The following is a 121471-nucleotide window of genomic DNA, read 5'->3' as shown; positions in this document are numbered from 1 at the left end:
CACTACTGAAGGGGTTTGGAGCTGTCAGGATGTCCCTGCACATACCTTCTCTGTCTGTCTAGATGGTGAAGGGTGACTGAAATCATGCTTGCAAGGACACTGTCCAGGCTTACATGCCTGTGTGCTACTGAATTATAATTAATGCTAACGAATGCCAAGCAAAGCTGGTACAGCATCCTTAAGGAGTCTGAGCAGCCAAGATTTCTTGCCATGTGCACTGGCTGCATCATCAAAAATTTACTCAAACCCATTAGCAAGCAGGTGTTCCTGGAGGCAGCGTCCTCACCTGCGGTGAAGTGCAGAGACCTGCGTGCGTGCAGCACTCATGGCACAGGCATAGTATCCTCAAAGCTTCTTTGCCTTTTCTAAAGCTTTAATGCAAAGTATGGTTTTTCAAAGGAAGTTGTATTTCTGACACAGGTACTGCTAGCTGAAGTAGCGGCTGAGCTAGGCAAATGATAAAGATTGGTGTCTAAAGGAGGGTTCTTACCCTAAATCTTAAAAGGTGTGGGAAATTTGGGAATAAAGAAGTGAAGCAGAGGAGCCCCCACTACCAAAGCATGTGTTTTGTTCTTGCTTTGCTGAATGAAATGCAAAAGTCAGAGATGTTTTACATTTATAATCCAAGCTTCCCCATGGACTGAGTGAGCCAGGTGTGGTGGTGCCCTGCTCCAGCTCCCTTGTGCTGGCTCCTCGGTGAGTCTGCAGCATGGGGACAGGGGCAAGGCACACAGCAGGGCTCTTTGGTTTGCCAGTGGCTCACGGTTAGGTCGGTTTGCCATGGTGGTTGCTCTCTGCTCCGTGTGCACCCAGACTTTGACACACTTCCCAGGCTGAGGAGTGTGACAGAGCCAGAACCAGGCAAAAGATTTAGTTTGTCTTTGCTCCTCCTCACTCCCCTCTGCCCACCCATGGCCCGAGCATTCATGTTTCCCTTACGCTTGACCCCTATTGCATTCAGCATCCTCCGACCTCTTGCAGAAGCCACTTTTTAACACTTGGCTCCCTCATTCAGTCTGGCCCTATATTCCCTGGTGACATACACACATCTCCGATTGATGTGATGTATCTGAGCTCCCTGGTGCCCGTGGGCTTTGGACAGCTATGTGGATTACAGTGGCATGTTGTGTATCCTGGGCTCAGCTTTCTGACTGCCTGCCCTTGGTATGCTGTTGCTTTCCTTGGTGGAGGTTGTGCCCGCCCTGAGGCTGGGCTTTCCCCTGGGATGCTGGGGGGATACACCAGTGCCAGGCACCTCAGAGACCCTTTGCCTTTCTAGAAGCAAATATTATGGCACATCCTGGGAGGTGTAACCTGAGGAAGGAGCCCTTGCCATAGGAACAGAGGAGAGTAGGAGCCACTTGTGCTACAACTTCTTTGGGGCACTGGGTCAGCCCTACTGAGAAGGAATATTTTGGTTTTGATATTTACATTCCCAGGGAAAACAAAAAAAGTCCATGTGTTGCTTCTGTTCCCCCATCTGCTGTCTCAGCACCTCTCTCTTGCTCCGTGGTCAAATCTGCTTTGCCAAGTGACAGTAATTTCCCCCACATGGAAAGAAACTGTATTAAGACTGAACTAAGCATTTTACTCCCAGGATTCTTGGCTTCCCAAATGTATCTTCCTAATACACAAAACTTGCCGATGATCTCATTTCTCATCTTTTTGTACCCCATTGAGAACTAAGGGTTTTGCTTCCTCCTGCCACTGACCATCTATCAGTGATGTCACTTCATCTGTGCTAATTACACATTTAAAATTATAGGGTGTACACCCTTGATATTTGCCTTGCTTCTAACTCCCTTATGGAGAAGCAGGACCAGAGTCTGAAGCTCCCCAGCCTGCCTCCATAAAACCTGCCTCTGTTTTTTGTTCCAGATAAATGACACAGTTTTCCTGTTCAGTAGCCGTGGGATATTCTTCGTGGTGCTAGATGCGTGTTCAGGAGCAGTTGTGAGTAGGCGGCACTTTGACACAGTTATTGGTGAAAACGTTGCCAGTGCGATAACTGATTATGTGCAAACGTTTCTAAAAGAGAGGTAAGCAAACTGCTGAGAGCCCAGTTCATGTAGCAACTCGTGGCTGAGAGACAAAGAAAGGAAAATGACCTACTTTCATAACCAAACCTGTGCTCTGAAGAAATCTGGCACAGATTAAATAAGTACAAATCCCAAATATCACCCAGATAATAAGAGAAGCAGCGTCTCTCTCCCAGGATTGCACAGATTAGAGCAGACAGAAACAGGTTTTCTGGAAAACTCACAATTCCTTCTAAATTAACCATTCATTTTCCAGCATGGAGTAGATAAGGTCCTTGCAATGACATTTGCAATCCTGTGCACCTATGCCAGTGTCCAGCAATTTCCTGGCAGCTGATGATTCAGTTTTCCATTTCTGTTTACTCTTACTGATTGTTTTTACCTCTTGTGACAGATGAAAATCGTAGGTGTGCCAAATTTTCCAATAGGACTTTTCTTGGGTGAGCCAATGAATAGACCTGCCTGCCCACGGGCTCTGTTACCTTGCGTGTGTCCTGGCAATGGTCTGGATCATCTCTGTTTGTGTCTGTCCCACATTCCTTGTGGTTTTATGTGTCGCCACATAAACACGGAACAACAGAGATTTATAGATAAATTCTTGGCTGCCGGCAGAAGCAGGTCAAATAACCAGAAAACAGACTTTCAGTCCAAGACATTTCTGAGCAGTTCATGACCAAAGATTTGAACGCTCCTGAGTTATGGCATCTGTATTTATACACATGAGTATGTACATGTACAAAACGTGCACGAAGTGACATGTATCCAAGCGATGCCTGTACATTCAGCTTGATTTTCTAGTAAAATGGGTATTCTGCAAGTCGAGGCATTCAGCTAAACGCAACCAGTTGTGCAACCTGTAATTCATTGCAGGTACAATTCACCAGGGGCTGAAAGCACATCTGTGAGGGCCAAAGACGGACTGAGGCTTGACTGGAAATCAGACCCAGGACATAGATGGTTTCAGAGTCTCAGGACTGTACAGTAACTGAATTTCTTCTGCGACTGGGTGTCATGCTCTCATAAGGGATACAATCGCAAACAGTCATTTATGCTTGTTTTGATCCCGTGTGAAGTACAGGTTTAATTTAGGAACATTTAAACAGAGGCTTAAACTTAGGAAAGCTTACATGTGGTTGAAATCAAAGGGATTTAAGCATGTTCTTAAAGTTAAGCAAGCTCTTAAGTACTTTTCTGAATTGGAACTTAAAGGTCTTTCAGATTATTAATGAAAGTAGTATTTTGCAATCATGCAGTAATTACTGTCCTTCTTTTCAGATCACTTGTTCTCGTGTGCTCTAGAGATATTGCAGAGGTGGCGGGGAGCTCTGAAATGTCTGTTTTTACCAGGTTAGGTTCAGCAAAACCTATTGTCTTCCACAAGGAAGGTAAATGTATTTATTCTACCATGTTTCTTTTGCTTAAGAACACTGGTGTGTTTCCCTACCAAAAATGTACACATCCTTATATAGTGCTTATCAATATATTTCCTACCACAATATTCCAGCGTAACCTAGTAAAAACCTTTTTGCTCAGGGATGGTGAGAAGTAGGAGAGTTATTTTGGGGTTTTGACCCTCCTCCACCAGTGAGGAGCTGCATGCTGCAATTTTTTCATCCTAAAGGCAGCTTGTTTTTCTAACAAAAAAAAAAATCTATTGATAAAGATTCCATTTCTAAAATTCAACTGCTTTGCAAGGAAAAACAACCATAAACTGAAAGGTTGATGAAAAAGAAAATAGCCTGAAGTGAAATAGGAGCTCTTTATTTTTTTGGATGGAAGGAAGGTGAAATCACCAGTTTTGGAAATTATTTTATTACAGTTTTACCTTAGATTGCTGCAAGAAATCCATTGGTATCCTTTGTCCAGGTAATCCATGCTGGGTTTCCTACTGGAAAACTAGGGGCTGTTGAGTCCAGGTTTGGATGAATAATTTGAGTGATAAGCAAATCAGGAAAACAACCAGCCAGCTTGGTTCAGATTTCATTTGCAATCTCTCAAGCAGAGATCAAATGTAGAACTGGCTGTATTTCCAGGTTCTTTCTTTTCTTGGGGTTTGGGAATTTTTTTTTTCACTGCCACTTTACTGAAATTTATATCAATTTCTGGTTCAAGTTTCAAAGCTCATTGCTATGACCGTTCCAGGGGAGGACAGCAGAGTCTTTGCAGCAGAGACAGTGATTTCACTTTGGTGCCTGTTTGATTCCTGAGAAGCTGTTTTTTCTTTCATCCTTTTAAAAGCAAAAATTTGAGGGTTTCTTTTTTGTTTTTATCCTGAAACCTCATTGCTTCATTCTTTCATTAAAGCCCTGAATACTTTTGAAAGGAATTTTTTGATTAAAAAGCAATCTTTTTTGTTTGTTTTGTCAAACTTTGTTCCCTGAACCACCTGTGCCGCTCGCTTGGACGCAGCACTTCCAGGTTGTTTTGGGAATTTGGTTCAGCCTCCAGCCCCAACTGCTCCTGGGGCACAAAAACCAGCAAGTGGGGCCACCCCCATCCTGGGGACACACTGGTTGGTGGCCATCTTCTTACCTTGCCACTTCAGTGGGATGCTGGTGTCCGGTGGTGGGACTAAGCTGTTGCTGGCCGATGATGTGCCGCCCCTGTTTTGCTTTTCCTAAGGGCAAGGGTGTTCACCCACGTGTCTGCCCTGATTTCCAGTCTGGGTAATTATGTTCTGCATCATGAGCTTTCTCCCGCTGGTTCAGGTATGTGCACTATTTGACTTCACAGCTCCAGAAGTGATCACACGCAGGAGTGGTCTATGCTGGGAGGGTGCTGCATTTCAGGGCAGGCTGGAGCATTTCTCCCAAGTGCATATTGCTTCTGCCAGGGATAATGCAGAAAAAAAAACAACCCTTGACCCCAGCAGGATCAGGATTTAGGGTCTTGCTGCCTGGTTTTTCAAAACCTTATTTAAATTAGAAGTGTTTACAGGAATAGTCTCGATCCAACCAGCTGCAAATAGCCTTGGGAGTCTTTGCAATGAAAAGCATAATATAAACACAAGACATTATTATTAAAATGTAAGAATACATAATGCCTTTGTACTTTGTGACAGCAGAGGACCAGAGCAGAGTCGACATGGGGAATAGTTTAGGCATAACAGGAAGAAACTGATGTAAACTAATAAAGGAAGGATTCAAAGTGCCTAACCATTTTCACGTAGTCAAATATGAAAAAGTACCAATGCTCAAAAATGAAGAGTAAAACAATATTCCTGCTAACTGACATGTGGGAACCTATTGTAGCTTATTGAAATACCTGCAGATCTGGGATGCAGTGAGGTTACGGCTTCAGTGAGGCTCATTCTCTCTTTCATCACCCTTTTTCTCTCCCAAATGTTCTATAATTTTAATCCAAGGAAGAAAAGGAGGGCTAAGAAGTTCCCGTGATGCATGGAGGGAGTCCATGCTGTGTTGCTAGTAAGTGAGAGTCACTTTCTTTGTGTCTGTTTTTCAGGGAGTTTTGCCATGCTTGGCTATAAAGGACAAGCCAAACCCTCCTGGATTAAAGTCCTTAATCATGCTGGTTATCAGAAAGCTGCGTCTCTACAGCATTATGTTCCCTTGAAGCTCAAAGAATATCAATGTCCAGCTAATGCCAATGAGTCGCTAAAATTTGCTTTGTCTCAGAGCCACTTGGGGCATGTCTCTGGAGAGTTCATGGCACCCCGGGATTAGCATCGCTGGGGCAACACCAGCCAGGCAAAGCTCGCTGCCGCCACCACAACCTCCTCTTGTTTTTATGGGATTGTACCAAACCGGTGGTGTTCATCTGTATATTCTATAACTAATAAATATATTCTCACCTTACCCACTGTGGTAGAGCTTTATTTTTCAAGCAGTGCCTCACAGGGCAGGATAGGAAAGCCTATGGGCTGCCCTTCCCAAGGAGAAGTGTTTCAAAATCTCCATGATTTGCTATCAAAAGGTAAGTTTCAAATGCAAAAACCTGCTCTTCAGTATCATAGGGACTGGAAATTAAATTTGGCGTGGAAACTTTAGCAACATCCAGGGAAAGTGACGAACTTCAGCAGAGGTAGGGAATTCTCCCTTCAGTACTCTTTTCCCTCCATTGACGTCTGCTTTTAAGAAAACTAAACGTCCATCTGCCGTGGCATCTCAGGTGAACTCAGTAACATCTGCTTGCGTTGATGGGGTGAGCACGCAGTGATCTTACGATAATATCTTCCGATCGAACTGAATATAGGGTGCAACACAGAGTTATAAATGAGTTTCTGTCTGTAGCTAATGACTGGTGAAATTATGTTTATCCAACTGATGTGAACATTTATTAAAGACCCACAGGAATAAAACCCAGGATAAAGTACGTGCTGCATAGGGTAAAGTCTTGCGTTCCTTTCAGACGATGCTCATATTGACTTCTTGCTCCCACTGAGGACTGAAATACTGACAGTATTAGAGGCTAATTCTCTTTGATTTTTCTGTTTATGCTGCTGCTTTTTGAAGTAAAGGCAAAAATAGAGCTTTGTATGCAAACTGAGAAACAACTCAAGACCTCACTGACTACAGTTCAAGTACAAAGTTACCCTGAAATGAAGACAGACTCGTTTTGGTTTGAACGTGACGTTACTTGGTGACAGCAGTGAAGGGGCAGGTGATTTCAGACTATCTATGTCTTTGTCATACGGGTTACTCAAACAGGTAGGTGAAGGCTTTGTTACTAATGTCCTGTCGTTTCTTTGAAATTCTCAGAAATGGCCAAACAAGTTGCTCCAGGGAAAGGTTAGTGTTTTGTTGGCCAGACTTTTGCTCCCTGGTGAGTTAGTCGCTCTGGCATCTGTGCGCCGGCCAGCTGATATTGTTCCTCTGAACGGGGACTGAACTCCTCGGCTGGGACGCTTGCCTCCATCAGACACGTACCACCCAGTGGTCCTTGGACGTGGGGGGAGAAGACACCTGAAAGGTTTACAGACAGAGGAGGAAACTGTGGATCCATCCCCACACCAGGTAGGAGGGGTGGGAGTTGGGTTTGACCAGGGGCGAGGTCCCAGCTTGCTAGAAAGTGTGAAGAAATCACTGATGCTGCTCAAAAAAGGTAAGATAAAGAGTGATGCACAGGACATCACAGGCCTGAGCTGCCCTGTGCTGGGAGCGATGGAGGCTGACATCCTCGGTGGAGATGAGGAGTGGCACAAGAGCCCGAGTGGCTGGGACTGACCCTCTCAGGAGCTCCCTGGAGTCCTTTTGAACTCCTGTTAGTACCTAACTGTTACGATTTCTGTGGCCGTGCAGGGGAAGAAAAGCAAGATGTTTTAGGCTTGTGAGCCTAAGTCCAACATTGGAACAACCGCTTATAGAGCAAGCTTTTAGCTTCTCAGAGATTTATTTGATACTCTGTGACAGGTCCAGACCCTGGATCCCCATAAAACTTTGCAGAGCTCTAACCTCAGGCTGAGACTAAACAATTGGCAAAGGAAGAACCTGGTGAAGGAAGGAGAGGAATGTGCCTAAACCTCTGAAAAATCTCTATTCCTCCTCCCGCTCCAGAAGGAAGCAAATGGCAAATGTCCTGGAGAGGAAGGCGTGGAGCCGTGGCGAGCCAGATGCAAACAGTAAAGTACCACAAAAGCAAAAAGAAAAATATTTACATCCTGATGCAGTTATTTGGGTAGTTAAAAGCAGCAGTTTGAAGAGGATTCAGGATGCTGTGATCCTCCTCAGCCACTGCACACGCTTTCCTTACCATGGGAGGGAAAAAAAAGGCTTCAAAGCCAGGGACGCTCTGCAGAGGGTACAGTTCCTCCATGGACCCTGGGGACATTCAAGATGAATTTTTCAAAGGCTGCTGTTAACCTGGCATGCACCAGAAGTCTGTGTGTGTGAAGCTGCAGGGGTAAGTGCCGTGTGGGCATTGCGTTTGGGAGATGCTGTCGTATTCCTCACAGGGATTTCCTGAGCAGGAGGATCTCCACCTGCATGCTGGAGTCCACGTGGACTGTGCGTGTCCACGTGGACCTGCAGCTAATCCGGGCACATTCAGTCCATCTAATGCATTCAGGACATACGGCCGTCCTGGTTATCCCCAGAGCATTGCTGCAGTGGGAACACGGTAGCTTCGGCACTCCCTGAAAGCATTAGCTTGACTATACACTGAGTTACTGTCAGCAGGCACAGGAAAGTCAGTGCACCCTGAACCTCCAAAAGTGGGGCTCAGCTTCCCACCACATTGATGTTTTGAATACTTCATGTAGTGGATGAGGGTTTAATTCAGAGCAATGCTGAGCACTTCAAAAGCATGTGAAACCGGGAGTCGGTCAGCCTCAGATGGGTGGGGTGATGTGAACTGCAAATGATTTTGTTTCTTCTGAGCCAAAAACTGCTTCCTTTGCTTTTCAAGGTCTGTAAGCCTGTGCAAAAAGAAGTTAATTCTGATAAAAATCATACCTTTAAAATAACTCTTTTCTCCCCTTTTATTTCTGTCCCAAAATAGCTTGCCAATATTACAACACATTTGGAAACACCTGAGTTTCCTTTAATTTATTAATTGTAAAAACTTCCTCTAACTCCTGCTCCTCATTCAGAATCAGTTCTTATGAATGTCAGGAATCAGGGAACTTGCAGTGGTGTTTATATGCAGATGTGAGCAGAACCTTTTTCCTTGTAGGGAAAAACACTGGACAAAGTGATAAGAAACTGCGGTTCATTGGGAAAAAAGTCAGACTTTTGACTCCAGTATTGCTTTTATTGAGAAGTAAAGTCTGTTACTGAGTTTAATCCTCTTCTACTTGCCGATAAAAAAGAGCAGCTAATGGCTGGGTGGCAAGCACAATATCAAGATGAAAAGCTACGCTGCTGTCATGCGCTGGGACTGGGAAAGAATTTTCATCAGCGATCCCTAGAAATGCGTTTGTTTATTTGTAAGGCCATCTGAGGGCTTCAGCTGTGCTTGCGGCTGGGTGTGCGAAGGCTCCCCCACACACAGGAATGTCACTGGAGCAAGCAAGAGCTGGCATGTCCTCCGGTCAGAAAGGCAAATGTGCTCGTCAAATCCATCTTCCCAGCTGGGGCTGAGATGTAAAATTCCCCGAGCGGGGTGAGAGGAGAGTCAGTGCCATGCGATGTCAGCAAGAAGGTAGTGGAGGTGCTTGTTAAACAGCTCCTCCCTCTCTCAGGAATCAGTTTCCAAATCGATGTTGGCTTCTTTCCCTATGAATGAGGAAACGTGCAGCAAGGCTTCAGACCTAGCCATCAAACCACTAAAACCTCAGCATCAGCTGTGGCAGTGGGAGCGCCCAGGTTTGGCCACCCGAAGCACGAGGGGTGCTCCACAGCCCTGGCGCTGACCCATCAGGGTCTCCTGGAGCATCTCATCTTGCAGAGGTGGTCCCTGGGGAACACAGGTTTTACTCACAGGTCCTCTCAGGTACCTGTGCAAATTAGTGTCTGCTGAGAGTTCACTCTCCGCCAGGCTAAAAGGCACCTTTTCCATGTGAGCTTTCCCTGCTCTTCTCTGGGGATGGCTCCGGAGCCCCACTTTGCCCTGCGCAGGTCTGTGGTCTCTGTGCAGCAACAGCAGTTGTAGCTGTCAGGTTTCTTGCTCCTGTTTGACATCTTTTCCAGGGGAGATCAGGTAGCTGCTGCTTTTCCCCCATCCTTGTCGCATTTGTAATGGATGGTTAATGCTCCTGTTATGCCCTGCTTGACATACCAGAAAGGAGGTTAATCTTCAGCAGATGCTGAAGGTACATCCTCCAAAGTGTGCCAAGCCAGTCTGAAAAAGCATGTTAAGATATCAAATACCATGAGTTACTTTTTAAAAATTTTTGGTGCCAGGCTTGGGTGGTTGGCCCATACTCGTGCAAGGTGGCGAGTCGAGGTCGGAGCCCGGCGTGTGTTCCTGAATGGCTGGCTGTGCCGCTCCGGATCGCTCTGCTCCCTGCCTGGGATTCCGGGTATCCGTGTGACCCCACCACGATGCCTGTGACAACGCAGCTTCTTCAGAGCATTTATCTGCTGTTTTGCTCTCGGGATTGTCTGCTCTGTGTTGCCTCCAGCATTAAAACCGCTGGGAGGGCGGTGGATCGGGATTCCTGTGTGTGCACTGTGCTTTCTAGTACAGTATCGCTGCTGACACCTGCGGTAGCAGCCAGCTGAGGACTAATGGTTTCCTGCGTCTACTTTTAGCATTGTCTGCTGCTATTGTTCACTTTTTGGAAAGATCCAACAGCTGGGAATCATTTCAGAAATTCTGCCTTGCCAGATCCAGGGATATGAGTCCCACTTGCCATTGCCAGGCAGTTTTTAATGGCTAGATGAAAAAACTGTTCTCACCCAAGAGAGGAGTCACAGATGGTATTTGATAAATGTTGGAGATGATAGACTTAGGAGAACACTTGTATGGCCCTTAATGCTCTCAGAGTGCCCGAATCTGCAGGGAGGTTTGTTGACATAGCTGGTTGCGTCAGAGCTGAACTCGGCCACGTGGCGCCCGTTCAAGCGAGATGCAGCATGCTGCTGTATCCCCACACGGCTAACGAAGTGCTGAGCTCACGAGACGGCTGCCTGGCAGGAGGTAACTGCTCCTGGGTCCTCGCCAGCAGGAGACACTGGTTAAGAGAGTCACTCTCTCTTCCTCCTCATATATTTAACAGTAAAATCAAACATGTCACTGTTTGTGTCTAATATTTGGGAAAGATGCTTAATTGAGAGCCTTTGCAGGAAAATTCCTGAGATTTTCCTCCGAGCAGTGTTTTTCCGGCAGCGCGTTAGTCAGAGCTGAATCAGAGGAGTTGGATCCTCTTGGCCCTCTCGGCTCTCAGCATTTCCAACCCGAGTGCCAGTTCATACTAACACTGCAATGAACTCGGGCTCGCTGCGAGCCGAATCAAATACCCTACCTCAGTCACAAAATAAGCAGGATATTCTTTGGACTGCGGCAGGTCAGACACTACACAAACACTGGAGCCTGGCACACAGCTGATGCCTCCAAAAATGACATGACTTTCCAGTGTCTGAGGGCTTGTTTTGATCTCTGCTGATGAAGATGGGTGTAATCAGGGAAGCAGTCCCTGGTGAGCGACTGGGGGTATAATACCAGAAGCCATTTTGCACAACCTGTTGGTAAGTACTGCGCAGTTCTTGGCTGTAAGGAAAGCAAAGGCTGTGAAATTTTTTACACTAATTTCCTACCAGTTTGCTAGAGGTTACTGTCAGAAACAAGATCATGAGCTGGATGGAGCAGAGATGCTCCTCTGAGTTTTTAATGGGCCAGAGCAAAGAAATTTCTTTGCTACCTGTGAAGAAACAGGAGAGAAAATGCATGCTATCACTGTCTAAAAAACAGTCTCTTCTTTTTATTTCTGTGATCTCTTATATCATCTGATTGTATTTTATGATGAGTACCTTACCAGTTGGAATCTGGCTTTATGCAACACTAACATACAGCTGCGTCCCCACTATCAGAACCACTGTTTATCTGTAATGACCATCCTGTGGTATTACAACTCGTTTAGTTTTCCCTCTATCGTTAAAGCAGAATCCAGTGATTGGGTTTGCAGATTAGGCTGTGTAATAATCGCTAATAAATCTTGACGTTTTAATGGTGACTGCTGTACTTTGGGTGTACCTCTAATAACGTTCCTTTACAAGAGACCTGGCTTATCAAACATGGATGGTTAATGCTGTTAAAATGTCAGACTCATGCAGCCTGATTCTGGCACAAATTCCATGGCGACGGTATTGCTCTCTGATAACGTATATCATTCAAAGTTATAGCATTACTAAGTGCATTCCTCTTTTCTACTGTTCTGTAACAGCATTTCAGCACCTGATATAGACTGTACCGAGCCCTGAGTCTATGCTGTTTCCAGAGCTCACGCCTGTCAAATATACTATACCAAAACAAGCAAACATTTTCCTGCTGGAATATTTCCTGACAAATATGCTTCTAATGCGATTTTTAATACAATCATTGGATTACATGTGGTTTGAACATATTGTTGTACTTTCAGCTGTATCACCTTTATGAAAAGTAGAGTCACATGCTTTGCATATCTACACTGTAATATTTGCTCCAGACTAAATCCTGGCTTTTTGCATATCTTTCTCTCATGTTTTTTGTTTGGTTTGTATTAACAAGTGACATGAAAAATAATAGTGGTTTTTGCCCTAAAGAAACCGGGGTACCCTGGATTTTTTTTCAATGGCTTTTTTTTTGGCGTCTAAGCTGTGCAATGCATACATTTACCCTATTTCATCATTGCGATGTGACGTGACAGCTACAAATAAATTTCTTTGATATTCCTCAGATACTGGCTTACATGATAAAACCTAATGGCTCCAAGGTCTACACAATGAATTGTAAACTGTTTCTTACAAATACAGAGCATTGCCACTTACAGAAGTGGATGTCCTTGCCTCCCTGTGAATACGTATGTCAATAAATTGTCATGAGCATGGGGCAGAGCTGCAGAATCAGTCACAGGAGAGAATCGCATTAATTCTAACTTTGACTTTCATGACACTGTTTGTTTGTTTTTGCTGGGGGCTGGCTGCTGAAGAAATGCAAACAACCTTAGGTAGACTGGTTTCAAAAGCAGCTTTTGCTTTTGCAAGAAAATTCTGAGCTGGCTTATTAAATAGACAATGTTTTCTTGGATCTGAAATCTAAGAAACTGCATGCTTCAGACTGGAAGTGTGAGTACGGTTTATCTTGGGGGTGCACAAAACACTCTTGCTAAAAATGTGTGGATAGTAGGGGGGGAGAAAGGTGTCATTGAAAGGTTACTTCATGAAAATGTGTCACTCTGCAAACGCCTTCTCTGTTGTGTTTCATTACTTTTTTGCACATGTGAATATGCAGCCCTAGAGAGTCTTGACACTGGATGTGTTTATACTGCATTCCTAAGGGGTTTTTGGTTACATCTGGCGGTTGCTTTCTGAGTGTCTATTTGGATTCCCAAGTGGGTTTATCCTAAAGCAAACAAAGGGTGAGGAGCTGCCCGTGGTTTCTTGCTCTGTTCAGGCTGGTCCTGAAGCGGCATGAAGGTGTTCTCAGCCATAGAGCTGAATGGGAGAAGTCGGCTGGCATAAAGCTGGATATGTGAATGGGTTTTGCATGAGCTGGGTAAAAAAAAAAAAAAGTGACATTTGCTTGATATTCTTTCTTCACAGGTATCCACCCAGAGAATTAAAAATCCTGAAGAATGGCTCTGCCTACCTCCAACTATCTGGCTGAAAATTTCCTTCTCCTTCTGTTTGTAATCTCTTCTGTAAGCACAGGTAAGTTTTCCTGCCATGGGGAAAAAGGGCATGGTTTGTAACACTATTTTTAAATAAAGACATTGCTGGTTTAGTGTGAGCAGCTTTTCACTCTTCTTCATATGAGGACAGAGTGAGAAAACTCAGGAGAAAAGCAATTTTCTGATATGCCAATACTCCCAATATAGGGCAGCTGGAGTGGCAAAGGGCTGAAATTTCTGAGCAGGTGAAAGTACCCTCAGGAATCCCTCACACTCTGCCACGTGTTCTCAAAACTAACCCAAATCCAACAAACTGCCACAAAGAAATACCAAAACAAACCTCAGGTCCCAATAGCTATGGCTGTGGGAGGTGAAGTCGAGCGTTTTGCTGCATTGCCCAAGTACAGATGTCGAGAGCAAAAAGCTCTGGGGTGGGACATCCCTGCCCCTTGGGTTTTGTCTCTTCCAAGTAGCCCTTTTCCTAAGTGGTTAGGGAAAGGGGAAAAGGGAAGCTGGATATACATATTCTAAATAGAGCTAATTTGGAGATTTGTATTTGTTTAAAACAAAGATACCATATGTCTTGCCCCAAATGCTGCAGCTGCATGAAGCAACTTCTCATTGCCGTGCTCAGGCCCTTTTGGTCAAGAAGCAAAACATTCAGTTAATTCCTTGTGCTGGGGAGAAGTTGCACTCTTATTTAAAAAATGACAATGAGAGTAATAATCCAAGGTGGCAAGATACCCGAACGAGCTGGCAGGAGATGCTCAGCCCTCTGGTGTCCTTGGCACAGCGGATGCATGGCTACTGCTCTCTGGGATGAATTGGTTAATGAAATTGGGAATTTGGAAAAATGAACAAGCTTTTACCCTGTCCACTTAATCTAGTTGATAAATTATACCTCTACATTTGAATCCATTCTTTTGGTTTTGTTTAGCTTCTCGTCATGAGCAATTTTTTCTATTATCCTTATTCCTATGGGAATAACAGCTCATTTTATTGAATTTGTTGTCCGTGTGTATTACAGTTACACATGGACATCAATTTACAATGCAAGTCCCATATCCTGTCTGAAGTATTTATGTTTTCCAACTCTTATTAATTCTGTGTGTCTTCTGGTAGGAACCCAGAAACTCCTTGTTTTCCTCAATTACTGTAAATTGGAAAAAGTGCCTCTGACATTACTGATATACTTCCAGTTTTCAGCTGGCACAAGTGTTATCAAAATCAGGCCCTGGATGTTTATCAGTGTTTGACTTGTTACCTGGCAGATTATTAGCCCTCTCTGATTTAATTACTTCATGTATATGGAAAAAATTTGCAGAGAGCCAAGGCATATGTTGCTCACATGAAATATCCCTTGCTTGCCTTGAATAGCTGGTGTTTAATGGGTCTCTGGAGACATTAGGGCAGTAGCTGGTCCAATTCTATTGTTTTCTTAAGATATGAAGCTGGTGGAGGAATCTGAGAGGAAACCGAATGCAGGTGGACAGATTTTGTTTCTGTTGCTGTGGAATTATGGAAGTCCCTCAAGTTTCACAGTGGCAGCACACAACAGCTCGCTGTCAACTACACCAGCACTGGGACGTGTTTCCTTGCATGGATTTTCATCATTGTCCGTTCCATTAACTGAATTCCTTAGCATCTGTGGGGCAAAAACTACTACTTTACTATACTAAGTACCAGAGACATAACCCTGCTGAAGTCAAGGTGTTTATCCCATGTCTATTACCATTGATTTGTGGATCCTGTAGTTTTCCTATGGTGTTTTTGTTTCAAAGGATAAAAATGGGAGAGCTGGTGAGAACTCCCAACCCTTTCTGATGGTAAAGAGCTCATTGTTCAAACTTCCACTGACCTCATCTTCCTAGAAGGTTTCTACCCTCAGAAAATATGCATCACACATGGGGTCTCGCACTCGCAGTTTTGTCGATTAGAGTAAGATGTGAGGCTCACATATCGAGTGAGATTATATCAGGGAAATATTTTATCTTAAGTAAATACTTACAAGATGAGACTCTTGGATTTGGTATGAGAGTCATTTAGACTAACATGTCATGGCAGTCCATAATCAAACTTGTGTGTGGAGACTGGTGATGTGCGAACTCAAAGCAAATGAAACCTTATTGCTTCTGCCTGGAAAAGCTCACAAACCCAGTCTCTCTCTTGTGAGATTCCTGTTGCTCTCTGTTACTGGGTGGACTGGTAATTCCTTGGTGCTTCGTGTTTTCATGTTAGTTTGAGCACTTCTACTTTCCACCTCCAGTGAAAACACAGCATGCAAACATATTTTAACATCTTCACATTAAACAAAGTTTTTCAAACCTCACAGGTATTTTGGGGGCATTTTTAAAGACTGTTGTTTTATCCTTTCATCTACATCTTCCCTGGGCTTGTGAAAGGCTGTGTGTCTGGATGGTGTGAACGGAGCAGAATGTCACTGAGGGAAGGGCTCAGTTACAGCCCCTTCTCAGGTAGTTTTCTGGAAACTGCATCCCTCGTAAGGCTCCTTTGCATCGGGTAGCGGGTTTTTCCATGCTTCAAGAAAACAGAAAACCATACAGCTTAAGCTGTTTGTTTTCTTTTGGTCGTGACCCACATGTACTGTGCTGCACTGAGATATTTCTGTGTCCCAGGGAGTCAGTAAAGGGGGGGTACCGAGGACGATACTGTGAAGATGTCCAGATATGGATCTTCCTGTCTTGCACTGAACAAACAGTAATTGCCTTCACTCTCCATCTCTACCCAGCAGAAGCAGCTGTTGCATGTCCTGATAAGGATCCTGAGTTAGAAAACTGGAACCCAGGTCACAACGAAGAAAACCGCATTGAAATCCGTAACGGCAGGAAGCTGCTTCTCTCTTCTTCTGCGACAGTCCACTCTATCCACATCACTGACGGAGGTAAAACGTGCTGGTGGCAAGGCTGGGTGAAGTGTGTTTTCCACCGTGGCTATTTAAATCACTCTGTCTCATGCTGGGAGATCTTCCTGCTTCTTGCTGAGAACTGGGTGGCTACTGGACAAACACAGCTTTAATTCAGTACAAGGGTGGGTGGTAGCTGAGATGCTATCAGTTCTTTAGCCATTATAATCAACCTATTTGGTGTCCTTCCTGGAGAATTTACAAAAGTCGCTCAGTATGCTCATTAGTTCTTCTTCTGTGATTTGCTTCAAAAACATTTTTTCACTAAATCATTGTCCTGATAACATCGTACTGCAATAGTTGTGTCCTCAGGGTCTTGGGACAGAGCAGACACATCTGTGCCTCTTTGTCACTAAGGACAGAGTCACAGTGTTGCTGGTGGCTGCTAGCATGAATAGCTTTTATTTCTCTTAACTCTGAATTTCTGTCTCAGTTTTTAATGAGTCCTCTTCCATGCAAATCTTAAGTGCATTCTTCAAGAATTGGACTGAATAAAAACAATGTAATATCTTTAGGATTTGTATTGAGAGCTGTTTTGGGGAGGATGGGCAGAATTTTTCAAAAATTGACATGAGCCCAGCACTGGGTTTAGCACAATGGTATCACAACCTCTGACGGGCTGCTGTGTGTTAAAGCAAATGTCATAACCTTTTCTACTTAGGAAAACTGGTCATTAAAGATGATGTGCAGCCTATCATTTTGCGTACTAGACATATACTCATTGAAAATGATGGAGAGTTACATATCGGCAGTGAGATGTGCCCTTACCAAAGCAATGTGGTTATCATCTTATATGGGCGGTACGTACGCATGATAAAATATTATCGTCTTAGAACTTTCTAGGATCTCTCTTCCACAACAGGGAACAAAAACGTTCCTTAAAATTACATTTTCTCAGATATCCTTATCATGAGTGCTCTGTGGAAAGTTCTGCAGCTTTTTAAACAATTTAAATGGCCTGTAAAAATTTGATGCAGTTTTGGTTCTGGTTTTCAAATCCTACTGGGAGATGAACACTGGGGTATTTGGGCATGCCAGGAAATCAGCACGCACCTTGCCACCACTCAAGGCGATTTTCCACAATAGGCTTAAAATCTGAGGAGTTCTTTTATTCTGAGAATTCTCCTCTGTAAACATCCTTTCTTTCTGCATGAGAGTGGTGAGCCAAAGGACAATACATTCATGTCTTGCGGATTGCTATAGGATCTCTTAGAATTTCAAGGATGCCAAACTCATATTTAACAGCCATTAGACCTCCTAACTCCTGGTTAGGGTCCTAACCTCCTCCAGAATTCAAAAACACAAATGTGTCAGTCAGTTTGGCCTGGATATAATGAATATAACATGTATAATCTGCATTCCAGATTGCTGCTGGTCTTCAGTAGTTACTAGTATTGTTTCAAATAGTTTATTTTCTGTACAATGCAGGCAGTTGCTGATTCTTAGAGTAGTTGAAAGAAATGCATTGCAAATCGTGACACTTCTCTCCTTGGGCCATAGCAGAACAAGGGGAGAGACTCCTTGACTGTCAGATACAAACCCAAAACTGGTTCCTTTCCTCCCTTCCTGCTGCAGAGCGGATGACAGCAGCCAGCCGAATCCCTACTTTAGGCAGAAGTATCTTGGAGTAAGTAAGGGTGGCACTCTTGAGATCCACGGAAAGAAAAAGCTGTCCTGGACTTTCTTAAACAAAACTCTTCATCCTGGTGGCATGGAAGAAGGTGGATATTACTTTGAAAGGAGCTGGGGCCATCGGGGTGTCATTGTCCATGTTATTGACCCAAAGACGGGGGCAGTTGTCCATTCAGATCGGTGAGTGACTTTTCAACTGTCTAGATGTGAGGATCTTTGGGAACAGGTTGGGGACAGCATCTCAGTAAGCTCAGAAATGTGCATTTTAGCATCTTGTTCATACATGGGTGTTATTGCATGTATATACAATTCTTTCTAGATCAGTAATCTCCAAAACCAAAGAGTGGGTACCGTTACTACCTTGCTACTGTGTCAACTAGAGTTTAATCAATTTGGCTTAGCAGAAACCCCTAATACACCCTGTTAGACAAGTGCTTTTGCAACAGAATAATATAATTACTGTAAACAATACAGAAGAGTTATTTCTTTATAGCACTTGCTTTTCAGTACATAAAGCTGCAATGCTCACTGAAGTAAACGTTTTTGGGTGTTTTTATCACTTTAGATTTGATACCTACAGAGCAAAAGAGGAAAGCATACGTCTTGCCCAGTATTTGGGCAGAGTTGCGAATGGCATGATCCTGTCAGTTGCAGTGAACGATGAAGGATCTAGAAACTTGGATGACTCGGCCAGGAAAGCAATGACCAAGCTGGGCAGCAAGCATTTCCTCCACCTTGGGTTTAGGTATGTGCCAGTTCTCTCAGCACAGAGGCTTTATTATGCTCCTGAGATGTCCAAATAATTCCAGTCTTTCAAAGGCACAAAGTTCTTTCACATGGAAAAAAAAAAAAAAAGAGGGAAACTTCTCAATGTGACGTTTTAGCAGTTAATTAGATAGTTTGAGATGCACTCTGTGTCTATATTGGGTATTTTTATTAGCAGATTGAGGAATAGCATGATTCACATTAAAAAAGATATTTTTTCCAAGATATTGTTCCTGCAAGTTACTTATTCCAATTTATTTCCAAGCCATCCCCCAAAGATTTAAGAAGCATATCTACACACACAGAGTGGATTGGATGGTCTGAACATTAAGGAGGGTAGAATAATAGCTGTGTAGCCCTGGCTAAATACATATAGACATACATACAGCATATTCTTCAGCTTGTCCAATACATATTCAGGGACTTGTGCAGCACAGAAATTTTAGCAAGCATGAATTTATGCTGTGGACTGTAAATACTTCTGTGGCCAATACCGTGTCTGCGTTGGCACACACACTGTTGAGAATGTTTACTATTTATCCAGATATAGCCATTATATTTTTTGTGTTTATCTGAATGTATGTAGGCTTTTTCTTTAAAAGGCGCTAAGAGGGTCACTGCAGAACACGAAAAAAAAAAATTGCCTTGTAGGGAGAAGTGATTCAGTACAGCAGCCTGTGGGAACAGACAAGTGTCAGCTGGGCACGTGCAGATGGAGTAAGATTTGGGGCAGTTGATTAAGAGGTTATGTCAAATATTATAGGGACTTCTGTGCACCAGATAATGTATTTCAAAGAATCAACCAAGGCTTCAGAAACAGTCTCCAAAACCAGGCTATCTCCATCAGTGCAATGCTTGCTCTCAAATTCCCAGACCCCACATTAAAGCCCAGTAGCCTGCTGGGTTTCTTTTTAGACTGAAATTAGGGGAACAGAAAAAGATTTTTGAACATTATGCTTTTTTTTTCCAATTGTGCAACTGGAAGAAATTGATGGGTTTCGCATACGTTTATAAAAGTAAATTGCACTTGATGTTTTTGGGCTGCTGTGGTGTTTCAATGCTAGTTTCTCACTTTGCCATAAATGCTTATAATGGAAATACTATAGAAATTCATCCATGGAAGTGTGACTTTAAACATTGCTATTGTTTGCAGTCTAAAAGCTAATACTTGCCCTGCTGTTATCTGAAATACCACAATATTTCCTTTTATAAATAACAGGGACATTGTGGGTACCATAATGTGGTAGTAGTTGGTAAATATTGTCTCCCACCAGCACACTGGTATGTGGAAAAATACCTGCATCTTGGTGCATTATTTAAAAGACTGTATTTTTAGGAGTGTTCTCAGCATTTAAGTTCACCAGCTTTCAAAAAAACACGTTTTCTGGATGGCAACTGGGACCAGATTTACAAAGGCAGTTAGACGGCAGAGTGGAAGATAGGCAGCTTTGTCAGATGTATTCAAGCTTTTCTCTTATGCAAATTGAACTTCCACTTCACTTTAGTGTAACAAGATTTAGACATATTGGTTTATGTTTCAGACACATCTATAACTATGAATAAGGATGTATATACCTGACAGGTGCTTTTTAGAATTTTTTGGAAGATCTTAAAAAAAATGTTCAGGATGAGGAAATCACACACACACATACATACTTTAACCTGTATGGCAAAGGAAGGCTCTGGCAGAGGAGAGTGGATGGATTTTTCTTTTTAACATGCCCGTGTACGCACTCTCACCACTCCCTGCCCGGCACCTGGGGTTTGCTGGCTGGTCCTGCTGAATCCTGGTTGTCAGATCTTCTCAGCTCCCTGCCGATGGCTGGGGCCCACCATGGGCATCACTGAGACAATAACAGTGTAAGCCCCAGGCAGTAATTTGGCTTAGGGAATTTCTGTTTCACATTTTGTGAGGTGCCACTTGAGTCAGGCTGTGGAGCCGTAGACTGGGTTGTTTTCTGACTGGGGTGGTGGCGGTGGTTATATGGACAAATTCCTGTCTATCTCTAGTTGCTCCATATTCAACCAGATTGTAAAGCTGTGCAACTCCCCCTTGCTGTAGCAGAGACAATGAGCAGTGCTGATTTATCCAAAAAATGTTTCTGTGCTCCTGGCATCTCTTTCAGTTGCCTATTTGCTGAGTCCAGAACATTAGGAATGAAAGGAAAATCTTGCATTCCTCCTCTATTGTTGTCCTTTTGAAAAGTGAGTTTACTCTTTAAGTGTGAGATTTTTTTTTTATTAGTTCTACTAATAAATTATAGCCTTTCTGCACTTGATGACGTAGTTTTTCTCTTTGGAATCCTGCCCAAATATCACTGGTTTGGCTCTGGACTTACTGGTCCCTTCATTTCATATAGCCCAAACAGATTGCGTGTGTCTTTACGTGCCAGGGTTGAATGACTTTAAAACTATTTTTAGTGATAAAATAACGGAGAAACAAGTATTTTAACACATGAAATGGGGCCAAACCTTGAGTTGCAGAATTAGATAGCTTCTTATTCTTTAAGTTATTTTTGAGATTATTTTTAGGCCATCATTGTTTTTGTCATTTGTTTTGAATTTGGTGACAAAAAAAAAATAATAATTAAAAAAAATCTATCTTGCCTGCTGAGTGATAAAGTGTCCTTCCTGCCCCCATCCCCCTTCTCCCCCTGGATGGAGATCACAGCCCAGCAGTGCCTTCGGCAGCTGTCGCACAGGCAAGTTTTCCATCAGGAGCATCTGGCTGGCTGGCAGCTTCTGCTGAGCCTGTCCTGTGCTCAGGCTGAGGACACGCCGCTGGGACTGCCTCCCCGTGAGGAGCCGTGTCCAGTGCTTGTGTGGGGCCTCAGCATGGCATGGGGTGCACCAATGCTCTCCAGAAGCTGCTCCTGCCGACCCCAAAGCCCGGGGCTGCGAATCCCAGCAGAGCCCAGCTCACGCCAGCGGTGATTTGTGCGTGTTTTAGTGGCTATCTGTCAATGTCTGTATGTGTTTTCTTCTGAAGTCCCAGAGCGGTTTATAACTTTGCTTATATCAGCAGATGGTAAATGTAAGGTGACCTGCAAGACTCAAGGGTGAACCTTGATGCAATTGAAGTCACTGGGTATTTATACCAATAGAGACATGATTTAGTCTATGGGACTGTTTGCTAAATGGTAGGGGTGACAGTTTCCCTATCATCCTAAAAGCATATTTGTTATTCCATTAGTCATTAAGAGCAGATATGCCTGAACTACTTCTATTTCAAAGATAAAACTCCCTCCTGACCCCCACTAATTAGGTTCACCTCCAAGGTTGGGAGGCACTTTAGTCTCTGTCTCCATTGCTTACCCATCCATGTGGTCATTCTCCAGTGTTGCTGACAGCTATTGAACCTACTCAACCAATAACCGTAGGCAGTAATGAACTTACTTCTGATATAGGATCAGATTTGAACAGACAATCCAGACTCATAAACCTTTATCCCTGTTCAACGTTCAAAATAAGCAAACTAGATATCCAGAGACTGACTAGGTATTTTTTATTGCCCTTTGCCAGCCAGTCTGTCTATCAGAAATTCTCGTGGGTCATTCCAAAGACAATTGTGATATACAAGGTTTCAGTGTGAACTACATTTATTTAAGTAGAGGTAGCTTTTTTTCCATATTCTTCAGTGTGCGTGTGCACACACACCTCCCAAGCACACAAAAGAAAGATTTTCAGGCTCCCCAAGGAGTTACCAGTGTCCTATGTCTGTCACACACAAGCCTCTTTAAACACTCATTTAAAAGAGAAACACACTTCTTATAGGAGTGTATTAAGCAGGAATTTGTCTTCAACCTTCCTTCTCTTTTGATGTATTTACTGAAGAAATATAGAGTGTTAAGCTATTTTTAATTTTAACCAAGCTGCCTGTCGCACTAATCAGACTGTTTTGAATGTGCTGCCCTTGAGAAATGCAAGAACACTGGGCTATAAAAAATATGCATCTCATATATGACATAACTTGATCATTTCTCATTTTCATTTTCCAGGCACCCATGGAGTTTTATTACCGTTAAAGGAAATCCCTCCTCTTCTGTTGAAGACCACTTTGAATATCAAGGTAATTCATGCACAAAACACTGGCTTGATGTTGCCTCTGGAAGTTATTGGAGTTATGGCTGAGATTAATTTGGTCAATGGTGATTTCACGTGACACTGCATTACATCAAAGCTGTGAGCAATTGATTAGACATATTTAATTGAATGCTCTCTGTGTATACTGCTTCTTCCCATTAATGCAGCTGAAGTAGCTGAGTGGGGTATAACCTAGGTTATCCAAACCCTGAGATAAAAGGTGAGATCCTGCACCAGTGTAAATCTCCGTTGAGCTTAGCTTAGACACTGACTCGCATAGACACAAAACTATGGAACAAACCCAGTTCACACCAGCTGAAAATTTAATCAGGGTGTCCTGTATTGGTAGCCTCAAATACTCCTGCAAAACCATTTTCTTGCAAGCCGAAGGCTTTTGAGTCTGTATCTTTTCACGACATTTTCAAGAGCAGCTAACAACATCGCTTGCTACAACATCAAATAAAAATAGCAATATATTACAAATCATTGTTTTTTTAATCCTCTCTTGACTCTTGAAGATTTTTCCTCCTGATTGTCCAAGCAGTTATAAAAGTGTCTGAAGCCTCATTCCAAGATCAGTAAATTTTTCTGGAAGCTGTGCAGGGCTAATTCTGGATAATGTAGCCAAAATATGCACACACACACACGGACAATTACCTTTTGAGTTCTGACTTTTATCGATTGCATTCAGTGATTTTACCAATGTTTGTTTTTTTTACAGGTCACAAAGGGTCAGCTGTGGCCAAAGTATTCAAACTCTTCAAAGCTGAGAATGGAGAACATTTTAACGTCTCTTTGACTAGCGAGTGGGCTCAAGGTAAGAGGCCTGTGTGCCATTTAACTCAGAGGTAGACAGCTGACAAATAGGGTGAATCATCCTTTTTATTGCAATACTTTTCCATTTGGGAAGGCTGGACTTGCTAGCTGCTATTTACGTCACTTCTAACCCAAGTAAAGAACACACATAGATTCTTTCCCCAATTGTCTCCAGGACTCTGAATAACTGGGATCCTTTTTCCTTTACTGCACTGGGTATGAAATTCCATCTCTTATGATCTAAGAGATCACACACAACCTCTTACCTCTTTTGACTACATAGTCACCATGTCCGTGTTTCAGACAACACACAGTAACTGGTCGTAACTTGATCAGAAAAGGCAGCTAAGGAGGACACAGATCCAAAATCCATACCTATTAATAATGCTCATACTGCATACTGCAATTATGTAGCTTTTAATAACTCTGCTCTCCCTTGGCTGGTTACACTTCACAGCATCATTAAAAGCGGCTGACAGATGGTCAGACAGGCAGAAGAGGCAGGAATCAGATCATCAGTGAAGAAACTTGTGAATGATATCTGAGATCATATTATGCTTCATGCATCTTTGCTGCATTCATTAAGCTTGACTTTCAAATGACTTTTCTTGTTTGCACTTGTCTCCAGATGTAGAATGGACAGAGTGGTTTGAGAAGCCTGATAAAGCGAGATCTAAGGACATGGAGAAGCTTTCTGACTTCAAAGCTGCTCATCCTGATAAAATCTGTAGGCAACCCATTGACATCCAGGTAGGCTAGCTTACCACTCGCTTTAGAAGGGCAAGTCTTCTTCAGACTGATACTGAACCCCAAAATAATTGTACTCTTCAGTATTTTTGTTTCTAAATAAAAGACAGCGATTATTTTAGTGCTCTAACACATAACCAACAAGATCTGGTATCCAGTCTTGCATCATTCTGAGACAAAAGCTTATAGAATTGAGCTCCTTTCAGTAAATTCTGGCTTCTGGCATGAAAAGGAGTACAGATGGGGTAATGGACAGCACAGATGCTATCATGAAATACGTGGTTCTCTGCTGGAAGATTAAAAGGAAAAAACACATTAAAATTTAAAAGTTTTTAAATGGTCTTGGAATGGACCCTACCTAAAAAAATTAATCACAAAATGTAATGAGATGGTAACGCTACCAGCTGTAGTAGGCTGGAAAAAATATTGGTGAGCTTGCAGCCATTTCTTGGAGTCAATTTTTTTCTCTGTGGAAAGAAATTTGAATTCTGTTTGGAGCTAAACATTATAATTTTGCCATCAGGCCAGCATGCTGAGGAGAAATCATATACCCTTTCTGAGACTGCAAAAGGTTCTTTAAGGGCAAAAAAGAAGGCAAAAAAACAAGCCTTTTTTTGCATATGTTCACCTTATACTTTATATGTCTAACTGGTAAAACAACTGCAGCAGAAGCATTGCCTAGCAAGAGACAATAAAATACTTCATATCTGTGGGAGGCTGAACCTAAAGTTCCTGGGTATTCTGAAGCAGTGGAGTTGTCCTTATTCACAAGAATGTGGCTATTGAAGTAACCGGGAATGCTGACAGTATGAGCGAAAGTTTCCAGGGCTTGATGTTATAAAGAATCTCCTCTTGAACAGAAAGAAAAAACCTGCCCTATAATTTTCTGCCAGGTCTTAGCAAATCCACGTTAATTTCTGCTTCCATATACATGTATTAGAAGTGACAACTTAGTTCAAAACAGGGGTCAGATGTTTGTTGTGATACAGACCCTTCTAGCATGCGTATTAGAAACAAGAAAGATATTCTTCTGTTCAAGAAACAAACCTTTTTTTCTCTTCTGTTAAATGACAGATACTTTTTTTCCATGTCTATTAAAAGCAAGACAACATTTTTCAGTTTATCCTGCAGATCTTAAGGAAAATCCTCAGGTAGTGTAATCTGGTGTTGCTCATTGCCTTCATAAAGTTACACTGATTTATACCAGCTGGCCTGCTCCAGCTATGCTACACACAAGAAAACTGAAGATACGATGATAATAACAGAAGTGCGGCACAGCCAGAGGCACATTCCTTCAGCTGATGGTGCTAATCCTATACATGGCAGTGGGTGTATGCATTAATAAGGAAGGTCTGCCTGGGTAGGAGAATCAGGATCAGACCCTCCATTGAAAGATGGCTTATCTCCAGTGCCGGGTTAAAACACACGTGTTATTTGGATTGCTCAATGCAATGCATCACGTTTTTGTGAAAGGGTCAAGAGAATTGCAGGCTATAGAGCTGGCCTGTGAAATTTAACATGATCCTGAGGCGTGACATTGCCCCAGCAGGAACACAGGAGAGGCTACACATCGAACTGCTCCTTGGTATGATATAGCCTTTTTTCTCAAGGCAGCTCTGCAGGCTGGTACTTGTGTGTGAGAAAAGGCCACCTCTTCTTGTTCCTTGTGAAGCAATGGGTATTGGAGCAGCTTTGGGTTTTTCTTAGAGAGACTGATCCATGCAAAGAAGAAATAGGACCCCCACCTCTCTCTTCTGCAAGGTTCAGACATAGTCTAGCCACAAGCATTGAAATGAGTGCAGTGAAGAGATTTGAAACTGTGAGTTCATTTGGGTACAAGCATCTGTGTTCAGTGTTTTCAGCTGCCTCTAAACCAACTGCAGGAGAAAATCTAGGGCACCAAGGCAGATGTTAGTGAATTTCAGAATACTCCTCCCAAAAAAGCACATGGTCTTAATATAGATACAGGAGAAACGCATGCACCTAGCAATAATCTGTGCAGCTTGTGCATAAAATAGCTGTGCCTGAGCACCAGCTGGAGTGCTGGCTGGATAGTACACATAACAGTCACCCTGTTTTGTTACACAACTGTTGTGCTGCACCCAAAACAAAGCAAAAGCCTCTTCTGATGGCATCAGTGTTTTGGTGAAATCTCTTCACCTCAAGGTATCACCTGTTTCGTATTTCTATTCTCATTGCAGGCAATGACGCTTGATGGAGCTAATTTAACAACTGAGGTTTTCTACAAGAGTGGCCATGACTACAGGTTTGTGTGCCATGGCAAGGACCAGACAGGCGAAGGCTGCCAGAGCTACAGAGTGCGATTCCTGTGTGGCAGATCTGGTATGTGCCCCATGTTTGAAAGCCAGACCAGGGAAAAGCAGAAATACTGTCTTCCGATGACTGGCTCTTGTTTGGTGTAAGAACAACTTGAGTAATTTTCCAAGCTAAAACTTTGGCTGGGCTAATGACATGAACACAGATAAAATGGCTCAAGATTTATCTCAGGAAAAATTCCTGAGCACTAACAAAGGCAACAGGGTGGTGTCTCAAAAACCCAGCAAGGCTATGGCAAATACTTGGCAAGTCCCTTCCTGTAAATATCTTGTCTTTTGCTAAAGTATTTTGGGATGAGGTAGGATTAGTCAATCACAGTGTGCGAAGACAACAGGTTTTGAAAGTAATACTTTGTTTTCTAGTTATTAGTTCCAACACCGCTGTCCCTAACCTGGTCATTAAACAGGTCATTATGATTCTTCGTCGCTCAGCTGGCGGGAAAAGTAGGGTGGAAGAGGGTTGTTTTGCTGGAAAAAACAGTCATTACGTTAAAGACCACTTGGCTGCTGCAAATAACAGTGCCCAGCGCCCACAAGTGCTGCTGCTAAGTGGGTGTGGTGAAAATGAGCCACTAAGAGCTATATTTAAATTTAGTCCTGGGGCTAGTGGAAAATCCACCTGCCTGCAACTGAAGAAAAACACTTTCGTGTTTGCTTGCTTTCCAAGCCAAGCCTAGTAAAAACCATGTTTGGAAGAGTTAACTATTTTCTGTTGCACGAGGAAATCATAATTTTTGGTGGCGTTCCAGGCAAAAAAAAAACCCAAAAAGAGCGGGCATTTTCTGATAAGATTAACTGAATTATCCACCCTTCCATTTTGGCTTTTCAGTGAAACCAAAGCTTACAGTGACCATTGACACCAATGTGAACAGCACGGTCCTGAATCTGGTGGATGATGTGACCTCATGGAAACCCGGAGACAGGCTTGTGGTTGCAAGCACCGACTACTCCATGTACCAAGCAGAGGAGTTTCAAGTACTGCCATGCAGAACCTGCAGACCCACCCAGGTCAAGGTAGAAGGTAAGGTGCTTCATCTTGTCATGCTGCTGTTGCAATACGCAAATTCTGTCGTTTGTGCTGAGGTAACTCCATTGAAAATTGCAAAGATTTGAAAGACACATGAATTTGATGGCTAATTTTTAGATGCTTTTGGGAAATGTACACTTTTCGTGCTTGCAAGCCATCTAATTTGATTCTGGTTCTTTTCTGCCTTCCCTTTTTATAACTGACTCCATTTTTTGTCCCCAAGCACAGTATTGAATGGATGTATTTATTTAAGAGAAACAAATACAGGTCATGTGTTTGAAATGTTCAGTTTTACATAACTGTATTTGAAAGTGGATCACCTCCTAGAGAGCAGGAGATGAGCACAGCTGATCTGAAGAGTCAGCTAGGGCAGGAGCAGACCGTGAGAGACTGTAAGGCTATGAAGTAATGTGCAGCTGGCTATCTTCCTGAGAAAGTCATATTTTACAAGAACTGTAATCTTACATGTTAGAAATACTGTTTTGTACTACTGAAGCTACTGTTTCTCTTTTACTGTGTCTCTAGACAGCATTACTTAGAGGTGATGTATTAACCAAACATTTTTGGCATCACGTGGCCAGGGAGTTGTCCTGAGCCACAGCACTGGGGGAGATGGAGTTGGTAGAGTGCTGCCGGAGTTAGTCTGAACAGGAGGAGCAGGAACCTTTGCAGAGCCACAGGATTTTTCTCCTGAAGGTGACTAGCTCAAATCCAGAACAAATTGCTTTTGATGAAGAGATTGCAGTCCAATGATTGTAAGTGAAGTGGCCTTCAGATACTAAATCCAATTAAGCAGCATAATCATGATGAACTATTACTGATTACACAGAGTAGTACTGATATGAGCATAAAAGTGAAATCCAGACTGGGAGATTTGCGTCTCCACTTGAGTCTGTGAAGTGGTCTTTTCCTTCTAGAACTAGATTTTGGCACATTGATACACAAGAGCATAGAAATACCACTTGAACTCCCTCTTCTGTGAATAGATGAAGACTTTTAACTGCTATACTTTACAAAAGCAAAAGTTATTTTACAATATAAAAGTATGTAACAGCTGAGGCTGTATTTCAAAGGCAGCATCTGCCTGATGGTAAATCGTGTATGTTACATAATCTTTTGCTTACACACTGGCAATTGCTCTAGGCAGAGGTTTTGTCTGCATTTACAGTAAGATCTTTCTGAGAAACCATGAGGGCACTTGGAACATCCAATGCACCAGGGAGTTTGCTCAGTTCTGTGAAATTAACTACTTCACCATTATCTCTGATGCAACGTCTTCTGGAAGGTACGAATATACTTCCTTTGGCAACTGCCTCCCCAGAGAGCTCTAGCCATTCATTGTTAGATGGCTGAAAGAGAGATGTTCACCAAGCCAAGAAAAATGTTATTCACAGTTTGAATGTATCATAGTCTTATGACTTAAAATGACTAGTACTTTCAAAGAAGACACACATCCAAGTTGAATATTATTCTTGAGCAACTTTTGAAGTATTGGAAAAACTGCACCAGATTAGTATGATACAAGTCACATCATGAAGATGATCTTGGAAGATTGTCAGTAAAAATAAAGATGACATAGGAATATTTCTCTTAGGCTTCCCATAATCTAATGGATTTGTGAAATTCATGTAGTTACATTTATCTTCTACAACAACGGCAACTTAGTTGAAGGAAATTAATAAAGGGTTAAAAAACCAAAAAAAGTTCATGAGAATTTCAAGTGAAGAAGCAGTGGAAACACTTGTTAAAGAAATTGTGCTCTTGGTGTCTGATTACTCTTTAGGAGGATTAAGACATTCCTTTTATTACCACAAATGACATGAACACCAGGGCCAGTCTGCCCTTACTTATATCCAGGCAACTCCATTGACGTCAATGGGATTTCACTGATTATATAAATCAAGGCAAAAACTGGTCCAGTAATAAAAATCACATCCAACTTTCTTGTAACAAAAGCACATTCACAGTAGAAAATAAAATAATTTGCCTGATTCTAAGTTCAGTCTAGATGAAATAAAACCTGGGGAAGGCTGAGATCTCCCCTGTCTTTAGGGGCCAGGAGGTCCATGAGCTGCTCTGTGCCCGGCCGTGCTGTAACTAACTGCACCCACTGCCCTATGCCATGACATGCAAATAGCCAGAATGAGGAGCACTAGTGAGCCGGGGGTGGGTGCTTTCCATGCTTCCTCCCCTCACTTGTAGTAAGTGGAATGGCCTAATTTTCCAAGGAGGTTTAGTTTATCAGCTGAAAACTCCAAAAATCTGCCCTTTGAAAGACAAATGATAAAACCATTCCTACCCGTGATGGTTTATTTCCCTTTTAATCTTTATTTTTTTTCCTTTCCATTTTGTTTTTTTTTTAAACAAAACCTAAATGTCAGGTCTGAGCTACTTAAGAGTCTCTTTGTTCAAAAAAAGGTAGAAAACCTCTGCTTTGTGGACAGACAATTTGGTGTGGTAGCCACTTGGCATACCTAGGTTTAATTATAATTGATGCTCTCATCGTTTAATAATATTTTAATAGACATGGTTTAGCGTATTGTGCCAAATAAGTCAAACTCATTAGTTAGCTCATGTCCTATTTATATTAGATACTTCCTGCTGAAAACTCCTACTTGCTTTTCTTGCTAGAAATGGATTGATTAGAGGCTGGTCTTTTCAAAACAGGTTAAGAGTGTTAATACTCAATTTGCATCAGATTTTAGTAGGATTTAGATGGCTAATTGTGGACTTCTGCAAATTTCAGTGTAGAAAGTGAGGGAGGGCACCCATTTACTGATCTTGCGCACTCCTTTGTTGGAGTAATTACACTAATGTCAAAACTGCTGCTCTCATGAGTAAGCGTGGCTTGCATGAGGACTCAGCTCTGCAGGTCCTGCTCCCAGTCAAAGGGTCGCTCACTTAAATGGAACTTTTTTCTCCGCTTGCCTCTTTTGTTTAACTTTTTTTTCACTTGTCATTTTTGTGCCTAGATTATTTTCTCTGTGGGAACAGATTAAAACTGTTTGATCTTCCAGCTTCACAAGGTCTGGGGAGGGATGACTGTACAAGGCAGAGAGAGGGAGGAGGAAGGAAGGAAGGAAGGAAGGGTTGTGTTGTTATGATAGAACTGGATAGTAGGAAAGATCAAGTATTTTGCCTAGTTTCCCTGGGAAACAAGTCTTATCTGCATCTTGGTTGCTCTGTATGAAGTTACTACCAATGCTGATAAGTTTCACCATGGAACAAAAATGATGAAATGCTCTTTTGTGCTCCTATATGCTCTTGATAAAGCATGAAAAAACTAATTGTGCCTGGCAAAATTACTCCAATTATCCCACATACTAGTGAAACTATGATTACAAGTACACATATCTTAAATCCTTCTTATTGGGTTGTGAATACTATAGAGATACGGAGTTTACTGGGATCTTGTTCATGCAGAGAACTTCAAAATAAAAATGTAAATACGTAGTTGTCTAACAACTTTAGAGCCTGTGTCAGCATTCATCTTGTGTTGTAAGGATGGGAGAAGTTACTCCACTGTCAAAATTCAGATACTTTTAGATATTTAGGGGGTTCAGTTTAGAAGTTGACATCATTTTGACTGGAACTTGCCAGAAGTTCTTTTTTTAAGGCAACCCTGGTGCTTGAGGGCTGGGCAGGAAATGTCATGAAATGGCCCTTTCTAACAGCCTTTCATTGCTCTTTCTTCTACCTTTGGGCATTGCCTAGAAGCAGAGTTGAAAGAAACATGAACTCAAGTTTACATAGCATTTCAGAAGGGTTGAGTTTGGTCTGATTTAAGTAAGGATTTTATCTCTTTGTCCACCAGACCTGCCTACTCTTCCCATCCCAGCTGCAAGAACTTATATATCAGGATAAGGAGAGGAAAAACTGGAAGGTCAAAGAGGGAAAACCTGGCATTTATAGAAGTGTGTCAGTAGATTGCTGAGTAGCTGCTGCAGAAAGAGGGCATGAGGTGGGACAGGAGCGGGCTTAGGAAAGAGTGTGACATCACCATTGCGATAAAACACTGAGACCTCGCAGAGACCTCTCAGTGCTCACGAGCAGATGCACTGCCCTCAGTCCACGTCAATCCTCATGTCACACCCATCTGCAGCAATAAGATCCATCCATTTCAGCCTTGAAACCAGCTACAGAAGCTTTGATACAACACAGCATTTAAGTATACACTTAATAATATCCACGTGAACTCAAGGTTCTTCATACTCCTACAACAGAGGGTCTATTTCCAACCTTTGTGGGACACCGTGCAGGACCATGAAGGAGAAAAAGGATGAAGGGTTATAACAGGATAAGTTATCCAGCAGGAATCTGTCACAAGAAGGCTTAGTTAGCTCTGAACTCCTTATAAAGTTTCATCCTTTCTGCTGCATGACTTTTTACTGGAAACTTATTTTTCCATGTAAAAGTTATGAATTTGAGGAATATTTATTCGTTAAGACATCAGATTGTACTGCATGACTCAAGAAGCTGGTCAGCTCACCCAAACCATGCTGCATTGCATTACAGGCTTGTGGCTTAGGGATGCAGTAGCAAACCCCATCAAGATAATTCAGAATAATGAGGGTTTGACAGGATGCCTGTGTGAACATTTGTTGGTTATTAAATATAAGCAATAGGGGCATTACCACCAGTGATGACAAATGTTTGGCAAAAATGCTAAATCTGACAGAGGTCTGGGCTGGCATCTACAATGAGCTGCACTGATTTTAAAGATGCCCTGAAGGATTCACTGTCACTGGATTACATGGGTGGAACAGACAAGTTTGTGTTTAGCATTTCCTTTAAAAACTCTTGTTTAGGAAACATTAAAAGACTATGAGAGAGATCTTAGCTTTAGAGAGACCAAAGGAGAACAGAAGACCATTTAGGGAAAAAAAAATCCATGAGCATCTTACCTCCAGTTTATCATCACCAAACCCAGACCTTCAAGTGCCTGTTTCACTTCTGAAAGGGAGATTTAGCAGTTTGTGTCGTTTAGGGCCAAGGCATTTAGGAATGCATGAATGTACCTGGGAGGGTTTTCAGACATCTGTGTAACTTGCCAGAGCTGAGCACCCTTCCACATCTGTAGCAGCTGAGATAGATAGATAGTTTTAAAATTCCACCCTTCCTAGGTTTGATAAGGCCTGAGACCCAGGTTTTATGGTTGGGTTCAAGTTTGGCAGGTTTTCCTGGAGCTTTGTACAGTTTGGAGAGACTCTGCTTTGAATTGCTGTGTTGACATAAGCATGCCCTTGGATAGCAGATCATCTATGTTTATCTTAATGCATACTTTCTTTTAATAATTACCTTGTCCTTACTAACAACTGGTGACTTTAATAGTCACTGTCTTGAGTAATAAGCATGGAAATATGCTCATATTTTGCTGAATCAAGACTTCTACCAGGCAAGCCCATACCTTAAAGAAGTTGTTCCCTGTGAATTTACATTTTGCTAACTGGAGGCACCGGTATGACAAATAGAGTGGCAAACCCAGGGCTTTTTTCCTAGTGCATCACACAGGCCTGTTGTGGGAAATAATATGTGTCACTGCAAGGCTTTGTTTGGTTTAGATTATAACATGATACAAGCCTGGCTTGCTGGCGAGGCAAGATTTGTCCATGAGGGATGCAGCAAGACCGAGCCCAAAGGAGGAGATGGTGAATCAGTGACCCCTGGGTTTGTTAGCAGTTGGGCAATCACGGGCATTGGCTTTGATGCTGAAGCAGCAGATGCGTTCCTCCCATGTTCAAAGCACAGTGTTGCCTTTCTTAGTACCAAACCACTTCAGTGCTGGTTTGCAAACTCATGGCTTGGGTTTGCCCATGGTCAGTGCCCAGGGTCTCAGATATCACGGCTGCTCCCTGGGAGGGCTCCACGTGCTGGCTGCGAGCAGCAGCCTAACTTTAAATTTACAGCTGTGCAAAATGAGATGCTCGCGTGCCCGTGTGAACTCCCTGAACTCATCACGGACCAGCCTTTTTTGTTTTTTTTTTTTTCATGTCCATCACTAAACACGCCCCAGTGGCTCCCTGGAAGTGCCATGCATCTATAAATGCACATTGTGGTGCTCCCGGCCCCATGGGAAGTGCCTGCTGCTGGCTTCCAGCAGGCATTTACAGCACCTGAAGGCTCCCACGCCAGGGGCTGTCTCCTGCGAGCCGTTTCAGGAGCACAGGCTCCCATTGCCATGGGAAGCTTGAGTTTCTGGCTGCCTCAAAGAGAGATTTGTTTTTCAAAACTCTGTTAAAGGAGCTATTATTCAAAATCCACTTTTACGTTGGAAGGGAATTGCTTCCCATCTCTCCTTTTATCTCCAAACAAGTCAAGTCAGCAAAAGCACAAAGTGAAAAACATGCACCCCAGAAGTTATATTTAGAAACTGGTTAGTCCGTATTTAACATTCCTGTCAGTGCTTACGCTATTTTGCATGTCTGGGCTGGTGTTAAATTAAATTAAATACATGCAAGCATGACATTTATTATTCTAGAGCTCAGCACAGGAATAACAAAACTGCCTATCTAATTTCACTGCTACAAATCCTGGAGATGTGGCTTGAAATAGGATGTTCTTATGATTATCTGAACTTCTTCCTGCGTTTCAGTAAATCAAGGAAAGGTCAGCTCTGGGGGAAACTGAAAAATAACAGCTTAAAAACAGTTTCATAATGAGAGGCTGTGTTGCTTAGCAGACTCACTCAAGGGTCCAGCACAGAGTATCTTCTTTTGGAAGACATTCACTGCAGCAGCTTTTTTAATGTGTGTGAGTAAGGGAAGAGAAGCTGCTTTTTGGATGGGCTGGGTCTGGTTTTGGCCACACACCTGATGAGGCTTGCTGGCTTCATAGCAACAACAGAGAGGAAGCCCAGGGTCTTTCTAGGGCAAATGTGGGTGAGGTGCAAACCCGTGGCAGCCCCTTGTTTCTGGGGCTGAGCATGGAGCTTGGAGGAGCCCCATCTTCTCACCGCAGTCCTGCATAAAAGCATCCCCCTGTCCTGCCCTCACTACTCCTGTAGTTAACGGTGTTTTTTCTTGTGATTGCATTATTTTGAAGGCAGAAGTGCCGAGGCAGTGGGCATATGTAGTGGCGTGAACCCTGTCCTGCAACACAGCAGTCTCGGAGCAAGGCGGAGCGCTCACCCTTCCCAAATCCCAGGGTTACCATCGAACTACGCTGCTCCCAGCTCCAGGAGAAAGAGGGAGTGAATGGTGTTTGCTTATCTTTGTCATAAAGTCAAAGCATTGTGTTTTGGTTAAAAACAAGGTTGTTTCAATGTTCAAAATCCTCCCCTTGACTTGGCATCTCAGCTTAAGCATAAAGTGCTTTGCAGCAACAGCCAGGTTTCAGGCTTGCCATTTGTTTCTAATTACTGCTTTGAACTATTCCATTGAAATTAAATACATGTAAGTGTAGCATTCCTTAAAGTTCAGTGTTTACTTAAAGAGTTCATTACTTATTTTTACTGGAATTATACAGAGTGTAGTCAGTAAGATGAACCTTTTCCCAACTGCATTTTCTGCAGAAAGCCGCGGAAGGAAGGAGGGAGTATTAATATGTTTGAATGAAACTACAGCAAAGAGATTATTTTGCTTTCTAGACATCCACACTGCCTGGACTTCGCCCCTTTCTGGTCAGGCCAGGGAAGGCTTTTTGTGCTTTTAACCCCTCTATGGAGCCAGTGTGTGTGTGCAGAGGAGGTTGTGAGCAACCTAGCTTGGCAAAGAGAGATGTGGCATGGGGTAGATGGAAGATCCTATTGACTCCAACTACACCAGGGCAGAGAGAAGCATTGAGAGCAAGTTGAAGACATGCAGGCGGATCTAAAATTGAGAGGTTTGTGAGGGTGCGCAGCAGGAGGTTTTGCAGCCCACAAGCTGGATGAGGGGTTGCAATTGTCCCAAGCCACAATTTCCACAAGGCTGTCTGCCCAGTCCTCTCCTTGCTTAGATTAACAGCCATGGGGTTAGCAGGATCAGACTGATGCTCGCCCATGAGGAGTGCTGTGGGTCTGAGCAGCTCCCAGTGTCTCACTATAGGATGTGTTGTGCTAACCTTGGGGATTTAGACTTTTCAGTAGCTACATCATTAATTTTCTTTGCATTGGATGTTCATACATGGCTGATTGTACTCCAAAGTAAAAAGATCTCGAATGATCGCAGTCCCTTTTCAAGGTAGGAAATGTGTTTTGTCTGACAGACTGTTGGTTTAACTCCCTGGCTAAATGAAGCAACTTAAGACCGAAAATCCCACTTCCTCCTTTGCAAATATCTCAGTAAGACCTTGAGTGACACCTGTGCTCCAGCCTTCCCTCCTTTGACGAGTTGGCCAACAGTTTTTGCTGACTCAATTACTCATTTCATTATCATGCCAACTCCACCACAGGAAGCACAAGGGGAAACCAGCAGTGTTAGAGTAACCCTGAAACTGGATCTTGTTCCTTTAGGGAAAGCAACATACCTCCACATTGGCGAAGTCATTGATGGCGTTGACATGCGGGCAGAAGTGGGGCTGCTGAGCCGCAACATTGTGGTGATGGGTGAGATGGAGGGGCGGTGCTATGAGTACAGCAGCAAGTTATGCTCCTTCTTTGATTTCGACACCTTTGGCGGACACATCAAGGTACGGCTGGAGCCCTCTCCTTGCACTTTCCTCCACCCAGCCACACCTTCACATACCAAGGAAGCCAGGATGCAGAAAGGGAAAAATCCCTCGTGTCAGCTGCTGAGCAAACATCCTCTCCCTGCAGTGCAGCAGATCCACCCTGCTGCTGCTGCCTGTCCCTTGGCTTTGAAGTGCACCTCACGCCCCTGCAGACGTTGCTCAGACAGCCAGGCTGGTGCTCAACCCATCCAAGATACAGTCTCCACATCCCAATCCCAGTTTTTCCCGGGTTTTGGTGGTGCTCAGCCCAGGGAGTTTGATTTAAGCCCAGCTGACTGAAACTCATGGAAAAGATTAAAGGCAAATGGTTTTCCTTCTAAAATTAAGTCAAATGTACCCACGGCAGCAGTGGTGGGATCAAAGAGCAGCTATGGTCCCCTTAGCCACCCTGACCCTCTTTCCCTCACTCTTCAGTAATACACTCCCTTCCACACAGTAAATCTCTCTAGCAGATACTGTACAACCTTTCCTATCCCTGTATTCCCCTCCTTCTTGCCCTCAGCTGCCTTTTATATTTCTTGACTGACGTTCTATTGTTCTCCAGATTGGTCTTAATTTTAAGGCTACCCATATTGAAGGTCTAGAACTGAAATATATGGGCCAGCAGACGATGGGACATTACCCAATTCACTTCCATATGGCTGGAGATGTGGATGAGAAAGGAGGATACAACCCTCCAACGTATGTGAAGGATGTCTCCATCCACCATACCTTCTCCCGCTGTGTCACAGTCCATGGATCCAATGGTTTACTGGTAAGAAGCCCCAGTGTCTACCTTAGAGATCAAGGCACCAGTCAAAATATTTCCTTGTAGCATGAATACAGCTTAATTATTGCAGGGTGATGTGTTTTATTGTTAGAGCTAGTGTCTGAGTCCTCCCCCCATCCTGATTATGTGGCTATATATTCCAGGCATCTTTCAACCCGCGTTAAAAATGAGGAGACTGATGTGGCACTGTAGGCTGTGCGTGACTCACAGCGGGCAGAACTTTTGTCTGTGTGAAGCCATGTCTGCAGACCAGCCCATCTCTAATGAGTAGTTGGATCTATCTATAGACAGAGAGCTTGCTATTTAAAGAGGATAATCAGAAGGTTTAAGTGTGCTTCATGTGTCCTGTAATAAAGCTTTGTGTTTGCAATGCAATTCACAACATTAAGCACTCACAGAGCTCTGATTTGTTAGAGCTGCCCTCCAAAACATGAAATCCTTTAGGATAAATCTATAAAATGCCCTGTGCTTACCCAGACAAGTGACAGCACACCAGAGATGGTAAGAACACGTTCAGATTCTCCCCAGATGTAGAGGTGCCTTCTTCTTTGGGTAAGGATGCAGAGGGAAAATGACACTACCTTACTGAGCACCCTGGGGACTGGCACATAAGCCCAAAAGCCTTTCCTCAGTCTTATCCCACCTCTGATGGCTTCTTCTGATCCATATTCAGGAAATGGGCAGAAATCTATCCCAAAAGCAGAGCTGCTAAAAGTCTGAAATAAACATCAGGTTTGACTAGACAACTTTTCCCCAAGTATCAGCTCAAATACGAAGTCTAAAAATGACAAGATTTCTGTAGGCAAAGGACTCTCACCCATTCAGTGAGAGCGCAGTGTATTCCAAAAGGAAAAATGTGTATTAGAGCCCTGGAAAGGAGTATTTGTACAGTCAAGAGCCCTGCTACCATATATAATAGAGTTTTAAGAGAAGACATATCATTGGCAGTTGTAACCTGGACGGTCACTGTGCATTAGGAGTTCATATACACGCCACTGTTTTAAAATTACTGTACCATCTCATAGTAGGAGCCTGTAAGAATCTATTTTCCTTGAACTTACTTGGGGAACGGCATTTGCTTTCAACACCTAGCTAAGACATGATTTTTGCCCTTTACTTTACAGTCTTCCTTTTGGCAAGGACTGCAGGCTACAACCCCTAAAAGTGGCAACATTGGAAGGGAAAGTCACAGGCATAATTAAAATGCACAGAAGTTGAAGAGAGGGCATTGAGATTGCAGCTCCAGAAGCAGAGCAGCTTTTATCTGCTATTTATGAATCCGAGGTTTTGGTTTTGACCTCTATCCTTTGAAGTTTATAACATGATGCTAAAAACCTACCAAGTGAAAGCAGCTTCTGAAGAAAAAAGACATTCTACTATATAAATTATATAAGGCATTCAGGGTCATATGGCATCTTCCCAATTTGAAGTCGCTAGTGCAGGGCAACATTGCAGGATTCATTTGTCATTCCATCACGGGCTGTTACCAATGGCACCATAAACACATTCTCTGGCTGCACAGAGGTTGCACAGCTGTTGATGAGCTGCAGACCAGCTAAAGCCCTGCTTCTGGATCTAATGTGAGATCTTCATTCCCTGTTGATTAATACTTGCCAAGCCAAATACCCAGAGCCTGGCATTTTTCTTATTAGTCAGACAAGTGGGCTCATATAGAGCGTTTGGAAATAGTTCTGTCTCTTGTGCTTTCTCCGAGTGACAACAGTGCCGTGGGGAATCCATGGCATAGGGATCCATGTGCTCAGGCTTTTCTAGCCAAGACAGCATGATGAAATTTAGACAGGCTGATGTAGCCGATGGAAGCAGCTTGATTCTCTTGCTGTTGCTTAACAGCCACAGTTCCCTAAATGACCGTGCTTTGCCTCCATGACAAGGCACCCAAGAGAAATCTTAGAATTTCGGACATATAATCTGAAATGTTAATCAAGAGTTTAATCCCTGTTGATTATAGTTTATCAAAATGTGTGAATACTGAACTCTACTGATAATACTTCACCTGTTTTTTATTTTAACCATATAATTATTGCTGGCAGCTGAAAAGAAAGCCCCAGTGAAAATAAAGCAATCTGACCAAGTTTGTTCAGTTGTGTCACAGAAGACATGCTCCAAAGGTTGCATCACTTAAATGTTATTTCATTACTCTGTGACAGACAGCTGCAGTCAGCAGCTCCATGCCTTGATTCATCAGGTGATCCCACCACAATCTCCTCATCTGCTTTCCAACTCTATTTTCCTTCCTTTTCTCTTCCATCTGCCCGAGATATATCCATAGACACCCACATGGGTCTCTGATGATTACAATAGTTATTCTGTACATTTCCTAGTTGCCTGTTATCTTCTTACTTGGGCAACACTACCTGTTTCTACAAGTATGGACATCATTTGTGCAAACAGCGATGAGCTCTGTCTTTCCCCAGGTAACATTCATTCCCTCTGAGATCAGGTAGATCCAAAGCACACTTCACTGAGGGAAGATTTGCCTTGATGATGTGCACAGACTGCACTTTGGAAATAGCCATACAAAAAATCTAGCTGGGCTATTGAACCTCGGCATAGCACAGCACTTAATGATGTCCTTAACATTACGCCATTGATTCAGAGGGGCTTCTTGCATGTCTCTTGTTGAGTACCTGTGCAAATGCTTTAACAAATGGGAGAGGGGCATCAGTTAGTTTTAACTGTCATTAAAGCAGGCTGGTAATTTACATACAGGCTTCCCTGCTTGCTTTGCTATTGCTTTTCTTATGTCACTTCAGAGATACTTGTACTTAAAATGCTAGGAGAAAAGAGTGTCCAGTTATTCCTGATAACAGAAAGGTTTTTCTGTGGGTCTGTACAGTGTACTAAAAGTCACTGTCTCAACATCAGTTCACTTCCATCAGTGAGCTATTCTGCACTTGTCTGCAAATTCATATTCACTGGAAGGCACAGAGGGTCCTTCTGGAAACAAATCTGTAGAAATTCTTTTCTCACCATAATTGTTGTTTGAAAATGCAATAATTACCCAATGTTTTCTTTAATATATTGGCCATAAAACCACCTAGTTATGCCACTGCAATCCCAGAGAGGAAACTTTGCTCTGATTCCCACTCTTTCCACTGAATCCCAGTATGCAAGCTAAAACAGAAGCAGCCATTGAGGAGTGAAATTAAATGGAGGTCAATAAACAGTCTGACAGAAGCCAGGGCCGAGCTGTACTTCATGGAGTAAGAGGTTGTGCTATCTAACAGCTTCAGTGGTATCTGCTTTTAAGTAGTCCAGCTATACTACACAGCAATTGTTTTACCATGAAGGGCATTATCAAGCCATAAATTACTCATGGTTAAAGTAAGATTATGGACTTTTAGGAAGTTTTTCATCAAATAAAAAATTAAATCCATTGGAAAAGTGATTTTGAAACATGCATCTCATTTGCTATCCAAGCATTTCAGTACTGGGCTTGTGCATGAAAACCTGCACAGGAAACTAAGTCAGAGCTGACCAAGAGAAGAGATACGGGGAAAGTAATTAATCAAACAGAGGGTGACAAATACATTAGGGACCAGGTCCCTGGATGGTAACTCTGTGTTGTTCTGTGGGCTTTCAGGGATGAGTTAGGAGAACAACGGGTGTTTGCTGGCTCTGAGCCCCTCTGCCAGTGCACACCCCTCTCTCTGCTTCACTCCTCTCTCACCATACCAGGAGATGTGTTCCCCTGTGATGTTACTCCCTGTGCACTGAGGTGGGCTTTGCCCCAGCTAAAGTCTACAGGTTTTCATGTCCCAGTCTTGGTGCAGTGCTGTGCTGGCTGGAAAGATAAATGGCCATACAAAGCGGCTAACGTTTCTCTAGGGAAACTGTTTCCATCATCTAAATGTCGCAGCACCATTACTTATGTGTCTTTCCAGTATTACTGTTGTGTGACAGAAACCTAATAGGTTTCAGTGACAGTTTCTGTGCAATTCTGACATCTCTGTGGTTAAAAGACTTCCTCTACATGTGGAGTATTCTTCTTCTGAAGATAGCTCACTCTCCTGAAATGTTCTTCTATCCTGTAAACCTTTGCCATTACAAGGTTGGGACAGCTCATTCTTCCAAGAGGGGACAGTTCAGTCTAGTACATACGTTTTACACCTAAATAAAAAAGCCTGAACTTTGCAAAAGCTGTCATTTAATTAGATCAGGGGAGTTAGCAGTAAAAAATAAGTGAGGTAGCTTAAAGGAATGCACCACTTTGCAGGTCATTTTAGCTGTGTTTAATTTACTGTGATGACTGGTGTTCAGAGATATGAGTACACTGGAGCATGTATGATACATAATAGATGTGTGTGCAGATGTAAGCTTGTAATAGATTTGGCAAGAAAAGTGTTCTTTCTTGTGTGAAAACATATTTGTAATCATTTCAACACTAGTCCTGGGATTTTATTTGAAATCGGTGCTCCTTGCCTTGAGAATGAGCACGAAGATGGCAGAGGAGTCTCAGGCCTGTTTACTAAAGTAATTCAGGCACTTGAGCACCCAGGTCTCTCAATGACACCATAAAGAATACGTCTTCTATCCAGTTTAATGTTGTTTTTTGCCCCTTGGCAATTGCTGTTTCATCAGAAACATTTGTAGGAACACATTGGTGCCAGGCTAACCTTTGCCAGGAAGGTTTCCTAAGTCCAAGATGGTTGATGGGTGATGACTGATGGGAAGAGCAAGGATAGAGCCCAGGAGAGCCAGCACTTCACCTGGCCAATGGAGACCTGAGATTAATTTTCCATGTCCCAGACATATCCACTAACAACTGACTTGCTGGACATGGTGTGTCCAAGGGCTGTTGTTTCCCAGCCAGTCCTAGCCCTAGGTTTCGAATTCACATATCTTCTCCTGAAATTGTTTTCTCAGATCTTTCAGTGGGGTGATGGGTATTGTTCTGTCCAACACAATGGTGTCCCGATGTTAACAACATTCAAACCAAAACCAGAACAGCACTGATTAATACCAGCTGATTTGTCTCAGGGTCAAGTAAAGCTTCTGTCAACAACTTGGAAAAAAGAACCAGGTCAAACCTAAAACAAGCCAGCCTGTCTGGAAAACAACTTGCCACCTCTCTGATAGCCTGAAAAAATATTTTTTCAGCTCAGATGCATTTTATGTAGCTGCTCATGTAACTCCACATGAAGATGAATGAGCCCAGATGTGATTTGAACATCTAACATCCTCCATTCATCCCCCAACCCGTGTTTTTTCCAGCCTCATGCTAGGACAGTCTCTGATTTCCCAAGCAGGCGAAAGAATGGAATGAGCATTTCCTAGATGATGACAAATTCTAATTAAATTTAAGTGTTGGAGTTATTGCTTAGACTATAAGCTCTTAAGAGCACAGCGTGATCTTGCTTTTGTTTTTGCTTATACATCCCGAGTTCAAGAGGGTACTGACGTTCCTATATGCCATTGCTGTAAGGTTTGTTCTTATTATGCAGTGGCTGAAGCGTGAAACCTGAACACTGACCTTTGTTTTGTACACACAGGTGAAGGATGTTGTGGGTTATGATGCACTAGGCCATTGCTTCTTTACGGAGGATGGACCAGAAGAGCGCAACACATTTGATCACTGCCTTGGACTGCTTGTTAAACCCAGCACTCTGCTCCCCTCCGACCGAGACAGCAGGATGTGTAAGCTGATCACGGAGGGTGCTTACCCGGGGTACATCCCTAAACCCAGGCAGGACTGCAGGTGAGTGGCAGACTTCCTTCTCTTCTTTCTTTTCTTTGCAGGACTTAGCCATAAAAGATAGCATTTCATGTCTATGATTACGTAGTCATCTGTGCAGGTCTGGGCTGCATGCCCCAAAGGTTGGGAGAGCATCTCCTTGGGATCTTTATACTTGTGCTGTTCAGATGCCTACACACCTAGGGTGTAATTTTAATTTTTAGCATAAAGTCAATTGAGATGGTTCCTACCTCAGGTGTTTAAAGTCTCTCTTACAAAGTACACAATGATGCCTTGTGACTTATGGAGTCTTGATCCCAATGGCTCAGCAAAAAGTTGCTGAGTTGAGAATGGGCTGGGTTCTGACATGCGTGCTCATGTCAAATTGTAACTGATTTTTGAAAATACTCCCATTAATTCCGAAGTCATTATTTGTAAAGAACAGGCACTGTTTAATGATACAACATTGGCATTATGCATTCATTTGGCACAGCCTGCCCAAACTGTGGAGTGAAACAAAAATGTTATAATAAATGCAGTTTAACACAGAATTGGAACATGGCAACAAAAAATCAAAGACTGTATACACTCATTGAATCTCTAATAGTCTGTCTATACATGAGCTCATGAAAATGTTTCCATGAGAACTTCTCAAAACTTCTATTTGCCACAAACACTGTATTAAACTTGAAAAATGCTGGATGCCTTTCATCTCCCTTTTTGCAAGATCCTCCAAGTGTCCTTGCAGACCTGCCAGATGAGGTTTAGATGAGGATTATAGAAGCATTTGCAAGAAGGGATTTTACAAGTTCTTTTGGCAGTTCTGTTGCCTTGTAGAAAAAAAATAATCAGGTGAAGTATAGAAGGAACACAACCAGCTTAGCCACACAGTTAAGCATTAGAATTTTTTCTTAGAGGAATTAATGGGTTCTTCATTAGCAGTAATTTTTAAGCACAGGTTAGAGAAATGTCAGTCACAAATACTAGAGTTGTAGTTGACCATGTCATAAGGCAGGGTATGGACTCACTGAGCTTCTGAAGGCCATTCTAGCCCTTTTTTCCATGATTTTCCAGCTGTTTTTCTGCCCAAAAATCAAGGTGCACAACCTAGGAATACGATTTCATTGCTAATTACTGGCTGTTCATGGAACCTACACATTTTGATGCATATCAAGCAGCTAATTAGCTTTCTTTTTCTTCCTCCATCCCCCAAACTCTTCTTGAGACAGTACTAAACTCTTACAGTAAAACCTGTGTGCTTAGCAGCTAGGCAAGCAGATCCTCAGCTGTAGTCCAGGGAGCAGTGCAAGTGGTCTGGAGAAAATCTATGGAACCACATTGTTTTCAGAGTGTTTTCCATTAAAAGCTGGACATCAAGCTTGCCTTTAAAATTGATGGTGGATCATCTTGTGGACAAGACCCCTGTGCAACAGAATGGGAGGTCTTCCACAGCGTTGGTGCTGTGTTGAAGCTCCTGGGAGACAAGAACACTTTGGCCTGTAGTCCAGATTTTTCTCCAGGATTTTATTCTGCTGTAGTTGGCGGGGGGCGGGGAGGAATCTACACTAGAAAAAAAGCTAAATTTCTGACTCACAAAAAGTCAATGAGAAAGTCTCTGGAGCCAGACTTCCGTCCTGAAAATGAGACAGTTGGAAGCTGATGGATACCTAACAGCTAAAAATCTTTGGGGGTTTTCTTTTATTTGGAAATACTCTCAGTCTGCTGAGACTGTATCAGTATCACCCATTCTGTCCTTAGAACAAACTGGGGTTTTGTCCAAAGACACATATTTTTAGCTTTTTACTTTGGCAAGGGAAAGAGATGAATTCATGCAATGCTCTTTTTCACATCTGTGTTTGTTTATAAATTACACTTAATGTCTCCATTCATAAAATAAGAGTTAATCAACCATTGTGATCATTTTCCACTGATAATCCATTTAATACTCAGAGGGACATATTTTGTGTCGTTTTGAAGACTGTTACATGAAAAAGTGCTAGGAAGAACAGGCTGAGGTCTAATGAAAAGGTCCTACAGTACTTTGATCTGTGATGTTCTCCTTTATAAAAGAATTCAAGGTCTGATTAGAAAAGTAACTTGTTTTGCACTGGGCTCATCCAGCCTGCAAGTGCGTGAGTTACACTAACACTACTCCTGGGGCAGCGGCCAAGGCACCCAGCGCAGGGATGAGGGATGAGCACCAGCTGCATCTCCATCATCTTGGAAGAGGCAAGCAGCCGCTACCAGAAATTAAGACAACAGGTTTGTGCCAAATGGCACAGTAACCTGCCCAAACCACATGGCTCTGAGGAACAGGATTGGACTGAAAGACAGGTCACTGTGGAAATACAATGTCCTTGCCCTTGCCTATGCAGCAGGCGGTAGTCTATAAATAATCTCAAATTGTTTCTTTCTAGGCCAGTCCCATTCCCAAAATAGAAAAATTTTGCTGTTTTCATGATAAACTCGCACAAACGGAACTTCATCTTAGGCCAGCAAAATCAGTTGGCCTAAAGCCCTCATGAAGTCCTTCATAGCAAGATTAAAATAGACATGAGGGTTACGTAGGTTCATCTGCTGCAGGAGGGCAAATCTCACCCAGCAAATTCAGGGAGCCAGTCTGCTGGTTGTAAGTGCTGAATGTTTTCCTCCCAAAGTTCATGTGCCTGTTGGTTAATGAATGCTCTATGTCACAGGACGGACAGTGATGGATTGATCTTTCCTCCTTGACGGGAATCTTTCAATTAAGAGTATTTTATGTGCATTAGACAAATGGAGTCCTTTTGTCCCAAAAGAAATGCACAGGAGGGTGGGAGCAAATAAAGTTAATGAATCACAGCAGCTCTTGGAAAAGTCAGGTGCTGGGGTACACTTGGAAAGCCCTTAAGAGGCAATTCCTTGGGTCCCTTGATTAAGTGAGTCTCTAATGAACCCGAGGGCTTATCTGGGGGGCAAAGTTCTTTTCTGTGACTTGTGCAACAATATATTTACCTTATCATAAAACATGATTGACATCTGACAGCTTCATAGCAGGCTTGGAATTGCAGTCGAAATTCCTCTTTCAATACTTGGGATTTTAAAAGATAAGGCCATGCTCTCTGTCAAGCCACAGAGGACAAATGTGGTATGAGAAGAGAAAGAAAATAAAACATTCCCTTTGCCCCCAAGGCAGGACCCCTTATCTGGGGAGTTATCAGCCCTGCCTGCACTGGAAGGAGTTGATCGGTGACTCTGGTGTGTGCTCAAAGTGTCATTTTCATGTTATTCTTTGTTTTCCTGACCTACAGCGCCGTATCCACCTTCTGGATAGCCAACCCACACAACAACCTTATAAACTGTGCAGCTGCAGGATCTGAAGTGAGTGCAGAAGTTTCCTCTTTGGTAAAACTCAGACGGGTTACAGCCCTGCAAGGCTGAGGCTCTTGCTGGAATAAAACCTGCTTCTGTTGCTCAGGCATTTTTGAAACTGCTAGATGAGACATATATTAATGTGACTAGTGCTGCCAATAAAGAATAATGCATTTCCTTCTGCTCCACACTTCTTGTCACTTGCTGTTCCTAGAGCTGGATGGCTTTAACAAAAATCCCCAGTCTTCACACAGTGTGCAGCCTGAATAAATTAAATAAATGTGACTGCGGGGTCCCAGTGAAGCCTTTGGCAATGATTCTGTTGATTGCGGTGCAGTAATGGTGCTCTGAAATTTCAATCAGCAGTAACACTAATTCCACAGGAATTCTCGGTCACATCAGGAGCCTTTATTTTCCTACAAAGACAAATAAACAAGCAAACCATGCCTTAAACAAAGAGATGTGGTCTTTCCAAAGCTTCCAAATCTGAGTACCCAGTTTTGGGCTCCTAGATACATTTTTGGGCAACTAAATAAAACTTATCTTATTTTTAAGACGCACGCATGCAGTGATGGGAGAACATCACTGTATGTTTGTGTGTTATGGATTTCGAAAGTCTCACTTATAGCTTCAATATAGATGTCTGAGCTTAAATTAAGGCACCTTGAAGATGCGGACTGGGAGCGTGAATGTGAATGTATGTGTGTGTGAAACTCTTTGCTGCATATAGTTATACGGGTCAATGCTGCTAGCTGTGATTTGTCCTGAAATCTTCTGGCTTACATCTTGTGCCTTTACTGATAAATCCTTGGGCTAATGTAGACCAGCAAAGAAGTTCAAGCAGAGGCTCAGATGTCCGTTCTTTTTGTCAGGAAACGGGCTTTTGGTTTGTTCTGCACCACGTGCCAACGGGGCCCTCGGCAGGCATGTATTCCCCCGGCTACTCGGAGCACATGCCGATGGGGAAATTCTCCAACAACCGCGCGCATTCCAACTACCGGGTGAGTCTGCACGCAACGGGAACGCTGCCCTTGAAAAAACCACCACCTCCCCGCTCCAGCTCTTTGGGTCTGCAAGCTATTAATGCCTGTGCTTTCTGTTTCACTGAAAGTTACTGGGAGCTTGTTTGCGTCTGCAGATAAAGCAGCTCTCGTGCTGGCATGGAAGCACTCAGAGTCAGCCAGCACCCGCTTCGCTTGACTCTTGGGCACTCACAGAGGCTCTCCCCTCTGCTCAGGCTGATTCTCTGCTTCTGCGCTCCTAAAATAGTGCCTCCAGGAGCATCTATTGGCAGCTTGTCTAATTATAGACCTCAACTGCCAATGTTGGCAATTAACTGAACAGCTTCTAGAGGGATAAATAAGGGCTGCTGTGCCTAATCACCTTCTCTTCACTTATTTACCCTTCGCATGCCATGTTGTGGGGCTGTGTGTTGCTGTTACTGAGTGCCTTAGACTGCAGCAGGGTGTTGATGTGTATCGGGGTACATGCATTTACAAGAGAGGTGCAGCTTCTGGAAATCTGTGGCAGTTTTGGGGGGTATATGCGAGTCTGGATAGTCCGGCAGCTCTAACAGAAGCAGTTATTAGGATCATGCAAGTGACTTGGGCTTAGAACAATTGGAGGTAGAGCCTGGAGATGGAAAGAACTGTAGAATATATAAATATGCAGTAATATTGCATTTCTCTTTTCTTTTAGGCTGGAATGATCATCGACAATGGCGTTAAAACCACTCCTGCCTCAGCCAAGGACAAAAGACCTATCCTGACACTGATTTCTGGGAGGTAAAGTGTTTTGCAGTTTGGTTTGGAAAAGACTTCTCTGTAGCCCTGACCGAAAGCTATGAAACTGCCTCCAAGGAAGCTGACAAGAATCATTGCAGTGCCTTTGGGGTGGCTCTTATTGAGGAAATGTCTTCACTTAGATTTATTACTTTCTAACTTTGTCTTCTCCATTCCCCTTCCTAAGGCACCCCCAGCAACCGCACCCTTCTGGTTTTGTCCTTGCTCTTTAGCTCTGAGGTGAGCTGGCCTGGATGTTATATCTGCTCTAGGATGCTCCATAGACTTTTTTTCTTAGATAAGCAAGAAAATTAAATGCTGTCTGGTCAACAGCCCTGCTGGGCAGAACTTGCTGCAAGAGTTTCCCAGGAATAAGAAATTAATGTATTTCTTGGGAATGCTGTTGATTTTCTTCATTCTTTTAGGACCTACTTGAACAGGGAGTGCTTATGTGATGGAGCTTACGCTTTGATTTCAAATTTCTGTCTAGTTCCAAATCTGACACTGCAGTAATAATTACAATTAAATACACAGAACGACCCATCATCCCTGCTGCTGTGCACAGCCTCTGGGCAGCATAACAGAGCCATTTAGAAATACTGGAAACCTCTCTATAGAGCTTATCATATTGACAGACCCACCATGCTCTGGTGGCTTCTGAGAATCCCCACTCTTTCCCCAAAGCTGACCCCAGCGAGAAGGCTGATGTAAGCAGGGGGCTTCTTGTGGGCAAAGTGTAATAGCATAAGCACTGCACTTGCATCCTTTTATCTCATTAGAGGTTGAGTCTGGCTCTTAACTTAGTTACCAACCCCAGAGAGAGAAAAGGACTTAAATATTCTCGAGTTTCATAGTTTTCTTTCCTGGCAGACCAATTGCCTCCAGTTGCACCCAACCTGCATTCCCCCACGACTGGGTTTCTTTACAGAAGAAACCATGTAGTGAAGAGAAACCTGCTGACAACCTGTGCTCAGCAGGGGAGAATGACAATTTTTTTCTTTTCTCCTTTCCATCTCCGGGGTGTGGGTTACCCAGATTGCTGTAGTCATGCACTGGGCAAGCATTGCAGGGGCGGGATCAGTCCTCCTGCCCTGGGGAACCCAGCCAGCAGCTCAGATATTGGTTATCCTGTGATCCACATCATCCCAGTGTCTTGCCTAGCAGCTGATGCTAAAAGATGTTCAAAAGGGAATATTATTTACATTATTTTAATGCTCAATTAATTGAAATGATTAATTCAATGATAAAAGTAACTGCTAAAAAAATAACTTCTTAAGAGCAGCCTGCTCTACAAGTATCTCCAAATTCTCTTGGGAGCCTGATACTGCTTTTCCATATAGCTGAACATGTGCCTTGGGAACCTGCCTGCTGCCACAGGCACAGTAAGTGATTACAAAAGGCAATTTGTCCCTTGCCATACAAGGGCAGGAATGACCCCTGGAAGCCAAGCAATTCATAATGCAGTCATGTTTATGCTTGGGGATTACCCACCAGCACAGGCTACAACTCAGGTTATTTACACCGTTTTCCACTTTTCATGTGTCAAGACTGAAAGACTGAATAAATGATGATAGCTGGACCGGCAAGGGCAGAGCTTGAGGTAGGCGGGACAGTTACAGAGCTGGAGAGATTATTCTGCATTCAGTTACAGCATTAAATGTCTGAGTCAAAGTCTGTGCCCTGTAGGTTTCCTCCTGTTATACATGGATGTGAATGAAACTGTAATCCATCTCAAAATATCCGTATTTAACAACGTCTGGGGAATTCACAAGGGCTGATACTAAATCCCTCTCTGAAAGCAAATTCATGGCGATGAAGCTGCCAAAGCAATATTCATTTGCTGGAACCCTATCAGCCTGATGCTCAGTTTTAGATTGATATGATGGCTTATTAAGCAAAGCAAAGCGCTATTGAATATCTGTTAGCGATTTGACAGCTTGGCCTCACTACCCATTGGTGAGGCTTGAATTTTAATCTCTGCACCATCAGTTGCTGGCACTGAGTTGGATACTCATCTATCAGGTTTTCTAAGCTGTGTAGTATGATGAAAAATGCTCCTCAGTAGCAAAAGGGAGAGCTGTGCCTCAGGACCAGGTAAATGACAGCCGAGCTCAGCATCACCATAGTGAGCCAGATCCTTGCTCAGATCCTGTGGCCCGAGCGGTGGCCAACAGGCAGCAGCTGAGGGCACACATTGCTGCAGTTCCCACTTGTGTCTGCTTTTTTCCTATGTCAGGGCAATATTTCATCGTACTCGAGAACTTCAGAGTTAATAGATCTTGTACATGTGTCCTGGGTAGTGTATAGTGGGAACAGTGAAGGACATACTCTCAGCCTCTCGCCAAGATGTTTTAATTCCTTTCCACAGCAAGGAAAATTTGGCAGCGGGACTCATTGCCACAGTATAGCCAAGGTTAGGAGATAAGAATGCTCAAAAGGGAAAACAAAAGGATATTTATCTAAATAACAGGAATATGCTAAAGGATAGCAGTAAGGGATTAAAAAATATCTCAGACTTTTGGGAGCAATAGTAAACTTTCCATACTTTCAGCAATATATCAGCAATATAATAATGGAAAGATGAAAGGAAACTTGGAGCGGATCTTTACAACTGCCTCGCCTGGACTGTCCTTCCCTTGGCGGCTGGGTCTGGCCATCGCTGCTTGACTAGACACGCTACTTGGATGGACTCTTGTCCCAAAGCTGTTCCTGAGTTAGCAGAAACCAGATGTCTAGCAGGTCCGTGTGCCGAGCAAGGCTACCTTCCCTCCCCAACCTTTCTTCTCTCCTTCTGGTTACAGATACAGCCCACACAAAGATGCTGACCCTTTGAAGCCCAGGGAACCTGCAATAATTGAGCACTTTATTGCCTACAAGAATCAGGATCACGGGGCCTGGCTGCGGGGTGGAGATGTGTGGCTGGACAACTGCCAGTGAGTTTTGCCTTATTTCAACTCTCGGAGTTCAGCCTGGTGTTTATGGCGAGCATAGCTGTGGTTCAGACTATTTATATTGCTTTGCACCTTTCGTATGGCCAAGATTGAAATAAAGATGAAACGTTAAGTAAACACTGGCATTATTTTACACAAACAAAACCTGCCTCATCTGCACTAAAGATCCCTCATATTGTTTCTCTGTGTGATGCTGACCAGCATTCAAAAATGGTCACATACACGCACACAGACACACAGAGGCAAATAACTAAAAATAAAACCTATTTTTTTCTTAAATGAAAAAAAAAAGAGGTACTTTGAAAAGAAAGCGGCAAAATCCACCACCTTCCGTGGCTAAGCCTGGTCACAGATCAGTTTTATGTGGTTCACTGTTATGCTGAATAAGCGAGTACTGATGAAGCAGACATGAAACTATGCATCACAGCAGCAAGGGAGAGAGACTGGGCAACGGCCTGTTGTGCTCTTTGAAGGCCGTTTCCTGCGCTGGTCAGGACAGATATTTGTTTTGCACTTGAAAACAGATGATCTTCTACAGTTTCTTTTGCTGACCCAGGCTCTTGATATCAGCCTCAATGAAGAAAGATGAGGAAAAGGAAAAAGCTACTTTACAAGGCGTCTTATGATAACCCTGGGAGGAATAGTTGTCACACCATTACCTGGTGTCCAATTCCTGGCCAGAGCTGCCTTATCTTCGAGTGACTCAAACCGCTTAATGCAACCAGTGGTATGAACTGGCTCCAGCAATCGGTCAGGTTGGCAAGACTGAGACTGTAGCAGAACGGTCAGAAACTTAATATTGAGTAATATTGTAAACTTACGAACCAGAAGTATCTCTCGCACTCCGTGGCCAGAAAGAGTTGTCTTCACAGGTCACATTCATGTAACTTAGACATTTGTGTTGCTTATGGAGCAAATGCAGTGCACGGAGGGTGCTGAAAGACAGAGTACTTTATCGGTTTCCAGCAGCAAACCTCTTGAGTGTATGTGGATTCGAGGAAGCAGCCATCAAACTGTAATTGTCTTTATAGCCACAGTAATTTCCATTTCTATTGCTACAGAAAGACTTATGTATTACATTAACAAAACAAATGCTAATGTGGCATGCAGCGTATAAACTCCGGTGTATGTTTATGGGGCTGGAGAAAGGGAAGGGGAGGCGATAGCATGTGAAGGGCTGCCACCTACAGACAGCAGCAGGAGGATCCCCACTGGTGGTTTTGCTGAGATCAGTGACAGATGTGTTAAGAGTGACACCGATGTGAAGATACCATCAAGACTTACTCGTACTACCATATTATTTGTAGTCTTGCTATAAGCAGGAGTCATGGACTGACAGTTGTGATTTATCTCATCTAAAAGCTTTGGAATTTCAGCAAAATGGGTGGATGTTTTAATTTTTTTTTAATAAGGAAGATCTGATCTCTTCCTGTTGATGAAAGAGAAGCCAAGCTTCTCTGCTTTTATAACATTTCCTCTTTTGAAGTTATTTCATGGAAGCAGTATGTCATACTTGAACACAGGGGAGCACAGAGGTGCGTGTAAGGCAAAGCACTAGTAAATAATAAAAGCTAGCTGGTATGAGAGATAAGCACGATCTTTTTACCTAACAGTGAAAAGAGCATGGTCATTAGACTCAGAGAAAAAGCTTTATCAGATGAGTAAACTATGCCCAGTAATCAGCAGCTTAACCTCAGCTTGGAGCAATCAGGTGCACGTCTGCTGCTTCCTGTGATCTGCATATACTGCGAGATGTGCTAAAAAAGATCTTCCAAACCTGGACAGGGAGCAAACCTGGAAAAGCCTGAGCCTCCCCATGAGTGCTGCTCAGTAATTAAGCCCTGATGCCCTCCACCCCATTGGTTTGATTATTTTAGTTTGACATGATAAAGCAAAGTAAAATGAAACCTCGTCTGAAGCATCTCTCTTCTCTTTGCAGGTTTGCTGACAACGGCATTGGCCTGACCTTGGCAAGGTAAGTGTGGCACAGGTTGTGCTCTGCAGCCTGGGGAGCAGCTGGCAGGGATGGGTGTGAGCAGCTCCTTCACCTTCAGCCTTTCCCTCATAGTGGTGGGACTTTCCCTCATGATGATGGTTCAAAGCAAGAAATCAAGAACAGCCTGTTTGTTGGCGAGAGTGGAAACCTGGGCACAGAGATGATGGACAACGAGATCTGGGGACCTGGAGGTCTGGATCACAGAGGAAGGACCCTGCCCATTGGCCCGTAAGTTCAACTCAGCACATCAAAGCACTCTCTCTTCCCAGTCTTGGTGCAAACTCCAGCCCAGTGTGGTTTCTTCAGCACTGTTCGGTTTAATAACCATTACACAGAAATGATTTGGTTTCATGTATCCCGATCCCAAAGTCCTCACTGTGCAGCTGCTGCTGGCAGGTACGTACTTGCAGGCTGCCAAGACGGCATCAAACTCCTCTTTCCTTCCCCCTCCCCTCTGCAAACAGCTGAGACGACAGCAAACTAAGCGTGTGCTAGCTGGGCACTTCTGTATATGTGGTCAGCAGTGGTTGAGCTATGTGGCAGTCTCCATCCAGGTCAGCTGCCAGAAAAGCTCATAGAAGCCCTTCCCTGGGCTTGGACTGGCCCAGATGTGGTCATAGATGTCCTCAGAGCTGCTGTTACTGTTGCTGCTGTGCTACAGGAATTTGATGCCTGTGTTAAATAGTTTTGAAATGGCCAGTGAACTTCATGTGTGGCCTCTTCCTAGACCTTAGTCCTACAGATCGGTTTGCAAGTGCAGTAATGTTTTGTTGTTATTCCAGAAAACATAGTTATCCTAACAGTAGCCTTACAGTGAACAAATAGCTCGGGTGATTTTTTTTTCTGCCATTTTATATGCCTCAACTTTGCTTGTCAGTAGCGATACAAGATGCTTATTAATAACTATAGAAATAATGAAAACCCAATCTGCTACAACTCTCCCTCCTTTACGTATATATATGTGGGCATATCTCATCTTGGGTGTTGTGGGCAGAAGCGCAGAGGGACTGAACAAGCGCACAGGAGCGGGCAACTCTTGTTTAAGGGAAACCATTCATATGCGGAAGGGATCGAATTTATTCACTATAAGTGAAATTTGAAACATCTCTTAGCCTTTTAAGGAGTTTAAGCATCTTGTTCACTTAATCACCCCTTCACCTCTTTTCAACCTTATAGATTGTAAGACCTTTCCTTGTTTTCAAATGCATTTTTTATTGCAGTCGAGTTGCACTGTTTCTCTCCAAGTTCCTTTGAAAGATGTGGTGGGACGTCTTTTAGCCCTGCTGTTACTTGACCCAAGGAGTCCACGCAGCCCTGATGAGTTTCAGGTTTCACTTCCACGCAGCCCTGATGAGTTTCAGGTTTCACTGCTGCAGAACTCATTTCTGATGGCAAACATGAATTTATTCATTTTTAGGTCAATACTTTGGCATTGCTGTAAGTTGCTTCCCTGGATGAGCATAGACCAAATAAAGGTGATCTGTTCAGACACAAGAGAACTTGAGCTGAACTTGTAAGGATAAGAGGACTTCACCAGCCTAAAAAAGAAGGGAAATCCCTTTTCTTCCAAAACATGAACTCAGGAGTCATCCTAAGGGCTGTGAAAAATGAGAGCAGCTGAGAAACAAGTGCTGTGGGACCGTACATGTCTAGAATACATTCTCATCCTCCTGGTAATGTGTCATGACCAAGTCTTTCTGTCTCCTCCAAATGTGTTTTAGGGATTTCCCCATTCGAGGGATTCAGTTCTACGACGGGCCGATCAACGTCCAGAACTGCACCTTCCGCAAATTCGCTGCCCTGGATGGCCGGCACACAAGTGCCCTGGCCTTCCGGCTCAACAACGCCTGGCAGAGCTGCCCCAACAACAATGTCACTGACATTCACTTTGAAGACGTCCCTGTGAGTTATCCTTCCCAGCAAAGCCTTTTCCAGTTGACTTGGAAACAGGGTTGTGGGCAAAAAGGGTGTAGCAGCATTTAGGAGAAAACACGAGATCTTCAGGAGGTTGCCCATGGTCTTTGCCAGAGGTTTAACAAAGAGGGCGACAGCTAAGAAAGAGAAAATTGCATGGGTGAAATAACAAGAAAATCCAATTCTCTGGTTTGCAGCAAACCAGAAGCAGACATTAGTTTCAAAAGAATAGTGACATTCAAGTGGAAATCATTTCCATTTCTGTGTGTCTCAGAAACTGTCGAAATAGGGAGAAGAATCTGCCCCCTTATTTTCAACAGCAGTATAATATTAAAGCAACAACAGAAGGAAGTCTGTTGTAGAAGATCTAACTCACCTAGAAGCAGAAAATACTGATTTTGGGAAACAATCAGTGAAACTGAGTCAGCGCAGGGTAATTCTGCAGCCCTGCACACCAGGGTAATTCCATGGACTTCAGTTCTGCAGACATAAATGAGAGCAGGACCTAGCCAAAAAGGGTCTGCCAAACTTTGAATTACAGTATGAACTTCTGGGTGCTGGTCTGAACCCATCCTGGGGTCTGTGCTTTTGAGTTATTTTTGTATTTGCTTGCACAAATATGTGCTAACTGGTTTGCTGAGGTTCACCTCTAGCAGCTGTTAAATCCAACTGCCAAACATTGCAAACAAATAAATAAATAAAGTGGTTGGGACTGAAATGATTTAGGTTGCTTAACTTTCAAAAAATTAGCAGGCTTGCTCCCATGTCAGGAAAAGTGCTGACTAGCGATCCTTGTGCCAAATGGGATGGGAAAGGCAAAATTCCCCTAGAAGTGTTGGTCAGTCACTCTCTCACGTTGCACCAGGCAGGCTGGTGACATGTCATTTATTTATGCTGGATAAAAATAGCAGTCAGAAGTTGCCTGAGTAGCCATTTCTCAGGGGAGGTCGCTGGTTGTTCCCAGCATCAGTGTGACTTTATGTGGCTTTGGAACCTTAAAAATATATTAGCAGACAATGAGTGAAGTGGCTGTAGTGAAATTGCTCCATCTCCTGAACCTTCCACCAGAATTTTAAAACAAACCTTCTCACAGCTGAGGCTGAAATTCTGGTTACTTTAGCCTTTCCCCCATGGTCAGCAGGGAAATCTGTGTCTGCTCTGTCTGACAAATCAAACACACCTTTTAAGCGTGTGACTGAGCTCTGCACTGACTTCAGGCTTAATGGAGAGGCAGTGTGCAGGCACAGGAGAGACAATCCTAATATTCCTATACCAAATGACACTGATGTTCCTGCTGACTAACAAAGCCAATGATTTTGGTGCTTCCATTTTTGGATGCTTAGTTTCAGAAGCTCATAGTTTTATTACCACGTTAAGTGCTATCTCAGAGGATCTGGAACCCCAGACTTCATCTGGAGCCATGGGGCCTCAGAGCTGTTGAACATCAAGCCTACAATGTCTCAAGCTGAGCAGCCAAAATCTGTGACCATTTAAAGAATGGTGATGTTAGTGCACACACAGATTTCTTCGTGCACAAGTTGACCCACAAACCCAACACTATTTCTTGTCCAAGCTACTTTCCAATGCCAAATAAAGTCAGAAAATGGGTCCTTTGAGCCACTCTAGTGACCATAGCCATCCTTTGCTCTGTACTGTGATTAATTCCTTTCTGGAGATGTAAATGTGTTTCACTGTTTTGTTTAGATTACCTCAAGAGTGTTCTTTGGAGAACCTGGACCCTGGTTCAATGATCTGGATATGGATGGTGATAAAACATCAGTTTTTCATGACGTAGATGGTTCTGTGTCAGAATATCCAGGCTCATACCTAATAAAGGAAGACAACTGGTTAATCAAGCACCCTGACTGCATTGACGTGCCTGACTGGAGAGGTTCTATCTGCAGTGGACACTTTGCACAGGTAAAGCTGCTTACCTTGCAGTATTGGAATCGCTTTATTTTGTTTTAAATTTCTTGGCACTGTGAAGCTTGACCTTTAGAAATGGACTTTCTTCAGGGTGCTCAGGGTTTATTTATCTGCATGTCTGCACAGGTGGTTTTGAACATGAGGATACTGTGGTATATTTTCAGATACTTTGGCCTTGACTGTTAACAGCTCTAACAACTTCTGCCTGCAGTCCCCTAAGATCTCCATGAGCACCAACAGATTAATATTCATAAATCTATGGGCTGTCAGCTACTTATTTTTCTTCGATTTATGGAGGGAAGTGTTGCCCACAGTGTTATGGGAAATGTGCTGAGGAGTCAAAATTAGACTTCAGCTCTCATGATCTGTCATCCTGTTGTGTAACCACCAAACCATTCTTCCTACCACACGAGCCCCGAGTACTGCTGCCTTGAGAGAGTCCTCACTTTCCTCTGATGAGTAGCGCCTGTTTTTGTCTCAGGTGTTGCAACTGTTGGGGTTTTTTTCCGTATAGTGCTACTAAAGCCAATTTGTAACCACTGAGCTGGTTTTCCTGCTTCTGAAATCCAGACAGAAGGGTCTTTATTCAGTAGAATTCAGATGTCTGAGGTAGATACTGTCCCACTGCTGAGGGTTGCCACTAACACTGTGAAATACTTCAGCCCTAATGCAGGCCCCTTTGAAGCCTTGACTGGCACGTACTCTTGAACTCAGTGGATGAGGAAATGATCCTTGTTCTTTTCTGAAAACAGTTTACTTTGCTGAAAAAGAAGCCTAAGAAATGGAACATATGGGTATAAGTGTATGGTGTACAGGCCACTGCTGAAGTCACAGGCCTCACACCAGTTCACATCTATTGAGTAGCTGCGCCTTTAATGTTTTACTGTAGTTTGTTAAACACTTGGTGATCTTTTTTTCATCTAGATGTACATCCAAGCCTACAAGCCAGCCAACCTGAAAATGAAAATAATAAAAAATGACTACCACAATCACCCATTCTACTTGGAAGGGGCTCTGAGCAAAAGCACTCATTACCAGCAGTATCAGCCAGTTATAACTTTGAGGAAAGGCTACACCATCCACTGGGACAAGACAGCCCCTGAAGAACTGGCCATATGGCTCATCAACTTCAACAAGTAAGTGATCTGACCGAATTCCAACATTCCAGCCCAATAATGTAACTGCACATTTTTAATGGGTGAGGTCACCACCTCATGAGCTCTTCCAGAATGAACATGCTTGTTCCAGGAAGTCCATTGAGTTCACCATCTTTCCATTTGACATCTCAGATTCCTGTTTCCTCCCCTGGGGAGCCCTGCAAGATAACACAGTGCATTTTTAGAAGCCTAAAGCTAATTCATTCCTGGTGCATGGAAGTCACAGGTGTAGAAGTCAGGAGCAGATCTGACCCACATTGCTGAACTAACCCATGGTTGTTATGTCTAATTTACGTTGCATTGATTTATCCCAAACCTTTACAATTTTAACTAGTCAGGAAAAAATTAAGTTACATTCCAGGGTGAATTATTTAGCTTGGCTTCTAGCATGCCCAGGAAAATAATAGTCATGTGTTGACTTGTCATAATGTGGGTCTTTGCTATTTTTAGGAATGACTGGATCCAAGTAGGGTTTTGCTATCCTAAAGGGACGACATTTTCCATTCTCTCAGACATCCATAATCGTCTCTTGAAGAAAACGTACAAAACTGGAACCTTCTATAGAACCTCTCAAATGGAGAAACTGGAGCACAGATATCCTAGCAAAGGATACTACTACTGGGATGAGGACACTGGGTAAGCAAGCAGGCCTTGCCGATTTGGACACTGCTTTGAGAAAGCAGCTGGAATCGTGAGCCATTTGGCTAATGCCACTAGTGGGGATCACAACAAAACCAGAAAGTCTTTCTGGGAATGTGACCAGCGTTTAATTTTCCTGGGACTCCCATGGCTGCCAGTCATTCATAGCCTGTGCTGCGCTGCCAATTACTCTGGGAAACACTTTGCCAAGTGAATACAAATTAGAAAAAAAAGACAAAAGCAAAGCACGGACCGTGAAACTGAACTGGAGACACACCCAACCCTTTTTGTTTTGAGCAGCAACCATGTATAAACACCACCACAGGGTTGCACAGGACCTAAGAGTGTAAAACCTGTTATTTTCTTTTAAAGAATTAAAATGATGGGAAAGAAAGAAAGACCTGAAATACAAAGCATGTATTTCTATGTAAATGTATTGTTATAAAACAGAGCTCAAAGAGAGTTCAGGTGTCATCTAATTTCTCTGTCTTAAGTTCCCTGACCTCCCTAAACCATTTCTGAGTGTGTCCCTGTCCCCTTTTGTTTGCATGTGGTGTGCTGAGCGCTATAAAATGCAGACATCGTCACTGAGGGTTTGCAGTGGACATTATCGCAAAACGTTAGGAAGGAGTCCACCAAAACTGGGAGTTAGTTATTTTTTGCACAGAAGTCTCAAGGGTGCTGTTCACTTTTCTCCCCTACCTGCAGGCTGCTGTTTCTGAAACTCAAAGCTCAAAATGAGAAGGATACATTTGCTTTCTGCTCTGTCAAGGGCTGTGAACGAATAAGGATCAAAGCAGTGATCCCGAAGACGGCTGGCATCAGTGACTGTGAAGCCATGGCCTATCCCAAGTACATTGAGACACCAATAGTAGAAGTGCCAATGCCTAAGAAGCTCTCTGGAGCACAACTGGTAAAGTAGTTGATTTCTTATCACAGAATTATTGCCAGTGTAAATCTGTAGTTCTGACACACATTGTGCCCATAGACATAGACAGACTTTGTACCAGGTTCACTATATCCTGTGCCTGATGTCCTGAAACAGTCCAGGTATGTGAAACGGTATGAAACAGATTCTTGCACATGCAGAGAGCACAGGCCCTCAAGAGCCACCCAAGACCTCGGCTGAAGTTCAATACTTAGTCTTTTGGGGCTCTGTTGTTAAGTGCTGTGCTTAAAAGCACAGGGTGAGAAAGTGATGAGCTGGGAGACAGGTTGTTCCAGGGAATGTGATTCTGGAGACATACAAGCTCTCCTGCCTGGCTTCCAGCTCCTCCAGGCTGTAAGAACAGCAGTGTCAGAGAAGGGACTGCACAGCTGAGTGTCTTATTCATATGAAGGGTTTTGTACAACACTGTCTCCTATATCCAATCCGGTCTGGTTCTGGGGGAGGGAGAGGGGTATTTATCTGTTTTTTGTTTTTTTCACTCATCACCCTTGAAGCAGGAATGCACAGCAACACCTCAGAGAATTATGTGTCAGCTCTGCAAAGTGAGAATCACTTATACTCTACCATTTGGTGAAACAATTTAAATGCTGACAGGACGAGCAGAGAGGTTACCATTGTGCCCAGTCTCATTAGCAATGTAATTTGGCAAGTCAGTGCTTATTATGTCGCTTTCCTGTTGACTGAATTTCAAAGTTTAAAATGCTTTCTGAAATGCGGTGTTCAGGTAATGAACATCCTCACTAGAAACTCTTTTCTCTCCTTTTGTTTTTTGTTTTAACAGAACACTAAGGACCACCTACTAGAAGTGAAACTAGAAACTTATAATAAACAGTACTTCCACCTAAAAGATGACTTTGCATACATTGAGGTGAGTTCTTAAGTGAGTTTTATGGGACAAAACTCTAAGATACTTGCTTCGTTTTTATGGAAAACTTGTTTATGAAATTACCACGGATAGTTAGATTCAGGTCACTTTTGCTTTGTATTTTGCAAAAAAAAAAAATGACTGTAACTTCCCCATATTAACAAAAATGCGGGACAGCTTGACCTCGGAGATCTGGAATTCTGCCCATTGATAGAAAGAGCAGTCCTGTGACTCAACACTGTTAGTGCTTCTTACAGGTGGCTGTTTGCAATTGTGTTACTTTGACACATTAAGAATATTTTTCCACACACACAGGTTGATGGTGTAAGGTTTTTCCTCACTGATGAGGGCATCCAGCTGGTTGTGATTGATGGACATCATGGAAAAGTTGTTGATCGAGTAACATTCAAAAACTCAATTCTACAAGGAATCCCAGCACAGATAGAAAATTATGTCAACAACATCAAAGATCAGTGAGTAAATAATCGGGTGTTACTAAGGTGCAACGTACAAGAATGCTGTGCAACACTCATCTTTTTCCTGGTTTTTGTCACCCCACATGGGCCAGGCTGACTGGGCTAACAATGTGCTTTTGTACCTGCTGACTCTGAAACAGTCCCAATGTGAGCAGGACATGCAGGCAGCAGAAGGATGCAGACTCCATGATTTAGGAACTGATTGAGCCCCGGATAAACTGCAGAGCTACATTTGATTAATAAACTGCAGACCTGCATTTATGTTGTGGGTTACAGACAAACTGCAGACTTAAATTCACAAATAAACTCTCAGCACTTATTGGTACAGATGTGCACAGTCTACATTTTTCTATTGCCTGCATACTCTCTGAAATTGCAGAAAATTCCACTCATAAAATACATTCCTCTTTGCACATGTTCCCTGCCCAGACCTAAGGGCTGGATACTTTTATTTTTTAACTATAGGCAGCCAGTAATGCAGAGTTTTGCGAGTGGGTGGTAAGTAGCCAACACGTGTTCCTGCATCCTGGAGGACAGCAGGTTCTTCTGCTGGAATGAGAATATCATCAGAAACCCTTTAACCGAAGGGGTTGTTCTCATATTGGTTTGTAGAGTGCTATTAGGGAATTAATATATTTCATTGTTATTAGATCTGTTTTGATTTGAAATCTGGTACGTAACATTTAATACAAATATGATTGCATTGTTGATGAATCATCTGAAATAACTGTGGGCAGATCAACAGGATATTGCTCTGGCATGTATTCTGGAGTCTGGGGGGAAGTTTCAGCAGGGTGCCACGCAGGTGGACACAGATGTGTTTCTACTGTGTTAAATAATTCTGAAGGTTGCAAAAAAACCACCAAGTAGTTACTGCAGAGAAGCATGGTAGTTGCTCACTGTTTCATAAAAAAACTGAGGGCTTTGCATAGGGGCCATCATCCTCCTTTGCAAAAAAATCCAATCTCAATCCTGGCTAAATCCAGCTCCTGGATTCTTTCTTACTTTAGCAGATTGAATCGTAATAACACTTTAGGTATATTTAAGTCTTTCTGAGCCCATTGTCTTCTCTGGATTAGTGTTGGAACAGGATTAGGATTAGGATCAGGATTAGGATTGGGATTAGGGATAGGATTAGGATTAGGACTGGAAGTTGACCCAACATTGTCATGCTGACTCAGGTCTCACTCAGCTGTGTCTTTACAAGGACTGAACCCCCAAATTATTGTCCTTCTTTCACCAAAAGTTTTTCCGGCCCTTCCCCTGCAGGCCTTTCCAATTTGATCAGGCACAGGCTTCAGCTATAGCTGTGAAACATCTCTCATCCACTTGCTGGATGAAAGTGTTGTTCAGAGTCAGATGTGGACACCGTGCACACGAAGGAGGGACCCATACAGCCAGCAGCTTCGTCACCTCTCCCCACTGCGATGCAGAGCACAAACTGTACAGAGCGATGGTGCTAACTGCGGGGGGGAAGGGGCCCTACCAGCCTCACCAGCCTCTCATGAAGAGATGCTAGAACAACTTTTAGGTTTATGGATTTGGGGCTGCGAGAAGAGGTGTTTCTAGCAAGGACAAGCCTCTTTGTTCATTTAAGCAACTCTCTGCAGCCTGAAATCCTTTTTTTTTTAATAAATCCATTTTTCTGATGAGTTTCCCAGGGATAAGAAAACAAAACATCCGGTGAATTTATTTCAAACTTCCATAGCAGGAAAGCTTAATAGAAATTAATGATTTTAGGGAACTGAAGGAAGAAAAAAGAGGTGATTCAGCATTCACAAAGTACTCAAAACCTGCTAGCTCAATCCACTCTCAAAAGCACTGGAGCATTTTAACACCCAGGTTTATTCAAGGAAAAGTCCTGATCACTCTTAACTCTTTTGCTTCTCTTGTTCCTCTGCCACCACCCATCGCTATTTTCCCCTGAACAGCTTCAGTTCCAGCTGCAGTCACTCAGTAGCTCAGGGCTTGAGCTCTACAGGAGCCGTTGCCTGATTAGTTTTAGCGATTTGTGTCTACCGTGACACAGGAAAGCAGGCCCAGCAAGGCTCTCCTTCCACAAGATTGCAAATACCATTTGAGTCAGGGAAGGTTCATTCATGGAAACCCTGCAAGGTGGAATGAAAGCATTTCATCTAAGCAAGTGTTTGCTCAATTACTCTGTGATGCAGCTTTAATTAGGAGCTGAACAAGGATGATAGCCCAGCCCCACTGAGGTTAATGGCAAAACTTCCACTGAACTCACTCGATATGCTTTGAGGTAACCATTGGAGGTGTTTGTGCATCTTGTAGGAAGGAAGGAGGTTAATGTCACTGAGTGGCCTGTGCTTCTCTCTCGACAATTCTCACTATAAGATTATCCTCTCATGGTTAATTTGGGTTTTTATTCTACCCTTTTAGAATTAAGCCTAGGCAGTTATCAACTTTTACCCAAGCATTTACAGATTTGCATTAGCTTAATGCACTTACCTCATGTCTACTGTTTATCACTTGGCATTTGTAGTAGACTCTGAGAATTTTGAGATGAAATAGAGTACATGCAAGTAAGGCAATAATAATAATAATACAATTTTTAAGCAAAAGCACACTGAAAATGAAGGAAAAGTGTCAAGCCAGCAAAAATCTCAAATTGAATTTCTTCAGGCTTTATCCTGCTAATGATGTAAAAACAATAAATTATCTGAGACTTGCTCAGAGCATCCCAGGGAGAGCATGATCCTTCCTGAGCAAAGCAGGATGGAACTGCTGGTTGGAAACATTTAAATCATTCTAGAAAACAGTGTTTAATAAAAAAAGTGACTTCTGTCGGCTTCCTAATGGGTTTTGCATGATTGGAAAAGGGAATATATGACTAAGCTGTTGGAAAGCATTGACAAAAGCCATTAAAGCAGAAACCACTGTAGTTCGTGGGTGTCTTTGAGTCACACAGGCAGGAGTGCTTAAGACAGACAAGAGAAGAATAGTTCTGACTTCATCTGTTCATAAACGACTTTGTTTCCTTCAGCTCCATAGTGCTGGTGACATCTAAAGGAAGATTCATTTCCAGAGGTCCATGGACTAAAGTACTGGAGAAATTTGGAGCAGAAGAGGGTTTTAGGTTAAAAGGTAACCACTTTTTAAAAATGCAATTCTAAACCCCTTTGATCTATTCTTCTCCCATGGTTCCAGTAAAGGGACTTTTTTTTTCCCCTTCTTCTAAACTTTGCCTTGCTTGTTTCTATCAGCATGTGCTCAGACATCCTGGGACCACTCATTTATTCATTCAGTAAGGTTGTAGCCACTGCAGCTTTGGATAACAGCACTCACTTTAATAGTGTAGATGGAAAAACTGCTCTAGCAGTTTTTCTTAGAAGTAGAGAATTCAGAGGTTTTGGTTTTCCAGATTCATTTTAAATAAAAAGACATTTTAACAATAGGAATATTGGACTTTTTTCCCACTAAGTGCCCCAAAACAGGACTTTTTACTTGTCTGAACTTATTTTTACCTGTTTTTCTCTTGAAACAAAATTCCAACTTCATGGCACAAAGCGTATCAATTTGAAACTATCACATATTGCACTAGAATATTGCTCTATTGTGCACATTGCTCTGATCAGCTCTAACTGCGAGCTTTTGGCACGCTTTCCTCTTTTTTGTGTGTATTTTACTTGCTAACGTAGCTCTTGTCTATTGTCCTGTCCCTCCCCATCCCCTCACCTTCCCCAAGAGGGAAAGGTTTTGAGTATAACCACCCTGCAAATAATGATACCTTCAACAGTTAGCTCAAGCTGCCTGCTTGGAAGGGTTTTTCCTTCTCTCTTTCTCCTCTACTCTGTATCACACATTCTTAATTAATGGAAGTGTACAACATGTAAATAAAATATTAATTAAACTTCATTAACAAAGTATTTCTTTAATATCTGGAGGATGCATAATTGGCCAATTTGTGTGCACATGTGTGCTCCTGTCCACCAGCATCCATCCAGCCGTGTAGCCCCCCACACGGGTGTTTTTCTGGTGCAGCCCCGACACACTTCTAAAATATTTGCTCTGATCTGCAGAAAAAATGGCTTTTGTCGGCTTCAAAGGCAGCTTCCGCCCTGTCTGGGTGAAGCTGGTCACTAATGAGGACTCAGCTAAAATCTATCAAGCACTGCCAGTTCCTGTGGTGAAGAAAATGAAATTATGAGGACACACCGCTCTGCCTTCTGGCTGCCAGCACTGCCCCATGGGACGGACTACTGACTGCTCACCGCAGGCACCTTGCCAGCTCCAGAGGTGTAGCATTTTGTTGTTGTTGTTGTTCAAGTCTTACTGTAAGTAGCTAGAGTGGCCACATGCGACAGAAAAGCCTTCCTCTGCGATCAGCCTACGTTCTGTGATCACCAGCTCCTCGCCGGTTGACTTGCTCACTGATGCCATGTTGACTCTCGTGTTACTACGCAAGGTTTGACCTGGTTTACAAGGTGCTGGTTTTATCAGCATCCTGTGACAGACTAACTTATGTGCTGCCTCTCAAAGAGGGGGTTCTAGATCTGAAGGCCATCGAGGATTATTGTTTTTACCAGTCTCTAAGTTATCCAAACACTTTTTTTTTTCCATAGTGTAACTAGCTGCTCATGTAAACATGGAACGCCAATTCAAAGGCTGGTCGAAAATCTAAGCTAGAAAGAGTATATTTGAATGATTACCTAGATGCTGGGAAACATAACTTATCCTAAAGCTTCTATGATGTTTGATCAAGTTCTTTGGGATCTGTGTTTTACATGCTAAGCCACGGCACATAGTTGTGGAAGAGATGAGAGAAGCAGAAGATAAAACATGCCAACAGAGACTGATGAAACCACGTCTTGCTCAGAAAACTGTGTTTCTCCTATGGATCAAGGTTTTTTAACAGTGGTTTTCAAAAGGATGTTTTCCTTCAACAAGCAGCTGTAGGCTAGAAGGAAAGCAATGTCAATCAGCACATATATTTTCTCAGCCCTTCCCGTACAGTCCCTCTGTATAATAATGTTCAGGATCAGTCTAGAGGGTTTATGGTAGCCAGTCAAAGACAGCATCCTGTTCAAGGCTTCCAATTTTTAACTGGGCATACTGGGACTCACCTTATTCAGCCTCAGATAGGATGAATGGCCCTTGCCTTTCCAGGGAGGTCAGAGGGAATGGGATCAGACTGCTCTGCTGTGTGTTGCTTTCTGATCATGTTCACAGACTTAAAGGCATGAGTGTCTTGGTCCTCCTGGAAGAGTTACATGAGATCTGTATGGAAGGTGACAGATGTCTTACCAGGTAGCTGAAGAATTAGAGTGGGACTCCCCATACACTAGTTGGATGTCTTGTACCTCCTTTCCCCCTTCATCAAAGCAATATCTGGGTAATGAAGGCAGATTAGTGTGAATCAAGACTCCTGCGGGGATATCTCTTGAGGCTGGGAAATTAAACACTATCTGGTAAAACGTTGTAAGCACTTTCAGTGTTCAATGATATTTCTGTCTGTTGCTCAGAAATGCCATGAAGGTGTCCCCAGAGCCTGTGGCTATTCTAAGAAATCTAAGAGGGGATAAAAAGTAGGATGGAGAGCTTTTCAAAGCACATAGAATGTCAGTTTTGCCAATAATATCTGAGTTTATTTCCCCACTTTGTCTCTGCTGCCCCCAATGCTACAGAAATTATTCTAGTTGCTGATGGTTACTTTGTTTTGCTCTGTTTTAATTAACACTCATGTAATTAAGTTGCTTTTTTTCCCATAGTATCCAAAATGCTATCTTGCAGCTAGAATGAAGGAGCAAGCATTTTGTGTGTGTCATTCCAAAGGCTGGGCAGGTGTTGCACTCTATAAGCCTAGTTTAGATCAATTGCTCTGAAAGTCAAAGCAACCATGAGCAAAAATTAGATAGTACTGTAGGTTTCATTCCCTTCAAGGCTCTCCTGGGTTTTGAAACTGGAAATGCTCTTTTCAGTCTTACTATATAGTTGTTTTGAACTCGCTGAATGTTGTGTGTATTGTATTTGGAAAAAAAAAAAAGAATAGCCAAGCTTCCCCTTCCTTGCTTCTCAACAAGAGTCTGTTAATGAATGCTCTTTAGGCATTTGTGCCATTTCCAGAATGAATGGGCAACACCTGTAAAAGGCAAGTAATGTAACGTGGGTTGTTTTTTCCCCCCAATGGCTCATGATGGTTTGGGGATTTCACAAACCGTTCCTTGAAAAAGTCAGTCTCACTTACGGTTCAACCATGATTATCCAAATGTCATTTTTCTGATGTTATCTGATAGCCAAAACGGAGCCAGATCCCTGAAGTCAAGCAAATAGACTAAAAAATAGTCCCTTGAGTACGTTAGTCTGGGTTATCTAAACCTCTTCACTGTCCTGAGACAATTCTATTGATACCACTGCACTGGTGTCAGTGGAACACACTTTCTTCCAAGAGATGGACCAAAGCAGGAGTATCTCTTTCATGAGCACTTGACAAACGGTGGGCAGGGAAGCCGGGCTCAGGATGTGCCTGGTTTGGGATTTGGCTTCACACGACCCCCTGGGGCAGGGGTTACCCTCTGTGATGCACTGAGTCACTGGGTCACCAGCGATTTCCCTTCTCCTGCTCACTGTACATGCCAGAGAGGATCATGCCGGGTGGGTCTATCCCCTAGGCTGGTTTGTTCAGCTTCTACGAGCATGCTGCCTTTGTGCTGAAGTGTGGCTTCTGATTTTACTGTTTTGGGAATTCTCAGGGTGAAATCATGAGACTTGGCTCTAGGAAGATCTTTATTTTTTTCTTTCCTAAAAAGATCTCATCTTGTTAAGAGAATAAAACTTTTAAGTAGCTGCTTGTATCATGCAAAGCTTGTCACATGGGGCCTGTTTTGGAGCTGGGGTAGGTCTCACACTGTGAATATGGAGTACGGGATCACTGCAGTCTGTAAACCTGAGGGATGATAGAGCATCGTAGCAGGGTGAAACAGGGCAGACACGCCTGCGAAATGCAAAGGGCTCCCATCAGCCTCTAGGGGCTGAAGTCAGTGTGCTGCTCTGAAGATAGAAGGAAGCCTAACACCATCACCAGTCAGCAATAGTTTTGTGCCATATGATTACTTTTTAATCTTTGACTGTTCTAGAAATTGCACGTGCACATTTTGACTAGTGAATTACCTGGCTGCTTGTTCTTTGTACGTCCTTTTAACAGTGCCTGCACAAGCTGCAGTTATCCTCTTTGTCAGGTTTTGTTTCTGCAAATGTTTCCATGTTCTCCTACGCAGTTGCCCTTGGTAGAGTGGGGTTTTTTGATTGCATTTTGTTTGTTTGTTTGTTTGGATGTTTGGGTTTTTTGCCTCTGTTCAGATGCTTGTTTTACCTGTCGCCGAAATAGCTGGTCCTTTTTCGGAGTTAGATGTTTGTACATTTTCTTATAGACTTTCCAATGAAAAAAAGATATATTTTCTATTAATTTATTACAATGGCACTAAGACAACTAAATTGCAGACACATGAAGCATTTTTACTGGAGTTTAGCATTGTCTGGGTTGTTAAGGAGGTCAGCAATTTGTCTTTTCTGATAATCTGCTTTGCACTTGAAAGGTCTCCATGTCCGCAGACCGTGGTAATGCATCGACTGTCTGGATTATGATGACAAGAGCTCTTGGGGCGTTGGTTCCAACAGATTGTGGCTTACAACTGAAATAACATGTAGTTGTTTGGAGTACACAATGTTTATAAAAATAAATATTCAATACAAATTTCTCATTTTATTTTTGTCTCTTGCCTCTTCAGTGTCTCTCTAACAATGAAGCAGCATTTGATGACACACACATGACTTAGTACCTCCTCTGAGAAACAGGCCCATGGCTCCCTACTTATTTCAAAAGACAAAAACCAAGAGCTCAAACCACTCCCATGTGCTTTTGCCAACCGGTCTGCACAGACGGCAGCACGTTTCGCTGTCTGCCCAGCCACACTTGCAGGATCTGAGACAGGGAGATGGGAAAGGAAGGAGACGGGAGCGGGAAAGGGGATGTCACAGTGGGCAGACGTGGGAAAGGGCTGTATTTGGGGTAGGTGGGGGACTATTAATAGATTAAAACAAAAATGTTGTTCCCCTGTTCACAAAACTTTTTCTCATTGAATAGGGTGAACATGGAGTAAAAATATATATGGAAATAATATATAAAATGTGTATAAAGTTTTTGTAATGGGCAGCTCTTAAGGCTTGTGAGAATCTCACTATTGGCTCAAGTATGACTTTGACTGTAAATTTTCCACCCTGGGATGGTGCCAGCTGGGCAGACTCTTCTATAAAACTGGAATGGGATCTTTTGGTGGCAGCAATCAGCTTTTCTAACATCCAAGCACATATTTTTTTAATCAAGTATCAAAATACTAATTAGTGCATTAAAGGAGATCACCCACCTAATGCCTCCAGGCCAGAAAACTGAAAACGCACCCTGCCAACGCATGTCAGGTTGAAATTATTGATATATTGGATTTTTGCAGATCAAGTCCATGAGGAAAAGAGAAAAAAAAAACAGGCAAAAGTCAAGGCAGATAACTCACACCACAACACCAGCGCTGGGAAAAAAAATGAAGCATCTATTTAACAGTGTGATAAGATCAAAGCCTTCCATGTTGAGAGCTACAGATGCTGTCCCAGGGGCAGGGGCAGAGCTGGGTTTTAGCCAGATTTTTCTGACGGAATCCAAGAGAGATGTGAAGAGGGTCCCCCTCACGGCCCACAGCCAGATGTTACCACTGCACTGTTGTTGCTCTGTGTGTGTATGGGGATGTCTATGTGTGGACATTTATGGGGGGGGGGTATAAGGGGGCTGTGGATGCGTGTGTGTGTAAGGGGAGTGTGTATATTTGGGGCGGGGGGTTATGTGTGGATATATATGTGTGTGTGTGTATAAGGGGGTGGGTGTGTCTGTGTGTGGCTATTTCTGTGCGTGTATTTGTGTGTGCCTATGTATATATTTGTGTGTGTGTGTATTCGTGTGTGTGTGTATGTATGCTGGTGTGTGTGCAGATGTCTATGTATATACAGCCATTAGAACTAACTTAACAACAAACTATACATAACCATACACAATTCATTACATTCATTCTAAAATTACCACGTAATTTTTACTTATATGTATATACTTAAATATAGACCAGATTAGATACATTCTATCCATGAATATATAAAATACATTGTACATTAAACGTATTATCTTCTGCAAGAAAATCATGCTTAATTGGTTACTGAAGTGAAAAGCATTAAAATATAACATATTCTATATGTCTATAATTTAGATAATATATTATAAGGATTATATATATTATTTAATAGGTAAGAATAGAATAGAATAGAAAATAATTAATATATAACAATTACTATATCTCGTGCCGTGAGGGCTTGACCCGCCCCCGGCGCCGCAGCGTCCGTAGCCGGTCCGCTCGCGCCCCCTAGTGGCCGCGGCCGGGCGCAGCTCCCCGCTCCCCCGCGGGCCGCGGGCGGCCGGTGCGCGGCCGCGGGCAGGAGCCCCCGCGTGTCCTCTCGCAGGGCTGAGGAGTGCGGAGGCCTGGGCGGGAAGGGGGGGGTTGTCCCCAGCCCTAATAAGGCTTCAGCCCTATTTAATGCGGCTTTTTATACATCAAACACATGGCAACACTTAATCTCAAACCCAGGTGTTGGGGTACCAGTGTTCAGGGAGGGGTTTTGGTGTGGTTTTGTTTTTTATTTTTTTATTTTATATGCTGCAAAAAAGAGAGTATGGGTAGAATCACAAACCAAGAAAAGAACAGAGATTTTTTTTTTGGATCTTGCATAAATGCCTTCTTACTCCAGCATGACAGCAACATTTCCAGCTGTCACACTCATACTTAGTCTCGTCTCTTCTGAGCAGCAAGTAACTCACTGAGCTGTCAGAGTTTCTGCTCACAGCTACAACATGCAGGGACGCTCCCTCCTTTGCTTCACAGAGCTTCGATTCTCCCAAATCCACTGGACAATAAGAAACACTGTCCAGTTCCTCAAACAAAGTGTTTCTTATGCAATCCTCGCAGATCTTCGGACTGGTCAGTCTATCACCTCCACCAGATCCTGAAATCGCTGTGCTGCATCCAGGCTCCTTTAGCCCCAAAAGGCCATTCCAGCAGCTGGCTCAGAGGCTGTTTTGTCACATCATCTTCTCTCTGACCAAAGGACGGGGGAAGGGATGTGTAGAAACCACCACTGCAGCTACACCCTTCCTTCCTCTTGCATGTCTTCTTCACAAAACACACCTTCAGAAGCTCCTCCCTGTGGTGATCCCTTAGCCATGGAGCTGAATCCAGCACGCACACTCACTTTAAAAACAAAACCCAAGGGAGAGCTCCATTGCTTTGGAAATAATAGAATAATTTGTGATTTCTGAATTTGAGTCTCAGCTGGAGCATCTCAGCAGCCAGGAGCAGTACCAGGACACAGTAAGGGGCCTGCCATAAGAAAGCAGTAACAGGGCTCAGCGAGAAATTGTTCTGGAGAAAGCCCCTGACAAATAAATATCTCTCCTCCTTTGGCAAAGGGTGTAATGTGAGATCATGGTGAAATTCCCAGCACAACTGTAACCTTATCTCATCTTCTATCATGTTAGTGTTGAATGAGTAGTGGAGGATAATATTTCTTCAAGGGTAGATGCCTCACCCGAAACCCAAGGGTCTGTCAGTTGATAGTGACACCTTAGGAAATTAATGCAGCTGATTCAACTTTTATTTCTGCTTTTCTGGATTCCACCTCCAGTATTCAACTGGTTCTGCTACGTCATTTGGGTATTTCTTGAGCATAGTCTTCCCTGTTACAAAACTAAAGTTGATTTTTCTCATCCCAGGAAGCATGACTGTCTTGTCGTATCGCTAATGATGGGAATAATAACATGGCTGACATATATTTCAGGCCTTACTAGGGTTATCTGAGAATTGAGCAATGATGTGGCTTCAATGGTGATGCTAGGTGGGAACAGGGGTTGGGGAGGAGTGGTGATAAGATGAAAGTGGCCTTTCCCTGGTTGGGTTACACAGCTCATTAGATCACAACAAAATACCTGGCTCTCACATTAAATGAAAGAAAGTAAGCTAGTTTTTTTCAAAATCTTCTGCTCAACTGCTCTATGAAGTGACAAAACACTTCAGTGACTATGCTTCCATTAAGCTCCCTGGCAACTCCATCCTATTATAACTGAAAATATCTAAAGTTCACACAGTTATTAAAATGTTTTACAGCACCAGAAAGAGAACAGCTGACTGTCAAGAGTTGAGAAGTCATAGGGTATGGCTGTGGATACAGTTGGCAGGATGAATAATAAAATATTCATACAAAAGTCTTGTGTTATTTAAAGTGTGTACTATTTTGGATACTCATGAGATTTCATTTTAGATGAAGGGATGAAAATGGACTTTTTTTTTTTTTTTTGCAAAAGAAGTTCAATTAAATAAAACTGCACTGAGGACAAGTTAAGAAAAAAAAAAAACCCACACAGGATGGATTGCAGCCATGGGTCTGGGAAATAATAAACAATGATCACAGGAATACACATATTAAACCTTTATTTTATTTATTTGTTCATTGACTCAGCAAGTGTTCAACCATGGTATTTTTTTTTTTCAATACAACCTTGCAATAGAATTATTCATGTGTAACTCAGCTTTTCTCATGACAAAGAAGGCTTTACATAATTTACAGCAAGATCCAGGTTACTCTGTTGTGCTGTTCAATAAACAACTACTTCTCATGGCTAATGGCCTCGCACCTTGAAAGCAAATGCCAGGTCCTCAGTGCTCACCTGTTTCCGAAGCACAGGGAGGCCTGCTGATACGTAATTCTGCCATCAACAAAGGCACCTGCACCGATTTAAATATTAATGATTTCATGGGTGCTCAATGCTCTGGTCAGTGGTTTCCACAGAATTAGTGGGCATGTCACCAGCATAGAAGTCCAGGCTATTTTCAGACGCTGCTGAAAAATTATCTTTAAAAGCAGTAGCTGTTATAGGCAGTAAAGATGGATACACAGTTTGGGTTTTTTTTTCGGAGGTACTACTAAATTACAAAAGAAAAAAAAAAGATTTTGGTTATAAGCTTCACAGATTAGAGCATTCTAGTCCCTATCTGTAAAAAAAAACAGGGTCTCTTCTGTCCAACTGCAACAGAGCACAGGCACAATAACTCCGGAATAAGAATGAAAAAAGTTTCTGTTTCTGAGAATTGTCAAAAAGTAACACATTCTTTCCCCATTTTGTTCCATGTTCAGGCCAAGGATGTTGCCAATAGCATTATTATTACAGCCTCAGCAGGCACTGAGCCACCTGAACATTAGAAACTCTGACACAGGTCACTGCTGTGCTGCTGTTTCGGAGCCGGGGTAGCCGCAGGCACCCTAAGGGGATGAATTACAGCACTTCACAAGATGGGAAGACTCTGGCGTCATCACGTAGCGAGCAGGCAAAAGGGATCAGCAGGACAGGGAGAGGGCCTCTGGCACTGGGACTGTCCTCTTCTTAACAGAGGCTGCATAGCAGGACATGTGCTGCCAGAACATGTATTTGCTGGCCTTTGTTCCCTTAGCTGTCCCATTTCTCCCTCCCAAAATACCAATGTCTACCTAATAATTAAAAAAAAAAATCCCGATTTTTTTAATAAAGTCTTTATTACAATTATTACTGTTAAGTGATGATTAACAGATCTGCTTCTGGCATTAGAGAAATCCATTGATACACCACCACTGATAACTGATCCCCAGCTGACACCAGGATCAACAGTGAAAATACTGGTCTGTTAAGTAGCATCACATGGGAAAGAAACAAAGCATAGACCACTTGTCTTTGGATAGATGGCGTGCCCTGTAACACTTGATTGTAACGTGTTACATCAATCTTTTAAATACTAATCGGAAACTACACTGCCCAGACCTCTTCTGCTTGAGGTAGATGGTGTGTCCAAGCCCCTCACACTGCCCAACTTCTCTACTGGAGGAGGAAAAAAACCACCACCACCAAAAAATTCAAGTGGAGGGGTTTTCCTTCGTGAATCTAAGCAGTTCTAACCTTCTGGCAATTTAATATTACCTGAGTCCAGAGGGTTTTGTCCCTGTTAAAATGGCACAGTATGAGAGACTAATAGTAGTGATATGCAAAGCTAGTTCTGTTTTTCCTAGAGTAGGAATTATCAAACAAAAGTGTATCAACAGACATAGTAAGATGGAAATCTTAAGAGTAAGAAACATGAGAGTAACAATGAAAGAGGTATTTGTAAAAACAGGGGCATCCCTTATTCAGGTGTGGGCTTTTCAAATTTCTATAAACATCCAATGCAATTACAAAAAAAAAAACCTCTGGAAAAGTCAAACAATTACTCCTTGAATAGAAAAGGAAATGAGCCACAGATAAAGACTGGAAATAATTTCCAAGCCTTACTATAAGCCCCATGAGAACACTGGACAACTATCAGACAAAAGTAGGCTGTTCCATATCTTAACAAAATGGTATTTTTAATTATGATTTCCTTTTCACAAGAAAACTGAAAGAGTTCAGAAACAGTGACAGGAACGTAGAGTCTTTTTGAAGTCAAGGCTGACCTGAGTGTTCAGTGAAGAGAAATGCTTTGACCACTCAAGTAAAGACCCGAATTCCTGTTGTAGTTTGTGTCATAACAGACTTAAAAGATGGAATTTATAAAATGTGTTCTTCACCTAGAAATAAGTGCAGCAACAAAGCTAAAGACAAACTAAGAGAAGCTGCAAAAGAAATGGGAACCATTAACTTCCCTGCTAGCAAACAATGTGCTTGGAGAGAAAGGCTGTGCAGCAGGCAGAGGTGAGACGGGTAACGGGCATAGTGGAAATAGGAAACTTCATTGCACCATCACGTATAAACCTTAGCAAAGTAATAACCACTGCACCTGCAGATCTCATCTTCTTTAAAGGAATGTTGGCACTGCTTGCATCTCTAATTAGTGAGGTTTAGTAGTTGGTGAGGATGTTTTGTTATAAATTCAACTGCCAGCATTTATTCATTTACTGCACATGGAACTTCTGTTGGGTCTTCTGCGTCCTGGTCCTAGCAACTTAAGTATCAACCTTCCTACTTTGCTTGATGAAGTTAAGCCCTCAAAAACAGGGGATGGACTTAAAGCCTTATAGGTAGGAATGTGAATTTTTATTTTTTTTTCAGTAAAACAGAAAAGGCACACAACATACATTAGGATTATCTTAAAAAAAAAAATCAAGATATTCATGCCAGTATTTTATTACATAAAAGGTTGATTGTCCATTGGAAATTTTTCACAGAGTGCAACCACGTCTTGTATAGTATCATTGACAAACTGTTTTTTCTGAGGACAGCTGGGTTAAAAATATAATCATAACTTAGAAAGCTTAGTTATGGCACTAGAACAGAGAAAACCACCAGGCTGAGTGGAGAAAGGCAGCAGCAGTTTGGCTGTTATGAAAGCAGGCATTTTCCCACGTACCTCTACATGGTACCAAAACAATAAGGAAATAATAAGAGCTATAATCACCACCCTCCTTGTTGAAACTAGTTATAAAGGCTGTATCTGAAATGCATGTATGTAGAGCCAAAAGTCTGTTATTGGATGTCTGATGAGACTCAAATGCACCAACACCTGTAAAGCAGAATCCAACATCTGCTGGGGTACTTATAGAACAGTAATGACCTTAAGGAACTTTTTGAAGATACTGATTTGTTATATATATATAAAAGTGACACTGTGTTTGGGCCTCTCAAATCATTATAAAATAATGTCTGCTTGTGTAACAACATACCAGGACAAGTGCTTGGGGCTCAAGGACTCTCTAGTTTTAAAAGGGAACATATGTTGTTCTGCAGTAGTTACGAACTGCAACACCAGAGAAAGACTGGCTGGTGAACAAGTTCATGCCAGACTGCCACATTATACTAGTATATTTAATTATTTCTTGAGTGTAAAGCACGAAAAAGGGCGAAGAAAAATGGAATACAGAAAAGCTACGTGAAGGCTGTATTTTGTATTTTATATCAAAAAGCAACCCTCAAATCATTACTCCTATTAAAAACCTAAAAAAAAAAACCAAACACTAACATTTAAATAAGCTATGTGGCACACTCAACTACAAAGAGAAAAGCCTACTGTAAATGTAGATTTAGGAATGAGTAAAACAAGTATCTACTCTCAAACGTTGGGCTATAGCTATTGTAAATAGTTGTTTCTCCTCCTTGGCTAATTGGTTTTTGTATTATTTGTATACTGTTTTGCATTGCTTAATCAGTGAGCTCAGGAAGACCCCAGTTTGACCAAAAAAGAAACCATGTTTATGTTTCGTAACATCAGGGAAACTGCAGAAACTGCACTTCCACGCGTTTCTGATCTTAAATCTATGGTACGGAGATGACAGTTCAGATTACGTTGTAAAAAGAAAAAAATAATAAGTATTTGATATTTAGTTTCATCTGACCTCTGTTCAACTTTTGAGATGAGAAGCAATATTCTTTAAAAAAAAGGGGGTGCAAACCCAGAACACTTAACAAAATAAGGTAGTTATGAAACAAGAAATGGGCTGCATATCTCTCCCCAATTCAATGCGATATTCAAATATTTAGAGACTCTTCTCAACTCCACTACACATTTGGATTAATAGTAGAATATAAAAGTGATACAGTTAAACCTGAAGAAATACATGATTTTCATTTGTCCACTGGGGCAGGAAGGGTTTCTTTAACCCTAAATTCATACAAATATAATTAAAATTAAATAAAAATGATCACCTGGAACCTTCATCATCATTGAGTCCTTATGTACAGAAACCAAAGACAAGTTAGTCTGCCTCCCAAACAGCTAACTAATCCATAATTATTTAAAAGGTTTTTACTACTCAGTGAAACAGTAAGTTTAGTGACATCTTTTATTTTAGAACAAGCACTCAGTAAGTCACAGTTTCCCCTTTTGATACTGAAGTATTCCACAAGATCAACCATTATGGTTCAATTAGGACCTTTTATCCAAAACACTTGGATTTTAGCACCTTAAATAAAGAGCTATAGTAACATCTTAGTAGTATTGAATGAAGACAGTTAATACTGTGCTCATCCTCTGGAAAATGATGTGGACCATACATACTAGGTGCATTTAGTCCTTAACACATAGTAAGGCAGAAGGGAAACAATTCTAAGCAATGCATTTGACTGAATACAATCTGAATAATAATAAAACCTTCCTAATTATACAAAGTCTTTCAAGGAGAAATTGAATTTGCTCCCACACATCAGACTTCATAGTATTTAAATCAAATGTTCATTTACAATCAACCACATCAGTCAGGAATCTGTACCCAAAAAAACCATAATCTGGTTATTAAACATCAGTGATATGTCTAACTCAAAGCTTAACTCTGTACTGTAAATAGCGCTTTTTCAAATACTTAAACAAACCTTTAAACCAGTAAAACAAATTAATGTCAGAGTTAAAGCTATTTCTGGTAGCTCACTGTTTAGATAATAACATTTGCTTCCACAGGCACAGTTCTTTGGCAACAGCAGCAGCAACCTGAATGCCATGAATGTGAATTTTCCTTTCACCCCGACACGCTCATGGGGGCAATGTAAGTCCATTAACAACCCAGCGTCACTTCTGAGGGGTACGAATCTCCTTTCTGCACCGATTTGGAGTGCATTAGCCAAATATCTGCCTAGCTTCTACCATGCTTCTAAGCACTTCCTTGGATTTCTGGGGACAGACAAGAGGGGTTTTGTTTATTTTAAAGAAACAGGCAGTCTAACCAGACATGCCCTAAACCCTGTAATCTCAGGCATCTTTGGCCACTCTAATGCTGTTCTTTGCAATTTTATGAAGTTTTGCCCACTGAGTCCAACAAATGACTTCTGAGAGAATCTTTTAACACTGTACTCTGCTACCTAACAGCAGCTATGGATCAATGACCAACTTGCACACCCAAGATGGACGCAGCTGCTACAGAGGAACATCCGGGTATTCTGAGACTATATTTCTTCATTTCCACTTAATTTGTGATGCCAGACACATAGATTTGTATGTTAATTTTAAACAACAACAAAAGCATAAAAAATTACAAACTAAAGTAGTCAATTGCTGGTATTAAACATTACCGTTCCTGTAACTAAACAAATGGCCAACATTAATAAGTAAACTGGTGAATTTCAACATAGAAGTCTTTTAACCTCAGTCATCTCTGCCTCCTTCCTTCCCCCCCCAATAAAGCCAGGAATTGAAGGAAAACTAAATTTCCATACAAGGAACAGCAGAGCAGTATTCAGTCTGGTTAACGTGCCCGTCATAGATCCTCCCTCTGTTTCGTTGCTCGGTTGTCCTCTTTGATGCTGTCAGATTTCTTGTCTGCGTCTTTTTTCTTCTTTGCTTTTTCAGGTTTTGTTTTGTTTTTCACTTTCTCACCTTCTGCTCCTTTGCCGGGATAAACCTGACCTTCCAGAGTAACATCCGCACACCTTTCTTGATTTATCAGGAAGTCTTTGATCTCCCAGGCATAACCGCCATCACGTAGCATAAAGATGGCACGATTTGAGCCAACAATAAACCTAGAGGAAAGATATGTTAGCTCCATGCCTTGCAAGCACTACAACATTTTGCTTAATTCAGAGCACCTCCACAACTGAGGGATACATTTAAGAGCAAGAACTTGGTCTTGTCATTGTTGCCTGGAGATGAGGACAAGGGAACAACTTTCTAGCACAAATAATAATAAAATGTATTAAGTTTACAAATAACCAAGGAGGAGTAAGAACACGAAGAAAACTTAAGAACTAATTTGGCACTATGAAAAATCTACTAATGGGCATTAAATTTGCTTTACACACTTACTGCAACCCTTCCCAGCCTCAACTCAAGAGCGCAACACTCCTCTGTTTCAAAATGGTCCTCTCTCTCCGAGAGAAATATTCACATTTTTTAGGCAGGGGAACAAAAAGCCTTTTGTGGTGAGACGTCTTCCAAGTGCGATGTTTTCCATCAAGCACATAAAGGCAAACTACTGCAGCTAAAACTGATAAATAGCTGAAACGTAATGAGATAAAAAGAAACTAGGCTACACGTATATCATGCGTAAGCGTTAAAAAGATTTGTGCACCACACCGGAATTTTTGAAGCGTGACTTAAAACAAATTGGCATATAAACTGATACAGAAACAAAGAAATAGTGATGGACGATGGAGGTGGGGAAGGGCATGGGATGAACAGTTGAAAAGATTTTCACGAAGAAAGAAACAAGGGTTCTGTAAAAGCAAGAACTTTATCCCTGCGTACAACAGCTTACCTTTGTACGTCGTAGTTTGCGTTGAAGAGGCCGCCCTGCCACAAGCTGGTAATTTCTTCCGTCTCCTTTTCTGTGGGATTTCCCGACACTGTGACAAACATCATCAAAGTCTTTCCCTTTTTCGTCAGCTTCAGGATACTCTCAGGCTTGCCTGGATCAATTTTTGAGAAATCTATTGGTGCTGGAGGCCTCTTATGTTCAGGAAGATCCCCCTCTTCAATGTCATCATCCTTCTGTTTTGAAAAGGAAAAGGAGACTTTAAACCTCAACTGTTCCACAAAGCTGTTCTTTTTTGAAATTTCCCATTATTTAGAGAATAACTCTGCTCTGACAAAGAGAAAGTATTTTTAGTTTAATGACAGAGATTCTCAAACCAAAAGAAGTAGTGAGTTTTGTTTCAGGATACTTCACCAAGCATGCTCTTTCCATTTACAACCTTCCCCTCAAAATTATGTACATTTTCATACTGGCAGGTAGAATCTCATTTTACCATGTACTGAGAAATATTTCAGCCTCAAGGCTAATTCAATGCAACTCCACCTAGATACTTCACAAAATAACACTTTTTTCTTCACAGTTTCACAGAAATTTATTAAGCATACACGATGAACTGAGAAAGTTGCAGTAAAAAGCCTCATACACACATAAATAGAAAAGTTGTTCACCTGCATATTGCTTTCAGGGGTCAAAACTCACTTCTGGGAATCACGTGATCACTTGAGAATTTAAATTTTCCTTACTTTGTGTCTTTAAAAAAAATAAACCCACAAGAATTCAGAATTTCAATGCTCATGCCACAGGAAAACTTTTATTAAAGGTTTCATGAATTTCCTAATGCACAGATGCAGCTCAGTCTGACAACATAATCACTAACAGTAAATCACTCTTAGAAAAAAGAAAAAAAACTCTTGATGCCTCTGCTGAGGTTGACAGGCATTTAAATATTTGGAAAAGCAGAATTCAAACTGCTGCCCCTTAAAACAGTTCCTGATAGAGAGGAGTGAATATAGTGACAACTTACATGGAGCCAGAACTTGATTTCTTAAACAGCATTTGTATCACAGAGTTAAAAAGTAAAAAAAAGAACAGAAGAACCCTGAAGTCTTACACTGGCATCCACCCAAGCACTAGTAAATCAGCAGGAATTAAGGCAGATATTTTAGGTGTTGTTTTGACTTCACGTGTTTAGTGAAAATATGCATCACTCCATTAGGAGCATGAACTGTAGCAGTATCTAAAGATATTCCCTCCAGAATCCTCAAAGGTCAGGAGTGGAGCTTCATTTTTAGCTCTAAGCATGCATTACCTTCCCACCTCTGCACATGCCTATGTACAAACACAGCACCATCCCCTTACAACATCCCACTGCAGGGAACATCCTATACCCTTTAAAGGTTATGGTTTCATACAAGTGACCTATGTTCTTTTCCCATCTCAATTACGTAGAGTTTGCTGCCTTTCTGACAAGAGAGTTTAAATTTTAGTTACCACAGAATAAAAGTTGTCGAAGCCTTATATTTTATCCTTTCTTTCCTTACTAATTACTTATCTGTTTCAATTTTGCAGGTCTGAAGCATGCTTTCAAGTAGTTCACAGGGCTTTGAAAATTCCACATGAAGTGAACTGGGAACAAAGGAGAGCCCCAGGAAAGCCCCTCTGCCCTCACTAAGTGGGAACAACACTTATGTTACAGGAAGCTGTAAAATGCTCATATTGGTAAAGTACAGTGAAATATAAAATCGTACATGACTGGATGAAAAGCATTCTTCAGAAGTAAAAGCAGATCAATCCTAATTTTAGATCGGTTTGGCTAGCACAAAACCAGCTTATTTCACAGTTTTGAATGGGAAAGGCAGAAACAAATGTTTCCAAGTATTCTTTAAACAACACAGAAATTGACTTAGGATTTAGTGACAACACAAACCACATATATGCATATATATATATATAAAACCTATTTTTCCCTTAACTGTTCAACTAAATGCTCATAAAGCTGTATTGTTACAGAAATAATAGAAACATTACAAGAAGCAGTCAAAAGCTCCCCTACATGACACTTCTTTTCTTGATCCTGTACAAACTATCATGCAGTTTTGGATTAATAAAGCTATCTACAAAGTAAAAGACTGGAAGAAAAGTGTAAGCTTTCGCTTTGAAACGTGTAGCAGATTCATTCATTTAAACAGTAACACGAGGCTTCAGAGGGAAAGCATTACACAGACACAGTAATAACTATATATTCCTTTTCTTTCTCCTCCCCTCAGCTCCCATTCTCAAGCATTTCTCATCAATACCCTGGATTTTTATTTTTAAAATTACTAGCAACATATGTCACCTAATTCCTTAGCCTATTCAATAACCTTAGCTCAGAGTGACACCTGAGAAACCCTGAGCTTACAACAATAATGAACTGCTTTAAAGAATATGACATTTCAATAACAGAAGGACCTCCAGACCAGACTTTCAGTTCCGTTTCCATCTCCTCTGGACTCAAGGCTGCTGGGGAGTCCCTTTCCACGAGGGAAATCCCTAGGTAGCTTTCTTCAAGCTCTAGTTGTGCAACTGAGCTGCTGAAGCAACCTCTAGCTCTTTTCCCCATTCCCCATGTTCGTTTCCCACTAGATCACTCTCCCAGTTCTCCAGGCAGTCACGCACACGGTTGTGCCAGCACAGTGCAAGGGGCAGCACGAGAGCCCGAACCGAGCGGTGGCTGCTCGTTCTGGGAAGGCTACTGGAGCCACAGCCTGAGCCTCACCAGCCTTGTGGCTGACCCCAAGGATGTTACGGCCACCATCCTCCAATTGCTTTTTGACTAATTGCCAAGGAAATAAAAAAATATCAGGAGTCATCTCACTCAGTTGAAAGTAATGACGCTTGATTTTGTACAGATCTGTGCTCTGCGCCCCTCACTCCCGAGCATAATTCCTGCTCTTATCCAAATTCATAATGGCCCCTTTGTTTCTCATCCCACCACATCAAGTCCACTTACACCCCTTCTCCTCCTCTATCCTCCAGCCACCACCCCCTCAAGTCTTTCATGTTCCTTATATGTGCACTGACTACCATCAGGCAAAATGCCATGCAGCTGACCATCCCAAAGACCAAACAACCGTTAATTGTTGAGCCTCTGCTTCAGGAACTTTTTTCTCCTAGGGCTTCGGCTGTACGTGCATTTCCTCAGTGGCAATGCCAACCTGAGCTGCCAGCTCCCCAGCTGCTCTGCCACATCTGCATGCAACATGGCTACAAGCATTTGCGCAGCACGTGGTGAACTGGATCAAAGACCTGATCCGGCTAACGAAGAAAAACCTTGAACAGCCTCCTGCCCCTGCTCGCCACACGGCTGGAACTGAATACACAGCCAAAGAGTTACGACAGCATTAACTTGAGTCTCCCTTTCACCCAGCCAAACTCAGAGATGCTCATCTTTAAGATTTTTTCCTACAATGCCAAATTTGGTTGAAGTTGGCCAATATTACCATTTAAGCCTTTATTTTTTAGCAGCTGAAAGTACCTGGTCCTTGGCTGATACCACTAACAGAAAGGTGAACTTTGAGCTTTTTACATAATTTTATTTAAAATTTTAATTCAATTTTCTAAGAATTTCCCTTCCTAAAGGCAGGGACACAGTAACAGTCCATGGCATGAAAAAGTCCATAACCTGCCAACCAGGTCCAAGGCAGACATCCTTACTTCTCACAAAAGTTACTTTCTCTATATCACACGTACAAAACCTACTTCTCCACCTTGACTTACAGCTATAACTGGTGTTACAGGAGACAGAAGTTTCACTCTATTATTCCCTCTAGTTTTTGTGCAAAACATTCTGGGGAACAGCCTCATGGGAAAGAACAGAAGACACTGATGAGTGCTCTGGCATTTATCAGAAGATTATTGAAGACAAAAATAGTGAAAAGAACTGAACAGTGGCGTGACAACCACATGGGAAAAAGTGATGGGGAACTGTCAAAGTTACAGCAGGAGGGTGATGGGGATGCAGGGGGACAAGAGAGAGCTGGAATTATAAGAAGTTGTTACCATGAGAAGTGGCAAGGAAGGAAACACCAAACCAAAAAACCAACTACATAACGACTACATAAAGTGAAATGAGCATTCCTCCTGTTATCCATCCTTCAGTCACAAAATGTATATCCCTTAATACCCCAAAACAACAGACATTTAAGCCAAACCAGGCTGTTGGCACGCACCGACAGCGTGTGCTCGGGGCTCATGCACTGGGAGGAGCAAAGGGGGCGGCAGGGGAGGCTGTGGACACCGGGGGTGGGGGCAGCTCCCCCAGCAGCCCCTCCTGGGCCCGCTCGCCCCGATTTTGTAACCTGCCCCCACACGAACCCGGAGCCTCAGGGGAAGGAAACCGGCACCTGCCGCCCCATAGCCACCGGGATCCCTCCCGCCCGTGCCCGGCCAGGGCCCCAGCCAGGTCCGGGGTAAGGTCGGCCGGGCCGCGGGCGCCGAACCTCCCGCCTTCCCCCGGCGGAGGCGCCGCGGGCCGGGCAGAGCGGCCGCCCCACTGCACAGCAGCCGGCAGGGCTGCCCCGAGCCAGGAGCGAGGCCCGCGGCCCCCCGCGGGCTCCGGGAAGCGCAGCCCCGCTGCGGGCCCCCAGCGCCTCCCCGCACCTCCCACTGCTCCAGCAGCCGAGCCATGTCCGCGTCGTTGTAGTCCCGAATGTCCTTCTTCTTGGCCGGCCCCGCCCGCCGCTTGCCCTCCGGCTCGCTGGCCCCGGCTGCCGCGCACAGCCACAGCGCCAGGCCCAACAGGGCCCAGCCAGCGGCCGCCGCCATCTTCTCCCGGCCCTCGCCGCCACGGGAAGGCGGCCCCGGCTGCCTTAAGGGGCGGGGGCAGCGGCGGCGCGGGCTGCGGGGGAGGAGGAGCTGGAAGGGGCGAGAGAGCAGCGGCAGAGGCAGCGGGGCGGGGCAGGCCGGGTGTCACTGCGGGAAGGGTCTAGGGGATGGGATGGGCTGGGGGGTAACGGCCGCCTTCTGGCCCGTGTGCGGCTGCTCCGGCCCGAGGGGAGGTTGTGCTGCTTCCCGAGGCGCGCCCGAGCAGCGGGAGCGAGCGGGGGGTGCGGGCACCCTTCCTCCTCCTCCTCCTCCTCCTCGGCGATGTCGCACCCCGGCGCGTGACGCGCTGTCCCCACACACACAATGGGCCGTTTCAGGAGGCGCCCGCCCGGCCCCGGCCCGCTGCGGTCGGGGGCCGCTCTGGGTGTAGCCCCTGCAGCTCTGGGCTATTGAATGAAAGGTGGACATTGTGCGGATTTTTGTTTTGTATTTTTTTTAAAAAACAAGTATGATGGACCAGCGCCTGGAATACAAGCTATGCGATTTCTTTTTGTTACTTTTTTTAAAGGAGGATGACAAGTATCTGTGTTTACTAATCTATGTAATAGGAACTGGGCTTGCTGCATTGAGTCTTCTGATACTGACTAGTATCTCAGCAATAACAGGTTTTTAGAAGACAACTTCTGAAAATAAAGCTGTTTTGTTACTAAAATACAACTCCAATGTCTGAACACCACAAAAAAATGATAGGGATTTTTCTTTGTACAGACTACTTTTCCATTATCCAAAACAAACCAAATTACACAGATTAATGTCTCCATAGCCTTATTTCACTCTCCAGTCTTCGTTTTTTCCTCATGGAAGCCGTTTTGATTATAAATAGCACCATCTTCTCTTTTGCCTTTCAGACTTGGGTTCCAAGAAGTTTAAACTTGGGACTTCTGAGGATGCATCACAGTGACTGCTACTGGTAGATACTGGTTACAGCCAGGCTGATGAGTGACCTGGGTGCTTTTCCACTCAGGTGGAAACATGAAGGGAGAGCAGGTTCAGAGCAGAGGAACTAATTCTATAGAGTGAACACTTCAACCCCCATTCTGTTATTGTACATAGTCCTGTAACGAACGAGGAGCCCACTGCACTTATGGGCACAGCATGCAACTACAGAACAAAAGCAGTCGGTAGGCAGGGGCGCATGTTCAGGAGGCTGCCTGAATCCAGGACTAACTCTTGAAACGAGAAGACACTGAAGGGCTATATAGCTTGTGAACACCAGGGAGATATGCCACATGAAGGTCATGCCACATCGTAAAGGTCCTTTCCAACCAAAACGATTCTATGAAGCAGCAGCTTGCCAAGTGCACGCATAGCATGAAAAACAGCAGAGGAGGATGTGGGACGCAAGATTTCAGCACCCTGATGAACAACCAGCCTAGTCTGCAGCCTCCATACTGTTATTGTTTTATAACATTTCAGACATACTGCCAGTGTGCCTGAGAAATGGGAAGCAGTTAGACCATAGCTATTCACGGAGCCTGTTAAATGTACAGTAACTGAAACAGGGTTTTAGTCAAGTACCTCTCACAAAGCTGTCCAGTAAGTCACTAATGAGCACATTTGCTCAGTGATTTCTCATTAAATATAATGAACATCAAGTATACTATATCAGATTGCCCTGATTAATGAGGTTTTACTAAAATATGTTCCTGGTAACTTCTGTTATTACTGGATCATATGTACATTAACTCGGAAAAAAAAAAAAGACTACCGATTCAATTTTGGAATGCTGGACTTAACAGCATAAAATATTTTCACCGAATTTCTACTGGGAAATATTTTTCTCCAATTCTGTTTTCTCTTATTAGAACAAACCAAGCCAACTTTGACTTTCTTTAGTATCTGGTGCTACATTCAGATGTGGATCTCAAAAGTCATGGAGTTCCCTTTGGTAAGTGAACAAGTCATTTAGTATATCCAGCACTGTACCAAACCCTACTATGCCCTTCCGTGTCATGCATATAAAAGCTTTAATTTGAAAGGGAGATATTTTTCATGCTTGGCTCTGACCTTGCAACTATTGCTGTTGAGGCGGAATTCTGTGTCCAGGAAGAACTTGTTCAAAGTATGCTCTTTGTGGAGTCAGCTGCAGGACAAACACCTATTCAGCCTCTCTCTGTGCTCTGCTGTTCTTCCCCATGCAAGAAACAAAAGCAATGCAGCTAGAAATACATATCACTGACAGGGGCAAATTAAATTGCATTTTCTTTTTATTGAAGCACTCTCTGTTTTGTTCAGAGTATCTGTAGAATCATACAAATACGCTTTTTATAGCTTCAGCATTTTCATATTCCCTAACAGTTTTTATAGTCCTAGCAGCTAACACTATTACGACTAAAATACAGAACATATCCGATAACAGATGGCTACTTTCATTATAGATTGCAGAAGTAAGGTGTTTAAGGTTTTATCTTATAGCTTACAGTCCCATCTAGTCATGCCAGGGAATGTCTCAAGCTGTGGCTGTCATTTTTACTTCTGCAACAGACAGATTTTATTAGTAGTACTTTCAATTACAAAGTTATGCCTTATCAGAACGGCAAATCTACCTCCCCTGTCGATGTAACTGTTTTCATTATTGAGTAGGGTTGGGTCAAGCTGCAATATGAGAGGATTCAGGATGTTCTACATTTCTGTTAATGAAGTTTGTGATTCTCTCTCTCTCTTCTTTTTTTTTTTTTTAATGTAACCTGCATTTTTGGAACTATATTTGTGCAAAATGTACTTCCCATACCATTATTTCTTGTGAGTCAGGAGAAGAATGTGCATTTTTAGATGCCAAAAGCTCTCTCAAGTCTTTGCTGGTGGTGCTATTTTTGTGTGCAGTTTTCTATTTTAAAGTGGATTCTTCTTTGTCACATTTCACTTTTCTTTGCAAATACAGTACAGTAGGGTATTAAAGCTTGTCCCTTGACATTCCTTGGAATGAAACCTTGGAAAGAACGAAGAACTTGACTTCTTCAAGGAAAGGGCAGCGCCTTCTTGGAAGGACATATAGACAATTAAGAGATTAAACAGGATCAGAAGATCAGCCCTAAGTGTGCAGAAGGGAGAATGAACATGCAAGGGCTACCTGCTATCAACACATGCCGTGGCTGGAAAAATTAATTCATTTTAAGAACTCTAGTAATACAAAAGAACGTTTAGTACTGGCTCAGATGAATGAAGTGTTGTGAAAGGCAGCCTTTTACCAATTACTTTGAATGTCTAAAATGATTGAGGTCTGGTGCACAGCTGTGCTCTTTATACAGCCCAATAGGCATTAGAACTGCTTTTGCACCTACCGGCTTAGTAAAGGACCAGGACAATAATGTGTGAAATAATACAGAAGACTTGCTGAGTAACAGATCTCAGAAAACTTGAAGCAAGTTTTGAAATGACCCAGCATTCAGAGTATTCTTACCCTGGTTAAAAGCATCGTCCTACATTTGTCATACATTTGATATTCTGAGTTACTTTCAGTAAAACATTCAAAATTTATGTTTTCATAGGTCAAATTATCTTAAGTACCCTAAATGTTCCCCTGCAGAGACAATCTAATGCAAAGACAGTGCATGTGTTACTTCAGACCTCTGAATGCAGTTACATTCAGAGAAGTACTTGAAGAATCACACCTGAACATGTTATCTTTAAAAACAAGAATATTTCTAAATCTCAAGAAAGAAAAGAAAATATGCTTTTCAATCCTGTTACTAGCAGTAAAGCAAGCAAAATTTGCTGCCGTCTAGAATGTAAACATTTGAATTATTCAGAATAATTTCAGTCCTCAGATTAATTTCATGCATAAAATGAGCACATTCACTTGCCATCTATTAAGAGAATGCAGATTTTTGTTCCAGAGCTAGTCAAACCTTGAATTCCTCGGTCCAATTTGAAAAATTAAGTCTTTAATTAAAAATTCTCCCAAATTAGGGGTTAATTATTGTGATTTTGACATGAAATACTGATTCAGGTACTAACCTTGAAATTCAGATTCTGGATTAAGTTTTGACCACAAAATAAATCTTTACCCTAAATTTATGTTATCCTGTGCATGTGCATTTTATAAATTAAAACTTATTGATTGGATGGAGATTGTAACAAGGGACATGGTAGCTTTGTATCATTACCTCTCTGATCAGGTTTGGGGAGGGGGTATGACGCCTGACTGTCTAGTCAGCTGCAATAAAGCTGTACACTATAATCCTTACATTCAGAAACACCACAGAATGTGCCTGTTAATACTCATCTTACTGCAAAATTTGCTACAGATCTGTGCTGGTTAAAACTATGTGCTGGTTACACAATTTAAAGTTACCCTATTAAGAAAAGAATTACCTTAAATCAATGTCAAAGAAAGTTTACACAATTCCCACAGGAATTCCATTTATAGCCTAATTTCCACAATCTAAGTGAAATTAATTTTGTAGTCCCAATTTTATTTTAGGTTTACAGGTCAGTTTTGGCACCTACATCTAATGTAAGTAATACATTACAGGAACTTCTGATGAATTGAAGGTGCTAGACTTACACTGGTAATGATCAACAGCTCTCCTCATAGAACACACAGGCACAATGGGAAAAAGTGTAGGATCAGAGACTCCATGAAAATATCTATTAAAATTGTCTCATGATATATATTTAAAAAAAAAGGGGGGGGGAAAGGGGGAGAACCCAAACCCTTCTGCAGAGTATTACAGCTGCAGGACAGAACATATTACCAGAAGTGCAATTCAGGAAGGGTGGGCCCTTGCACATTTTGTTCAAAATACTGCGTTCTCCTTTGATCTCAAAAAAAACAAAACAGACTAAAGAGTCTGAAGGGAGGGTCTTGGATTCCTGTTTACGCTGGACCATTCTTATCAATAGCATTTACCACTCTTCCATAAAGTGTTTCCAAGTTTCAAGCCAACCGACCTACAAACATGCATCTGGCCCTTCTTGCCTGCTTCAGGGAGGGACAATGGGCACAAGGAGCTACGTTGCACCTAACTCCCTCCTGGGCGCTACCCTCATAAAACACGAGGTGTGGGATGGATACCCATATGTGTAGATGGTAGATAAGAACATGAAGCAGAAAGCCATTATTGGCTGTACCAACATAAAATATGGCACAGTCTTCCATTCCGTGCAAGAGGAGTTTTGTAGCTGCATTTTCTTTTTCATAAAAATGTGTCTCTTTTCCATGTCAGTGTGTTAAATATCCATGGTAACAGCAGGGGACAATCGATCGATTATGTATGGTAAGCGGTGAAAACAACAGTACAATAAACGATGAATGAAAAGACAACAAAATAAAAAAAACCACTTTTGCTGTATTATCTTTCAGTTGAGCAACAGGAGCTAACCAGTATTTTAGACATAGCTGAGATATTTACGTTACTGGTATCTATGTAATAAATTTTTTCTTACCTTTGATCCTGTGTTTTTTACTATGCCATATTAAAAAAAAAAAAAAATCAAAGCCTGTCTGAAAGCCCACCTACTATTCTAAAAGCTACTTATTTATACACAAAATCATTTTCAAAGAAATAAAAACAAAACTTGTGACTGTGTTTGTGTTTTGCTGTCACAAGTGACCAGTTAATGTTTCCTCCAGATCTCCAGCTGTCTTTTTTTGCTACACACAGACCAGTTCTCAGGTTGCATCCCTAGTGTATCAACCATGATTACCTCTTCAGACCTGAGACAGACCCAGATCTTGCAGTTTTAGTCTCTCGTGAAGTAATGACTGTAAGTACTGACCACAAAACACTTACTTAGCACCAAAACATTTAAAACAAAATAAATCTTAAAAACAATAAACCAGTCAACACACTTGCCTTTCCTTCTGTATGACTTACCAGTCCATTGCTGCAGAGGAAGGCTCAGGTTCCTCCAGCCTCTTCTGCAAAGTCTGCCTCTGTGTTAAATTATTTCTTCCGTCAGCCTCTGCCAACTTTATCCTCCTCTGATTTTTAGTTCTCAGCCTGAAAAACCAGCTGCATCCCTCAGAATTGGAGCTATGGTCTTGTAATTACCACCTCATGGGTTTAGTCACATACAGCAGACACAGGGGAACACTGAATTGCCTTTTTTTCCTTCATCAGCTCGCTCCCTATTAAGTTCGATAGATACATCTATACAGGAAAGTGATATAGAGTAGTATAACCCATTGTATAGTAACTTCCTCTCACCAACCACCACATACAGTGTTCATAAAACTACTACAACTTGGTATTCTTCAGCTATTATTCAACACTGGCTACATTGGCAAAAATCAGTTCCTCCTTCACAAAAAAAAAAAAAAAAAAAAAAAAAAATTTACTAAGCAATAAAAGGGACGAGTCCTGTTGGATGATTTGGGAAAGAAGACTTCAGCGTCCAGCTTCTGTTGTACTAAGCACAATGCAAAATAAAGATCAATGTGACGAAAGAAAAGCTCATACATGTAAGCCAATCTTCTGTAGGCTACTAAGCCACATTAAAAAGCCTTTTAATCCCTTGTATCTGACAATGCCTGCTGTTTTGAGCCTCAGAGAGTTATTTCATTCAGACTCTGTCAGTGAAATCTTTTTTAAAGCCAAGCACGGCCACCTGATTTTCATGTCCTCTAAGCCTGTACACCAATTCACAGAGCTGCCCAAGTCCTGCGGGTCACCTTCGGACTCAGCAGTCATGAAATAAATGGGTATGCACACATTCTCCTTGAAAGCGATGTGCAAAAGACTTATGAAGGAAATACTCTCCCCAAACATCACTGAGTAAAAGTTTCCTCCTAAGCCATACAGATACACTTACTGGACTTTTAAAGCATGTAAATAGCTGATTCTACTCAAATTACCAGACCCAAGAGAATCTGTCTTCAAGGCTCCCTTTTACAGTAAGACTATGTGGTGATGGTCAAATAATAACCATGGTAAACTCAGACTATGAGTGATCTTGAACCCAGCCGGGCCAGGTGTACTTATGAAGTAACAGTCTGTCGGAAGGATCTAACAGGCAGCTCCAAGAAATGCCTCTTTCATGGCAAGAATGACCAATTATGGTGGTATTTTCTAATTTTTTTTTTCCAAAGAGCAAACCAAAAGGGATGGTCAGGTCACTCTTCATCACACATTTCATATGTAGAAGAGCTGAACACCCAGGGCTGCTACTGGAGGAAAATGACATTTGGCAAGACCGCCTTGGAGATACTGTTCACAAGGAACACCTACTACGTGGCAACAATCACCAGTTTTGCCCCTTGCAAAACTGAGGCTGATAAGCACTGCATCAGTCTTGTGAGTGGATTGAAGGAGCTCTAAGAATATTTGCTTTATATTATAGCAGTTACTAAGAGCTTGGGTGGCCCTGTCAGCTGCTAGGAACTGCCTAGCTGTGTTTCTGGTGTGGGCAGCTGGGAGGAAGGCTGGTGGAGGAGCCACAGCAGGAGCTGTCCAAACCAAGGATGTCTCTGCTTTGTCCTTGGGGAATGGCATGAATCATATGGAGCATCATGGTGCCAGCATCTAAAAATGGAAAAGATTATTAGGTCATTTAACACCTCTTCTAGCCAGGGGTGAGACCTACGTTTTCTAAAATGAAATCTTTCAAACCCTAATTAATTGTAGTCAATCCTCATTAAAAATAAACTAGGTTAATATTTATGAGAGGTATTCCTTGTGCTCATTTAAGGACATAGCTGGAAATACTTTGAAACACAATTCAGCTGGCTTCTGCTGCCCATTGATTTTTATTTTTCAGAGTACTCTGAAATCATTCCTATTTATAGTTTTGAAAACGAGTTGCTGGCAGTAAGCCAAAATTGTTTAGGCCCAAAATCATGACCTTCCTCTGAGCTGCTATAATCTGACTCAAATAAACAGAATCTCCCTCACACTGTTTCTGTGAGGAGGGATGGGTGGAGAACTGCCATATTTTCGACACACCCAAAGACCGGTATCAGCGCCTTTCCTCAAGCCTGGCTCTACAGCAAGGGCTTCCCCCTGCCCCCAAGAGCGTGCATCCTGTTAACCCTCCACCTTCACATCCATATTCATCCTGCTCACGTCCTTCTTTACAAGACCATAGAGAAGGCCAAGGGTTCCTCTAGCTAATGGGTGAGAATATGTACAAATAAACTTGTCTGAAGCTCTTTAAATGTATGCAATCCATTAGATGGGCTCTGTTTGTGCCAGGGGGTTGTTGGATCTGGCCTGGAAGTGAGCAGCCTGGTCCAATTTTCATTTATATCAAGGTCACTTATATAGCCCTGCAGTAGTATGAATGTAGCAGGATGTTAACAGGGACAAATTTATTTCTAGATTTCTGTAGCCTGCTAAATGCATTGTAAATGCTTAGAATTAAGAGGCTAACTTAAAAAGGAAGGTCTGATTGAAAGAAGCAAAAGAATGTTATTATTTAGCTGCAGCAAAATATATAACAAATGTAAGATGTGGTTTCAGCACGGACTCTGATTATTTAGGATTACACTGACGGAGATACTACATAACAGCAGTGAATCTGATATGTGGGACATCAATATTCTCATCACCATTTACCAAACTGCATATTCTCTTTGGAAGCATCCCAGGCAGCATTAAACCCATCTTTGTATAACTTTGTATAACTAATTCCAGCTCAATTACTAATTTTAATTTTGTTATTGTTTAATGGCATTTACTTGAATGCCTCAGATTTACTGAGTGTAACATCTTGCTTTGGACAAGAATCATCTAATAAAGTTCTTGGTGTGCTGCAGAATGGAAACAGGCCAGAGGAGAAAGTCGTCTTTGCAGAGGCTTTCCATACACAAAGTCAGTAGGTTTACATTTGCCCTGCTAAATTGTAACCAGTCTTCAAAAGCAGTGACAGCAACATGAGCGAAACATACCAAATGTATTGTCATGGGCTGAAAAAAATGGGTCAAGATCAGTGCCGAGGGAAGTATTTATATGTCAATAAAGATGTAGGAATACCCCATACCGTATTTACAGCACCGATTATGGCTAGCAAGAGGCAGGGCTTTTTAACTAAATCAAAGCAAGGCCAGCCCAAGCCCCCGCTGAGGTAAGCGAGGCCCGCTGTCCTTACCACAGTGAAATCCTCTTTGATCCGTTACGGTCCCGGCTGAAATAAGGAACGAATTCGTCCACCTGAAGACCGACAGTCCGCAAACGGCGCTCGGCGCCGCTGCCCGGCACTGCCAGACCGCTGCCCGGCGCTATCAGCCCGCTGCCCCGGAGCTGCCCGGAGCTATCAGCCCGCTGCCCCGGAGCTGCCCGGAGCTATCAGCCCGCTGCCCCGGAGCTGCCCGGAGCTATCAGCCCGCTGCCCGGCGCTATCAATCAGCCCGCTGCCCCGACGCTGCCAGCCCACTGCTCCGGCGCTATCACCCCGCTGCCCCGGCGCTATCACCCCGCTGCCCCGGCGCTGCCCCGGCGCTCTCACCCCGCTGCCCCGGCGCTATCACCCCGCTGCCCCGGCGCTGCCCCGGCGCTGCCAGCCCGCTGCCCGGCGCTGCCCTGCGGAACCCGCCGAGCGCTGCCAGGGACGGCAGTTCTGCTCGGAACGTCTAACTCACCTGGGCGGGCTGCCCGGGGCGGCAGGCCTGGCGGGCCGGACGCGGCAGCCGGGACCCCTGTGCCCCGGCGGGCTGGGGTGGACAGCGGCTGCAGTTCCCCCCTCGGCATCTCCTCCATCTCCGACATCCGACTGCACGACGCGCTCCCGCCCCATCGGCGGCGGCACCAGCCCACCCGGGCCGAGCTCATCCGGCTGCCCCGCTCCGGCTCCCGTTCCCTTTCCTCCCACCGGCCTCTCCCTCCCCGCGCTGTCATTTATTCGCTCAGCCCTCTTTAATCTCTCCCCGCTCCCCGGCGGGCCTGGGGCTCGCCTCACGCCGCCGGGGCAGCGCCTGTGAGAGAGGCGCGCGGCGGCCGTTGGTGCCGGCGGCCGGTGCCGGGCGCGGGCCCGCGGCCGCCGGGCGGGCGGTGCCGGCCGCGGCACGGCGCTGCTGCCCCCTCCGCCTGGGAGGAGCGGGAGGCGGCGGGCGTGGAGCGGGGCGGCGGGGGGAGGGCAGGATTTAAACGAAGGGCGGTGACACCGCACAAAAGATTTCGATAGGCTTAAGTGAGGTTACAGCAAAGGCAACGGGGAGGGGGGAGCCTCCCTCAGAGCCATGCAGCGTCTGGCTGGCAGATCCGCCGCAGCCGCCTCTTCCCAATAGTTTGTCTGAAAGCCTGAGAAAGGGAATTTAAAAGAAGATTTCTTCCCTTATTCTTTTTTTTTTTTCTTCTTTTATATTTTTTTTTCCCTGGGAGTTGGCGACTCAGCCAGAAAACATGGCAGGAGGAGCGCAAGGCCGGGCGGGTCGCAGCATCCGCGGCTGTAGCCCGGAGCCACCACCCTTGTTTGCGGGAAGAGCCTAAGTTGGTGCGGCGGCGGCCACAGCGGGAGCCGGGCGAGGAGGGGCCGGCGGCGCCGAGTCTGCGGGGCCCGGAGCGCAGGGGCATGGACCGCGGCGGCGGGGGAGCCAGCTCGCAGCGGCCGCGTGAATGATCGAGGCAGGAAGGAGCGAGGCAGCGGCAGAAGGAAGGGGAACGGATCCTGCCCGCCCGCCCCCAGCACCCGGATCCGGTGGATTTTTTTTTTCTCCCCTCTTTCTTTTTTTTTTTTCCCTTCCGCTCCCGCGGTCCCCCCCCACCCCGGCCCGGTTCCCCGCCGTGCCCCCTCTCCCCTCCCCGGCCCGGCGGCGGGGTGCGCGGCCGGGCTGTGGCGGCGGGCGGGCCACACCCTCCGCGGCGCTTCCTGCGAGCCGGCGGCGCGGGGCCGCGGCGGGCGCGCCGGGGGCGGCACATGGTGCGCAGCCGCCGCCCCTCCGGCCCTTGCGAGCTGCGACCAGAGGAGCCGGGGGCACGGTAACAACTTGGAGGGCTGCGCCCCTGCCCCAACTCCGTGCGACTGCTGGGCGTCTCTGAGGTATTCCGTCTCGTAAAGGGAACTTTGCGCAGGATCCCGCAGCCGGGAAACCGGAGGAGGTGGTGGAAGGGAGGGAAGCAACGTGCGAAAAGGAAAAAAAAAAAAAGAAAAAAAAATATTTTTAGGTAAATGATGCCGGAACGGGGCCCGGGGGCTCCCGGCGAGCGCCGACCCGCCGCGGGAGCGCCGTAGGGGCGAAGGCTGGCACCGGCGCGGGGCGGGCGCCCCGGCGGAGCTCGCTCCCCGCAGCAGCGGCAGCCCCGGCGCCCAGAGCCTTTTCTTGCCTCCCGGCGATTAATGGAATGATGTTGCGGAAAAGGCAGAGCGATCCTGCCGGGCTCAGTCGGGACTGCTCGGGCGGCGGTGGCAGAGGCGGTGGCAGCGGGGTAGCGAGCGGCATGCGAGTGCCCCCCCGGCGCTATGGCTAGCGGTGGCTCTGGCAAGTCCAGCAGCGAGGTGTCTGGCGGCGGCATCCCCAGCAGCAGCTCCCTGCAGAGGAAGAAGCTCATCTCTATCTGCGACCACTGCAAGATCAAGATGCAACTGGTGGCTGATCTGCTTCTGCTGTCCAGCGAGACAAGGCCGGTGAACACCGAGAGCCTGTCTGTCTTTGGTGAGTCCTTCGAGAAGTGCAGGGACACAATCATTGCCAGGACCAAAGGACTCTCCATCTTGACCCATGACGTCCAGAGCCAGCTCAATATGGGACGCTTCGGGGAGGTGGGAGAAAGCCTGATGGAGATGGGGGAGCTGGTGGTCTCCCTGACTGAATGCTCTGCCCATGCTGCCTACCTGGCTGCAGTGGAGACTCCGGGGGCCCAGCCTGCCATGCCTGGCTTGGTGGATCGCTACAAAGTGACCCGATGTAGGCATGAGGTGGAGCACGGCTGCGGGGTCTTGAAGACCACCCCTTTGTCAGATATGAGCCCTCAGCTCCTGCTGGAGGTTTCTCAGAACATGTCCAAGAACTTGAAATTCCTGACAGATGCCTGCGTGCTGGCCAGTGAGAAATCCAAGGATAAATTTGCAAAGGAGCAGTTCAAACTCAGTGTCAAATGTATGAGCACCAGCGCCTCTGCCCTCTTGGCGTGTGTCAAGGAGGTCAAGACTTCACCCAGCGAGCTGACCAGGAACCGATGCGTCTTGTTCAGTGGACCTTTGGTGCAGTCTGTCTATGCTCTGGTGGGCTTTGCCACTGAGCCCCAGTTTTTGGGTAAAGCTGCCACCATTAATCCAGAGGGCAAAGCTGTGCAAACTGCCATCCTAGGAGGAGCCATGAGTGTGGTATCTGCTTGTGTGCTCCTGACCCAATGCCTCAGGGATATAGCCCAACACCCCGAAAGTAGCACCAAAATGAGCGATTACAGGGAAAGGTTGAGGAACTCAGCTTGCGCCGTCTCGGATGGTTGCAACCTGTTATCTCAGGCACTAAGAGAAAGATCTTCACCCAGGACTTTACCGCCAGTGAACTCCAATTCTGTGAATTAACCCCCACATCTTCTGTTTAGATCCCAGTCATTGCTAAAGAAAAATAATATCCCACCTCCTCACCCCTTTTTTGTATACCAAAGAATTTGCTTGGATGAGCCCAATCCTTTGATTTCATGTGGTGAAGAAGCAGAACAGCATTTCCAAACTATACGTACTAATAAAGGTAGCCAGTTTTGGCTTCTTTTTATTTTACTTTAAAGTCAAGCAAGTACCTGTAGATAATTTTCCTTTATTCAGCAAGGTCTTCACACAGATGGTAATAACAACCGTTTAAAAGTTTTTTTTTATATTTGGGGAGGTGGGGGTATCTTAAAAAAAAAAAAAAAGGGGAAAAAAAAGCTTTAATCGCGCTGGGTGCGGTTTTTAAAGTTTGTCTTGTCTTCCGAAATTTCCCTTCTAAATTTTACTGTTCGGTTGTGCAGGAAAAAGGTTACCTCAGTTCTCACTCAAAAAAAAAATGAAAAAACCCAACAACACATAGATGATGGATGTAGCTACTATTTTGTTTGTTTTGTATGACTTTTTTTATTTTGCATCAAGTGTTTGTTAGGTTAGAAGTGCATTTGGTGTGTAGGAGTGGAAGGACTGGAGGTTATGATTATGTTTTCCATGTGTTGATTTCCAAACTGGGGGAAAAGCTACTGTGAGTGTTTAAACAAACAAACAAAAAAATTACACTATAACAAAAGTGATTTTTAATTTTTTTTCCAATGTCAGTTTTTATCTTGCATGTACTGGAGTATTTATTTCATCTATTAAAATGTTATGTTTCTCAGATGTCTTTCTGTGAATCTCTTAATACTTGAATAATCGAACAACTCGGCCTGTTTGCATTGTATGTCATTTTCCCCAGGGAATGGGTGGTACAAATGTAACTAGTTCTAGACAGCAGCGTACAGGCTGCAATTCACTGCTTTTATTTTCATAAATACTGTCCCTCCCGCAATACCACCCCTCCTCCTCAGGCTGCCTCTGACAGAGAGACTCCAGAGTTGTATTTATGGAAGGCTGGACAGTGCTGCGTGCGTTGGGGCTGCTCTGGCTGCAGAGCGCGGGTGGCTGCTGCAGCGGGGCATAGGCTGGCTTTGTTTGTCTTTATCAGCGTTTGGCGTTATCTTTTGAGAAGTTTGTGTATTTTAACTCTTGCAGATGTGTTGTGGACCATCTGTGTTGAATTTGTGAGTTTCCATATTCATTTATGAAGGATTTATTGAAAAACTACCCTGCTGCATAGCCCTGCTTGTTACTTGTGTCTGCTTAGGAGTGTGAAGGTTTGGCGGAGTGGGCCCTTTGACTGAGGTTTGTGTTGGAACTCCTCAGTACAGATTTCTGTCAAAGTAGCTCTAGTTTGGTGTTGCAGATAATGGGAAAAGTTAGCTAACTTTTGAGGCCCAGTCCAGCTGCGGTTGAATTCCCTGGGAACTGTGAGCGGACCTTAGGGAATACTGCAGTAGTTCCCATGATTGCAGTGATGGTTTTTTTCAGCCTGGTCTTTGTGCACCTGTGGGGTCTGTTGCCTTCTGTATGTTCCATGAAAGGTAAATAGAACAGCAGGTCTTCTTGCAAGGAAGCTTTGTTTGTCTGCCCAGCTCCGTTGCATAACTGGATTTTTTTTTATACGTCTGCAAATTGAACAATGTTGAAAGCTATTGGAGAATGTACCTTAAAAATGTTACCATGATCTAAACCTTTACTGTACAAGTACTGTCCTATTTATTCCTTTGAAGAAGTAAACCTTTTGGGTTTGGATATGGAACAGTCCTGGAGTAGTGAAAGGTCTTCCTTTTACAGCATTATTGTTTCTCTTGCATGTGATGCTTTTACTTAATTTCAAAGGGGAGTGAAACATTACTCGGTAATGGACAAATAAATCCTGTCACAGGAGATACAAGTGAAGCTTATATATCTGTATCTCCAGGGTTAGAAAGAAATAATTCCTTGACTTAAGTACAGTGGACCCCAGTATTAGGTTTTGTTTATTTTTAAATTAAACTTTTCTGACTTCAGTGAATTGTATGATTAGGACTTGACTTTGTGAAAAATCAGTCCAAGCTCCATTCCTCTGGGGTATGATTTTCTCACGACATTATCTCAGATGCAATATAACCCCATCAGTATCTGCTGCAGAGGCATGGATGTCCGCATCTACGTGGTTATAGTGAAGTTCTCTCACTATTTTTTCATAAATAAATATATAGACACACTGTTCTAACTTTGACTTAGATGCCTCCACAGGTATTTCCTCAGAGGCTGTCTCGCATGTGCATGCACACGTTTTTCCTATCTGGATGGCAGGAACACGTGTAGGACTCTGGAGGTATTCACAGGAGGCCAAGGCCATCTACAGGGAGGTCCTTTGCCTCTGTAGTGTTTGCAGTTGTCTGCTCAACTGTCTTTGTCCTGTGTCTCCCTCCCTTGTAGCATGTCTCCATGGAAGCCGAGATACTGTCCCAATCTACCCTTCCTTCTTTTCCGCAGTTGCACTGAGGGGAAGGAGGAAAAAGGGATTGTAGCAAACGTCATGCTTTCAGGATGTAGTGTCTTGTGTGGCTGCAGACAGGAGGTGAGGAACTGGCTCCACCCTTCCTTTGCATAGATCCTAGATGGTGCAGAACTTCGTGTGGGACGTGCGGGGATGGTACTGAGGAGGCTGCAGGGCAGTGCTGCTCAGGGGGTACAGGTACTGGGGCGGCATCCTTTAGCTCCAGTTCTTTTAAGTTACCGTGACCTACATGTGTGAGGCCTGCTTCCAGATAGAAACCAGAGGGTTCTGAAGGGCAGCTCTGCAGCATGTCGACCAAAAAAAAAGTAATGTCCCACTGGCTCTTTTGATGTTTCTACTTAATAATTTTTGGAGCTGCTGAACTAATTAGATTCTTTTTGATTCATTTATACATTATTGAGGTTATAGGGATCACAGTGAGCCTCCTTATTACCTCTGCGTATGAAAGGCAATATATTTTTAATGATGATAATGCCGATTTTTGTTGTGGTTAGATTTTGTTTCACATTGTTTAGTGCAATTTTTTTGGTGTGGGTTTTTTTTTTTTTTTAACAAGGATACGGCAGATTCTTCCCCCCTTTCTGATTATATTTTGAAGTGAAGTACATGCATACATATATAAATAAATATGTATCTTCTTTTTCCTTTTTTAACACCGAAGGAAAACAAACTGCTCTAGATATTCCTTAGCTTTTGAGGTGTGTGGGTTTTATAAAATAAAACGTGAAATGTAGCCAGGCCATGATTTTAGTTAACAGGCTGATTAAATATATATATATATACACACACACACACACAAATAGTAAATGCACCGAAGTAACTTACTGTAACATTTCAAAATAACAGTAATTTTGACACTTCAGAATGTTCACTCATTTCTTTCCAGAGTAGAACTTACACAAAGGGAGCCGTGCTATTCATAGAATTAGCACAGCAAAGTGCAAAAAAAAAGGCGTTTTATGCAAACAAGTACAACTGTTTTTATGCACTCTGAGTAAATGATTAACAGGAAAAGGTCTATACATACACACATTGTGGCATTTTCTGAGCTGAAAGAGTGTGATTCCACTACTAAGCGTGAACCTACATATATTTTAAATGCTGTAGTGCCACATTTATAAAGACAAGGTATATTGTGGTAATTCATTTGGAATGTATTCCTATAGAATATTAATTCTGATATAAGACATTATTTCAGTAGGCGTTTTCATGTTGTTTGTGTACTTTGTACTTTCTGGGACAGAAAAAATACATAATGGACTAGTTTTCAGGGTGCAATTGCAGGCCGCATCGAGGTCACTGATTATCACTTGGCATCATACTTTAGGCCCTTGTTGCCCAAATGCTTACACCATTTAGGTCAACAGGTGGTGTCACTATTTCAACATGGGCTTAGGCGAGCATGAGATGTGATTTCTGATCTGGAACCTTGGTGATTTTGCCAAAAGACAGTATTTCAGGGTGCTTATATCACATGTCATAGATCTACTCTAATAGTGCATTTAATAAAAGGGTTAACTTATTTCTAAACACATTATGCAATGCACATTTGTAGCCAAAAATAACAGTATCCCCACCAGAAGAGAATTAAGCTTAGTTTTCAAATGTAAGAATTTTTTAACAGGGAAGATAGTAGTCACTTTTGTATTGTCTGTGAATTTGATATTACCTTTTGGTTGCTGCTTCATCATAGTGGAGTTCATTATTGATTTAATACAGCAGCTGAGTCTCGGAATTTGGGATCAGAGCAATGTGTTTTCTGATTCTAAAAAAAGTAAGTTCTGTAAGACAACCAGTAAACCAGCAGCAAAATGCTATTGAAAAGCAAGTACACTGTTTAAGGGAATTTGCAAATGTAAATCCATGTTATTTTTCAAAACTAAGAAAAAAAAGACCATGGGTCAGATAATTCCCTTCACTTTTTACCACAGGAAATGATCAAAGTAGCAGAAAATCTGCTCTTTTTGGCCAAACTTCTGTCAGAGACAGAAGAGGTCGAGCCAACACATGGTGTATGCAGCCTTGCAGCAAGAGGGGATGTGGCTGATGGGAAAGGAGGTGGAACCAGAGAAAATCTGTAGGGTAATACCTCCTATTAAACCCACAGGAATTTTCCTATTCTAGATAAAACAGAGGGTGATCCAATAAAGCAAATCTCAAACAACGCAGCCTTTCTTCCCAGGCTGTTAGCGGCTTGTGAATGAAGATGTGGGGCTAGGAGCATTTGGGATGCTCTGCGTCGAGCAGCTGTATTGCTGTAGGTAACCAAGGGCCTCGAGGGTTGCCCTGAGATATGCAAGAAGTACAGGCAAAAATGTGTACCTGCCAGAACAGTTTGGTGGGAAATGAAGGGTTTTTTTATTATTTTTTTTTTCTTTCTTCCCTATCAGGCTCTTTCTAGACTTTACAAGCAGCAGCAGATGGTAGGGACCAGTACATTTTACTTCTTTGTTCTTGCTGCCTGTGAAAGGTGCCAGATGGGCAATGGTAAAGATAGAAATTCTCTTCCTGTAGCCCAGGGACAGCGAAAACGCAGAGCTTCAAGGCTGCCCTATCCTCACAGGATCACCGTAACATGTTTTTTTTGGGGCCCACTGGTTTCACTCTTTGACTTTTTGCCAAGAAACTGACAGAAAATCCCAGTGGCAGCTCGACAGGGGCATCAAGACCATTAAAATATTTCACATAGGACACCAAACCACCACCAGGTTTGGATCATTCACAAATGGGCCAAAAAATACAGAGGCTAGGTATAAAGCGCAAGGCCAGATCCTTCATATGAGTAACTTGGAAAATTAAACACTGTGTACTCCAAGAGGTGTTTATTTACTTGGGAGTTAAGTATTATCAAAATTTTTATATAAGAGTAGTTCAAGGTATATTTAATTAACATAATTAGCAGTAGCATTCTGAACCATTTTCTTAATGAAGACAGACATCTAGGCACATGAAGGGCCTCATCCATGACTCAATGAAGTCTGTGTAATTAAATATTAATATTTTCCGCAAACTATGTTAAAATGTTAGAGGTCATCTTGGGTTGCAAAGCGAGGAATTATATATTGATTTTCATTAACCTGAATCTTTTCCTAGAACTGGTTTTATTGTACTAGAATCCTTTGAACCCAAGGGGTTTTTTGTTTTGGTTTGGTTTTTTTTAAAACCACAGAGTGTATGAAGCTGTATTCCAACAAAGTCAAAAGCAGCATTTTGAGATTAATGCAGAGATTCCTGGGGTCGTTTGTCAGTTTGCCAGACTCTTGTTCCTGTTCTAACTTAATTTTTTATAATTTCCTTTTATGTTAATAAAGGCTTCTAGTGGCTGTAAAAGTTGAAGTTGTCTTACTCCATAGACAGCCTGGTTCTTATGTAGATTCTATTTAGATTATTTAGAAATCCTGCTGGTTGCCAGATGGAGCTCTTTTGGGTTTTATGTTAAATACTTGGAAAGCTAAATAGCTTGATTATTCTTTCCTCCCTCCCTTCCTCCCCCAACAAAACAAATAAATACATGAAAAGTGATTACTAACAAGTGGCTTAACTTCAGTTTTAAAAATCAAATTAGTTTGAGGTGACGTGACTGCAAGTATGACATACCTCAGAGTAGGTGGGTTTTGGCGGAGTTTGACTTACCTACCAAGATTCTCAACCACCAGTTGAACCACCAGAATGCTCTGAACATTTAGGTGAGCCAGTGAGGAGGAGAATCAAGTTGTCCATCGCCAGCATGGAGCCTTGAGGTTGTTTACAAATCATCCTATTGGCACCAGGAGCCCATACAGATGCCAGGGTGGACTCATAATGGGGTGGTTTGAAACTGCTTTTATTCCCCTGCCCTTTGGGGTGCTTCACTCTTCAGCCCATTTGGTCAGTTGAGTTCACAGGGTCTCCGTTAGTGCGCAAAGCATCATCAGCAGAGCCAGGCCAGGTCTGGTTGGCCTTTGTCTGGATTTTAGCAATTGTGGGGCTCCATCTGGTTAAAATTCAGGCAAACTGCTGAGTCTAGGAATGTTTCTACGGCACTGTGGCGTTGATGAACCGAGGGACCTTCTGTTTCATACTCAGTGTATACAAGGTGTTCCTCCAATTCATGCAGAAGGTGCTTGGGAAACACTGGGAGCCAACATTCCACTAAGCATAATTCTGTTGTCGTCAATTGCCAAACGGTCAAGGCAGTAATTTTGGCCTCCAAGGTTATGCTTTTAAAGTACAGAGAAAAAATGCCATTTCCTAGTCAATTTTTTCAGTATGCATTGATTCTGCCTGGTTGACATCAAATATAGGACGTCTCTGGAATTGGTAGGCATGCTGTTCAGGTGTACTTTGGCCCCTGGTTGCATTCTGAACATGCACACTATGGAAAAAAGTGAGAAAAGTCAAGTAGTGTTACATGTGCAGTGTGACAAATGATAGGTCCTGTAGCACTTCTGAATTGGCATGTAGTTAATGCTCTGCTCTTATTTAAATGCTTCAAATGTAGCAGATGTTTAAAAATTTACTTTCTGTTTAAAAATTTACTATGGAATCAATCTGTTCTGACAATGTTAGATTCATAGTTCAAAAACTTTCACCCCTTTTATCATCTTAAAGTAGCCATTACTCTGAAACTTTTCAATCTCTGGGTCTGGCTTAAAAAACAAAAAAGAAATTGAGCCTTATATTTAAGTTTTAATATTTTTGAAAGCTTTAAAGCTAATGGGTTGATCTATTTTTAAATTACAGAGCATGGAAAAATAGTGGGTGTATTCTTTTTCATGTTGAAGTCAGCTATTGTTTCTCTGCTCATAATTAAAAACTCACTTTTTTAGAATAGAAACTCAGATTAGTCCTAGGCATTGTGAGAAAATCTGTGAGCAAAACTATCTGCATGAAATTTCCTTAATACTGACTTTAGGCATGAACTCATTCAGAATCTGTAACCTTGTCTTCTCTTGTGACTCATATTAGGGGAGTTTGTCCCAACAGCCTGTAAATGGAGCTGGTAGCATCTGAACAGGCTGAAGAGCAGTTGTTGAAGTGAGTGGTACAAGCTCCAGAGACATGAGTACTATCTTTGAAACTTCAGAGATATGTGCTGCTGGTTAGGGCACTGCAGGCTGTAATACTCATGGAGAATTACAGTGAAATACAGGACTGAAAAAAGCTACGAGCAAGAGAGGTTCGTTTCGAAGTGAGGGTGCAATTTATAGTTTTTAAGGGGGAAAAAAAAAATATTTGGTCAGAACTGTAAGAGTATTTAGGGGCTTAACTCCCATTGATTTTCAGTAGGAGCTATATGACTAGATGTTTTGTGGGCCTGGTCAATTGTGATGAAGTTTGATGCATGTGATTTTAAAATTAATTATAGGATGTTGTGGTAGAGTTTTACTGAAACTCTATAAAGCTAGGAAATTTGCAGTTGAAATACAAATGTGGGCCAAATTCTGTTCCTACCATCCTGACCTTTCTGTATGGGTTAAAAGCTCTGGTTATCCTTGCATACGCCCTGGCTGGCAGCCAGAGAAGCAACTCTACCTTGTTCATATCTTACAGTTGTCAGATGCCAGCATCATGCATCCTTCACGTCAGAATCACAGATTTCACCTCCCTCCCTCCACCCTCTGCTCCTGGTACAACACCCAGATGTGGAACAGAGAGCCCTTTGTACTCTGTGCACATTATCCTCATACAGGCCATATACATAAAGATAGTTCATGCTCATTGAGGTCCAGATCACATTAGAAACATACCTGTTCTCTCTGTACACAAATTCGAATCACCTCAATACCACCTACATCCTTTCCAAACAGGTCTTGGAGAGTTGCCTGTAGTCCATATTCCCTGGAACTGTGTTTCACACACAGTTTGTCAAAGAGCTGTAATGGTAGTCAGAAGAAAGGGTAACCTGACTTTAGGTATTTATGAGGTGTTTTTTATTTGGGGGGGTGGCGGGTGAGCTGGATGCTGTGAGATGTAGGTTAGTGGCTGGCTTAAAGTTGTAGCATCTCAGGGTGCCCGTTTCCCAACAGAGCAGCATTTGGGCTTTGTGTCTCTCTTTCAATTAACATCAAGTAGCATATGGATTTACACTGCTCTGTAAAATCTATTTGTTGATGAATCTCCTATAACTTTTCTCTATTGGACCCTGAGGCTTCTTTTAAAAATTCTTTTCTTGCCACAGGTTTTTGGTTTATCAAAATTACCTTAATTTTCTCTCCAACTAGAAAAAAACAACCCAAACAATACCCTACTTGGTGTATTTATCCAGTTCCTTGCCTATCTGCCTTTTATGGACAGTTTAAAGATAATTAGATGAAAATCCCTTTCTTTTAAAAAATAATTTTACTCCTAAATTTCAAAGTCATAGTCTGAAGCTTGTAAGCATTTTGTTTTGTATGTGATTAAAACCACATTTGTTCATTGGGGTAGAAGAGAGGAAAACGCATGCTTTTCTGTCTTGGTACATAAAATAACAAAAGGCCAAATGTTCTTTGGTTCACTTACATGATTGTACCATAGTACACAAAAATGCCTGTCTGCATCAACATTGCTGTTTTGGACACTGAGTATCCTTTTGATTACAGGCCCAGTACTTTGCAGTCACTTGTATTGAAAAAAAAAAATCTATTGAAGAACCCTGTTAGTACATTATAACATTCTGTATTAAGTTTGGTTTTGTTTAAGACAAGAAAGCTCAAATCAGAATTATGTGCCAATTCTTATACGATCCCACTCATTTGGCAAAAGAATTGCATTAATTACATCTTGTTTTCTGTACTCTGTCATTACAGAAGAGAAAGCACATGCTGCACTTGTAAGGGGATGAAATAATTCACTCACATCTTTGAAGCCTTTACTGTATTTTTCCCTTTTCCTTTGAAAATAACGGTGGGCTGTAGAAGACTTTCTCTGGATGATAAATATGCTTTGCAAATGTACAACGGTGCTCAGAAGGCTGAGTAAAACAGACTTTTAAAAACTAGTAAATCTATCTGATAGAAACAAAGTACTTCTTCAAAGATTTTCCCCGAAGTATTGTTTTAGCCATAGTTTTACCTGTTTTTGTTGTTACATTCATTTAATATTACTGTTAGATGCTTCTTCCCCTATGAGATGATTTTTATAAGATGAACTGATTTCACTTACGGAAGATGTGGTTGCTGACTGGTTTTGGATCCTTTTTAGGGCTGTGATCTGTGAGATGTTGCATGTCCTTTCTTGTAAGACTGCATTTCACTGAAGTGATCTGGGGTTCACATGAAAACTAATGTCCAGGGAAAATCACTCCTGTCAAGAGAATAAAGCATAAAGAACGTTCAGAGCACGTCTATAGGAAAACTCTGTAAGATGGACAGATCTCTTTCAATAACTCTGTCTGAACTAGCACCTCTTCCTGAAGAATACTGATTTAAAATTAATGAGAGTATTTAAAGAATTTCAGCTGCCAAAAACGTGATAACCTACACAATGCGTGAAAGCCTGCCTTCACGTTTTGCTTCTGTTCATAGTCTATATATCTAAAAAATAACAGTTTACATGTATTTTTATGCCAAAAACATTTTTTTTAACTGGGGAGAAAGCAAAGTGAAAACCTGTGTTTCGGATTTCAGAAGCGGACTGCAAAACAATCAATATCCCTTTTGCTCATTAGATGCTTTGTAACTAAGTTGTTCCACTGCTTATTGCACTCTAAAACCCCTTTTTACTGTTGATTTGCATTGACATCCTACAGCTTTATTTTAGAAAAGTGCTCAGCTTGCTTATATGCTTCAGTCATATCAACTGTATATAAATTCTTCCTTGGAACTAAATAATCCTGGTTAGTGATCAAGTGAAACAATATTAAATGTATTTCTAAGGGGAAAAGCTAGCGCTTTGCGTAAGTCAGATTGATGAGAAGTTCAACCTAGTAATTTTAAACGCTGCTGCATTTGTAGCAGTGTGTTTGAGGACTCTTGCAAGCCTGAAGTGTATTATTTTCAAACTCTTTAATTTTATCACCATTCCAGAGAGTACACAATTATCTCTTCCAGACCAGGTTATTTGGGAATTAAAGCCTTTTAGAATATGCTTAGCAAAAATGATCCAAGTTAGATCTAGCTTGCAGGGTGAGTCCTGCTTGCAGATATCAAACTGGGAAGTACAGGTTTGGCATGTTATGAGGGGGGTTGTTGTAATGCTAGTTAAGAACTGCATTACCTGAGATTGAGGTATCTGGGACTTTTCAAAGAAACACAGATTTTTATTTTTATAAGTGGCCTTTTAAATTTGTTTTTGTGGGTGAAAGCCCTAGAAGCTTTTTATGGTGATCTCACCTCTCTTTAGTTCTCAAATGCTTCCATTGCCTTTTTTTTTTTTTTTTTGGTATTTTTTAAATACACAGCAAGTGCCCTGTACAAATATGACCCATTGATGTTGGTAGCAAACATCTCCTGTTTTCAGTTGGAATATAGTTTATATCATGATTCTCTTCGCTGGATAAATTCTTTGTTTCTAGCACCCTACCTGTACTGTTAGTCTTGATGGATGAACTCTGAAAACAATGAACTTTGCCATGATCTCAATAAATGGTGTAGCCATAGGGATTCTTTCAGACAGATGAGGATCAGGTGTGGTAGATGCAGGTAGGAGGTATACAGATAAACACTCACACAAAAAAGGACTCCTTCCTAAGACTTGACCTCTCTTCCTCACACACTTCTCTACAAAATAGTATGTTTCTTGCCTTAAAAGAATAGTAAGTACTGGTGGGAAGACAGAGTCTGCTGGAAAGGCAGTTAACCATTAAACAAGGGCCCTGGATAGACAGCAGATCTACCAAATTGCTACTAAATATTTATTACATACTATGTACTTATTAAATTGCTAAAAATTTGCATCAGAATTAGCAGCTAGCTGAGAACTTCTGCTTATAAGAGGGACCTACATGGAAATATATTAAGTAATAAGGTAAATGCTTGTCATTGTCATGCCTTGCCAGGGATTTTGGGCCTTTGAATATTAGGACTAAGGAAGAATGTGGAAACTTGGTCAAAAAGTATAGACCAGTTCTCAGGAAAGGAAAAGGCCCTTCCCGAGTTAGCTTGAATTAAGCTGATACATAGGGAGATGCAGCTCTGGTAAATAAGGGATTTGCAGGGCACTGTGAGTCACAATACCTGTTAAGGGCACTTGGGCCAAGTCTACCTACAGCGAACCTTTCTTCTTCATCAGAATGAAAGCTTTATTGTTTACCCCTAGGCTGTTAGATATCCTCACCTTTCCATACGTAGAGGGCTGTGCCTTTTCTAAAAAGAGAGACAAAAAATAATGCGCCTCTTTCCCATGAAGTATGTCCCGCCGGTCATCACTTCCTTGTTGCTGTCTTGGTCCCAAGCATGGCAGTGTATAATACTGGCTAGTGATGTTTTACTTTTGTCCTGCTTTTTGCATTGTCACTCACATATTCCTTAGTGTACATCATCAGACTAGGTGCCATTCCTCACCTCTGTTTCTGTTTGTCCTCTAATGCTTCCAAAAATCTCTTGTACTGACTTACAAAAACAGCTGGAACTGCAACGTTACTCCATTTTAAGCTCTGAATTGTGTTAGCCATTACATTGGTTCCACATGCTGCTTGGGTGGAGACATCAGTTAAAATTCCCAACACGGCCAGTCAGGCCAGGAATTGCAGCTCTGTGTAAGTGGTGGTGACTTTTTAATTCTCGATTGCGTTATGCTAGAAAAGAGGATTGTTCCCAGAGCAATTTACCAAGAGGGGAAACATGGAAATATTGTTCAAGGATGACCTTCCATCCCAGTGATCTATTTGGCTGGCATCTGTTATTGCTCAGCTTCTCCGTCATGGGTTTTGCAGTAGTCTAGTGCTTTGTCATCGCTACTAAGTGGAAAACTCCTGAGCTCACTAAACAGTTTGTGAGAGGTTTGGGTAATGGCAGATAGATTTATGAATGTAACTGCAAAACAAAGTATTCATCAAGGTTACCTGAAATAAACATGAGTCCTGTTTGAGCAGACTTTAAATGCATTGATTCTAAAAATTCCTTCAATCTAAAGTGCTATTCCTGAGCCCAAAACCCTGAGATAGACAGGAGAGAGGAAAAAGAAGGCAATTACTTTGCACCACTCCAGCATGGGAGCAGGAAAAGTGTTGCGATTGTCTCCAAGAGAGAGGCAGTGCTGTAATCCTGTTTCATTTTCGTACGCAGAACTTGAAAAGATTTTTCCTAGAAGTGTGTAATGGGACTGTCAGAAAACAGACCACTCCCCTTCCCAGTAGTTTCCTGCTGAAGTCATTTAAGGCCTCTCACAGCTTTCATCTGTGTAGGCACTGAGAACTCATGGGCCAAGATTTTTTTTTTAAATGGAATACAAGCAAAAATGAAGCGCTTTAAAAAAAGTCATTAGGAAAGAAAGTTGGAAGTTTCTCTGCGTGTGAAGCTGGCTCACCACTTAACCAGTTTCTCATTTCCGTTCTGTTTCCATCAATCCCAGTGAAGGGTATCTAGGTGTTTTTCTTGTTTTAGGTACTGCTAAAAGCATGTATGTGAGCTGCCCAAAGGGGTGGAGAGAGAAGTTGTTCCTTACTTCACTTCTGGGACTGTCTGTTCAGGGCTTTACACAGGAGGTGACTTGGAAAGGCTTGTGAATTCCATTTACTGTGCACTCAGACCTGATGATTGCAGTAGGCTGAACATATAAAACCTGCTCTGCAGGCAACAGCCCTAGCGCAGTAGCTATTTAAAAAAAAAAATTCCCTTTGTGGAGCTGGCAGATAGCCTGCATTCACAAACATGGGAATTTTTGGTGGTGTATATGCCATGTTTAACACAAATGAAGGAGGCAACGTGCTTTTAAAAGAAGCCATTACTACCCTGAATAAATGGATGCTACTCAGCATGCATTTTCTGGTTGGACTGAATTCAAGCCTCCCATTCTGAAATGGATAGCTTTTTTGGATTGCATTCACTTGTCTCTCAGACAAATCTGTAGTGTGGATTTGTTCCTTAGATGAATGATACACATTTCATCCGGTTTCTATCAAGTTGAACTCTGCCTGGCACAGGAATGATAAATGTTTTTTTCTTTCTCCTTCTGTTTAGAAGACCATGTTGTACTGTGAAAGATGGACTTCATTCCCAAGACAGATGAACTGCATTCAGAGGTGGATTTACTGATACATGTTTGTAACGCTACAGCAGTGCCGTAGGCACCTCATCAGACAGATGTATACTGTGGTAGTATTGAACCTTAGTCACATTCCACATATCAGCTCTTTTATAAAGCTTTAATTGGAAGTTATATGTCCTTAAAGCCTAGAGGAGTCTTCTCTATAGAGAGTGAATTTTCCTATTTTCTTTTACTATAAGTCTTTGGGGGTAGTGATGTATATACAAGTGTTTCAGGCTTGGAGCGTGAAGAACTTCATTAATTTAGCTAGCCATTATAAATTACATAGGCATTTAAGAAAAGAAAATGCTAGTATTTTAAGTAGGCCACCAGCATGCTATGAATGCAATGCACTGTATTGATATGACATTTGAAGTGTGTATTTGCAGTTGCTATGAAATTATGCATACCTGATGTGTAATTTTTTGATGTTTCCTTGATCCAGTAGATAGGGAAGCTCGATGAGATGAGTAGAGCCTAAAGAACAACTTCATGACTGCTTTGAGTTAAACTCCCGATCAGGTCCCAGGATCAAATTTGGGACTGATGAGCTAACTGGCATACTCGCAGAAAACTCGAGTTTGCTCCAAGCATCTGACCCTTATCCTGCAGTGTTAGCAGGCTCTGAGCATTACCTGTCCCCGTCACCTCCTTGTGTCCCATCTGCCCTTGTGATGAGACCATATGTTTGAGGCTAGACAGACAAGATCTCATGTGGCCTTTCTGATAAGACCTGACATGGCATGATGCGAGGACACATGGCACTTGTAGACAGCCTAGATTCAGGTTGTCTGCAAGGACCATCTGGAAAGGTGAAGTTGGGTTGTGTCTCAAAACCTGTTCTAGGAGTGGCCATCTCAGGTACAATTTAAGCAAACCCCCAGGGCTACAGCTATGGTCCTGTTTGTGCTGAAAACTTACCCAGCCTTTCCTAAGGCTTTAGATCCTTACCTACTTGGTAAGGTATTTTTGTTTGTCTTGTTACTGGCATTCTTCTTGTTGCTTAACTACAGTGTCGACAAAAGTTGTCATAACTGAAAACAAGATTTGAACTGAATCCAAAGACTGTGGAGTCGGTGCAGCTGTGTGATGGGGAGGAGCTGGTACATGCTTTCAAAGATTTGAAACTATTAAGCATATATTCAGGGAAATGGCATCTGAAATGCTTTTATTTATGGTGGTAACTGGTGTTTTTCACCAAGTACAGCTTTGATGCTTATTATAACTTCTTGTATCAAGAGTCTAAGACTGGCCGACCCTACTTCTGTGAGTTAGCAATGGTAATTAGAGATGCCTGGTCTATTTTATTGTGTTACATACATACACTAGTATACGATGATAATAGGAAGCATGTCATTCAGAAGCCATTCTGCCAAAATCTGTCTGCTGTTTGGCCCCGTGTGTAACGGATGGCACCAGTCACCACAAGTCACCGATGGTGAGCTAATGACTAGTCACCACTAGCCACCACCTAGTCTTAGTGCAGCAGCATTTTTATACAGAATCCCTGTCTGAGTGTGAGAGCCCTTCTACGAAGGAGCAGCACACAGCTGGCTGAGTATCTGAGACATGCAACATACAGAGGTGGCAAAAACCTATACAGGCAGTATAAGCCTTCCTTCCTAAAAATAAAACAGTTAGAGTTGCTGGCAGAAAGTGATAAGTGTCAGTGGCTGTTTAGATTAGGGAAGGACTGGGTGTGTTCAGCGAGGGGGATAGTATTTGTTTAGGTTTTCCCTCATGGGACTAGTTTAGTATTTCAAGAACATTTGGAAACGTTTTTTTTTCCCCCCCAGTGGGCGAAGATGTGAACAGGACAGAGCATATGGATCTGAGAGAATAAGACTTAACAATGCTTCAGAAAAAGCAACTGCATATCCTATAATGCTAGCTTTATTTCTGGGTGCCTGTATAGACTCTCTCAGTATTTGTTCGCTGACTTTTCTTTCAGCTTAAAATACACAAGAAGATGCCTGTTTCAGCCTGTTGGGACTGACAAAATACTAAAGATAAACAAAACTGCAGAGCGAAATGGAGCTGCAACCCGTCCTGTACGGGGAGTCCCTATGTGTGCTGTATCAGTGGGAACAGCTGGGATCTGCTACTGACAACTCTACTAAACCCACGTTTTTTTCCATCTGTCTGACTGTATGCTTAGTGTGCATGCCCTGTCCAGCAAAAGGGAGAGCTGAGACTTGTCTCCTTTTTATTCACTGTCTGTGGGAAGGTTATTTAGAGCAGCATTGTCTGAGTCATTTTGTCACAAGCTAGTTCAAAAGGCATATGCTGTATGTAAAACTGCTCCAAGAAGATGAGGAGCAGCCACAAAGGGACACACTCGTACAAATCACTATTCATAGATCTTGAAACATAAAAACACATAGCTCTGAAAGAAAAGGCCAGGACCCCAAAAATAATTGGCCAGGGTAATGGAAATTGTTAAAAGAATGAATGGGAGCAGCCACAAGCATTGCCAAAATCATTAGGGTCATCAACCTGAAAAATGAGCCTGGCGGCAGCAGTACAGCCACATGGCCAAACAAGACTTATTGGTAGCCCATCCATTTGCCTGATTGGAATCTCATCCACCCACCAGTTCAGGGAGAGGCTCCAGAGAGACCCCCAAAGGGGCTCCCAAAATCACAGGCCCTGAGCTCTTCGGTCTGTGAGAAGGACTAAGCCTCCTCAGCGGTTAGACAACCACCGATGAAGCCATAGGTTCAGTGGAGGCCTATGTGCAAACTTTGCATCGTGATGTTAAAACAGATTAACAGATCCTGTATTCCATGTGGCTGGGCTGAAATGCTGTGTATGCTGCCAGTATGGCTAAATGCTTGTCAGCAATTAAGGACCCCAGGAGGTCTCATTGATGTACAGGCTTGTGTAGCTCACCTTGCAACGTAAGTTTTCCCAGCAGAATATGATTGCCGTAATATGGAAGGGAGCTTTGCTCTACACATGCAAAGTACCCTTATCTCTCAAGTGGCCTGACTAACATAATTAGATTAAACTAAGAGGAATTGGGCCTAACCTTGTCTCTAGCTTGGATTTTCCTACTCCTTTTCAAACCTAGAGAAAGGACTTCGAGCCCAAAAGCCTGCCTGTTCTTTCCAATTATATTAATTGGCCTAATAAAAATTTTATGTGTATGTTCTCTTCCTACAATCTCTGCTTCTCTCTTGCTACAATACAATTATTAGTTCCATCCTGGAATGACTGGCATGTATGTAAATCGGAATAAAGAGATCTGATCTGAACTGTTAACAAAGTTAAAGAAAAAGCGAAAGCTGCTGCGCGTTAGTGTAAGAGCCCTTAGCCAGCTGACTGAGGAAGGAACCCCCTCCCCAGCAACTGAGCATTAGGGTTGGGAGCCTGAAGTCAGTGTCACAGAGAGGATATGGGAGCACAGAGAGCACACTTTCTCATAACTCAGTCCATGGCTATCACTGTAATGGAATTTGCAGCTTTTTGTGACCAGCTCTGCTCCTCAGACCAGCATTAGGAACAGCGCTTGTCTCCTATGGTGTGGAAACAAACCTGGTTCTACTTTCCAGGTAGAACTCAAGGAGACTAGAAGGTGTCTTGGAGTCATAATACAAAAATCACTAGTTCACACTGACATAAGCCAATTTGATGGAGGAATTTCAGAGTAAGGAACAGGTGAAGGAAATGCAATAAACACAGAAAAATGAAGCTTCTACTTCTCAACATGTCTTTTTATGATGAGATTAAGGGCAGAGTTTAAGCTTAAGAAGGCAGAGATGGAAATAAATAGTGAAAATGTTGCTTGCTTTGTTTTTTTTCACTTTTGTAACAGCTACTGTTTTTGAGTTCTGCTGAAAGTTGTCATTAATGTGGCACTATTTTTAATACAGTTAAAAGTCAAATCCAGGTAGTTACCATAATATTAAGTTATCCTCCCCACAATTCAACAGTCCTCTTAAAGAGACAACTTTCTCCATAAAGCATCTGCTTTATTTTTAGACAAAACTGTGGCTATTTAATGTCTAGCTCATTTTAAAAACTACTAGCGAGGTAGAATATATAGACACTGACATTACAGCAAAACCCACTATTTTTCTTTATTTGTAACCTTTTCTGTGATACTAATATTGCAATTTCTTGTTTACACTGACCAGCATCCTGATAACCAACGGCAAAGACTTGATGTAGTAACAACAAACACTAAAATAGTCGAAACTGTCCTAGATGTCCTTTGAAAATACATCAGCACTATAAAGTGAGGTGTGTGTCAGCTGCGTTAGCAAAGTAAAGGTGCCAGAGACTGCTTCTTGCTTCCTCTCCTATTTAAGAAAACCTTTAAAAGACAAACAAACCTCCCCTTCAGCATGGAACTGAAATGTACTACAGAATGATTCACACCAAATAAATAAATGCTTTTCAGTTGCAATCATTCCCTATTGAGTTGAAGTGGTATTACGCTGTTTTAATCTCATCAGTTCCAGAAGGCACGCACAAATGAAAAGAGGTAATTTTAACACGTTAGGAGGGGGATCTGCAGCTTGCACAGAGCATCCAGCCAAAGGAACAGGAATAATTTTACAATGACTGAACTCAAATCTATGCCAGTTTACAACTTCCACTACAATTAATTTCATTTCTCGACTTCATTCCTGAAAAATTAACCCCACATGATAACCCCCCTGCATTTCATCTGTCTGCAGTTTCCACAGTATTTGCCGCTGAAGAACTGAAAACACTTATAACCCTTTTCCAGTTTGATCTGATTGCCACTACGGCTCCTACCCACCTGCACAGGGAAATTCAACTTTTACTCCCATCTGCAACACCAATCCACCTTAAAGGGTATCAATGAGCATATGCAACAGAACCTCTGAAATGGTCATTTTGAGCACAAATGCATGCACAGGAATACTCCCCCACCTAATGCTGAAACACAACCGCCTCTTTGGTGAGCAGCATAAGTAATATGACAGCTTGTAGCAACACTAATTGTCATCTACTTAGCCTAGAGCAAAAATTGAAGCAGTGGGAAAGTGCAACATTTGAATCGGCATTTGTTGGGGAAACATTTCTCTTGTGACATAGAAACCTTATTGACTGCAAATATCCAGAACTTTGATAGTACTGTCCTTAAAGCTGGTAAATTCAGCAAAAAGTACTTCAACACTGTGATTAGGACAGAGATTTTTTTAATAGCTGGAGTGAGCTGGCCACATGAGAATGCCCATTGTTCCTGCTGATAGTACCTGTGCACTTCTGGGAAGATTTCTTCGTATAAAACACCAGATTACTTCTCTGAAAATTTTCCATGTGTACAACAGGAAGCTCCAGTCCTGCAAATATATATATTCTGATGAGACTGTAGTCTGAGATGGTGCAACAGACATGACACTAATGTGTCACAGTTTCTATGTTTCTATGAATGAATCTCTCACTCTTTAGACTCAGCTCTGTAGTGAAAACACTTTGTTTGAGGTCTAAATTTGTTCTTTCCTTTCATTCTTTAATATTCCTGGAGAGGTGAGGTCTGATACTCCTGTTCATGTGGAATGGCGTCTAATTTCCTCAAATGCCCTATTGATTTGAACAGGATCATTTGGTTTCAGATATACCATGCAGACATTACAGTTAGCATTTCTGAGGTTTGTCTGTGCTGACAATTCTGCCAAGGAGTTTGCTCATTAAAACAGTGGTGAAAAGCAAATCTAGGTGAGACCTGAATGCATTTGAATTAAGTTTTTTGATGTGCTTAAATAACAAAATGAAAAAAAGTAGATTATTTTCCTGTATTATTGTTAATATCACAAGGGTGTATTTCTAACATTATTTAAAGTTCAGTTTTTCATTGGGTTTGGGATCTACGGAAAGTCTTTCCTTAGTGAAGAGAAACAAACAAAAAAAGATCTCTATTTTCCCAGTGGTGGTCATTACTGATGCAGACTTGCTGTCAAATTGCCACCACGCTGCAGAAAGATATACAAATCAAAAGTCTTCACATACTGGAAATTTAACAATATAACAAGCAGAATATACAATTCCTATAGCTAAGAACAGAGAGTAGGCACCAAAAAAATGGAAATATCTTGTCAGTTTGCATTTTTTAATATAATTTAAGAAATTTAAGAACGTTGTCTTGAAATATTATTCATATATACTGTCAGATTATCTGAATTTAGTTCTACCACCATAGCTGCCTTCTGCTTGGAAAAAATACATGTTAAACCATTGTAATTATCTACATTTCGTTTTTTGATTGGAAAACTGCATGGAATTAGTTGCAATTATAAAATTTCAGATCAAACTGCTTAAAATTTAATTCTGTAAAATTAGCGATGTTGAAAAGTCTAAACAGATCAGTTTTCATAGTAGCCAATTGCTCACTAGTAAATATGCTCCACCTCTCTACTAGGAAGCAGCAGATGAATTCTTGCAATTCTCTTTGTAATTCTGATCCAAGCCCTTCTGAAGCCAGTGGAAAGATTTATATTAAGACAGCTTATTAGGACTTAATTTTACATGTATTTGTCTCACTGAGATGAGTGCTTATTTCATCTTGTTATTTCAAGGCTTCCAATCTCAACTCTACAGTCTGTAAAGAGTTGTTTTTTTTTCTCAAATCTGAGATAGTATATTAAAGAGAGCGCTACTGGATAGCAACAGACATTTGTTACTGGTGCACGGCAAGATTCCAAACTGTATCAATTCTAAGAATACACTTTTAATAAATTTTGAGATAACAAATCATACTGACCACAAAAAATGTCCTCAGGTGACGCCAATAATGAAGGAGAGTCGCTTTTGACAGGCAATTCTTGCTCTTGCAGGTGTGCTCTCACAAGGCTGGGAAAGTCTTTATTTTTGGGGGTTTCCATGGTAATGTTGGCAGTCCTAAATGGAAACAAAAATATTTAAAAGGAGATGTTAAAAAAAAGTGTGATTTAAATGTGACTGAAGTTTGTATTTTTCTAAGAGTAGAAAGCAGAAATGTTGTTGTACATGGTTTCAAAAATTCTATCTAAATTAAATCCAAATACAAATTTTGGGCACATTTTTACAAACTGTTGTGGGTTTGGCATCATAAAACACAGTTTCAGGAAGGCCTTTTAAGAATCGGCAAACACAAAGTGACTCCTTTCATGTTTTGTTTTCTGAAATAGGCAGCCGTTTTCTACAACTTGAATTTCCATACAATCAAAATAATTTTTGCAAGGATGAAAGTGGCTGCTGCCAAAAGTATATAACACAAAAATCCAAGCAGGTTTCATTTATTTTAGAAATAGCCTTTAAACACTTTGAATGCTTAAAATGAAACTTACACCACCATCTTAAAATGAAGTTGTCTGCAACACTGAAGAGAGATTTTTAGATTTACTTTTTTCTCCTGAAAAATGAAATCTTGTAAGACATTGCATGTGCGTTGCAGCAGGACAGTTCCTTCAGCACGTGCTCCCTGCTGTGCCTTGCCAGCTGCCAGCAAAGCAGGGCACAGGCCGCTGCAACTCAGCCTTCATTACGTGTTTCGGGAGAAAGGGTCTAAATGGCCTCTGGAGCTATAGCGGGCACAGAGCACTGGCTGGTTTTGTACAGTCCCCGCTAGAGCAGGAGCCAAACTGATGGAGACAACAATGCAAACGCGAGCGCAGGCCTGACACTGCCTTAGCAGGCCCATGGAGGTGGCACAGATCCCCAGAGACCTTGGGAAAAGACGAGGGGAAGCCACCTCCTTTCTGCTCACCACAGGCTGGGAAGAAGGCCTGAGGCAGGGAAATGTCGTGTGTGCCTTCCCCTTTGCTTGCTTTTGCTTCAAGTAGAAGACAAGCCATCAGATGGCCCAGCGCTAAGGCAGCTTCAGGGACCTGCTGGCAGTGCTATTTATACACTGTGGTTGAAAAATAGCACTTGAAAGTGCCTCTGTTGTAAGGTCCTGCCTGACAAAAAACAATTCCGCATCTGCGAAAATTTCCAAAAATTGCTTTCCTCAGTGTAGAAGCCGGATATATATTTGTTGAATCAGGCTCTTAATTAGGTAGGATACAAAGGGCTTTCTCCCCCCTCGCAATACTTCCTGCTCAACAACAGTGGCCCCCTCGCTTTCTGCTAGCCCTGCTAAAATTTCATGTGGGATTTTTTTTTTGTTATTATTTATTTCCACAAAGATCATGTAGCAATCAGCAACTGATCCTCTTTCTTCCCCTCCTCCCCCTTTTAACTTCATTTTTTTTTTCAGGCCAAATTTCTTCCCGCTTACTTGGGCTGGTCTTTTCATTAAAAAAAGTTCTTCAAATGACCCCCAATAATTTGCCCTTCCTGCCCGTTCCTGGTTATGCCAAAACTGTTAGTTCACAACAGGAAACCAATAGCTTGTGCTATCAGGAGACATTTCCTTCACAGCACAAAACGTCTGAATAATAATTTCAAGCAAGGCTTCACCCATTTCCTGTGAAAGGAGGGAAGTTTGCCTATCCCAGTCCCTCAGAGTTCTTTGTTTCCATCCCTTCGTGACGTAATGCTTTCTGCACAGGGAAGATGGATCGTTTTCCCTGAACAGCACTAAATTCAATATCCTGTGTAAAGTTGTGATACTGCTCTTCAGCAATGAAACATGTGACTTTTACAAATAAGAAAAAAAGTTATGCCCTAGTTTATACTCATGGTGTCTCTTTCAAAAAATAAACTAAACTTTTGGTGTCTGCAAAATAACTACATTGAAAACATGAAGGCTAAAGACAGTCTGGTTTATGAAATGATTTACTTACAGGCTATTTAGCACTACAGCTCTAACTAGTGTGTATCCTCCCAGCAGATACAAGAGCCCACCTGGTATCAACTCTTGCTGAGCAGCAGAATGCCCCAGACTGAAATGTCCATTGTGGCACTGCATTTTGCAGGAATACTGCAGATAAACTCAGGCACTGACTCAACACATCAATTAAGCAGATGCTTAACTTCATCCCTATGTAGCAAAACATTCACTTATGCAAATACTGAAGAGTGACTGACTTTTTTACATTATATACTACAACAAAGCCTTAATACAATGGCAATGCTAAATTGTTAAAAAGGGAATTAGCAAGCAATGCACATGTTAGCTCTTCAGTGGTAGAACATTTAGGGATATTTAGGATGCATAAGTTTAGGCAAAAAATGTGTTAAACTATCCTTTATCCAAACAAAGTAGGCATAGAAATTGCTACGTATGAGCTACTTTTTTCCATTGAACCCTATGTGGCGTTTCTTAACCCATTTTTGTTAAATGATGCAACCTGGAATCTGGATATGTGTTTTATTTAATTTTCTACAGGATTTTTTTAAACAGGCTTAATAAGGGCTTTTGAGTGATTTTTTTTTAATCACCTATTGCAGGAAGCAAGAAAGCTTAAAAGGAGAATTTGTCAAAGAGTTTGAGGATCTTAAAAATAGCTCGTCACAATTGTTATTATAGTGCAGTCTTAATTACATCATTTGCTGTCACACAAAAACCATAGTAAATCTCTCTCCATTATTCTGAAGACAATAAAATTTTTATTACATTTGTGTCCTCTGTATGTTTGTCATTTGAAATGTTTGGGCTAACATGAAATACTACATCTCTTACTCTAATTCATTCGTTCCAATCAAGAGGCTCAGGAGAGTCAACTGAGCATTTCCTTCCCTCCTTTAACAGGCATTGCATGCATTTCCTACTGTCTGCCTCCTCAGCTGGGATGTCGCAGGTAGCGGGCACCTTCCTTCACACAGACTCTAGTCATGTTTGTGTTAGCTAAATAAACCCTTTTAACACCTCTCCACTAGGAGCTGTGTTTAAGAATAGAAGCTTTGTGCTTCGGCGTCTCTTGCTTGAAAGGCAGGAATGTGGTTTTCTGCTGAAGGTCGGCAGGACCTTTGCATTTTGTGTTTTCCAGTCCAATTCCAGAAGTACATTTGTCAGTTATGGACCCAAGCAGCAGAGAGTCTCTGCACTAGGCACATTTCACCCACCCTTACCACCTTCAGTCCTCGCTTTCCCCATCAGTGACTGTGAGACAATGTCAGTCTCTATATTTGTTTCAGAGGAACTGTAAAAATGAATTTTGTTTCACCTCAGTTGGGGCTGAGGAAAGCGTTTCCCTCTTAGTGTCTTTCACAGATCAGAAAACTGTTTCTGAAGAAAAAAAGATCTGTAAAATATCATTCAGTCCTTTTCCTAATTGTTGAACCTTAAACTGGGACATCTTGTTGAAAAGCTTCTTTGAAGGTGATACACCAAGGCTATTGTTGCATCTTGCTTTCCTCTTTTTCCCTTCCCGATTTTGAACCATCTTTCATCTGGGCATTTGAGTATGACTAAGTTACATTTAATTGTCTAACAAACCTCCGACTGGTAGTTAATTCAATGGTTTGTAAGGCCAAATCTGGAAACCCTTACTTTGTTCTGGCCATCTGTCTCCAAAGTAGAATACCAGGTGAGCTGGAGGATGTTCTGAGAAAAGCAATGCAAACAAGCGATGCCCAAGGAAATCAGCTGCTGTAAGACTGGACGTGCTGAATACGTCTAGTTCTGCCTAATGGCAAGAAAAGCTAATGACAGTGTTATTCTGTTCGCTATTAGACAAATACAAATGCCAAGATATAAACATGCATACTTAAGGGGGGGAAAAAATTAGGCCAGTCATCAAAGAAAGCTTCCTGTCTATTCCATGTTTTAATATCACAGAAAGATCTTTTATAGCAACTGTGGGAACACAATGTCCTTTTCAGCTTGTAAAACTACATTTGTAAAGCACTCTGAAAAGGTCTGTGGGTAATACCACAAGCTGGCAAGATGTGACACGTAAGTCCCCTTCTTCCTATTATTAACTTGTATAATACAGTATATACTTCAGTAAACTTCACTAAAAATCCCATGAGAATGGGAGTTTGTGCAGAGTATTTATATTTTGCTATGGAATATATCACAGAACTCCGTCCATCTGTCAAAATACGCAAGTAAATCATGCTTAAACCTAATTCTCTAGTTGATGAGCTGAGACTCAGAAAAATCAGGAAACTTGACGAAGGCCGCACAGGAATGAATGAGAAAGAAGAGGCTAATGTAGCATAGTCTGTTAGCCGTTACAGAGGCTGTGACTGCACGTACCAGCTTCTGTGACAGATCACACAGTGCTAGTGAGCAGATGGTTCTAGACTGTATTATATACATCAGAATCAGCAGAGTAGTGTCCTCCCTGCAGCAGCAATGATGGTCTCGGATATGGCTGGAGGGGGAAGGAGGAGAGGTGGTACAGAACAACCCTAATAGACCAGGCAATGCCAGTAGCTGGGAATGATCAAATGTCCCTACTAAACTCACAGAGGCACAAAATGAGCTAATAGCTGACATTTTAACACTGGAATTTTCAGGCAAGTAAAATCATAATTTTATCAGAATTGTGATATAAACATTGTATCATATATAACTCCTGGCTTAAAGTCCTATTGGGCAACAGAGCAGTCTTGGAAACTAGATACCTTTATAATCTATGCCCCTTAAATAGGCTAAATCCCTCTAACACCTTTCATGCCAACATTTCTTCTGCATAGTGCTCAGGCTGTCATTATGTTTGACATTTTATTT

The 121471-nt window shown here is 42.5% G+C and overlaps 4 protein-coding genes and 1 long non-coding RNA gene across 5 annotated transcripts; 3 read left to right on the top strand and 2 right to left on the bottom strand.

The window, feature by feature from the left end:
- The first annotated feature begins 1950 nt into the window (after positions 1–1950).
- On the top strand, positions 1951–5816 carry LOC137668591 (inactive cell surface hyaluronidase CEMIP2-like). Its single transcript, XM_068410230.1, has 3 exons — positions 1951–2039; positions 3315–3424; positions 5502–5816. The coding sequence occupies exons 2-3, from the start codon at positions 3370–3372 to the stop codon at positions 5720–5722; spliced, it is 276 nt and encodes a 91-aa protein (XP_068266331.1). The 5' UTR covers positions 1951–2039; positions 3315–3369; the 3' UTR covers positions 5723–5816.
- Positions 5817–13209: 7393 nt separating this feature from the next.
- On the top strand, positions 13210–64857 carry CEMIP (cell migration inducing hyaluronidase 1). The gene is made up of 28 exons (XM_068410411.1): positions 13210–13285; positions 15995–16147; positions 16830–16968; positions 17744–17980; positions 18366–18545; positions 22564–22634; positions 23370–23465; positions 24093–24214; positions 26413–26554; positions 27377–27568; positions 36006–36181; positions 36768–36977; positions 42506–42711; positions 45975–46044; positions 46908–47036; positions 47734–47819; positions 50618–50749; positions 52707–52742; positions 52836–52991; positions 54485–54665; positions 56382–56597; positions 57528–57739; positions 58211–58396; positions 59108–59312; positions 60130–60216; positions 60529–60686; positions 63694–63794; positions 64730–64857. Exons 1-28 carry the CDS (start codon positions 13210–13212, stop codon positions 64855–64857), a joined length of 4083 nt encoding a protein of 1360 aa, XP_068266512.1.
- A 13021-nt stretch (positions 64858–77878) lies between these two features.
- MESD (mesoderm development LRP chaperone) lies at positions 77879–83816 on the bottom strand. The gene is made up of 3 exons (XM_068410460.1): positions 83610–83816; positions 78972–79204; positions 77879–78237 (listed from the first exon to the last, which is right to left on the bottom strand). Exons 1-3 carry the CDS (start codon positions 83772–83774, stop codon positions 77976–77978), a joined length of 660 nt encoding a protein of 219 aa, XP_068266561.1. The 5' UTR covers positions 83775–83816; the 3' UTR covers positions 77879–77975.
- Positions 83817–84316: 500 nt separating this feature from the next.
- LOC137668716 (uncharacterized) lies at positions 84317–93721 on the bottom strand. Its single transcript, XR_011048979.1, has 3 exons — positions 93355–93721; positions 89654–91300; positions 84317–85957 (listed from the first exon to the last, which is right to left on the bottom strand). It is a non-coding gene; the product is annotated as an uncharacterized lncRNA (long non-coding RNA).
- Positions 93722–94602: 881 nt separating this feature from the next.
- TLNRD1 (talin rod domain containing 1) lies at positions 94603–97019 on the top strand. Its single transcript, XM_068410522.1, has 2 exons — positions 94603–94751; positions 94877–97019. The coding sequence occupies exon 2, from the start codon at positions 95172–95174 to the stop codon at positions 96237–96239; it is 1068 nt and encodes a 355-aa protein (XP_068266623.1). The 5' UTR covers positions 94603–94751; positions 94877–95171; the 3' UTR covers positions 96240–97019.
- Positions 97020–121471: the final 24452 nt, after the last annotated feature.

This window comes from Nyctibius grandis, chromosome 11 (assembly GCF_013368605.1).
Source record: "Nyctibius grandis isolate bNycGra1 chromosome 11, bNycGra1.pri, whole genome shotgun sequence".
Classification (NCBI taxonomy): domain Eukaryota; kingdom Metazoa; phylum Chordata; class Aves; order Nyctibiiformes; family Nyctibiidae; genus Nyctibius; species Nyctibius grandis.
Note: the sequence above shows the minus strand (reverse complement) of the source record. Positions and strands in the feature narration are given on the sequence as shown.

What these genes read in the sequence shown, in the direction of transcription:
- LOC137668591 (XM_068410230.1), top strand. Translation starts at nt 3,370, where the DNA reads ATGTCTGTTTTTACCAGGTTAGGTTCAGCAAAACCTATTGTCTTCCAC. An exon ending in TATTGTCTTCCACAAGGAAG is followed by an intron (nt 3,425 to 5,501) that starts GTAAATGTATTT and finishes TCTGTTTTTCAG; the next exon opens with GGAGTTTTGCCATGCTTGGC.
- CEMIP (XM_068410411.1), top strand. Translation starts at nt 13,210, where the DNA reads ATGGCTCTGCCTACCTCCAACTATCTGGCTGAAAATTTCCTTCTCCTT. An exon ending in CACCCAGGTCAAGGTAGAAG is followed by an intron (nt 27,569 to 36,005) that starts GTAAGGTGCTTC and finishes TTGTTCCTTTAG; the next exon opens with GGAAAGCAACATACCTCCAC. An exon ending in CCTTTGGCGGACACATCAAG is followed by an intron (nt 36,182 to 36,767) that starts GTACGGCTGGAG and finishes ATTGTTCTCCAG; the next exon opens with ATTGGTCTTAATTTTAAGGC.
- MESD (XM_068410460.1), bottom strand. Translation starts at nt 83,774, where the DNA reads ATGGCGGCGGCCGCTGGCTGGGCCCTGTTGGGCCTGGCGCTGTGGCTG. An exon ending in GGCTGCTGGAGCAGTGGGAG is followed by an intron (nt 79,205 to 83,609) that starts GTGCGGGGAGGC and finishes TTTTCAAAACAG; the next exon opens with AAGGATGATGACATTGAAGA. An exon ending in GCAAACTACGACGTACAAAG is followed by an intron (nt 78,238 to 78,971) that starts GTAAGCTGTTGT and finishes TCTTTCCTCTAG; the next exon opens with GTTTATTGTTGGCTCAAATC.
- TLNRD1 (XM_068410522.1), top strand. Translation starts at nt 95,172, where the DNA reads ATGGCTAGCGGTGGCTCTGGCAAGTCCAGCAGCGAGGTGTCTGGCGGC.